The sequence below is a fragment of the Buteo buteo genome, chromosome 22 (genome assembly GCF_964188355.1).
Source record: "Buteo buteo chromosome 22, bButBut1.hap1.1, whole genome shotgun sequence".
Lineage (NCBI taxonomy): Eukaryota > Metazoa > Chordata > Aves > Accipitriformes > Accipitridae > Buteo > Buteo buteo.
In genome coordinates, this window is record NC_134192.1 from 25,549,868 (window position 1) to 25,674,666 (window position 124,799).

General features: G+C 43.0%; 3 protein-coding genes and 1 long non-coding RNA gene across 8 annotated transcripts; 1 reads left to right on the forward strand and 3 right to left on the reverse strand.

Annotated features, from left to right (window-relative positions):
• Positions 1 to 464: 464 nt before the first annotated feature.
• Positions 465 to 48,661, reverse strand: MSN (moesin). The gene is made up of 13 exons (XM_075054582.1): positions 48,575 to 48,661; positions 20,427 to 20,510; positions 11,041 to 11,136; positions 10,228 to 10,502; positions 9,698 to 9,781; positions 9,194 to 9,340; positions 8,625 to 8,721; positions 7,390 to 7,553; positions 6,808 to 6,938; positions 5,975 to 6,135; positions 5,370 to 5,462; positions 4,704 to 4,937; positions 465 to 3,660 (listed from the first exon to the last, which is right to left on the reverse strand). Exons 1-13 carry the CDS (start codon positions 48,584 to 48,586, stop codon positions 3,496 to 3,498), a joined length of 1,743 nt encoding a protein of 580 aa, XP_074910683.1. The 5' UTR covers positions 48,587 to 48,661; the 3' UTR covers positions 465 to 3,495.
• Positions 48,662 to 51,418: 2,757 nt separating this feature from the next.
• LOC142043065 (uncharacterized) lies at positions 51,419 to 65,996 on the reverse strand. Of its 2 annotated transcripts, XR_012653932.1 has the most exons (4): positions 65,946 to 65,996; positions 64,313 to 64,466; positions 63,507 to 63,632; positions 51,419 to 51,567 (listed from the first exon to the last, which is right to left on the reverse strand). It is a non-coding gene; the product is annotated as an uncharacterized LOC142043065 (long non-coding RNA). The 2 variants fall into 2 exon arrangements; XR_012653931.1 differs by lacking the exon at positions 51,419 to 51,567 and having other exon boundaries at positions 61,841 to 63,632.
• An 8,723-nt stretch (positions 65,997 to 74,719) lies between these two features.
• On the reverse strand, positions 74,720 to 83,046 carry LOC142043064 (voltage-gated potassium channel KCNC1-like). Of its 3 annotated transcripts, none has more exons than XM_075053755.1 (4): positions 82,950 to 83,046; positions 80,026 to 80,072; positions 77,680 to 78,210; positions 74,722 to 77,071 (listed from the first exon to the last, which is right to left on the reverse strand). In XM_075053755.1, the coding sequence occupies exons 3-4, from the start codon at positions 78,169 to 78,171 to the stop codon at positions 76,268 to 76,270; spliced, it is 1,296 nt and encodes a 431-aa protein (XP_074909856.1). In that variant the 5' UTR covers positions 78,172 to 78,210; positions 80,026 to 80,072; positions 82,950 to 83,046; the 3' UTR covers positions 74,722 to 76,267. The 3 variants fall into 3 exon arrangements, with proteins under 3 accessions (XP_074909858.1, XP_074909856.1, XP_074909857.1); XM_075053756.1 differs by lacking the exon at positions 82,950 to 83,046 and adding an exon at positions 80,992 to 81,010; XM_075053757.1 differs by lacking the exons at positions 77,680 to 78,210; positions 82,950 to 83,046 and adding an exon at positions 80,992 to 82,152 and having other exon boundaries at positions 74,720 to 77,071.
• Positions 83,047 to 83,126: 80 nt separating this feature from the next.
• On the forward strand, positions 83,127 to 120,540 carry LAS1L (LAS1 like ribosome biogenesis factor). Of its 2 annotated transcripts, XM_075053752.1 has the most exons (13): positions 83,127 to 83,472; positions 84,181 to 84,306; positions 84,494 to 84,563; positions 85,753 to 85,834; positions 86,862 to 87,053; positions 88,996 to 89,042; positions 92,262 to 92,371; positions 98,990 to 99,075; positions 100,085 to 100,300; positions 101,451 to 101,586; positions 102,154 to 102,533; positions 105,037 to 105,178; positions 120,008 to 120,540. In XM_075053752.1, exons 1-13 carry the CDS (start codon positions 83,276 to 83,278, stop codon positions 120,096 to 120,098), a joined length of 1,875 nt encoding a protein of 624 aa, XP_074909853.1. In that variant the 5' UTR covers positions 83,127 to 83,275; the 3' UTR covers positions 120,099 to 120,540. The 2 variants fall into 2 exon arrangements, with proteins under 2 accessions (XP_074909853.1, XP_074909855.1); XM_075053754.1 differs by lacking the exon at positions 105,037 to 105,178.
• The last annotated feature ends 4,259 nt before the right edge of the window (positions 120,541 to 124,799 follow it).

The following is a 124,799-nucleotide window of genomic DNA, read 5'->3' on the forward strand; positions in this document are numbered from 1 at the left end:
AAATCCCCAGTATGGGGTCAGGGCAGGACAGACTCAGCAGAACATAGGGGACAAGAAGCAGCATCAAGGCCCGGCCACCCTCCGCACACTGACCTGGTCACGGATGCAGATGGGCCTGGGCATGGCACCGCAGGTGCTCACCGGTGGCAAGTTCCAACAGCACCTCCTCCTCCTCCTCCATTCGACCAGTCCATTTGCAAGTTAAACACAATATAAATTTATACTCAGTGTCTCCACAAAGAAACGTGAATTCCAGTACTGGCTCCAGTCAGACAGCTTGGAGGGCTGGGGAGGGGGAAAGGGATGTTATTCAAGCAGTTGCTTTTCAGTATGCAAGGAAGACCTTATTTGCAAGAGTGCTACAAGGCTGACCTCTCAGGAACCACACTGGCAGACCTGTTTAGCTTGGAGACACAGCACTAGACTCAAAGCAAGCCTTAAATAACCAGCCAGACACCATCTGCTGAATTTCTCGGAACTTTATTGGCACTTTATGAAGAACAGGGTATGGATTTTAACAACTCCTCCAAACAGGAAAAAAAAATGCCTTAATATCAAGGTTGTCTCTGCAGATAAGCACGTGGACCCATGAATTACTCCACAACCTTAAGGAATTGATGTTTTATTATAATCCAGTAAAAAGACTGGTCAAAAAACATCAACATAATTTACAGCAACAAAAAATAAAACAAGAAAAAAAAAGCCAAGCAAAAATTTGCTAAAGGACTTCCCTCCCCCCACCCCCAAGAGGAGTAGTTATCCAATTAAACTGGAACATGGAGAAGAACAATTCACTCTAATCTAACAAATAAAAAATGTGTCTACAAATCTCACTGTAATACTGAAAGCTTCTTACATTAGTTTTCTTGCAAAATATCATTTCTTTACAATACAGTATACATTTCCAAGGGAAGGAAGACCATAAACACATCCACCGTCCCATAACTAATATTTTCTAATTGTGCATAGCTAGAAGTATTGAAATCAAATATCATTAGATACCACTGGAATATAATACTGGTTAAGAAGGCAGCAGGGCTGAAACAACTACAAAGAGTTAGGTGGACTCACTGGCACAAGCCGTTCTATTCCTATATTGGACCATTTGGAATTAGAACGATTAAAAAATACTATAAACAGAAGTCATGCCAGCATCATAATACATGAGCTCAGCAGTGTTGTGTGACCCATCAAAGCAGAAAAGGTTTACTGGTTTATTATTTGAACACATATTCCAGGCACCATACATCAGCTTGTTAGGAAATTTTTAAAATGTAGTAAAGGCTTTTCTCCCTCCAATGCATCAATAGTTGCCATGGACAGAGCAGAGTGCCGAGAACCAGCTTTAAAGCACCAAACAGAAGTGTAAGGGTTGTCTGTTCCCCCAGTAATGAGACTCACGTAGAGCCAGTGCCAATAACCCTTCAGTATAGAAATATGCAAATCACTTCTGACAAATTTAACTGCAATCTTTCATTTGTGACTTCCGAAGTACTGCAGCATGTGGTTTTGGCCAAGCAAAAGCTTACCATGTCGTGTGTCCCCCAAAAGCATGCTGTGTTCAAGGGAAAGAAAGGGACTCTCACATGACTTATCTGGATGTATAGAAGCAACACGCTAAGCTATGCTCCTAACAGAGGTTGGTACTTGTGTGGATCTCCACACAGACTTGTGTTGCTTCCAAGAAATAAAATAATACAGCACTGGTAAGGTTGTTTCCAGTGGCCCAATGAATTCTTGGTGAAATACTGCAGTTTATTAACACTATCACGAACATTCTTTTTGGCACAGTCCCCCTTTACCTTTCCCATAGAGCAGGGAGCTGAAAATGCTCTAGCATTCAGAGGTTATCCTTCTATCACCACTAGCAGTGATACCATACGAAGGGGGAATCCACAAAACTGAGAAAGTCACAAGATTTAAGATCATGCTAGGCAAGAAAATAAAGCCTGATGACTTCCTATAGGGACAGGCTATCCAAGGAGGGCAAAGCAAAGCAGGACTCCATTGTAGTTGGAATCCATTTTTAAGAGACATCTTCTGAAGGTTAACACTTCCTTCTATGAAGGAAAAAGGCAAAATCCAATTCAACCCTGAGCATACATGGCTGTTTCCTCCCCAGAAATGGCAGGAAGGATTCTGGGTAGCTACAGCATGGGTAGCTTGGAAGACAGGAGGTGGTGGGTATTACAACAACTGGTACAAACAGCTCTCAGGACCAGTCTCAGAACCACTAGTGTCCCGTTTCTAAGAGACAGAGCCTTCTGTTCTCAAAGCTACAAAGGGGCAAAGCATCCTTCTGGGGAAGGAAAAGCACTTGAGCCAGGGATCTGGCAGAATGCTAGTGAGGATTAAGGCAGCAATTGGACAAATATCTCAGGATCCTCTCCCCTCAAATGCTGCTTGAAGCCAGGAAGAGAGATGCGGTCTTGTACAGACTAGTTTTTGGTCCCCAGCTACTGACGACTTTTTTGATTGCATCTAGTTTAAACTAAAGATGTCTGAGCTACAGTAGATCTATACACAGTCATAAGGCACCAATGACTATGTGCTTAAAAGGCCTCTTATGGAAAAACCTGAAATCCTATTCACATGACTAGAAATGTACTGGTTCAGCAAGGGAAAAATACGGCTACAGGAATTTTTAGTCTTTTACATTTCTACCTACCCCTTTAGGCTTCCACTGGCAAACCCAAGAAGGAAGGCAGTGTTCTTTAGCTATCTCTGCCTCACTGGTCACATTCAAGTCAGACAAATGACAGTGAACAAAGCCATTTACCAGAGACAAAACTTCTGGAAAGCAGGGAAGTCAAGGCTCCAAACCACACTGCATCAGTGGAAAAAATCCAAATGCCTCCTCATAATTAGGAAATTCAAAGTTCTATCATTAAACAACAGAAGGTAACACCAGCAGGAACGCCACAGAATCTGTTTGGTCCGCTTATGTTTGAAGGACAAAAGCTTTAGTCTTTTACAAAGAAAGTCCATATTCTACCTCCAACCCTTCTTCCTAGGCTCCAGCCTCCCCTTCTCAGCTACATGACTCAGACCCTGTATTAAGTCAGAAATTCAGACCCTGGCTTCTAAGCTTAATACTGAAGCTTGTGCAAGTTAGTAGGAAGGCACAGTGTCAAACTGTTAGCACTTTACATAATTCAGTAAAAGTATCTGCTGGCCTCCCCACGCAACAGGAGAGGACAGCAACACAGCCACTTCAGTAAGCAATAAAAAAACTAAATGCAGTGAGACTACCCCCAAAGCCAAACAATTTCAGATTTGCCCCAGTACACATTTGCTTTCCCAAGCCACCCCAGGAAGATGTAAATACTATTCTTTCTTCTGTCGCTTAACTCCAGCATTTGCCCAGAACTCCATAAATAAGACCATGGTCACTCTTCTGTAGTGGTTCCAGCGTAGCACGATTACGAGTGAATGACGGGAGAGGATGGGAAAGAGAGGAGAAGAGAGTGCAGGGCAGCAGGTGCAGGGGAGAGTTTACATAGACTCAAACTCGTCAATGCGCTGCTTGGTGTTGCCCTGCCGAATCTGACGGAGGGTCTTGTACTTGTCTCGGCCTAGACGCATGTTCTCAGCGTGGATCATATCATTGGCTGTCTTCTTGGTTTCATCCCGAGCATTTGCCAGCTCTGAGGAAAGAGCCTTCAGAGAAGGGGAAACAGACAGCAATAGGTTAGCGCATGCCAGAGACTCAAAGCTGGACAAGGAGGTTCCTTGCTGATCCTCCTAAAGATTCAACGTCCATGGAGACAGGAAACAGATAAGCCCTAATGTTTACAGTTCTGGGCAACCTGCTGTAGCTGACCCTGCTTGAGCAAGGAAGTAGGACTAGATGATCTTAACAGGTCCCTTCCAACCTAGGTAATTCTGTGATTCTGTGGAAGCTGTTAATATTTTTCCATAACATTTGAAAGTAAAAAACATCAGGCAGTCTGTCACCCTATTCATCTTTGTCTAGCACAGTATGAAAGACTACCTCCAATGTACTTCAGAAGAAGAGTCAAGTGGAAGGATCCCTAAAGACAACAGGAGCAGAATTTGAGCAATTACTAGCCTTCTACCACAAAAGAAACTCGCTGCAGAAGATAAAGCACACCTTTGTCACTCTGCCTGTGTATAACCACCACAGCATGATGCAGAACAAGCAAAGCACAATGCAAAACAGGCAGCTAGCAGGCAGCGTAACAAAATGCTTGGACAGAGTCAACACCAGAACACTGGAGTTCCTTATGAGAAGGTGGTGCAGCACTACTCCCTCTATGCTGAGCCCTAGTGGGCTGCTCTCAGAGTTTTGCAACACAACCCAGTCAGACAAGACAGTTACAGACAGCTGCTTGATAGGAACTGGACCAAGTTCTCTGATTCATTGCAGCCAGGGCTATGAACAGCTGTCAGATGGCTGGCAAGAGTCACATAAGCACACTACGTCTGACAGATGCTGCTTTTTGGCACTGCTTGAAAATACTTTACTACTTTCAGTGAAATGGAAGTCAAGTGCCAGGAGACAAGATCTGCCTCTCTGCTCAATGGTTTTACACAGCTATCTGGCAAGATCACGATCACCTCTCTTCCCCACCCCCTTTGGTTTTTTTAAAGATACCAGTAATACCTCCCAGCTGCAATTAATGGCAAGAAGAGTAGAAGCAGCACCCAGACACACACCCTCTCTGCTGCCAGCTTCTTACCTTCAAGTGTTTCTGGACCCGTTCGTTCTTCTCTGCTTCAGTGGTGCGCTGCTCCTCGCTGCGGTCCTTGATGGTGGCCTCTGATCGTAGCTCAGCACTGGCTTCTGCTGCATTCTCATCCTGCTCATCATCATGCTCATTCTCAGAGTGCATGGGCTCAGTGACATGAGGGGTGCTCATGGCAGTCTTCAACTCCTCTTTGGTCTTTTCTAGGTCCTCCTGCACCATCTGTGCCTGCAGTAGGGCATGCCACAGTGAGTTAGTCAATATAATTCTGAGTGCATGCAACTTCGCAGAAGTGCACGGAAGTGCTACTCGGCGCTTATTACAGGAAAGCTTGCACCTCTTGGACACTGAAGGGGCATGTTCCAAAGCTACTCAGCCACAATCATTTGCAACACTTTCTGCTGGCTAACACTTCAGAGATTTTCAGAATGATTCTAATACAGGGAAAATGGGCTTTAGGCCTAATTAGTCAACATATTTCTACATGGAGTTAGAATAAGGCACTCATTCCACCAAGAAAAGCAAGGATGGGTATTTACAACAGCCTCAAGCTTGCAGACACTCAGTCTAGTGTGGTATCTAGTGCAATAGTTTAGGTCACAACACAGAATGAGAACAACTCCACAAAAAGTACTGCCATTTGTTCAGATTCTGCTTTACCTTCTGTTGCCACTCCTGGGCTTCACTCTCTTTCTTCTGCCTGGCCAGCTCCAGCTGCGTGATCCTAGCTGTGAGTTCTGCCATCTCAGCAGCCTGCAAGAGAAAGGCTTTTAGTGGGGACAAAACCAAAGTACTTGCTAAATTAAGCATTTAGTCCAAGTCCTGAATGAAAACAGTATTTCTAACATCTTTTTGGTAAGGAGAAAGCCTTCCTGTAAACTTCAGTCCCACCAATATCTCCACGATGCAAGGGAAAAGGAAGCCAAAAGAGTTTCAGGTTTTGTTGTGGGTTTTGGTTTTTTTCTTCTCCTCCAAATAATGCTACAGAACTCAGTTCTTTGAATCCAAACCAGGGAAAGCAATCAGTGAGCTCTACACTCTGTTCCCAGCATCACATACGAAAAAAAGGCAAAAAGCACAGAAATCCAGATCTACTGTACAAATACACTTGTATTTAGATACAAGTTCATCTGCTTGAGGCTAAAAAAAAAAACAAAGAAGCAAACTATGCTTCCTCACTATATTCATAGCCTGGTTTGCTTCAAGACCTTAGATGCCTACCCTATCACTATTTTCCCTACCCAGTTTTCAGCTCACCCACTTACCAGCTGTTCCTGGGTCTTTTGTTGATCATGGGATGCTTTCAATAGGGCCTCCTTTGCCTCTTCTGCTTCTCTACGTTCCTTAGCCAGTTTCTCTGCTTCCTCCTGAGCTCGTTTTCTCTCCTGTTCCAGCTCCATAGCTCTGCGAGTCTGTTCTTCCAGTTCTGAAAGAACAGGGGAGAGCATTTGAAGAGAGATAAAGAAAAGAATGGCAGAAGAGGAGGAAGGTGCCATTACACCTACATTCTGGATAAGGGTTTTCCTTCAGAGGGACAGGTAAAGGAGAGATGCAAGTAACTGTCCCCTTTCCACTCCTTCACATTGTAACTAGAGCTGGAAGACTAAGAGCCAGGCCTGTTCCAAGCCAACAGATTACTTGCCCAACTGATTCGTGGGGAAGTACCCACCCCAAAATGACATCCTCAAAGGCAGAGAAGCATACAGCATTTTGCTTGGGCAACACCACACTAACACTAGCCAAGCAATTAGAGAGTAATCACATCAGAGTACTGGCTGGTATGACCCGTGCTACACTGACTCCATCCCTCTTCTGATGTGCTGGGATAAAGCTTCCAGCCAGCACATAAACATCTGCAACGTACTCTCACAGCCAGAGGGGCATCTTGGCTGCCACCCATCCCTTTAATGCAAGTCCTATTTCAGCAGTTGCATATGGAAGCTTACAGTCAGCTTCAGAAGGCTAAACCAGGGCCCTAACACCAGTAAGCATACAATACTGGAGAGCCAAATGGCTCAGAGATGCTCATAGCTTTACTGCTTGAACCCTTCTCACTCAGACTATGCATCTAAGGAAATACTGGAACATTTCATATTACCTTGCTGAGCTTTCTTGGTTTGCTCCTCAATTTGCTTGAGTCTCTCCATTAGCTCCTCCTTCTCACGCTCAATCTTCTCCTTCTCCTTTTCTGCCAACTCTCTCTTCTTCTTCTCATTCTCCAGCAGGGCTCTGATGAGGGGGAAGTCATAATGCCATTTCAAATTAACACCTACTCAGATTGGAGTGCTTCCCAGTGAAGCCATGAGCACACAAGAGATGTGCACTACAACACACAGCTGATGAGTTTTACTCTAGACACACCCCTTTATTGAAATGCAGAAAGAAAAAGCTCTGCTGGCATTCATCTCAATGGCAAGTTCATAATAGCAATGTTATAAGGGAAATCTCCTTATATCAGGATGCATATTAGTCCCGTCACATAGACGGACAAATCTTTAAGAAAGTGCTGGTGGGTCACATTTGTGATGACTGTCATTCATCCCATTAGATCTACTGAAGCAGAAAGCAGTCTGCTCTATTTTTGGCTCAAGCAGATTAAGGTGCTGCCAGCAATTTATCTAGCACGTGATGCTATCGTGCAGCAATTGACCAAGTCCAGGTTACTCAGAACCCTACCAACCTCTCCATCTGTTTCTGATGCTTCTCTTCCCGAGCCTGTGCCTTCATCTGCTGCACCTCAATGGTATCTGGTTTACGTCTGCGCATGTAGAGCTCATGGTTCCCCATGCAAAGTGCCAAGATTCGTTTGTTAATCCGTAACCGAGGGGCATAGAATACAAAGTCCTTGGGACAAGAAAAAGGCAGTATTAGACCTGTTCTTTCAGCATAAGAAGCCCCCCGTGTATGCAATACACTACAAGACCCTAAGCATTCTAGAATTGTTAGCTTGCTTTTCTTAACAATGTTTAATTCATCAGCAGTGGTAGTTAGATACCTATCTTTCAGGAATGAATTTCAATCTGACAAACACACACAGGGCAGAAGTACCCAACTTGTTGTTACAGTGTTCTGCATTTCATTGTAAAGCATCACTAGCACATAGACTACACAGCAACTTAGCTTCACTGTTTTGTTACAAACACCACCAGGGGCTGGTTCACCAGGTCACTGAGACTATGACTTTCTCCCACCTTTCTCCCCACTTAGTTATTTAATGCAATAGTCTGGCCAGCCACATCGAGTGTAATGTTTTGTCTTATGCCAGAAAGTGTGTTAAACATTATTTCCAATGGATAAATAACTTTGTTCTGTTAAAAAGGAGCAACAGCAGCAGGGAAATGCTTCCAAGCAGCAGTGCAACAAGAATGACCAGAAGAACAGAAGGTATCAGCTGACACAGGAAATTAATAAGCCTTAAAGATTAAGCCAATTACGTTCATTACAAATCTGCAAGGAAAAAACCTTCCCAGCATACTCTACAAAACGACCTGAAGCTTCAGCTTCAAGTAAGGTGAAAAACTGTAAAAGACCATCCCACACACTATTAAAGCCAACAGGCTGCAAAGGAAGCATTCACAGTTAACATAGGTGCCTCAGATCCCTAATTGTATTATCAGAGAATCTGAACAGTCTTAGGAGAATCAGAAACCCCAAGCAGAGCTTCTCCCTTCCACTGACCTTCAACAGCTTGAGGTTATACTGAATAAATTTCTACCCTCCTAGCCAGAAAAAAATCCCAACTATCACCTTACTGCCATTAGACCCATTCTGTGCATAGTGCCCTGAACAGATCAGGTAGTAGAGCACTCCTTAAATCAGCGTTGACATTAGTGATGAAAAGATTGTGTGCAATTAAAAAAAAAAAAGATCATTCAGCTAAGCAGCCAAAAGTTTAATTTGAATGTTGCTTCTTACTGGTGCTTTCTTGTCAATAGGCTTGATAACAAATTTCTTGTCATTGAATGAGATATTTCTGATCTCACTCCAAGGGAATCCAATTTTCGGTGTTAGCCTGCAGAAATAGAAAGCAGAAGGAAATAAAAAAGCCCCAAGTCATTCCGAATTCTTGACTTACAATATATAGCTCAAAATACTACCAAATTTGACCTCATATTTCTGTACTCCTACGTTGACTGGAATCAGCCAACAAAATTAGTCACGCAAATGAACTACAAACATAAGAAATAGTTTTTCAATCCCACTTTTTTTTTTTTTTTAAATGGAAAATAGAACTGAAGAATGCCTCTGTGGCAAGACGACTAGGGATACAAGTAAAACTAGCCTGATAAGATTTGCCAGTTTCTTGTATTTTTTTGGTGCCAAGCAGCATGTTTAATGGATTATTCTGGCAGTGTCAAAAACACAGCCAAGAATGATACAGAAATTGTAGAGTTTAGAGACTTGAATTACAGAAAAGATTAATTTTGAACACCTTTACACTGGAAAGGAGCTGAAGGTAATGATGAGGACAGGAGGTTTGTTACCTGTCATTCTGCTCATAAATGTTGAGTCCAAGAGCATCTACACCTAGCCAGAGTTCAGACCCCTTCTTGTTCTTAATGTTGAAGTAGTTCACACCATACATTTCCAGATCCTGTGCAATTTTCAGGTACTCCAAGACAGCATCTTCTCTGCAACGTGCAAAAAGAAAGCAGATATTCCTTTTTGAGTCTATAAACCATCAGAGCAAGAAGGTGCTGTCTTCTACATGGGCAGAGCAGCAACAAGCTGGCAAAGGTTCCAAGCAGCACCCTAGTAGAAAATAACGAACTCACTCTGCAAGCTCAGTTTTGTTTTACTAAGAACAGCCAGCTGACGTGGACTAGGAAGAGCAGAGGCACATGAACCTAGTTACTCTGAGCAGAATAACCTCAAGAATGCTAACTCATCCTGAAGCAAGCCACAGATTTTTTGTATGCATTCATACATTACACACTAGCATATATCACACTACTTTAAATACAGCAGTTTCACACTGCATCAGTTACCTAATCATTCCTCGATGTTCCTCATGCCACACCTGGATCCTCTCTTCCCACTGGTCCTTGTTAAGCTTGTGCTGCTCCAGAACTCTAGAAAGAGTACAAGGGATGTCTGAGACCAGCCACTGCATTTGTGCGCACACAGTCACATCACTCTTGATTAACACTTCAATAAATATTCCATTGGCATCACAGTTACACCACAAAAATATTCCAGGAAATACAGTTTTATTACAAGGCTCCCTAGAGACACAGCAGTCAGTATTCTGAGAAATGACAAGTTGTATTCAGTTATGCTTCTCCTTGGAGCATTACATTTTTTTGGTTTGGAGCTTCTCTCACTACTTCTGATAAGAGTTTCTTCAGTAGCAATAGGATGTTTAAGATTAAAGCTCTTAATTAAATGAATACTAATCCCAATCCTCAGAGGCACCAGGCTGTATTTTATTCTGAACTATCTAATCACCACCCCACCCCCCCAAAAAAAATCCCAAACCCTTTAAGGCAAAGGTGTAAGACTACCCAGGTTCACTTACCTCTGTGGGAGCAGTTTGTCACTGGCAAGGTAGCCTGATTTGTGCACCTCTTTGTTGAAGTCTCCATATTTTGACTGGACAGCATAAGAAGCCAGAAGGACAGCTGTTTCTGGAGGGCAATAAATGTCATCATTCAGAATTGCCTCCTTCACTTGGAGGAAGAAAAGGCGCTGCGTGATGTCCTGGATCAGCTCTTCTGCCACATCCTCTGGGTAGAACTTGGCACGGAATTTGAAAAGCAAGGGGCTTTCTTTGCGTACATCTTGTGCTGTTACCTGGAACAGAGTTATCAGATTTTATAGCCTACATACCAAGTGAAGGGGAGCAGGTTTATGAACAGGAGGACAAGCATGCATTAGAAAAAAAAAGTTATTCTTTCCAATGCAGAAGTGAGTGGGCAAAAAAGCAAGGATTTTCCATTCCTTAATGCTAAATACCTCATCACCTCTCCTCACAGGACTTATCACAAGCCAATGCTTATGATCAGTGTTAGGTAAGCTACTTTCCAGGTTTCTCTCCAACCAAGATACTCATGAGCACCACATTAGCGTGTTACCAGGAAGGGTAACAGATCTGCCTGGATAACAAACAGGACCAGATGCAGGAGGACAAGGTCAGACACTGTGACTCCTTGTACCTTGGGGAGGGGGTCTGTGGACTGAAGGAAGGCAACACCAACTCGCTAATCTTGTGGTATTTCAGGTGTGTGGAGAGGCAAGAACAGATCCCTGACAGAAGTATGGAGACTGAATTTGCCCCTGCCCTCCAAGAGAAGGGAACCCAGGACAAGTGAAACACTTTGAGCAAACATACCTTTTTGTTCAATTTCAGCCATGTTGAGAAGCCCTTGGTGTCCTGATACTGAAGTCCAAAAAACCAGACCTCTCTTAGACCAATTGTCTTGACGACCTGGAAGAAAGATGATTAGCAAATGCCCCAGCCAGACAGGCTGATCTCACTGGTAGAAGAGAACATGTTAGAGGTAAGTTCAGCTGAACACAAAGACAACCAGTGCCCTAGCCTTCTGCCTCCCCTGCTATGGTGCACGTACATAGGTCTTAGGGCATCTGAGGGGGTCTTAAGTTGGAGATATATTCTTCTCTCTCCCTCATCTCTTTAAGGCTTGTTGCTATTTATGAACAATAGCTGGAACACTATCTTCTTCAGCTACTTATGAGCCAACATGTATAGCCAAAATACGATGCAACAGGTCTGACAGGTGTAATAGCTGCCAGGAATCAAAAATGCAGCTCCATTTTCAGGTACACCCCTGACTTATCATGCAAATGTACCACTCCTGGGCAAGCCATGAATCACCCTGCTAGGTTGTGCTATTTTAAGATTTGTGTTCTACTCCACCAATAGCTGAGGACAGGGCCTGCACGCAGCTCTTTAATGAGTGGCACCGGTAAGAGGTACTGCAGTAGGTAAATCGATATGCCATCCCTTGTGCCAGGACAAAGAGCCATCACAGAAATTAACTACACAGCTATGTAAGCTCTCTCCTTGGTCATTTCCCTAGCACACCATGGGTGCTATGTAAATAAGAGTTAAGAAGGCTTTAAAGACATACTGTAACATGAGCCAAGAGCCTCATGGGGGGGCAAGACTACTGCAGTATAATGCTACTGCTGGTAAAAGGAGGGGCGGAAGCTTCTTGGTAAAGCCTGTTCAATAGCAGGAGGCCACAGCTTTGTGCCCTGGCAAGTCTGGGATATGCCATAGGGTCCAGCAAATCTAGAAACTGAAGTTCCGCCACATCTCTCCTGAACCCCCAGGAGTTGTTTGCATACCGGCAAACAAGGCACTTAGTTGTCACCTCCATTACTAGACGAGGAAGGGGAAGGGAGAAGACACTTGTCTTTGGGTGGGCACTGTACCTGAAGTACAACACTAAGCTGCCTTTACACACCACCCACCCCTCAGGCTTGCTCCTTCAGAGACACTCAACACCTGGATGAGCCTCACCCTAGGAAATCCAGCTGCCTGATCATGGTATCCACCCTGTCAGGTAAGTTGAGGTAACTTTGTACTGCTTTGTCCCATGTTGTACGATTTCTCCCTAAATGCCTACTTCCTTTTAAATTACTTCCTTGTTGAATCCTAAGGATGCACCCTGTTCCCTTCTGATGTGGTCTCTAGCTTTGGCAAGATATACCACCAAGGACGTAGGTTCCCTGCAAACTCAGTACCAGTTAGATTCTTTAGGGCTTGGATCAGACATTTCTTCTGGCCTTACAAAAGCAGCATTAGGGCCCTAGTTCCTTTCAGACCCAAAAACCAAAGGGAGCTTTCAGCAGAAGCATGCTATTAGCAGCACACACAGAGACAAAACCTACACACGGCCACGTAGTCTATATACATCATGCCACTGGAGTCCCTGAAATTATTCAGCCTGTCCTTGCTTGAACATGAACTAGAAACCTGGCCTAAAGCCCCTGTAAACACAGGGGAACATGGGGCAGATAAACCCGCACTCGTGCATATCACATAGTAGGATGCACACAGCTAAGGAGACTTTCTGAGAAGAATCAGAGTTTGCTGTATGCATTGAAAGCACGTGGTACAAGGAGAGAAAGAAAGGCTGTCCTAGAGCCTAAGGAAAGCTCTGTTCTTGGCAACATTAACATTTGAATGGGATGGAAGCTCCCCCCTCTGCTGTATGTGTCTGCTTGCCTCACTTCCATTTGTCAGCAGCTTATGCCTGGAAATTCAACAAGCTGGACTGCCAGCAAGGAACTGAACGGCATCAAACTGAGGCCCTGCACAAAAGGACTTTTATTCCACAGCAGAAGTCTGCACAGCAATAGCAGTGACAACAACAGACTGGCCAGAGGAGAGGGGGGAGATGGCACAGCACACAACATCACACCCCAAGCTGCTACTGCATTGTGGGGGGAAAGGGGGAAAAAAAGATAGTCCTAATCCCTCCTTCCCACCTCAGCTTTCACAGGTTTAGTTCCAGTTAGCAAGGGAAAAAGCATGAAGAAGAAACAGCTTTCTACAGCTGCAAGGAGTCTGGCTGGCAGTTAGCAGCCCAATTATGTTTGCGGGTGTACAGCATTCAGAGCCCTGATGAGCTGCGAGATGTTCCAAAAAGCAAACATTTACTGGCAGTGGCGGAGGATGGAGAAGGGCTGGCACACAGGACAGAAGAAGACTACAGAGTATTGTTTAACCCAGGCCACTATACCCAACTACCTGAAGTTTACACTCTTGGCTAGAGAGTGACATCTTTTCTTCGTGCCAGGAAGAACATTAAGTCAGTCCCTGGTTCTTGTTCAGCCCGCAGTACAAGGCTTAGTCTACAACTGGCAACAGATTACAGGCAGCCTTAAAATCCAGCTGTCCCACAGTACCTTGACTAGCCATGACAAAGCTCTTCATCAAGTATCCTTAGCTTAAAATTCCATATAGTAAGCAATACTGCCTCAGGGGAAAAGGTGCATTTCTGGTGACTCTCACTGCAGACAGTCTAAGTAAGCACACAGTAGTACAATTTTTTTTTTTTTTTTTTACTTACATTCAGAGAAGAAACACAAGGTCTTCTGGGTAACCTTTTCTCTCACTTCTCCTTACTCCACATTTTCCAGGTCTGCATGACTCCTCCTGTACTTCCCCTCAGCACTCACCCATCTCCCTCCAAACTATGTTCTTGCCATTCAGTCCTGCTCCACAGCAGGAGAGCCATAGGCAGCCCCTTAAATGTAGATTTTAGCATCAAGATGACGACTGAAGATTGCCCTCATTCTCAGCCCAGGAAAATACACCACCACACTGGCAAACAAGTGCAGATCCTGCATGAAAGCACTATCTACACATGGGTAAGACCAAAGCATTCCAGCAGAGGAGAAGACATTCCACTCAGAGCAAGTTCCTGTGCCAAAGGCCAAAGCATCCTAGGCTGTACCGCAGCACAAATCTGTCTTGAATCTCACCTGCTGTCCTCATTAAAGATGAAGTGGGCCTCTCTCCCTTGCTATGACAGGCATGTCAAGTACTTCTGAGAGAAAACTGCTAGCAAACCTTATTGCTGGATGAGCTCTGAACTGGTGCCACACCGACAGTTTCACATGCCATAGCCAAAAACAACTTAAAACATGGTCTTCCAGGTACCCAACACCCAACGTGGGCTCCATCTACAGCCATAAATACTCAACTGTTCCCCTTCCATTTGGCTGATGGATATATTCCTAACTTTCCCTTTCAAAGTGCTAAAATGCCAAAGTGCTAAATGACAGGATGATCTTTGAGTTTTTAAGCTTATTACAGTTTGCCATCGATCTCCTTAGCAACAAGCAGTCCATTTTTGGTCAGACTACTGCTTTTATAAAAGCCAGTAAGTTTCCACATGTTCCTGTGAAATTTGAGACCCATTTCCATACCACTCAACCACAAGCCTTCATTACACAAACAAGACTTCTGGAGTTTGCTGGAGGAATCAGCCACTGTCCCAGGACTTGCTGCTTTCTACCATGAAACTGCTATAGCAAGTTTTCAGTTCAGTGCTTTCATCTACTGGATCAAGTGCCCCAGACCAGTTTCCTATGTCTTTACACACTACTAGGTAGGACCTTACCAAGGCTAAAAGCTTCTCTACAGTCTCTCTCCTCTCAAAGCTTAGTTTACAGGCCATGAGAGACCATCCACATTTATTCCAAACATAGCTCAATTCAGCTGGAGTTACTCTCAAGTTGAGTGCGATTTGGTCAGCCTGTGTTGTAAGCTTTAGCAACCATGAAAGAAGAGACTGAAATTAGTACTCAACAGAACCACTAAACTCACTGCAGCAGATAAGCAAGCCAGGGCAGAGCACATAAACTCAGAATCTTAGCAGCTCTGGCTCTTAATGAAATTTGTAGGATCCTCAAGATTAAGAAGAAAAAAAAAAAATAGCTCCACACTCTACTATGTATTAGGCTCAGTGCTGAACATAAAACACAGCATCAGTGACTAGTTTTAGAGAGAGCAGAGATGCTTACTGTTACAATTTTAACCCATATCTGACTGTACCTTTCTATTACAAGCTTAGTTTTGACCCCAAAAGCTCATGAAACTGAGGAAAAGCCTCCTACGAAGGTTAACCACATGCTTTCAAAGTCTGAAGTGACAGATACTAAAGTTTTTCCAATGTCTCATTTCTCCTTAACCTGTGACTTGGCTTCATGGCTCTTAAAGGTGATCTCTGTCCAATTAATGAGACTGGGTGCTTTGGTTACTCTAAAGGCTTATTCTGGAGTGGCATGCTGAAGCCACCATCTCCTGGACTTTGCAATGTTCAAAAGCTAGCATTGGAAGGACTGAAGTTTACATGGTCAGCTATAGGCTCAAAGAGCACTAAGCACATCACTGAAAAGCAAATCTGTCCTGAAGTTGGAGAAATAGAGTTCATTTTAGGTTGGGGAAGGAAGTAGTGACTGAACAGTTTAGTAACCACAACTCATTGTTAAAAACAAGTTCCTGATGTAAGTAGGCCTATCAAATGGGTAGAGATCCCCACCCATCAACTGCATTCACCACCCAACAGACCTAGTATAGCAGACAGCTAAGACTCCAGCAGAGACGAGAAGGAATAAGGGGCTCTGAAGGGGAATGAAAGAACAAGGCACCAGCAGGATGCAAGGTCAAAAGTGATCACAAACAAAGTGTTTGAGAAGCTGCCTCATACAGCATGTGGGAGACATGGAAGAAGGGAGTATGTTTTCATACCACAGAAATCAAAGCAGTTGAAGATTTTGTGACTAGTCTGTACACAGGCTGCCTGAGGATCCTGTAAGGTGCAGCATCCACTAAACCAGGGCATTTCTGAGAAAGCTTTCCAGCCAGCCAGCTGTGGAGCACTTAAGCAAGTTAGATACCTCTCTCCTTGTCCCAGGTACAGGCTAGTCCCCCTCACCCCCACAGCAGGCCAAAATCTCACTGACATAAGCTAGAATCAATTTATCTCACAAAAGGAAGTTTGAGAGTAAAAAAGATTGAAGGGACACAACTTCAAAGCTATCCATAGCAATAAGTAGCTAAGGAGTTTTACCAGAGAAAGGGTTAATCTTTCACATGTAGGAGATACACAAGGCAAAGCAACACTTTGTTTTACACACAAGTCCCCAGTCCAACTGCACTTCAGTCTGATACAGAAAAGGGTCAAAGGAGAAAAACAAGCAGCTATTGCTGTTGCAGTGCCTGTGCCCTGCATCCCCAGGAAAGCAGTATTACAAGGTACCTGTGAAGTAATCAAGCCTATGGGATAGCAGCACCCCTGACAGGCATAGCCCTTCTCTCAAGCTCTTCTTTTAATCAATCACTAGCAGCTGAGGAATGGGAGCAGAGTTACTGTTTTTGCTAGTGAGTCAGTATGCACTGGTGCTCAGCAGCTGATGCTGAGGTACATAAGCAAAGCTGCAGAAGACAGACAGTACAATCCTGTCTCAATCCAGGTTTTGTCTGTGCACACAAGCTTAAGCTACTTAAGCTAAAGCTGTACAGTTACAAGCCTAGGGGATGGGGTGTCACAGGAAGATCTCTAGCATAAATCACAATGTTACTGCACTGTGTGTCAGCTCAATATTTCTACATCCAGCTACTCTGGGGCAGAAAACTACTTCCAACAAAGCAGTGAAGCATCTGCGTTGTTCTAACACTACAAAAATTCACTTTGGAATTTAACCAAGCAGGAAAGGGAGACAGGAACATTGCTACGTCAAGCCTGTTCACCTATTATTACTATAGAACTTTAGACTCAAACTGTTCCTCCTCATGAAGCTACTACCTAGATACAAGCTTTCCAAAAGTCTTTTGAATCCTATTCAGGATAGGTCAGAATTATGTGTGGCATCATGAATATATTTATCTACCTTTATATACAAAAGGTGGAAACAAATACTGCCTAAATGTTACTGAACAAAGCCAGCAGCATGCACCGAGGTAGCTGTGCAGCTAGAAACCTTGGTAATGCTTAGCAGCTTCCTTTTTGCTTAAATCAGAACTGACAGCTCAAAGTGAAAGGGCACTCTAGGGCAAAAACATGCAGGATCTCTTAAAATTTTTCTGTGAAAGAGTCAAACTTCAGGTTTCACACCAAGACAATGTGCTAGAGCAGCAAAACCATAAGTTTGCTTTGTAGAGGAACACTCCTTTCCCTCAAAAAAGCATTCATGAAAGCAGCTCCTTTTTCAGAACCAGCATCATGCAGAAAATACTAGATTAGCAATTCCAGGAGCACAACATAGTTTAAGAGAGCCAGAAGATGAATGGCCATAACTTTGTTCTTACACACCCCATCATGAGACCCAAGACTACCTCTGGATAGAAACTGAGATAGAGTGAACAGATTATCAGTCAGACAGCAGTCGCTGTTTAGTCCCGTGTCAGCAGGGGGAATAGCTCCAGACTATCCCTTTACAGGAACTAATCCACACAAACAGCCATTTGAAACATACTGGATATATGCCAGCTGACAACATATTCAAAGCCCCATCCCCATACTAAAGGGAGAGAGTTTAGTATTTGTTGTCAGCTCACTAGAGGCTCTCATATTTTGGTTCAGTATTCAGTTAGTTCTTTATGCAAAGATCAATAAACTGTTTGAGCATGTCCATATAGAAGTACTTGCTTTCCTTTATGTGCAAGTCTGACTATAAAGTTTTTGCAATAGAAAAGAGCCTTGAATTTTCCATTAAAAAAATAAAAAAGATGGACAGACAGTCTGTTGTTTATCTGCATTCAGAGACCAAGATGAAATGTTTCCCATTGTGGCAGGAGCTGAATAGCTACCTCCTTTGCAATTAGTTTCCTTAATTGTAAAGGACCAACGATTAGACTGCAGGGCAGCAACAAGCAGCTGGGATTAGGCTCCTCAACCACTCACATTGCAGTAGCCTCCAAGACTCCTTATTCATGTTAGAGATGGAAGACTTTTGACATCCCCACATCTACTGCCAACTCCCTACCTTACTGCTTACCACGTTCTCAAGCCCTGGCACAGGGCTAGTCTTTCTACCACCACCACAGTGATGATACCACACAAACACCACCTAGCACTGTTGTGCTAGGTCTTTGACTAATCATTTAGTCAAAGCCTGGAAATCTGCCACCCGTGAAGCTCTAGGACATTCATTTCAGTAACAGCCTTATCAGGAACCAACATCACTACCTTCACAAGGTAATCTTGTGCACTAGGCAGTAGAAAACAGTTTAATTCTTATTCCAGCAAGTATCATATAGGGACAGTATAGAGAGATGGTGTCCACTTTCAGAAACAGCAAGTGTTTAACAGCTAGCTTCAGACACCTTTTTCCCCACTGTATTTTCCCTTCCAACTCCACCTACAATCCAATTTAATTGAAGTAAACACTGCCTCGTTTACCAACTCAGGAACTTAGCTCTGCAACAGCATTTGTTTTCTCACTTTGCGAAGTGTTTGTTATGGAAAAACCAAAACAAAACTTGTGTAGACAGGTGCTGTGTGAAACACACTGCAAGGAGAAGAACATGCAGCTGTTTGAGAACACAACACAAAGGAGTGAAATCAATTACTAAGACATGAAGAGTTCCCATACTGGAAACATGATCAGATGCTTCTCAAAAAGAGACAAGTAGCTGAAGCCCAAGTCTGCCACCATAATGTCAGTTTGCAGCAAAAGCTGCAGATGGTCTAGAGCCAACTGGAAAAAAAAAAAGGAAAAAAAATCATGTGCAGATTAAAAATACTACTGACTTCAAGAGTATCACTTCTTAGCACCTGGTTCTTTGCTTGGATAATGTCAGAAACCTGATATTGAAAAATAATCATGGGAAGCATCCACATGAAGAACACCCCCTCCAAAAAAAAAACCAGTTCACCTTCTGAGGAACTTGGGGGTATGTCACCTCAGCTTCATTGGCATATGCTGCCATGAACTAACTGCAGTGGAGTTCCATGTTGCACACACAGATTCTGGACAGAATCCAGCTCTCACTTCTATCAGTCAAAAACTGTCAGATTTGAGACCACACAAGGCTAAAATAAGTAGGAGCTACTGCATAATAACACACTGACAGCTGAGAACTACACTGCAACTCAGAACTTTCCTGAAAGCCTTTCCGGTTTTCCCATTATGAAAAGATGCTCTTTTAGTAAAGTCTAGGATCTCACTCTATTCCCTCCATTTCGGGGCTGGGCTGCAAACAGCAATATAATATCTAGTGTTGAATCATGCAGCTGAGTTATGAGAGAAAGTAGTAGTTTGTGGTTAAACATCTAAAAAACATTTTAAGTTAGGTTTGCTGGCCCCAAATTAAATAGCTGACTTCTATGGGTGGGTCAGCCCTTAAGTTTCTCTCTTCATTAAGATAGGTACTATGTAAAGCTGGCCCCAGAACATTTAGCACTACTGAAGCACACCCATATCTGATATATCTGGTCTGGCAGTTCCTTTATCTTGTCATTAATCCAAGATTCATTTTACTTTTCTTTAAGCTATGAACTTACTGTTCAGATTTTCCTCCAAGTAGCAAATCCATGGCCTTCAGGGTTACAGCAGTGAAACAGAGTGGAGCCTGTCAAAGTTTCAACTGCTGCAATTGACAATGTCTGTCCCCAGTTGCTCCAACTTTGGGCTGCACATGCCTCCCTGCTTCTGTTTGGGCTAAAGTAGGAGGAAATTTGCCTAGCCAGTGAATGCAGAGGAAGCCTGAAGCACCCAGATGAAGACAGCCCAATACAGTACGGTACATAACTTCTCTTAAGATTTGCCTCAGGGCCTGATGGGAGTATAGAATATCACTTCACCTGCACTTAAGGGTTGCAGCAACATTTGAAACCCAGCTAAGCCTCTCCTGTTTTAGACACCAACTACTCTTTGGAATCAATTACACAATGCTTGCAACTAAGCCAGCCAAAGATAGCTTGCTAGCTCCCTCATAAGACTTACCTTACAAATTATGACTGCAGACATCTACTGCTTTCCAATTATTATTATTATGAGTTATAGCACCAATTCAGTTCATTAGAGGTAAGAATAGCTCCTAACACATTCTTGGAGATAAAAAAATACAGTTGCTTTAAAAAAAAAAGTGTGATTTCTTACTATGCTGAGTTCTCTTGAAGTTATTCTACACACTGTCACTTCACCTTTGAAGTCCTTCAGAAATTGTTTGCTGTTGCCTTAATAGAATCACAACACCCATATCAGCTTTAGATCTTCTGCAGCTCCATCACTTACCTGATCAAAGAGTTGCTTCCCTGTAGTGTTGGGCTGGATGGCAAACTCCAGCTCAGCATCCATGGTGGTAACACGCACACTGATCTGGAAGACAGAAAATGCATTATTACAACACATGCTGTAAGTGACACTACCCAATAACAAAAATCAACATCTGCCTACAGCCAGGGACCAGCTCCCAAGCCTCCAGGAGCTTCACTGCCCGCAGTTAGAGTCATCTGCCCTGCCAGCACTGTGTTTCCCGTTTCCCTGTAGAATATAACTTTCCTGTTTCTTAGTGTAAGAGTTTATCTTCTCCGTTCCTACTAATATTCCCATCTACATATTGATATATGTGAGAGCCATTACAGCTTACGAAGTTGAATTTCTGCTGTAGAACATTCTGGTGACTTTCACAAAAGCAGAGGTGTTCCAAACCTTGGTACACACCACCAGACATCCAACGCTTCCATTTGAAGGATAAATGTCAAGGATGTCCCTGGAAGCATTAACAACTCAGTATTGACTTATCTTCTGTGGCAGGCTAATAATGCTGTTCCAGTCTCCATGGGTATTTGGAGAAACAATAAGGCACAATCCCCAATACACTCCAAGGGACGTGGGTATGAAGCAGACAGGATGCAAGGATGATCTCATGTGCCAAGGCAAAAAGGATGCATGCTGAACTGACATATTCACCAGTATGTGCAGACCCTCCACAAAGCAGTAGAAGTATCTCTATATAGTTGCCTACTGCTTTCCAATTCTTGTAGGGAGGTGAAAGATCTCTTAAACACTGTAGAAATGGTTTAGGTGTAACTTTAATATTGTGTCAAGATTCCATGATAATATTAGCCTTGGACATAAGTAAGATCATGAATGGTCTTCCAGTAGAAACATTATAGGATGCACTCTGTCTTGACATGAAAGTCTCACCATCACATTTTCACATGTGAAATGAAAGTGGCAAGGGATTGCAGCAAGGGAGTTTGCAGTGTCATCCCACAGAAGCAGGAAGACATCTGTACATCTTTCACCAAGAGTTCTCATGAAGCAAGTGAAACAGCAGAGGCATTTCACCTCAAAGATTAGTGTAAAACATAGCCAATTCCAATCACAAGTCCTAAGCATTACTGGAAAACACTGTGTGGATTCTTAGGGGTAGATAGGAATATTCCTGCCTAAACGCAGATGCCTTAACTTTTGACCAGGCAAAGTAAGGCCTGCAAGTACACCAAGCTGTCTGAGAATTAATTTTTACTTGCATAACTATCAACTGAAAAAGGTAAAGATATTTCACAATTTATGAACACAAACTGCAGATATTTTAGATCAAACTGTTTTAATGCTTTTCTGTCAAAGCAAAGATTCAAAATTTGAAGTTGTACAGACAAGATATTCACAGTGCACCAAACCCCAGCATAAAGGCCTTGCATTCATAGTTCTCTTTCTTGCCAACAGCCATTTACCCCACATCAACAAACCCCAATTTATTTGCTCATCAGTGCAATCAGTTCTCTAGGCACACTCCACCAGCCTTCCAGGGGTGAGGGGTGGGGTTAGTGCAGTTAACAGTTTTACTAAGAATAACTTGAACTCACATTTAGACTATAAGCTAACCACATGACACTAAAGACCAAAAAGCTAGAGGAAGCAGAGAAATATTCAAGGAAACACCCAATACTGATATGATCGCAGCCAGTTCTGATCCCTGTATTTCTACTGAGTATATGGACAGATTTCACATCTTGTTTACTAAGAAAGCAGTAGCAGACTGCAAGAGAGATACAGCCAGGGTTTTTTCCATAAGCAAGAAGCGTTCCGCTAGTTAAGTCTAAGTCAAGTGCTGAAAGAGACCACTACATCCAAATACATTCTGAAGTTTTGGAAAAAACCTACTTGAGCTGAGGCACACCACTATTTTGTACTTGATAACCCCTCATGATGAGCCTAAAAGTTTTCTTGTTTCATGTTTAGCTAAAAATTTAAGCATATTCCTTAAGAGGTTAAAAGTAGGCTCAGCACAGCAAAGCTGAAGTCAAGAAGAGTTGCAGTCCTAATTGTTGCATGTGTAAGGAATGCTATTTAGATGTTATCAGAGCAAAAATATCACGAACAAGCAGACAAGGAATATGTTGGTTTTGAAACCCTCTGAACCTTCTGACACAATGACATCAAACTGAGGAAGAACCATCCCATAGAAGTAGCAAGGAAAGAGCAAACGACCTAAACTCATAAGCAATCAAGCTTTGTTTAAAATTAGCAGCTTTCAATAGCATGCAGATGCCTTAAGTTCTCTTGCTATACCTTCCCAAAATTATTCTCCTCAGATCCTGGATGTTGACAATTGGCTAATTTCACAGTGCTTTGGTGAACCAGGAATCCAGTTGCTTGTTAAAAGGGCTGAATGCTCCCTAAAACAGCTTTGCTACTTATACTTGGAAGCAGTCTCTTCTACCAGAAAGAGTGCTGGCTTGTAAGCCTGACTTGCCCAGCATACGTACCAGTGAGAGCAAAGCTGTCCATATGCCACATCTAAGTATAAGAGGAGTTACATTAAATGAGCCATTAAGCAACAGGTTGCCTTTTTTGTTTGTTTTCAGGTCTTTCCTGTCCACTTAAAACACTAAAGGTACCAGCTACCATGAAAGCAAAAGTCTTTTTGCTCCACTGGTTATGGATAAAACATAGTAGCTACTCTTACCTGACATCCTCTGCATAGGTAATTGAGCGTTGAAGTATCTGAGCACAGAGGAAGCACCAGAAAACAGAACTGAAACATGTGTTGCAGTTCTTCACAACCTGTGCCCAAATAGCTTTTAAGCAGTTCAGAGCAAATCAGACCTTAAAATTTAAAATAAAGCTGCTTCAGTAAGTATCCTCATAATTCATGCATGATACTTATTTGTAAAACTCCCATCTTTGTTAGCACAGTAAAAAAAGGTCCCAGAATGGAACCAGTAAAATTTCTTCATTGTCACTCACTTAAATGCACTTAAGCTATCTGACCAGTTATCATCCTTCAATTAGTACATTCAATAGGAAGACATACACTTTTTTTCCCCTAGTCGAAGCCCCCTGTGCTTAAGATGAACAGCAACCTTAGGTTTAGGAGCAGCAGAGTCTTGAATGGGGTCTGCACTTGCAACTTCAGCCTACGCTATTTTAGAAGACAGCATGAGCTAAGATACCACAGGAAACGGGCTTGTGCTTTAGAGAACCACACCCCGGTAATGCTAGCTTCCCTGATCTGAACAAAGTTTTAACACATTCAACAGCATACTGCTGTTAACTGTCAGCAAGCTGAGCTGGGGAAGAGTTTGTCCTGGGCTGTACTGGTGACATTTTAACCACTGGTTTCATAGTAATTTAATAGTTGGCTGAGAAGTTAGTTTGCTGTAAAATTGAGCTTTGTTAAACCTCACTGGTGTGGAAACAACATACAAAGAATTTTTTCTCCACATGCTACCAAGCCAGGGGTTTTTTTGAGCCAGTTGTGGACCGGAAAAACAAAGTGAGGTTTCTACCATTTCAGGTGGTGGGAGGCACTGCTCTCCATTCCCAGTTAGCAAATAAGAGGCCTGACAATACTTCAGAGCAGATGCAGCTTTACCAAGTGTTTTGTTTCATATCAAGAGCCCACGTGCTGGCACAGAAATACAAATCGGTTCTCCTAGCATGTAAAAAGGCTGAAAAACCAAGCACCAAGGGCGCTTCATTCTGAAAGATAGCCAGCGGCCACCTCACTATTGGCAAGTCACTTTCATTGATCTTAACATGCTCTGCCCACAGCTCAGACAAACTACAAGAAAAGGTCTGCTATAATTTCTACCTGACAAGTAAGTACCAGGCACCGCATGTTTACCTTCACCCTCCTCATTCGGGGTCTTACTTTTAGTAAAGCCACTTTACCGAGGCATTCACAGCTGAGTACTGCCCAACACAGACGTTACACAAGGGTTACACAACAGAAGTGCTATACCAGAAGAAAGCCAGCATGATCCAGTCCCATCATAATTTAGACTCATTTGCCTTGTCCCTTTAGAATTACCCTGCCAAAGCACTTTTAAACCATTTATCTAGTTCACCATCAATGCTTATTCTAAGAAAAGCCACAAGATTCATTAGTGTTAAGCTTTTATACTTTGTATTTCTAAACCATCTAATGAGGTTTTCCTAGGTTTAAGGGCTGGCATAAGCATCAGCATGCTTACCATTTTGGTTGCAAACAGAATAAAATGCTCCTTAATAAGATAACCAGCTTGGACTGCTAAGCATATATAAATCTAGCTCTGTCAGTGTCCAGACAGGCGAGGTACACACTGCTGAGATGTAAGGAATAGGCATAAATACAGTGAGAAAAAGACATTGCCCACCAGCAATCAGGTTGCAAGGTCCCCAGTGGCAGCACTCATCCCCAAGTACACTACGCTCCTTTTCCAAAATTTATTGTTAGTAAACTTTTGTCTTAAGCTTTCAACACTCAGCAGGTGCTTTTAGAGGACTTACTGGATTTTATCATAAACAGATTTACCAAAAATACTATCCTAACACAGTAATTATACTCAAATTCTATTTAAAGCAACTCATTGAATTTTTTCATCACAGCATTTATAATGCACTCACTGCTGCATCCAAGTGTCTGCGGCCCTCTGAATTCTGCTTAGATCTTAAACTAGCATAAGTTTTACCCTAGTAGATGGCCTCTAAATAGTCTTCTTTTGTCTTTCCATCATCATTTAACATAATATTTTGCATATAAACAGCTAGCAACATTATATGAAAAGCTTCCAGAGGAGATCATCTTGCACATTACAAGAAAATTCAAGTATCACATTTCAACAGACAAATTTACACTCACCAAGCTAAAAAATACTCAAGAAAAAAGCCCATATTTAACTGATTCATTTCATAACAGCTACAGGAAAGAGCTAGAAACCTAGCAACTCTTCCTCTTCTCTATTTGAGGAATTAGCATTGTTCTACCAGTCTAAGCACAGCTAAAGATTGCCACTACCAGAGCACATTAAAGAGCTTCCTGCTGCCAAGGACAGTGTTGTGGTAAGGGCAAGACCTCCTGCTCAGACAGAATCTCTTGCATGGAAGAGACACTGTTCCAGCCCCCAGAGCAGCTGCAGCCAAAGAAAGCTCCTTTTGATAGGCAAAAGCTTTCACAAGCTACAGGACACCACCACCACCCTCCTCCCATGGTGTTCAGCAGACTACAGGAGACTTAATAGACCACAGTACCAGGCACCTATCTGCAACATCTTTTCAGCAATTTTAACATTGCCTGTATACCTTCAAGTCTCACTTTCCACCCCACTGAGATTCCCAGTAAGTTTTACTAGCAGCAGTGATTATCAGTCAACTTCCAGGTCTCCAAGTAAGCCCTACTAATAACCTGCTATAACTTCTTCCTAAGATGATAATTTGTAGCTGCATATGGCAGGACAAACAGGAAAGATAGCGTCACGCTAACGGATGTATTACTTGTACTAATGCCCCAATGTGTTGAGCAACACAAGAGGTAGAAGAGACAATTGTCATAAGTGGAGACAGGAACAGAGTACTAGGAAATTCATGTGAGAATAATAGGTAGAGTCAGCACAACAGAGTATCAACCTCTACAAAACCCTGACCCTGAGCTAAAGCTTCTTTCCTCCCTGGACTTCCTGAACCCAAGGAAGCTGTTAGACTCTGCTGCTCTGTAGGCTTCAAGCTTCAGATATTCACGCTTCCCAGGTTCAAGCCGCCACCACATGGACTATTTCTGGAGAAAATGGCATACAGAAAAGTCACACATCATTGCTCATTTGACTGTTACGGAACAGAAGTAAGTTCAGTTAAAAAGAAATTCCAGGCCATCCTTTGTAGACCCTCTATGCTATAGGGCACCAGTTGACCCAGCAATTATTGCAGGTAAAGATACTAGACTAACACCATGCATCAGTTCCAACAGCTCTGACCAAAGCAGCACATAAAATCCAGCCAGAGTTGCATGAACTCTGAACTCAAGATCTTGTAAGACACCCTAATAATCTAAAAACCTTCCCAGTTTTAGCTTTCATCAAGACTGGCAACAGTATAGCAAGTCCCTTAAAATGCAGGAGCATTTCCTGGAGGACAAATGCTCGCCGGGGCTGTACTTCACTTGCTGCAGCACCAGCCAGCCAACACAGGCCCCACTGCGAGGACAGGAGTCACACGCCGAACCGCAGAGCGTACCAGGACATCATGCTTTGCATGGCCTCAGAAGAGCGTCAGAGGTAATGCCCCCCACCTGCAGCACCAGCAATACTCACAGACATCTGGCTCCTTCCCTAGTGCCAGCACTCTGCCGAAACAGCCCTGGGTCCTGTGTGTCAGGGTGAGGCTGGAATCGGGTCATGTGAAAGTGCTTGCAATTTCTAAAGGGATTACACTTAATTAAACCAAGCCCCCTTCCAGCAGTCTTAAAGGGCCTTTTCATACCCCTAAGCTCATCAGGGAAGAGAACAGCAGCAGGCACACCCCCAGCACCAGCCCTGGCCCTGCCACGCTGCAGCCCCCAGAGCCAGCCTTAACCCTCCTGACAGCTCCCTGGAGCTTCCCAGTCCTCCCCACCACCCTCCTCCCCGCTCGGCTGGGGACACGGTACTCCTCATTTGACTGAAGCCATAGGGGAGCAAATAAGGCCAAGGAAGGCATCCCATTCCACCCCGCTGACAATTTGAATAAAGTCACCATAATATAGTGGAGGAGGAAGCTTGCCCACCTTTGACGCACTCAGTAACTCAGCGAGGCAGAAGTACAACTTATGTGCTATAGAGTACATGCTATAACATCACCCTTTCAGGCACTGATTGTGTCTTGGTTTTGTTTCAGTACCCAACTACAGCCTGTAGCAGGAATTCACCCTTTAAAAAATCCCTAATGATTTTACTGCAGAACCTGAAGACAAAGAGCTGATGTTACAGAAAGATTGAGCTGTTTTGCACATACATCTTTTAATCATCTTACGCTAAGACTAAAAATGGACACAAGCAAAGATCAATACCTGAAAACATTTGACCAGATAAGACACCCCCATGATTGTTGCAAGAGGAAAAAAAACCCCTGCACTTTCCCCACCCATCCCCTCTTCTCTTTACACATTTGACAGCATAGCATCTAAGCTAATTTTGCAGAAGTAGTTGTCAGTTATTCAGTTGGGGCTATTTTTAATGTTATTTCCGACAAACCCAGACAGATACAAAGTTGACTGTATCTTTCAGCAAAAACCCTAGTTACATCCCAACTGTCTGCACCTGCTGTATGTTAAGACATAACACAGGAGTCACTTATAGATTGTAGATCACATTTCTGAAGGTACCGAGATGCCTAAGGATCTTGCAGCTTACTGCCTTTCTTATGTGTTGTTACCCTATGCACCCAACCACCATTTAAAACTAGCTCAGTATTACAAGCTTCAGACTACCATACATGAAGAAGACACATGGCTGTCATTAAAGCATAAAAAATGCCAACTGTAACAGTCAGACTCAGCAAGAAATGGCAGGTTTACATGAAGCTTACAGTAGAATTTCATCCACTGTTATGCTGAATTCCACAACTCAGCGTCATCTACAGAGTGAAATTTCAGTTTGTACCTATAATAAAACTAAATTAAAAGCCACCTGCAGAGGGAGGACAGGCTCCTCTGTAAGCAGCCAGTGACAAAAGGAACAAGGAACTGGATACTCCAATCTCAATGGGCTCAACTACTATTTGAGTTCAGCTTGGCAGAAACATCAAGAACTGTAGTCTGAAAGCACAGAAAGAAGCTCCACTTACTAGCTTCATTAACAAATATTTTTCTAGCCTGCTCCCTTATCTCCACCACCACCCCCCTTGCAGAAGGATGGAAGAGATCATACATCTAGTGTGCTACAACACACACATCACCAGGCTCTAGACCAAAAACATGAGGAACTGGCAGCATCCTCCAGATTCCACTGGAAAGTGGATATTGCTGCTGACTGACCTAGAGATCACAAATGCGATCTGAGTCTTCAAGGAGAGTCCACAACCAGTGGATTTATGTGCTGAGCCCTGTAGCCACATATGCAATATACTGCTCTACCCTAAGTTTACCACATGTATTAATAAGTTTACTTAAAAAAAAAAAAAAAAAGAAAAAAGACTTCCTTCATTTGAAATAGAGTGGCAGATAGGGCTGAGCAGCACCCCATCAAGAATCTCCTATTTAGGTCAGCATTTGAACTAAAAATGATAAAAGAGCAAATCACTTGAATTGCAGCACAATTATCATATGCGAGCAAGGTGGCTGAACAATAAAGTGAGGAAGAGCTGGGAGAAGACACCACCAGCTGACATCACAGAAGGACAGACAGTTCTGTTCTGTTGGCTATGGTGCCCTCTGAAGTCACTGAAGGTGCTGAGCTGTACCCCAGGCTGCTCCGCAGGCAGGGAAGAGGCAGCTGCCGCAGCACAACCACACTGCACAGCCCTGTTCTCACATGAGCACCAGCAAGCCTGGTCAGGGAAGCAACTAGGCTAAATCTAACTAGATTTGTGCTCACGTGGTCTTACTCCTTCCCTGTGAAGAAGCACAGCAGCAAGCCAGCTTCGGTTCAGAAACTGCTGTGGAGCCACACCCTAAAGTCACATTAGAGCTGCGTCCCCCCTCTCCACCTCCCCCGGTTGCTGCTCTTAGTCCCCAGCAAGGCAAGATGGCCTATGTGGGCAGCAAACTGCAGCTTTCACACAGCTCGAGGAGCCAAGCTGTTGAGGACAGCAAGAGGAAAAAGCTGCCACAGGAAGCGAGCCACAGCAACAGCAGGCAAGACTGAGAAAGTTCACAGCTTTGAAGAGTCTACTCGCAGAAACCGAATGGCGAAAGGGTGGAGGAGGGAGCGCCTGAGCTGCAGGAAGCCAGACATGCCCTGTGACACAAGTGTGCATCTGAAACTTATCTCACTTCAGCAGAAACCCCAAGGGGGTGTTGCCAGTGCAGAAAGTGCTCTGCCCATAACTTCCAGCAAAACTCACCTTCATAGCACTGATTTACTATCCCAGGGTGGGCTAGGGGGAGCTGGTTACAGCACATTGGCCATTAAAAAGCCACGCTGCAGGTTACCCACTCTTCTAGCACTTGGTGACTTGACACAGAAGTTTTTAGAAGTACCTCTGCCGCATGCAGAGCTTGGAAGAGCAGCAAATTTCTGCTTTATCTGATAAAGAGGTTCAAAATACGCTGATTCTGTGTCCACTCCAACAGCATACAAGTTTTCTGACAGGGTTTATAGCAGGCATTGTATCTGGTGGTTGAAAGAGCCAATCCCTAATCTTGAAAAGGGTAAGGAGTAGAGATTGACTGAGGTGGATCTAAAAATCTGGTACCAAATATAATGCTAAAGCAGTCAGTTTCAAAAAGGAAACCAAGTGGTTTATCCTAATATAAACCCTGTCATACTGTAGTGTCAGAGCCCAAATATGTATTTGTTTGGCTGTTAACACAAGAGACCATTCCGAGATTAATTTGGACTGCTCATCTCCCAGTGATAAGGAAAATAAAATTCTTCCATACAGCCTGTGGTAAACAGGAATGTTCCCATGAAAAAACCACAATCAGTTTCTTTGGAAAGAAACTTGCTTCCGTTGAAAAGGTAATGCCTGCAGAGCAGAGCAACACAGCAATTATGTTGTTGCTTTTCTGGTTCTCAAGACCAAGTGCGAGAAGCCACAACTACCTTTGTGTGTAAGTTCCCCTTTGCAACTGATCAATACCAGAGGGGCCTGAGTACAGGGTAACCAAATGGAGACCAAGGGGATCCTCCTTGCAGGACATGTCCATCAGTCCAGAAATCCGTTACTCGTATGTAGGCAGGGAGTCTACTTCAGGCATCCTTATATAAACTAGGGCTCCCCCCGCCGCCTCAAGTTGCAGAGAATCAGATTTATTACCCCCAAGGACAGTCTCTCTGAAAAATGAGGTCTCCTTCAAACCACGTTCACAGAGCTCACAAGAGGGCTTCAGAAAAGCCTATTCCTTATGCAAAGGGGCTAACATTTGCAGTTGCTTTACCTTAGAAGACTTCACTCGCCCACCCTGCCCCAACTTTTCAGTTTTCTCAACCAACATTTCAAAGGTCCAAAGCTGTCTTCAATTAGTACCAGCAAGCACACACCATTAATGCAAGAACACAGAGCCACACAAAGCCACGGCTATGCCAATGCTTCTTAATAGGTTGGAGAACTCAAAATTTCAGAACTCTGGAGGCATCACTTACCCAGTTTAATTAGTGATCTGATTTGGGCTGGCAACTTTTTCAGGAATAAAAATTCTACTTTACAAGAAGATTATCTACAAAGTTACTCATTCAAAACAATTAAAAACATAAAAACCCCACCAACAACAAAACCCCCCAGGGAATTCCCCTACCCCCTACACAGCATGGCTTCCAAAATCATTAATGACATGTTTCCAAGTTAAAGCTACTTGAATACAATTCCCTCCTTTTCAACCAAGCAGATAGTAAGTAGTCACATCCTACCAGTGGTATTTCAACACCATGGCTGCTAGCAGCTTGCCACCCTGTCCAGAGGGCAAACAAGTTTCAATTTGACAAAAGGAGTTGCAAGATGAGAGTACTAAGCCAGTAAAAGAAAGCAGCCATGGGTGGATCCCCACAGTTACAGTCAAATCCAGATACTTGTATGCCACTTATTACACAACTTATAACCTTGTGCAATGGATCAATTCCTCTATTTTTGCCATTTCCTTTCTCATAAATAGATTCCTCATGCACCTCCCTTTGCTTTCCTGTAGCTGTTCCAAGCCATTAACATTGCTGTTTGCTATTTCTTTAGAGCTAGCTTGAAGAGGCCCTTAGAATAACTATTTTTGTACCTGTTGTTTGAGCTACTTATAGAGAACATCCTTTACCAAGTCAAAACCCAGAATGAGATTTAAAAAAATCATGGGGAAAAAAACATGACCCCATTTCCACAACATCTGGATCAGGAGGTAGAACTCAAAGCAAAATCTAGCCATATGCAGTTGCCATCATTCAACTTCTACACTCTGGGTAGCTTTGGGTTTTGTTTGGGTTGGTGGGGGTTTTTTTGTGAACACCCATTTGGTTTGCGCCTGTTAGAAGGTGCTGTTCTCTGGAGAACTAGTATATGCCCATTATGGCCTCTGCACACTAATAGTAGGGTTGGCAGTTGTACTTCACATGTCTGAGCTTAACCACATCCCTAGCTAAAGCTCTTCAACTGAAAGGCAGTCAGCAGGGCAGTGGGCGTGTTTGAAATGCCAGCAGTGGTACAGCTGACATTCCTCACAGCTATTGCGTGCCCCTCCTAGGCAATCCTATTCACAGGTTACAAACAAGTATTTTGTGCTGCCGCCACCGCCTGCTCTCCCCCCCCCCCCCCCCCAAAAAAAAATTGTATGCGGCACACTAGTGTTATGATCCTGGCTGCTACTGCCATAACTTAACCAGCAAAACAGTTCCAGTACTCCCCACTACCACTAGAAGCATTTCAGATTTTCTGAGAAGACTTTTAAAAGAGCAGTTTCTTCCCCACCCCTAAACTTGCCTTAGTCTAGTTCTTCCCTCCCAAGCTCCATTCCAAAGGCCGGGGATTTCCCAGTACCATTTAACAGCTGCAAAGACCCAGTTCAAGGGGTTAAGCAGACGAGCCTGGTAGCCAAGACACATTTCCAGACAGCCAATAAGCTTTCCAAACCTAGCATCCAGTGGATGTCTGCCAAAATTACAAGCAGCTATTTTGCTGGAAGGGGCTCAAAACAAGATCAAGACAGGATGCTAACAAGACAAGTGTGAGCTGCATAGAGGCACCACATGTAGAGTAAGTACTTGAGGTTCATGAGCTAACAGACTAAATACTCATCCCCTATGTAAAGGTCTCTAAATTCACCTGCAGTTAGGAATTGGTTTAGAGGTAACTTGGAATTGAGGACAAATAAAAAAACTAAGCTCAGACACTCTGCTTATCTTTCAAGAGACTTTCCACAGGGAAGACAGCATGAAGATAACTGCTGTGACTGAGCTCTTCCTTCCAAAGGATTCTCATGTTTGGATGAACAAATCAGAAGCATGCTTATCTGTTTCACATGCTTCTCTGTCTTTCAACCCAAAGACACCTAGCATTTCAGCCCACGGGTAATGACAGGGGTAGCTGAACACAGGACTGCCTGTTTCAGACATCCAAAGCACTGCCTGGGTGTGGCACATCAAGTTCTTGGCCAGCTCACAGCACTCACTGAATATCTGAACAATAGCCAGACTTCCAGGAGCTAGAACACAGCCTTACTGTGGGTTCTGACTGCCCAGACTATGAGCCATCCCTCCGAATTTAACTGCAGGCACAGTCAAGTGTGAGGTAAAGCTGTTTCATCATCCTGTGATTTTCAGTTTTATCATTTCCAGTGTGCTAGACAAATCCTGCAACTTCCTTTCGGTACAGGGTCCCATTTAGGCTGGCTGCCTTTTCATATCTATTTAGGTCACGGTTCCCTAAAATGCAGGATTTCCCTGAAATAGCTCAGTTCTACGCTTCAGTATTCAGTTTCCCCACCCACATTTGCTTCCCTTGCCACCAACCTATTTTAGGTTTTAAATAGCTCTGTTGGGACTGTACGTAGTTTATAAAAGACCAGCTTGTGATTGCTGAAGTACCTTTTGTTATTTTAAGCTCCATCTAGTTCAAGCACTTCAGCTTTCCTAATATAGAGGAGATTGGCTACACCACCAGGATACACAGAACCCCCAATCCCAAAAGGCTCCCAAACAGGCACAGAGCTGCTCCAGGAGCCACCGAGAGCAGTGCCAGCACCACAGGGTGTGGTGTCACCACCACGGCAAACCATCCCAAACAGCCTGCAACCCCCCACTGCCACCTTTGGGTTCATCTTGGCGTTCCATGACTACACCAGAAGCAGGACCAAAGAATGAATCAGGCTGAGAATAGCTCATCTGTTATTTTTTCCAGCAGAATAATTTCATTGGTCCCATCCACTACCTTTATAGAGGGGCACTGCTACTGGCACAGATTACAGGAAGAGGGAAGGGTAAGATGGTTTTTGGGGTACAATTGGACAAGATGGGCCAAGCTGTTGAACCACTTCTTTTTCCTCGCTCCCAGGCACTCCTGCCTTATCCCTTGCAGTAGCTCTGATACACAACCCCTTGATGAGATTTTATCCCTCATCAAGCCAGATTTGCTCATGCCATTAACCCAGTTTTCTGCTGACCTAGCAGAACAGAACTGATGCACTATTGAGTCGGTCTATCTGAGGATGTGCAAGGCAGGAACACACAGATGGGACCAAAACTTTACAGTGGCAGCAAATCAAAGCTCTCAAACATGCAACCAAGTTGATCTAGTTGATTAAAGACTGCAATAAATGCACACTCAAGTTCACACTCATACATCTCTTAAAATACACTGTTTGAAATTGGGCTATTTGAAAAGAATGCCTGATAAACTGCAGTTATCACCTGAGACCTAGATGCATGCATGAAAACACTGCTAAATGCCCAGGAATCCTAGTGGTCAAGTGTAAGATTTATTAACATGTATTCCTTTTAAATACAGGTCCATCACATACCACTCTTACAATGCACAGAATTAAAGGTAGATGATAGCTGGACATTCCATAGATCAGGCAGACACCACGAGACCAAGCAGCCAAAAACCAACCATGGTAGACAGTATCGCTTAGACTGTTTCAGATGCAAAAATAAATAACATTCTGCATCACATAGCCTTTCACAGAAGCCTGGCTAAACTGAAGAAAAAAAACAAAACTTTTTTTTTTCTTAAATATAAGAAAATACTTAATTACCCCTTCCACTCCAGAGTATTTCTTCTTTAACGTTTCAGGGTATTCTCAAAGAGTCTATTAAGAAAAAAGTTACAGCTACCTGAATGTAATTCATAGCTGGTGGTCTTCGGTTAAAGGCTGTAGTTGTATACAGTTTTACAGAGGCACAGTCACAATTTAAAGTACAGAATAAAGCCTCAGACTTCCAGTGACTGCTACAGATTCAAGCTATTCCCAGTTTGCTACAGGGCAGCACATTCAGAAACAGTGCTATAAGCATTGCTAAGAAGCAACTATCAAATGCATCAGTAACATACTGCCTCAGGACTCTCGCAGCTTGATATCATCTTCTGGCCTATCCTAGCTTTGCGTGGGGAAGTGTTTTTAGAATAATGCCTGGACATAAACGGAGATGCCTGCATAGATCACCCTGTACCAGCAAACACAACTGGTGAGATAGCTGTACTCACAAGTAACTGGGCTTATATTAAGAGTTCCTTGAAAAAGGGTTTGCTTTTGATAGTTTTTAATCATTATACTTGACTAGCTCTTTTACTTTCTCCATGCCTCTGCACTCTAGAGGATGAGGTTAAGAACTTCCAGGCACCTACATCATACTTCACGAATTCCAGTACTTTCCAAGTTATCTTTGTCAAGAACTATTGTCGCGCTGTTACCAAAAACAAGACCCCGAACAATCCAATCTAACTTAGAAAATGATCCAACTTTGAAATTGGCCTTGTTCTGAGCATGGGGTTGGACCAAATTACTTCTAGGGTTCTCTCTCAGCTTAATTTCTTCAGCAATTCTACAAGACTGCAGACACTGTTGAGGAGCTACCCTGCATTGGCTTAAGCATTTATAATGATGACAGCAGAAACTGACTTCTTGTATCAAGCGGGCAGGAGCAATTTCCTTACATGATTTGCAGTTTCAATATTTAGAACCTTTAAACCTCCTCTACAAAGAGATGTTATGGACTACCTTTATGCAGCCAAACATACAGATAAGTTGAACGGTTAGTGGTCTTCCCAAAGCTAGAGGTCAAAACTGAGAAACACAACTGAGTAGTAGAAAAGAAATAGCCAGATGCTGAGTACATCTCCTGTGTAAGTCAACATACATGCAAATATAACTTACGAAAGCAAACAGTAAAACTTCCTAGACTAACCCGAGGCAGGCAGGCAGCAAAGCAACCTTCTGCAAGGAGCATTCATAAGTCAACTTGAGAGCTTAGCTCTTATTCAGACCTGGCGTATAGGGTTGCTTTTTGTTATGTTTTCAGTTTTTAGGAACAGCAGCATAGAATTTGTGGGCATTAATTCAACTTTGATCAAAGCCTGGGGTGCCTTCAACATTCCTGCATCCAGATACCTCATCCCCAACTGCACATCTCCAGAACACTAGGAGCAGTAAGAGCAGCTACACTACTCTTGCTCAGGTTTGTCTCTGTGAAAGCAGAGATCCACACTAACACATCTAATAGCCCATCTTTCTCTAAGGGAATGGCAGACCAATGAAATCACTTGGTTTACAAGACTGCCTGAATCCCCTCAGATCCAAATTATTTTCAAATCCTTCCAAACACTGCTAAATCAAAGCTGTCATTAGAATATTGTAAAAGCATTTCACTGCAAAGTCCTCTATGCCAAACTCTTCCGAGACCAAAGCATTTGCACCTAGCCATTTGCAAAGAGATAAGGATAAACTTGAAAGGACAGAGTAAAGCAGCACACAGTCCCAAGATACAAAGGAAAGTCACATATCATGCACTCCTCCTCCAAACTGAGGGAGTCAGCTTACTAAGCAGCAAGCTATGATGCAGTGATTCTTAAATCTGAAATACCTTATAGGAATTTGAGGGGTTCTATATAAAAAGAAGACACACCCACCAACCAGCTTTTTTTGCAGTATGAAAGAAAGACACTTTCAAAGCTTAGCCATGGGAGCAGTGGCTGGTCACCTCCTCTGACTACTTGGTGGCAGAAGAGACTTTGCACAAAGGTGAACAAAGTACAGAGCAAGCAACAAAGCCTATATATTAAATTTGTCAGAACCGAAGCAGCAAAGGAAAAGCAGGACAGCCTTCTGTCATATTTCTACTTGATTATTTAGCATTTGTCAGAACAAACGCTAAGATAGCATCGTATTTCCTGTGCCTGATGCTGAAGCAAGTATTGTTCAGGACATCTCATCTTCAGTTGATTGCTCTGATCTTTTGATGATTTGAAAGTTACTTAGTCCTTCTGTTTGCTGTATCTTTTGACAGAGAGATTCAAGACAGACAGTACAGTGATACATTCTTACAGCTGAAGATGCTGACAGGTATCCTCATTGGAAAAAGATCTCTACCCTTTTCTGTTGGGTGTGCAAAGGGGTATTCAAACTGAACATAATACATCGCATTGCAGCTTGCGCTCAACCTTCAACTTCAGATGTTAGTAACAAACCACAGATCAAGATAAAGAAAAAAAAAACGACAAACTTGGGGGGTTTTGAGCTTTAACTCACTTCCGCATGTATGGCTGTCACCACAACACCCTAGGCATACATTGTGCCCATCGGTGCAGAAGATATTGATGTCTATAGATTTCACATAGCCTAAAACACTTGCAGTGGCAAGTCATTAAAAGAAGAGTTAGAAAATTCTGAGTCTTCAGGAACTTACTGCTAGAGCTTACTGCTTCCCAGTTTGTCGTGGCTGGGTCAGAATACTATCAGTTTGAGGTGCAGTTTAGTGTTTTAAGCCAAAAAAAAAAAGATTACATCAGCAGGCAGTAAACACTTCTGGATTTTTTGAATATCAAGTTCAGGTAACAGAGGCTTCTTACTTGCTCTTTGGAGCAAAGGACTAACGTTACAGCAGCAAGGAAAGCTTGTCATCTCAGTATTCCAGGAAAGCCTAAGTTACAGTCCAGTTCCCATAATAAAGGCAGCACAACAGGACTGGAGGACTAAGACACATTGCTTACTCGAGTGTTTTCTTGGTTTAGTGATAAAGTGGTTTATGGTGCTGAATAAGAATGCTCTCAAAGTCTACTACCTTCCCAACCATGGACTCGGAGCTTTCAGGTATTATAAGTAATGCTAGCCTTTTCAGACCCCATTACTCAAGCTATTAGTAACCTTACTGTTTTTGAGGCAGCTCACAAAATGAGCAGTCATGTGTAACAGTTCATTCATACTGCAGCTTCTGGTTCTCTAGGAGATTGTGGATATTGCCTAGAATGCAATAATTTTACTGCTCTCTGCTTCCTGTATTTCACCAATGCAAACAAATTCACATGTTGAGTGCTCCTTGGTGAAAAACACAGATCCTGCAACAAAAAAAACCAGTTGTTCACACAGCACATTTTCAGAAATGGAAGAAACGTTTCTCAGCTTGAGGTAAGCTCTGATCCTAGTAACTCTAGCCACAGAGCACTGAATACAGCCAGACACTGGATTCAATACACCTCAGCTATAGTTCTCATTATCTACCCAATAATCAAATGAAGTGAACCAGTCCTCTTTTTCAAGTGATTTTACATTTTGTTAATATAAAGGTATATGTAGGGGCAAAAGAAATAACCAGATGTTGGCAAAATAGTTATTGATGCTTAAGCTTTTGATCTCATCTCAGAGCACAAAGTTATCTTAATATTTGGTACGTACCATATGGTAGTTACAAACAGTAAACTAGAAAAGCAACACCTTTCTTATGTGTCCTGCACAGCATCTCCATTAATTAACGCTGTCAAACAAAACTTAGTGGAACATATGAATATAATGAGTAATCTAACCTAGTATCATCCCTAAAGGACAACTTTGGGTTTAAAAAACCAAACAAAAACACCACACACAAACCAACCACATACACCAAACCAGTCATGATTTTGCATGTTGTTATTGCTTAGACACTGAGTATTCTATTGTCTCAGCTGCGCTATAAGCTACAATACAAACAAGTTTCTTTCAACCCATCCAGCTTTCCAGGCAATTTTGCTTTCTTGACATATAGTTACTAGAAGATCTGTTTTAGTGGTCAGATATTAACTAGATTAATCAAGTAGTTGAAAGGCACTTAAAGGACAACGCAATCATCAGACACAGCCAACACAGGTTCACAAAGGGAAAGTCCTAAATAATTTGATATCCTTCTATGTTAAGGTCATCCACCTAACGGATGAAGAGAAGGTGGTGGATGTAGTTTTTCCGGATTTTAGTAAGGCTTTTGATTATGTCCCTCACAGCATCCTTCTGGATCAGTCATCCAACTGTGAGATAAGCAAGTTCACAGTGTGCTGGGTGAAGAACTGGTTGGAGGGCAGGGCTCAAAGGGCTGCAGTGAATGGGGCTACATCTGGCTGGCAACTAGTCACCAGTGGTGTTCCTCAGGGCTCAATTCTAGGGCCACTTCTGTTCAACATTTTTATCAATGATCTGGATGCAGGAGTCAAACGCACCATTAGCAAGTTTGCTAATGATACCAAACTGGGAGATGCCATTGGCCCTCTCGAGGGTCAAGAGGCCTTGCAGAGGGATCTAGATAGATTGGAGCATTAGGCAATCATCAATGGCATGAAACTTAACAAGCATTCTGCACCTGGGATGGAGTAACACCGGGCACAAGTCTAAATTGGGAGAGGAGTGGCTGGAAAGCAGCCCTGCAGAAAGGAACCCGGGGGTGCTGGTCAGCAGCAGGCTCAATAGGAGCCAGCAGCGTGCCCTGGCAGCCAAGAGGACAAACCACATCCTGGGGGGCATCAAACACAGCATGACCAGCCGGTCAAAAGAGGGGATTATCCTGCTGTATTCAGCATTGGTGCGGCCTCACCTGGAGTACTGTGTGCAGTTCTGGGCCCCACCATTTAAGGAGGATGTGAAGCTGCTTGAACGTGTCCAGAGGAGGGCAACCAAGCTGGTGACAGCGCTGGAAGGCATGTCCTGTGAGGAGCAGCTGAGGACTCTGGGTTTGTCTAGTCTGGAGAAAAGGAGGCTGAGGGGCGACCTCATTGCTCTCTACAGCTTCCTGAGGAGGGGACGTGGAGAGGGAGGTGCTGAGCTCTTCTCCCTGGGAACCAGTGATAGGATGCATGGGAATGGCTCAAAGCTGCATCAGAGGAGGTTTAGACTGGACATTAGGAAGCTTTTCCTTAGAAAGAGGGTGGTCAAACACTGCAACAGGCTTCTTGGAGAGGTGGTCGATGATCCCCCAAGTGGGTCAGTGTTTAAGAGGCATTTGGACAATGCCCTTAATAACATGCTTCAACTTTTGGTCAGCCCTGAATTGGTCAGGCAGTTGGACTAGATGATCCTTGTAGATCCCTTCCAACTGAAATATTCTATTCTAAGTAGAGGTTGTGATGGACAGTGCTATCCATTTCTTTTAGAGACCAACAAAAAGATAAAACACACTATTGTATATTGCAGCCATGTTGAACAGAAAGTAGTTTCATTACAGGAAAAAAATCCCTCAAAAGTTAAAAGCTCTTATGCATCCTAAGACAGAAAAACACTTTATCTCCTTTGAAGGAAGCTACAGAAACCAAGTTCACTAAGAACCTTTAACTTTCCAGTTTCCACCTTTACAAAGCTACTCTAACAACCTTGAAGTTCTATGTTCAAGATACAATATGAAAGCAAGAAGAAACTCATCAAGAAAATGAGTGAGCACCTGAAACTATATCCATGCCTCCAATATCCAAAATGTCAGCGGATGAAAATTCTTGTTTAAAATATGGGGAAGGGAAGGATGAGAGTGGAAGTTTCCTTTTAGCTTAAGTTCAATTTAGAACATCTTCGTACAATTGAAATAAATATTAAGCGTATTTATTATTACCCTTTTATGAAAAATTTTGATTTGCTGACCCTTTTTTGACCAATGGTCAGCATCACTTTGCTAACTACCCTCCACCAAAAAAAAAAAAAAAAAAAATTATCTGGAGCACCAGTACTTGGTCAGTTTTCCTGCACAGACACACCATTGGTCAACTTCTGCAAGAACCACCTCTTGCACACAGGGAGGAAGCATTTCTATACATGTCTATACAAAGAATTCTATACCATGTGCCTCTTGCTAACTTGCATGTGAACAGGTCAACCATTCATTAAAGTGTCTGCTTAATGGATTAGTAAGTAAACCCTTACTTTTAATACATATGTAAAAATCCTTCCTTCTCTATCATTTCTAACTGGAACTCCAAGGTTGCCAGTGAGTTGTCATACTAATAGGATTGTTTTCATATAAGAAGATGTATTGGACCACAAAGTTTTGCGTGGGTTTTGTGTCACCACTTTTTTTATTGGGCAACTTGATACTGCTTGAATTTGGCAGCAGTGGAACTGCCTTACTTCCTTACAGAGTGCCTTCAGAACCATTTGCTGCCATTCTGCAAGTCCCATGGATTATGATCATTTTAGGATTATACCAAGTTCTGCATTTTAATAGAGAAAAAAAAAAAAAAAACAAAAAACTTACAACCAGAACCCTCTCGTCTTTTCAGGCTGGCTGCTGGATGGACATTCAGTGTAGTAAGGAAAAAAGATTTTTTTTTTTTTAGTTCACTATTCCGGAATAGCATATTCAGGGGGTGAAAAAAAATTATACCTTATTATTCTTAGAGACATTACGAACAAAAAGCTATACCTCGGAGGGTGGGGGATGTTGAGAGCCTTGACACCTCACTGTAATAATTTGTCTGGCAGCTCATTTTTTGCAGTGTAACCAAGCACAGAATTAATGCCAGAGAGTTAAGTTCAGTACAGTTTAAAAACTATGACAAGGAAAAATTTAGCCCAGAATTCCATGCTTTATTAGCCTGTGTTACATAAAACCAAATACATTTATTAAATAGTGTGACTAAATGATTGATCAGACTGCAATGGAAGATTTTTCCTGTACTTGGTCACTTCCCCATGGTAACTAGGTCTCCCAATCCAGAGAAAAAAAAGGTTGTGAGTCATAAGGGCTTACTTAAGAGAAGACGACAAATCAGTGATATAGAGATGGACGAAAATGGCTCATGGCTGCAGGAAGTCATCAGTTTGCTTTAACAAGAAAATACCTGGAGAACATCAGAAGGCATACAATTGCAGAAGAGCTGTTCTCTAATACGCTGCACACAAGATTCTCTGACATCAACTTAACCCCCCCCCACAAAAAAAAAGGAAAAACAACAAGAAAAAACCAAACAACGAGATTTTACAGTATTCACACTCCAGTACAGTGAAGTCCGTTATCCTGAGCAGCATTCCTCTACAAAAGAAGTTGACCAATAAAGCTAGAAACTTGCAAGAGAGTATAGATCAGTCTGGATCACATGTACCATGACATTCTTATTCACTACTTCAGTTATCCTCTTTCTGATCTCTTCTGAGATTTGTTTTTCTCTACACAGAATCACTGCTGGCAGAGAAAGGAGTCTGTCTCTTCCACCTCCTAGCCCATCATCTCATCTCATTCTTGCCTAATTGCATGTTTCTCTACAGAGTGCATCAGATTTGGAGTTTTTTCATTCATTCCTCCTTTACAGGCACCCCGTGCCTTTGTCTGTAGCTATTCGTCAGCCAGCAATGGCCAAAGGGAGAGAAGCCTAGCATGGCCAAACGCTCTTATTTCTTAGCCTGGGAATGGGATGAGAACTGAACATCATTCCTCCATCCAGAGTTTGTATTTTCAAACAGGTTCCTCAGAACAACTACAGCTTCAGAGATGTTGGAACAACTAGGAAAAAGCATTTTGCAGGAGTCATACTATTAAAAAAACTCTTCAAAGAGTGTTTTCTCCCCATTTAATACAAGTTCAACAAGCTGCTATACAAAGGCCAGAAATTTCTGACCACCCCAGTACTCCACTGGAGGATCACACATTCATACAAGTGAAGACACACTTTCATAGCTGCATAGGAAGGAAGAAACACTAGATCACCTACCCATGTATCCACAATTGCTGAAGCCATAATTGTCTCTTGTCAACAATATAAGGCCCAAACCTCTGCAATTTCAGGTTTTAAACCTCCAAGCAGCTACAGCTGATCCTGTGGTTTTATAACCACCAAGCCTGCCAGCGACTGTCTCTTCCTACATCCCTGCCAAGTATTTGCTGCACAATCTTTTAAACATTACAGTAAGAGTCAGCATTAGCTACTGGAGTCAGAAGGGTGGGTTTTATGCCCACAACTTCCAAAACACTCAAACACTCCACCTAGAAACAGCCATAGAAGTGTTACAATGAGGTTTGCCCAAAAGAGTAGCCTTCCATGAATCTAGAGACTTTAGCCTGCTTTAGAAGTTTCAGATGGGATAAAAACAAACTCCTTTGATGCAGTATTATTGGCTGCACTATGCAAATTCCTGCTGCTCCAAACACCCCTAGGGAAAAGCAAGCAATTAACTGGCTGCTTACTAGTGCTCTTAATTTACATCAGTTAATTGCCCTGGATTATTCCTGGGCAGGGAGGGATTTCCTCTCTTCCAATAGTGTGTCTGCAACAGCAGAGCGACTCCTCGCAGGGTGATGTTGATTTCCAGTATAATCATTTAGCAGACAGAGAAACAAGACATCGGGGCGGGGGGGGGGGGGGGGGGGGGGGGGCGGCGGCGCAGATCCGAGGAGTTAGCGTTGAGATCTTGGAACTCTTTTTCAAGCAGATCCCATTGTAGTCCTCTGAACAGCGATTAAGCACAGATAACAGCTTTATTGTGCAAATTCAGGGAGGCCCTCTCGCTGCACGGGGGCGGGGGGGGGGGGGGGCAGAGAAAAAAAGAAGTCAGCCAAATAAGGTTGTTTGAGCTGCACCAAGGCAGGAAAGAGTCCAGGAGATGACGTCGCTAGAGGAAGCTTTTAGTCAGTTTCCTTTATAACCTGGAGCAGGGCCAGAGCTACCTCTTCCCGAGGAGTTTCTCTGTGAGAAGTGTCAGTGGATCAGCAAGGACATGCAGAGCCCAGCAACTCGGGAAGGGTCCTGCTCCCCCTGCACAGCCAGCCTCACAAGAAGCAAGGACAGAGGGTGTTTGAATCACACGGTTTCAGTTCATCAGCTGTCTTTCGGGTGGCTGCCTAGGGACTTCAGTGAGCTCTGTGCCGGAGGATTTCACTTCAGACCAGACATTATACATAAAACAACTGAAACAAGTTTCCTCTAGAGGCAGTGATGCCATTTCCTGTCAAAAAAGGAGTCCATATTAAGACATCTTATGAACTATCCTCACGAGAAAAGCAAGAACTGTAATTAACCTTCAGGCGTGATTAATCAGACGAGGCAGAGTCACCCCAAGGAAAGTGCTGCAACCCCTTGCAGGTCCAAAAAAGGTACTGCCTGTAAATGCTAAGGGGACAGGATATTTGCAAGAAGTGAGTGATGACCAACCCCTGATATTAGGCACTCTTTTCCCCACAGGATTCTTATAATAGAAGCAGCAGATCTAAAGCTTTCCTTGGGCTCCTTTTATTGTGTGCGCCTCACCAACCTGCTTCTTGCTCGTCTGCCTCAAGCAACAAATCAAGAAGTCAAAAACAAAAGAAAGTACTCAACTAACATTTAATCTTCTAGAACCTCTGTATCATAAGCACTCTTAGGCCTAACACTGTCACATTAAAGTTTTAAGAAATGGATCACAACTACCAACTCAGATCAGGCACTCAGAATAGTTCTTGCTCACTACAGTCTGAAGCTACTATAACTGATGGGTTTTGGCAACACTGCCAGTTAGGTGCAAGGCTTGCCATAAGAAGTGGAAGCAAGATTTTACCAGTAAGTAAAAACAAAGTGAACACTAATTTATCAGTGGCATTCTTTAAACTCCCCGTTTAACTCTAACATAGAAGGCCTGTAAGTACCAAACAGAAGCTTCTGCTCACTATCAGGCTTAACTGCTTCACCTGCACAAGAGGTAAAATGTTGCTATTCTTGGAGAATCTAGGAACCAAGCTGATGAATACAATACAAGCTAGGGTGTAAAGGCCTTTCCTGGCTTGTAAAATCCCATGGTAGGTATAAAGCTACAGATAATTCATTGCATAAGAGTCCAGTAGTTTACCTGGTTCCACTATACACTCAGCACATTTTAGCTATTGCTGTTTCTGAAATACAAAGTCATCCGAAATTCACCAACAGGGTCAACACAGACTTCTGTGTAAAGCAAGGTCTTAGGGAGCTGTCAAACACACCTTTTCACAGCAACTCCATGTATCTGATAGTGTTAGAAGAAAGGTACAATGGATCAAGTTTGCCTAACAAGCTAGCACCCATGTCACACCAAAGCTTGTCTAACTTTGGTCAGTGCTGCCAAGCTTCACAAGTTATAGTGAATGAGGGAGAGGAGATACAACACCAAAGGGCTGGTCCTCAGATAAGACAGAAGGTATCTGGAATGCTTCTAGTGTTCCTTCATACCACAACAGGATCCAAACCCAGGGCATCAAAAGAAAAGTAAGTGTCCATCCATTGCAAGTCATGGTTTCCATCACTGTCTACCCTTCTCCCTAAGCTTTCAAGACCTCTAGCAAATTCCACAAGGAAAAAAAAAAAAAAAAAAAAAAAAGGATCACCCAAACAATTGCAGCACTCTGCTCATAGCTGCCATCTTGTTGCAGCATTTGGTAGCAACTAGCTACACATCATGAAACTGATTACCGAGTGGATTCTCCTGATACCTACCACATTCTCTCAGTTACCTTTCTTCTAACCAGACCTATGCAGTTCCAAAGAACAAAGGTAGATATGCTTCAAGAACCTTTGGGGTCCAACTGGGAATTAGGACCATCAATTTAAGCTACACGCAGGGTCCCCAAAGGCCCCATACACTGAGTTTTAGAAAGTATTAAGGGAAAAGGCAACAGCAAAAAAAAACGGTTTTTAAAAATCTTAAGTAGCATCATAGAGCTGAGAGCTACCAATCTTACTATTCCTTTGTGCTAAAGACTTCATGCTTGTCCAAGTTGATTTTCTCTGCAGTAACACTTTGCCCTAGAAACCTGGAGACTTATTCTGAACATTGAGAGAAACACTTAGTTCTTCTAATGCAATAAGAGGAGTCCAAACTTCATTAGTTTGAAGCTTTCTGTATTCACGAGATTAGCTCTGATTAAACCTACTTCTCTACAACGAGTAAAGACTATGCTACCTAGAACAGAACTGCTCAAGCCCTACTGATAGGACAGTTGAATGCACACCTCATACACGACAGATGCTCAGGTTTCAAGTTCAGTGGCCTACCCATTCATATAGCCACAAAGTACATTCATAGGCAAAATAGTTAATGAATCCTGATACAGAAGCATTGCTTTTTCTAATAGCTAAAAATACAGTAAAATATCAGCCCATTAAATGGGCGTGACTGGTACAGAAAAAAAAACGTCTTTTTCTTTCCCACTCCTCCAACTAAGATGGTTTTTGTAACACTAAAGTTCAAGCAACCGACAATGGAGCTTGGACTAGCCATCAACGTGACAGCTCATTCACTTCTATCAGGATTTGGAACCAAGTGAGACTTCCAGCTCTGCCCAGCCTGAAATGACTCAGTGAGAGACCAGAGCACTAGTCAGTAAGCATGAGATCAGAGCTACTCATGACCAATAAACAGACTTCTCACAACTTGGGGAGAGACTTTTCAGAGTTTGACAATGGCTTGCAAGAGGCATTTCAGCACTCAAATACTTCCATACCTCTGCAATACAAAGTGCGTGGGGGAATTATATGCGCTCTTTGGTGTATGCTTTAACTGTGTACATCTTGCAAACATTTTGGAACAAAAAAAATATAAGCCAGAGTTGGTTCTTAACTATAAGATCACTTTAGATAAAACAGTGAAGCTTTCCCCTAGAGAGCATGGCAGGACCAGCAGGCCAATCCATGATGGACTTTCTACATAGCCTACAAGGCCTGCAGCAACCAAACCCCCCCAACTGTGCAGACATTACACTTCACAGCAGCAAATCATGTGCCACTAGTTCAAAGGTTACCAGAGTTAATCTTGGATTCCTATTAATAGTGCTCCAAAACATAGTGCCACTTGTAGCAAATCTCATGTAACAAAATGGCAATCTCTGGCTAGATGTGTTAACATTTAGCCTATCTTAAGGAGGAGTAGGGACTCAGAACTCAACAGGTTTTGCTGCTCAAGCCACGCAGCAGCATGTTCTGTAAGCTTGGTGAGATGAATGATAAGAGCTACCAAACACTTTAGACACAAATGTTTTTCCTGCCCAGCCAGAACTGTTCCCTGGAACATTTCCTCCATCTGTCTTCTTCACAATGGATTTATTTTTGTGATGAAGCCCACATATAGCTACAGGTAACTGCTCCAGTTTCACCCACATTTGACCTCGATTGAGGAAAGTCACTTGCATTTTACTGTTTTGTTAATTAAGTAGCTATTAACAAATCTTAAGCTAGCACACTAGTAGTCATGTTTCTTCCACATGAAGAACTGATTACACAGTTATGCCAGCATATCCTGTTCCTGCAAACCACAGCTCAAGAAATAATGTTTAAAATATTATTTCAGTTGTGTCTGCAACTAGGCCAGATGGGGCAGGAAACCAAAGGCTAGTGGCTGATACAGCAGGAAGCCTGCAGCTCTGTACCTCAACAGGCACAAACATCTGAACCACCTTCTGCAGAACCTAAGGTGTGCAATAGTGTCACAGCAAAGCACTTGCATTTATTTATCTGTTCCAGTTTTCAAAAGCTCTGAAAGCAGAACTGCTCTGTCAGAACCAGAAAGCAGCAGAGTGAGAACATGAATCCAGCCTAGGCTGTGTCTGCAGATACAGAGGCTGCAATGAGCACCTTGTTGCAAGTACAGTGTCATAACTTTTGGATTCAGCCTATTAGCGGGAACCCTGACTCATAGGTGTCTCTGCAACACTTTCAGGATTTCTTGGCTAAGTCACACTAAAAGAAGTCACTCATCACAACTGTAAACTCCCTTGCTAAAAGGTCTCAACTGCATTTTACAACAGAAGTCCCCTAACTTGAGCTACTTCCATTAGTCTTACTGAACTTGTTGCCTGGTGTTGGGGGGGGGGGGGTGTTGTGTTTTGACTTGTTTTTTTTTTAGGAAGTAAATCTCCACTCATCATTGCTGATGTGTGAAGAAAGGCCTTTCTAAAGCTTCAGAAAAATACTGCCTTAACCTTTAAGTGGCTTGAGTTTGATATCCTTTAAGATGTTGATGTTTAAGAAAAAAAAAAATCCAGCTTTTGTCTCAGAGAGCTGGCATTTAGGACAGCAGGAAAAGCACAAGTCAGTCAAACGGGTACTTAATACCTATTTTAAAGTAACAAAGTTAAACTAGCTGTAAAAAAAAAAAAAATCAAGGTGGATTCCATTTCAACTTCCACTTGCATAGGGGTGGGGTTTTGTTTAGGGCTTCCCCCCCCCTTATGTAAACCACAGGCTCTCAGCTTAACACGTTCTTGGGCCGTGTCAGATCACTCCCAGCAAGGAAACATCCAGAGCCTTCCAGCCTGCTCCTCCCTGTTTTATCAATGAAGGGCTAGGACTAACTCTTTTACTCCAACCAGGAGAAATTAAATGGAAAAACCCCATGCTCCTCATTAGTCACCAAACTCCTGCCGCGAGAAGGAGAGTCAAGTACGGACTTGACCAGGCTTTCTGAAGTACCGAGATCTCTCCAGCCAAGAAACACTTCGAGTCAAGCTGGGACAAGGCTCCCTAGCAACTCGAGCTGACGAATTACCAGTTGCGAAAACCCCAACCTCTCCTCTTCACAGAGCACACGGGAGGCGGCCATAGAACGCGATAACTCCCCACCAGGCTCCAGAAAGCTTCACCCAGCACGCCTTCCCCATCCCGGGCGCACCCGCGGGGCGGGCGGCAGGCGCCGCTCCACCGGACATCTTGGAGAGGAGGGGCGGCCTCGGCAGGGCGCTGCCCCGCCGCGCCGTTACCCGCCCGCCCCGAGCGGGCGGCCGCGGCCCGGGCGGGGCCCCGGCCCGGCAGCCGCCTCAAGCCCGGCCCGGCCCCTCAGGTACCCACCGCGGCGGGGCCAGGAGCACAAGATGGAGGGGCGGGCGGGCGGCCCCGCGCCGCCCGCCCGACCCGCGCTCCCCGGGGCTCCCTCCTTCCCCCGCCCCTCTCCTCTCGCCCTCCGGGGCGGCCGCCGGCGCCTCCCGGGCGGGGCGCGGGCGAGCCCAGGCGGGCAGGGCCCCCCCCCCCGCCCCGGGCCGGCCGGCGGGCGGGCGAGGCGGGCAGCCGGGGCACCGCCGTCCCCTCCCGCCGCGAGGCCCGGGCGCCGCCACGCCCGCCCGACCCCGGGCGCCAGCCCCGCTCGGCCGCCGTGGCTGAGCCGCCCCCGCTCCGCTCCGCCTCGCGGCACCCACCGTTTTCGGCATCTTCCCGGCGGACTGGACACGGCGGGTCGCTCCTCCTGCGCCGGTGGGGCTCTCTGTGGGCTCCTCGCTGCTTCTAACGGGACTCCGCGCCGCGCCTCTCCGCCCGCCCGCCCCGGCGCGAGCCCCGCCCCGCGCGGCCCCGCCCCGCTCCCGGGCCCGGCCCCGCTCCCGCGCCCGCTCCCGGTTCCCGCCCCGCTCCCGGGCCCGGCCCCGCTCCCGCTCCTGCGCCCGCTCCCGGTTCCCGCCCCGCTCCCGGGCCCGGCTGCCTTCGTTCGCGGCTGGAGCTGCGGCGCCCCCGCCCCGGCCCCGGCCTCCTTAGCGGGGCGCGGCCCGGCCCGGCCGGACCATGCGGCGCGGGGAGGCCGGGCCGGGCATCGCCGCCGAGGCTCCGGGAGGTCTCGCCGCGGGCGGAGGGCGAAACGTTCGAGGCCCCCCCTGTGGCAGCGGTCCCCTGCGAGGCGGCCTGGGAAGGGAGCGGCCTTGGAGGCGGCGGCAGGGCCCCAGCAGGGCGAAAGCCGGGGGGTTCCAGCACCCCCGGAACTGGGTGCCGAGAAAGCCCTGAGCGCTGAAATTTATTTGCGCGTCGGGTGTCAGTGGGACTTCTGGTCCTTGCTGAAAACATTATTTTAAAAAATAACGCTATGTTATGGGTCAAAGTGAGACCACGGCTCTGACATGCAATGGATCCTTTTGTCTCTCTTTCGGTCTGAGTCACACACGCTTGGGGTGCAGCTCGGGGGTGCTGCCCGGCCAACAGTCTCCTCAGGCCTCGGCACGTTCTGCGGGCATGGTGTCGCATACAAGGTTTTCGTAGCTGTTTAACTAGGAAGCACGCATCCCGCTCCAGGTGCTCCAACAGCACAGGGGGCTGAGGCTCCCTGAAGCTGGGCTGGCAAACTACCTCAAGACTTCAAGCCTTCTCCGAGGCCACCGCCGCAATCACATGGTGTAAATGAGCAATCGAATTCCTGGGTGAAAAGAGTTCGAGGACCAGCTGCAGACCACTCACCAAAGCTTCCCCTGCCATCTGTGTTTGGAACCATGATGGAGGAAATAAAGGTGCAGCATTTACGTGGGGATTTGAAGAAGCCATCTCATCTCATTTGGGATTTTGAACATTACTGTCCAACAGTGACCCCAGTCCTATTTTCTCCCGGGGGGGGGAGCCATTCTTTTTAAAGTTAACAGCTTGTGTCCAGAAGAAGGAAAAGAAATGAACTCAGTAAATTTAATGTCTTATTTTTTAAGCAAAGTAGAAACCTATCTTCCTATTTTTCTTGAATTTGTGTCTTCTTGTCAAAGCAGCTAAACATTTTTGATCTTTAACACATCTTGGTTGATGGAAAGACCATGCAGACTAGCTGTACTTCATACCTACTTTTTTCCCAGCATGTTGAATCAGTGAAGATTGTGTTAATATGAGAACACATAAATTAAGGTATAAAATAGGAAGAGAGCAAGCCAAGCTCTACTAGACAATTCAGCATAGATTCCTGCTGAGTAAACTGTTTTCTTTAATTTGATTACAGGAATCTGCTGGGATTAATATTAAACTGAGGTATGTTGAGAATTGACATCAGATTCATAGTAACACTTTGTAGGTCTCTAAAAGTTGCAGTTCATTCAAAAGATCTCAAAATGCCTTGTAAATACCCATAATTAAATCCTCAGGATCTGCAGAAAGGAAGTTTCTCTTTTTTCCCCAAGGAATAATATTGTTGTAAAAGTATATGTAATATAAAACAAATAATTTTTAAACCAGAGGCTTATAAAATGTGTTGATTTGCTTTTCAATGTGATGTTTCCTCACCATGCAGCATAATGTGAGAAAGAGAAAATGCAGAATAGTTCTCACCCTATAAAAAAGAAAAATGAAGTCTGCAAGAGACAAGGCCTTGCCTCACCCCAGAGTATACTAGGAGTAATACTACAGAGAGTAATAAAACTACTCCTGTGCCAACCTGGCAGGAGATGGAAATGGGGTCCATAAGCTTTGTTTGCTTCACCTGACTGTGCAGGTTTCACCTAAACTAGAATCTCTGTGCTGTGTCTGCATAGGAAAAAACATCAGTATAATTGGATTGATGTAAATTGGTGTAACTTTTCTACACAAGAAGTTGCAGGGTCCCTAAGAGCCTATTTTACAAGTTTTCTTCCTTTTCTGACTCATTTTCACATTAAGACTTTCTTGGACTAGGTCAAACAAGACTGCTCCATGAAAGGGTTCCACTTGTTGCCTACAGAAATTGATACTGACAGAAGAGATCTAGATTAATAAAGGCAGTTGCTCATGATTTTAACAAATGATAGAGGGCAGCCACAGTGGCATGTTTGGATCCAGGAATATTAGGTGTGAGCTTTCTCACTGCATTCAGGTGGCTCTGGGTAGACTTCTTCATCAGCATGCTAACATCATCATATATGATGGGGAGAGCCTGATTCTGCTTCTATTGGGACTTCTCTTCCAAAATTTCTTCATAAGACTGCGGTAACTGTTTGGAGCCTTTAATCATTCTTTTTCACAAAGATGATAAAACTTCAGATGATAAAAGTCTAGCTATTTCTTTGCCAAATTTAAGGAGCCATAGTTTAGCATCCAGGAAACTAACATTTTCTTCATAGCTGTAAGGACAGGAGCTGTGATGCAAGCGAAGCCCCTTGCCAGTGAAACAATCAAATCCAAAGCAGCTGCATTCCCTCTTACAGTGTGCCAGGTGTTGGCCGTGTGCACAGAAAAGTCATGGACCCCACATCAGTCTACAAACAGTCTGAAGGGGTGAGACAAAGCAAAGTGAATTCTACAGCATGACAGACACTTCTTTCTCACCCCGACCACTTCTCTTGTCCTTCTTCTTTATTGTAGCAATAGTCAAACAAAATACCATTCATGCCACTTTGAAAGACCAGGGTTCCCTGTGACAGGCAGATGAGTCTCTACGCTTTACTTCCTCTCCTGCTTCTTCATTTCCTCTTCCCCTTCCCTGTGGAGGGGGAGGACAAGACATCTGAAACATTTGAACCGTTTAGTGCCCCAGCTGCACTGTCATGAGGAATTCCTGCTGTGGAGGTGCTGCACCAAGATCTCACCTCCCCCCCAGACCTCTCCTTTGCCAGCTGCTGAGGAGGGACGGCGGTATGAAGCAGAGGGTTTGCTGAGCCCTCCCTCCCTGGCCATGTGTGAGGGCAAGCACATCAGTGGATTCCTGAGAGCCACAGGCAGGGGTTATCTCTCCGCCCCGACTGCAGGATGAGATTCCAAGGGGCAAAAGTGTCAGCTGACTAAAGATCCTCCCTGGAGGAGGCTGTAGAGATGAGTAACATTACCCAGGACCTCAAAAATGCTGTTTTTTCCAGACTGCTCAGAGCCCAAATAATATTAAAGTATTTCAGAATTAGATTAGGCCAGGATGACATTAAACATCCTCCTGGGAGGAGGTCAGGTATGTCACTGGAGAATTATTGTCTTGGTTTCATTCACATCAAACCTTTTGTAGTACCTTCTTTTAAGCAGAAAAAGCACGTAAATTATTTGGTCTGAAATACCAGAATTAGTTAGCATGAGCACTTAAACAAGGGGCCATTTAATCAGCCTATAGGTTTTTTTTATTAAAGCTGGGTAACTTGAACTGCCCTTTGCGTAGCTTTGACAGAAGATAGAGGCCTTATTCCATCCAGCTTGCTGCAATGTAACTAAAAACAAACAAACAAACAAAAAACCCAAAGCAAAGGTGTTCCATACTAGAAAGTGTATTTCAGAGGGCTGAAAGAAGTTTAGTTTGATTCACATAAGCAAAGGGAGGCACAAAATTAAATTGTTACCATAGTATGAGAACTACACCTTCACCACGCAGTAGTCCTGGATTGTCCTCTATTTAAAATCAACCAGTCTGGTTACGAGCTATTCTTTGCATAGCAGGTAAGCTTCTTTCTCCTGCTCTTACAGTTTCCTTCTGCTCAGACATTAATGCCTACAAGTTCACAGTGAGGTGCCTTCAGTGATGATCTTGGATCAATTTTAGTGTTTGATTGTGTTTAGAGGTACAAAGCACCTTCTCTGCCGAACATCCTTGCCTCTTTAACACCTTTATGCCTTGAGCAGCAGGGTAATCTTTTGCAGTGATTCTCAAGATGGGCAGATGAGAGGGGCAAAGGAAAGGGAGAGCATAAGCACATTGGCTGAAACCAGGACACTCATCTAGGGAGGCAGGATTTGAAAAGGCTGAGAATAATTCTATTCCCACCCAGCTGCTGGAACAGGGCAGAAGCTGGTGGGGTCATTGGAAGTGTGACCCCATTTATCTGATGCCATTTCCACGTCAAGGAATGGAGCTCATTACAGTGTATGGTCGCAGCTCCTGGCTTGTCCATTCCCCAGGGCAGAAATAGCTGCAACTGCCTGGAAAACCCCAGGATTCAAGTCTGCTAGATGCTCTGTAAAGCCCTATTTCCTAGTTCCCTCCAGCATATAAGTCCCCCACTGCCAATGAGGCCCCTGCAAGAAGCAAGGGAGAAGGTAGGACTAGGGACAATGACTCACTGTATGGCCCACACCACTCACCTCACCCTGTGTCTCTGGTGTCTGGGGATATGCTGTGTTTGTGCAAGAAGAGACTGAAGAGGAGTCTTTCAAACCAGACAAAGGGTGTGCAATGTATGCAATGACCACATGAAAAAAAGGTAATAACCACCCATCTGCTAGAATTGGCTCTTCTTCAGTTGTTTTTTCTACGTACTATATGGGAGCAAGTGCTTGTATGTCGCTTGCTTTCTACACCTTGTACTGCTTGCAGCAATGGGGGGAACAAAAGGAAATCTAATGGATATTCTGGGACCTCACTCCAGATGTTTACAGCCCAAGTAACAGATAACATAACTAGCAAGAACAAAACAATGAATGGGAATATGTTTTGCCTGTTTGGGTGAAAGGTATTAATGAATAAATACTCTGAAATCTATGCAGAATTGGAACAATGTGAGCTTTGGAGACTGACACTGGCACCTTCTCCTTAGAGCAAGGAGGTGGGGTAAGTCCCCCAGTCTGTTCCATCTCAAAGTAGTGAAAAGAAATTATTCCTGTGGGCGATGGGAGGAATCAAGCTAGGGCTCTCAGTTTTAGAAAAGCTATCTAATCTAAAAAGTAGCTCCAAAGGTATTTATTCTGATAGGTTTGACAGTGTGATGTGTATCCAAAAGGAAACATGCTTATTCATATGTATTTCTCAGAGGCCATTAAGCTTTTATGGTAGTCATGGTCAACTAAAAACATACTGGAAGCAGGGAACTAGGGGTAAAATACTGCATTAGCCACGGCACTTTACCCCCTGAGGCAGTCCACAAAGCCTGTGGGACACACACCAGAGCTGTCTAGGCAAGCAAAGCCTCACTGTAAACAAACCATGACAGAAAAAACAATTAAAGCTCTGAAATCTAACAAAACCTGTCACTCTGTTCTTCAGCCACCTTACTTTCTTAACAGGACAATCCAAAGCTTTGTAGACATAAAATCTAGCAAATCTTTTATTCACTAGGGCTCAGACCAGCAAGGGCTTACACGCAACACTAATAGGCTTTGCTGCAGAAAGAGAGGCAACTTGGAATCTTCGGGAAAGATCTTCACAGTTTCAGTGCCCCAAAGTAACAGGCTTTCTGGGAGTTTTCTGCTCCCTCCCTCCCTCTCTCCTGCTCTGCCTCCTTCTCAGATGGCTGGTGTGGAGCCAAGATGATGGTACTAGTGTGATGACCATGTAGGGAGGGCCACTGCCTTTCTGACTCAGAGGCTGGGAACTCGGAGATTGTAATGAAGGCCACCAGGCGTTTCCTTCCATGCCTGCCAGAGAATGAGAGTGCCCAGTCCAACCTCCAGGGCTGAGGACCAGGCTCCAGATGGCTCTGATACAGGTAACCGCTGGACAGGAGTCTGTTGGGACTGCATTTACTTACACTGGGGTTTTCTGAAGGCTTCAACATGGAATAATCAGGAGTAACTGTGTACAGCCTGAGTCCAAGGTGGTGAAAAAGGGCCATAAAAAGACCAAACTGAGTGTTACTGAACAGGAACCAGAGAGAAGCCAGTTCTGAGAGGGATTTTCAGGTCAATATGGTTTGGCTCCAGCTTCAACATCAGCCAGCGACCTGATACACTGAGATGAGTGAATCACCAAGTGTCTTCCTCACAAATGGCTCCTGGAGGAGTTAAAAAGGTTCTAACTAAATTCAGGTCCCCAGTCATCTACTTGCCACATTTGATGCTGGCCCAAGGCAGGAAAGATCTATTCACCCAGCATGGTTCAGACTCTCACTGTTTTGGCTACAGAGTGGTTATTAAAAGTTACTTGCAATTGACTTTGAAGGAACGAGACCGTTACCAATCAACTAGGTAGCAAAGCAGCTGTGCTGAGATGACAGCAAAATGGACCCTGCCTAGGGGTTGATGTCTATTCCAAAAAATACATTATGAAATAAGAGCCAATATAAGTTATACATTCCTATCCCTCTATTTTTTCTAACCAAATAAGCTTCTGGATTCTGGTGTTCTCCTAAACCTCATTAACCAGAACCCCTGAAAAATATTCTCAAAAAACATTCCAAGGACAATCTCTGACTAGTAAGTCATTCTGTGTTGCTGTAGAAAGCAAAGAAGGAAAGAATGGGTCGAAGAGGAAATGAAGAGCTTGTTTTATGGGGGATGGAAAGCAGTGAACAGGAAAATGAGAGTTCTGCAGAGACAGCAATAACAAACCTCATTTCTTCGAAAGTCCTGAGACAGCCATCAAGACAGAACCTGCCTACAGGTGCTGATGTTCAAACATCACCTCTTTCTTTTTCTTATAAACATGCTTGATCAATTTGCCTCTCCATGAACAAAGTAAAAGTAGCTGAGGCACTGCAAATCCACAACCACCAGCCTAATTAAAATTAAGCTGTTAAAGTACTGTCCTGTAGATCAGGTACAGAGACTAGAACGTAGCTCTCCTTGGTCCTATGAGCTATGCCAGTGGGTGACTGGATGATTTTATATTCTTCTTTATTAACCCAGCAATAAAAGTAATATAATAATATTGGCTATATTAGAGAGAGCTGACAAAGTTGTCATCTTAAGGCTTCAGGCAACAGTGCAAATTCTTTATGTTAATTATTTATAAATAAATGTTTCTACATATTATCTAAATTCTTGATTTAAAATAACTGTTTCCTGGATATTTTTTGAAGCTGACAGTGCAAAGAGTTTATTTTTAAAGTCTTTTGAGGTTTTATAGCTCAAGTACTTCAGAGCACTGCTAACAGCAAGAACCTGACAGGCTGATGGCAGGACAAGAACAACAGCTGTTTTTCGTGTCCAGGCTCTGTGATATATAAAAGGGAAAAACTGGACAAGAGTCTGATCCAGATCCCACCAAGTGCAAATTTGCACAACAGATGCTGATGATTATGGAGTCTCGGTCTCTGCATCTTAGTACATTGTATCATCATGCATGGCAATGGGTCTAAAATACGTCCCTTTACTTGGAAAGTGTCTCTGTGCTCATGTTGCATGGGTGTTAGGAACAGCTGGAAAGTCAGGGTCATGTATCTGAGCCATTCACTCTGCATGGGTAGAAATACACCTGTACCACTGTACAACAGGATTTGAACAACTCAGTATTACATCACATCCACTTCTGTATCTTGTGTCATCCTAGAAAGTGTGTGGTGCAGCCTGTTGGCCGAAAAACTTCCTTGCTTACTTGCAAGATTCAAAATTAAATCAGAGTGAGAGAATAACAGATCCTGGCATTGATCCTACCTGAGTGTGTCAGTAGCCCCAAGCGCAGCAGGATACAGTCCCTCTACTGTGTGGGCATGTGTGCGTGGGTAAGAGAACCAGCGAGGGAGTGGCAGAGGAGGAGCTTGCTGCAGCCAGAGCAACAGTTTCTACAGACCATTAAATAAGCTGTTGCCGTACCATCACCAGGTTTCAGCACAAAGCTGCAGTTTGATGAAGTCTGGTTCATATTAAACTCAGTAAAAAAACAAGCCTTCAACTCCTGGACAGTTGTCCCTGCCCCCTTTTTTCTTTAAGGTCCAGAGCATTTAGTGCCCTGGGGCAGTGGCACATAGGCTCTTGCATGCACAATCTGCTCAGTGACTCCGTTTCATGTCTGCAGAACGCTGCTCACTGCCTGCTCACATGCACAGGGAGGCCCAAACAAATGTCCCATCACTTCAATATTCCCAGCCTAAGCCTGTCTCCCCTTTGCATTCATCAACAGCATAACAGCATAGCATTCCCACTGTGGGAAAGGGAACAGAATTATTCCTCCAAGAATCATCTATCCTAAGTAGCAGTTATCTATTTGGAAGAAGCAGCCAGTGAATAGGCTGTGTGCTAACCCCCAGGCAGCCCTGCCTCTGATGGGGTTGGTGCTTTGGGCTGTAGTGCATTCCACTGCAGGCCAGTATGGTGGTGAGGCTGTAACTGGGCTGGGTTAAGAAGTTTTCACACACCCCCATCATCACCACCTCTAGATCTCCTGAAGTTTACGAGCTCCTCAGCCACCAAACCGTGTAAGTAAGCTGCATCTACATTAGGTTTTTAGTTCAGGTGAGGAGTTTGGTTCTGAAGTTAATGTCCTGTTCACTGCATTTTGCTTCCCATCATGGTGCAGTCTCATACCTGGTGAACTGAATTCCTTTCGGGTGAAAATAAGCCGGAAGATTGTGCTTCCAGGGGTGCATCTGTTGTGCTCCAGCTATTGGCAAGCATTCAGTTAATTGGACCAGAACAGAGCACGTCCAGAATAAGCTCCCTCTGAAACACATTTAGTGTGAATGTTAAATATTCAGCAGCAGCTCTCTTGTTTTCCAGATCTGCTCCTATTACACCACACTACTTGTTAATGTAGGCATGCTTACTTGTCAAAATGATCCATGCTTGCTTGTGTGTCTGTTGAACCTGTCCAAACTTTTTTAGCAGGATGGATTTTAACCTGGGTCAGGGTGACAGAACTGAGTTAGGGAGCAAGGAGACATGAAGATTCACTGGCACCTCTGTGGGGACAGTAACCTCCAACGGAGACAGTCTCAAACGCAGCCAGAATAGCACCTTCAGCCTCAGGCCAGCTGAGCCATCCCTGGGAGCCTAGCTAGCCCATGGATGCACTGAGCACCAAACTGTAGTTCTGAAGTTGGCTCCTAAATTCTCCTTCTCCCCTCTGCAAAATGCCACAGGCTTACCCATGGACTCAGGATTGACTGATTGACATAAAATTCCTCCTGGAATGTAAGTGTGCACCTCCCCAGAGGTTTTACCCTCCAGTTAGCCTCTACTCCCACTCATGTCTCCCTGACCTTCTCTCTTGCCTGCCATTGTGATTAGAAAGCCTTCTCTCCCTCACACACAGAGCAGCTGCTTATAATCTAACCTCCCTCTGCTTCTCCAGGGCTTCAAGACTGACTCGATGCTCCAGGCGTTCCAGCTCCTACAGAGCAGCAACAGAGCAGGGAGGAAGCTCTCAGTCTCGCCACTAACATTAAGTCAGTTCTCCCCATTGTACTGAAACTTGGTCAAGTGAATCAGTGCACTGGAACATAGGGCTCAGACAGCCTTAAAGAGGGAAAAGAAAACTGGCCCGTGTTTCCAGGTGGTGGCGCATAATGTGGAAGATGATCTCAGCACTAACTGTTTCAGACAAACTTTAGCAGTTATTTCCATCTAAGTCTTGGCTCCATTCATTTTGCCTGAGACTTAGACCTATTTTTGGAAACCTTAAAAATATACAGGGAGTTGCCAGCCACTTTTATTCCAATGCAGGAACATTATATACTGAAGACATTACTCTTGGCTCCTGCTCAGATGGCAGTTTTTTTCCAGGTGAACACCAAACCCTGCCCCATGACAATGTTGTTGAGGTAAGTATTGCAGCTGTTTCTGGGCTAGAACACAAGCAGACTCAAAAAACCACAGAACCTTATTGTGCGGGAGATGCCTAGAGCAAGAGTCTAATCTGGGACTGTTCATGCTACCTCTCCCACCCAGCTGATTCACTCACAAGTGAAGGGAATTCCCTCCCACCTTTTTAACACTACATGGTGTGATCTGCAGTCAGGGTTGCATGACTATGAGAGACATGAACCCCTGGGCAACCCTAATGCCCCCACACACTCTGCATCCAGTTCTTCTTTTCCCCACAGCAAAACATGATGATGCACCACACAGTACAAACTGCCCCCCCGCCCAGTTAGACACAGGCATGACAGATGGCATCATTTATTTCTCCTAGGTTTTTACTAAACACGTGGCATCTCTGATCCTAAAATGCAGAGAATTAAGGCACTTAGGATATTTGTACCAGCAGAGTGAGTAGGTTATAAAAAAAAAGGAATGGGTAGGTGGGTAGATAGGTAGATAGAGCACAGATAGATGGGTAGGTAGATGTATAGATATATACATACATACTGTGTTCTTAGCTGTTCTCTGTCCCAGAAGTGGCTGCCTTCGGCAATAGACACTCGGTCCCAATTATGCTTGCTCTGTTTCAGGGGAATTTTTCTGTCTTCATAGGGAACACAGACTTCCACTTTTAAAACACAGCCATAACTTTTTTTCCTTTGTGTTACAATTTTTTCTCTCACTCAACTCGTTCTGTTTGTTTGTTTGTTTGTTTGTTTTTAAGAAAAGAAAATCCCCTGAGTTAAAATAACAAGGAAAAAGCCCCCAATGTCAAAACTAGTTTTTCAAGCCCAAACACATATTTTGAGAAGATCCCCAAGCCCAGGAGCCTTCCTCTTTCTGCACCAGAAACCTCCCTCCTCAGCAGTCCTGGGGGCAGGGAGGATTAGCTTACTGATGTTTGTACAGTGCTTTGAAAACACAAAAGTCCTCTGGGTAATTCTGGTTTAGAAACCACACAGCCATCAAGATACCAAAGTCCCTCTCAGTGAAAGGTTAGTGTACAGCTAAAAATATCCATTAAGGAAAAAGTATGGTTCCTCAAGAGCAAAGGAGGTATCAGAAGTCCTCTCTGAAGCCAAGGAGGAAGATGGCCTCCCAACAGTCCCAGGGCTGAGTCGCAACATACTGAACTTCAGTGTTTGTTCATGTGCCTTTTGGCTCTCCGTGGTGATCTGAGAGAAAAGCAGCACAGCCAGGGTCAGGCTGCCGCTTTCCTGAATCACAGCACAAGGCTCCCCCAACAGCTCAGCAAGTCTCCCCGGGCTCAAAGTGCACCATCCTTTCTGAGGGGTGGTGGGGATCACAGAGGGCACAGCAATTTCCTACAGCAGAAATCACTGGCAGTATTGGTGGAGCCCCACGGTTCAAGGGCACTAAAGTCTCTGTCTCTCTGTAAAGAGAAGCAACCCGCCTCTCACAGAGCTCCAGGGAGGACAGCTGGAGACTGCCTCACTGTCCCCTGCTGCCAGGCTCCCTGAAGGAGATGAGCACCTAACCTGAATCACTCAGCAGGCACTTGCTTCTCTGGGAGGACTTTAATTTGTTTCTTGCCTGTATTCCCTTCTTTCTCTTCTTGTTGCTCGTTGCAGGACTTCCAAAATCAGGGAACAGACCTACATGTTTTGAAAAACACTGAGAACTAGAGGAGTTTGAGCTTCTTTGTTTCCTAGCTGCAGCCAAATCACTGTTTTCATGCTTAATGAAAATGTTTGCATGATTATTATTATTATTAGAGAATTTACTTTTTTTTAAAAGAAAAAAGAATATGAGATGCCCACACACATCTAATTCCAGGAGCTCAGGTTCATAAAAAATGCTGAGGATATTAAAAACTCAAGATTAAATCATGAAAGCTGGCAGTATTGCTTCACTTTAACCCAATGGATGCCAAATTCTCTACTGATACAGCTCCAGAGTTACAGTAACAGAAATTTTGTCTCCGTATCTCTGAATGTGATTAAACTACCACTCCTTTGGAAGAAGATTTAGTTTTAAGCTTTACGCTGTATTAGATATTCGCCCTGAAGGACTGCTCCACACTATTGGTTGTATTTAGTACTCTCAAACTACAAGCCAGTCTCCAGTAAACCATTATGCATTTCATAAGTCATGAAGTTTGGCTTTTTTAACCAGCATCATTTGCTAGCTGGCTTTTTCACCTTAGTATGAGATGTGTATCAGCACTACAAAGACAAACTCTATTTTTTCAAAACTGAAGCTGAGATTCTGATCTGGTCATGGGAGTCCATCAAGTGGGTGTTTAAGGTTTTTATTTCATATAATAATAGCAGAAAAGTGAGTAATTTATCTTCACCTTTCCAAGTTGTTAATTGGAAGTTTTCCATTGTGTTCTCTAGGAGTTGATTAATGAATAATAGAACCTCGTTGGGTTGATCCTCCTCCACTGTGACAAATTTCCATCTTCTACTTGAGTTGATACATGAAGAGCTAAGAAACTTTCCTAGGCCAAAGGCAAAACCCTAATGCAGCTGTAATTATAGGGTTTCCCTCAGGTCACACCCATCCTGCCAGTTTCCTCAGGGGATTTACACCAGCAAGGTTAAAATTGCACAGCCGAACCATACAAGAACCATTTTTTTCCTTTTTACTTGGCTGTAGTTAGGAAAAATCAACAGTAAGGAGAGCAGAAGCCACAGTCCATTAGATTTTTCTTCACCCACACTGTTGTGTGTTTCCTTAGATTATTCTGCAATGGGAACTGCTGACGGTACAAGTGGATGCACAGTGGGCTGCTCCACAGCACTTCAGAGGAGGTAAGAAAACCAGAGGGTTGCTGGTATTCCCAGAGAAGACTTATAAATTTACCTGCTTTGATATATGGAAGAGCTGTATATTACAGAAGTAAATAACCTTTCCCCTCCATACCTGCAGGAAGCAGTTTTCTTGTTTCCTGTTGCAGAGTCATGGGAACAGAGAAAGTAGGTTTATGAGGAGCCTCAAAATGTCATCCAGCATTATCTAATCCCTATTTTGTGGCCCACTGGTGGGCTGCAGAACATCATACATGCACACATTGCTTGACACACAGGCAAAGAGACAGTTCTGCATGGGATCTGCGTCTTGCAGAAAGCTCTGAGGATGCAGGAAGGTTATAAAGGAATTTGGGTTTGAATATTTTCAGTTCAAGGAGACAAAAGTGAGCACAGTGAGAAGGTCCATTTTACAGTCAATAGGCTGGTCAATGAGGAGGTGCTAGAGTGCTCCAAGTTTGACCTTAGACACTGTCTGCTTGTCTCTCTCTCTCTCACACACACACACACAAACACACACACACACAAACATGCACTGTCAAAATGTTGGTGTATACCCAAATGCACCATTTTATTTAGTGAGGGAAGCTGGACATGGGGAGAGGAGGAAAGTGCAGGCAATGCACTGAAGGTGAGGCCTCAGCACAATGTGTGAACATAGCCAATTTGCTCCAAAGAGGTTTTTGGTCCTACCCTGAAACTAGGGCATGCCCCCATCCCGGACTTGGCACACAGATCCTGTCACTACCAGCAAAGACAGTGGAGGACAGCATTAGAAACTGAACTGACTTTGCTATACAGCTCCAAGGGCTTCCATTGCACGCTGGCTGACCTCAGTATTTCATTTCTTGCAGTGGGGTCAGCAGTGTCAGAAAGGATGAAGTAGGATAGTTAACTTTTCTTTAAAGACAGGAATATGTACTAGGTGGCTTCTTGAGAGTCCATTCCTGTTTTCTATTATTCCTATTGATGCATTTGTAGGAGCCAAATGCTTTCAGAAGCATAAAAAGTATAGGAATAGGATGGTGTATGGTAGGACAGAATACCATAGTATAGCATAGCATAAAAGCAAACTTGTTCTTTTCAGTGGTCATCATGTCCTCATGTTGATATTTACCATGTCAATACAGTAGAGATTTCAGGCAATGTCAATTCAGTAAATATTTCATTTCAGTAACACAAACATACGACTGGAGCCGCTCCCACAATAACCAACACAGGGTCAGACACAACCTGCATAGCCTGCTGAGATTATTTGAGCTTTCTGGGAACAAAATATAAACCTTGTATCGCCCCAGTACAAAATGGAAAAATGGTGCAGCACATCACCTCACCACATTGTATTTCATTAACCCACTCCTGTGCTGATGCCTTCTTTCTGAGAAAATGGATTGCTTTGAAAGAGTGGTTCATTAATCTCAAGAGGAATTACTGCAAGTCGTTCTGTCTTGCCTCTGTTTCCCCAGTTAATGCTTAATTACTGGGAAGCTGATGGTCTTAATTAACAGTTGCAATGCACTCTGAGGGCCAAAGGTGTAAAAAGATTATGGCATTACTGAGCTTCCCAGGATTCATTTGGTATTATGAGTATACTGGGGGACTGGCAGGGAATCTGCCTTATCCAGAACTAGTTTATGTCTTCTTAGTCACATCACTGGTCCCCAGGGAATCCTCTGAGCATGTGGGGATCTTATGGTGGGAAAGTGTGAAAAGTACTGTTAGAAACACTGCTAAAGACTTGCAGTAATCACAAGAAGAGGTTTCACACTCCAGATCTTTGCCCAAGCTCTTGGATGCAGGAAGCTGATCCACTTCCTTTGCCCCAGCACTGCTGCTATTGGTAAACAAACAGGGAGTATAAACCCTTGTTTCTCTAGACAAATAAAAGACACAAGACAAGAAGAAAACAGATATTGATTACTGGGGGTTGGCTGATGAGTGCTGAGTAGTTCTTTGTATTTCAGAATAGAGATGGCAATGTGGTATTACTTTAATTGCACATTTCTGCACAGATGATGCTCTGTTCACCTAAGCCTGACGACTGGTATCAATATTATGCATCAGAACAAGGAGATGTCAAAATAATTCAATGCTCACCATGCAAAAACTCCACTCCCTGTGTGGAGGCCTTGAGCCTGACCTTTGGGACCTTTTATTGCTGGCCAGAAGATCCTGTTCCTTAGATACATACAAAACATGTCAAAAAAACAGTGCCCACCTGCTTTTCTGGGTCGCTGAGCACCTGATCTCCCAAGACGTCCCTTGGCCTTGGATGACCTGGCCCATTTCACCCATGGATGCAGACAAAAGCACTGAAATGTAGACATGGGCAAGCTGCTGACACCTGCTTCAAACAGAATGAAATTAGGAAGCTGCTTTGTCCACCGCAAATGACTACAGAAAACTCTTTTTTCCTCAGGCTTTTTCCTCCTTTCCATGAAGATGCATATGATTTTGAATTAATTGAAATGGTATATGTTGGAGAGAGCACCCAGAGCTTCCTATGCCACATGATACATCACATATCCTGGCTTGTTAACATTAAAATGTAGCAGTCATCCCCTTCCCTCCCTGCCAAAACCTACATAGACTACCTAATTTATCAGTTCTACAACCACACCCTTGTTCAGTCCCTGCCCCTAGGCCTCTGCATGTCCACAGCAGGCCAAAACACAAATACACCAATAAACTACAAAGCTGAAAAAGCCAACACCTTCCCTAGGTTTTTCTCAGGTTACTTCATGAGGTCCATTACTTGGGCGCTGACATTAATTCTATATCCGTCCACTTGTCATGTGAATCTTCTCTATTGACTTCAGGGCCCCTAAAAGGCCAAGTGTGAGGGCAGAATATGTGTTCAAATTACCTGAATCTTCTTCCAGTCTCTCCTGAAAAGGGCCTTAGTCAGGCATATTGAGCTTACATTAGCTTGCTGCTGGAATTTTGCTCCCCACTTGCATTCTCATACCCAGATCCAGAGTGCTCTGGGGCCTCAGGTAGTCACAATTACATGAACATGCTTACCCAGAGAAAGCTGCTGATCTGTACAGCCACCCCATACAGACAGTGCCCAAAGGCTCTCTTCTTGCACAGGTATCAAGCAATGCTTTTTTTCCTGTCTCTGATACCATTCAATGGCATTCACTAAGAACAAAATACAGAGAAGGTTTCCCGATACCTGCGAACAAATGTGAAAAACAGAGACTCAAGAACCCAGCCTAGTGGACTCTTTTAGTGAATATACAATAGAGAGGTGTAAAATCATAGAACAGGCTTAGGCAGGATGCTCCTTTGCCAATTTATTTCTCCTTATAAGTTAGCAGATAGATAATGAAACAGCTTGGGAATGTTCTGTAGTTCCCTACTGTGGCCTTTAATAAGGCTAAACCAGCATTAATGACATTGTCTGGAGGAGTTCAATCCAACCAATCTTGGCTAGCTTCTTAAACACAGTCTAAGTCCTCTGGTTTGTGTGACGTTCAGTCAAATGGATTTTTAGTCATCATTTTCAGAGCCACGTTCCCTTTCTTCATTGTTAGCTACATGGTCTTCCCTGAATGGTAGTATATTCCAGGTGCTGAGCCTCACTCTGGGTATTGATCCAAACTCTGCCTCAATCTGAAGAAGTCATCTGTCCTTTCCAGGTCTTAGTCACTACATTGCAACACTGGGGTAATGTCTTTCACCAGGAACCTTAATCCTTTGGGGGAAAAAGTACATTAAATACTACCTAGTACTTTCTGGTTTGCCAAACCGTATCTGTAAAGTGTGTCAGTTTCCCTCCAGCTGCATTTTCTTGCAGTTTCCATTCTACAGTATTTAGAGGAAGTAGACCAACAAAACACAAATAAGATGTTTATTTCTTTTTAGAAGATTTCCTTTCACACAGGCTATGTTTCTGTGAACACTAATACTGGAGCCACACATTTCTGGATTGCTGACAGTAAACTTTTCATCTGGAGCAGGCAAGGACATTTCTGTCTGATTAGCTAGGTCATTCTGAGTTTTGCTGACTTCATGCTTTAATGCTAGCACACTTCAGCAGCGATGAGATTTGATCTGGCATAAATCTATAGGGGCATGAACAGGTGATGTTTGATCCATCTTCCTGGGACAAACAAGTTCAGCAATGCTTTTTTAATAAATTTGAACCAGAAGGAAGAGCCACCTATGAACTGGCTCCTTGTATCACCAGGCCAATGTGTTTCTGGTCTGATACTTGGAGTCTTAAACCTGGATTTACTGGCCTGGTGAACAACTGCTCTTCCAGATTCTCTTCCACTTTGTTTTTGCCTGGCTTTCCACAATAAATGGAGTCAGACTTTCCAAGATGATTCACCCTGGCTATAAGCAGAGATAATCCTGTACAAATCAGTGGGAATCAAGCACACTTTGCTGCTCTCCCAAACCTGTTATCATACCTTAAACTGCTATCAGTTCTACTTTGTCATCTTTAGTAATCTTTTCTGTCCCCCACTTCATATTTGTCATAAGGGATGAAGTATTCTCATAAATCCCAATCATACTGCATCACAGTACTGTGCCATTTTTATCTTTGTCATACCCAGGAAACATGGCATCACATCATGCCATGAAACTGAAGTGGGAAATATTTAGGATCAAAGGCTAGCTATGACAAAAATCATGTGACACTAACCTGCCCTGCAGAGAACTGAAGCACCCTGCAGCCCGTAAGCATGAAGTAAAGAGCAGCCTTGTGTAGGCAAGTCATTCCTGTGCTGTGGGAATGAAATGAGAGAGACTCGGCACATGACACAAACTTTCTCCTGCGCAAACAAGGATTGATATCCTAGAAACAGGCAAAGACAGCATCTTAGATGAACATTCACACCACACAAAACTCCGCAACTACACACACACACACAACTTGAATCACCCATCTATCACAGGTACTGAGACCTGCTGCTGGCTCCCCTGTCATTTAGCAGGCCATGTGGTTTTGTGTGACTCAGCAAAAATCCCAGAGACAGAATAACTGCACACTAGATCTGGCATATTCAATGCTTAGAAGAAGGAACTCCTCTCCTCCCCTCCATTGCCAAGCCCACATGATAACCTCAGCACTCTGATGAGATACAGAATAATAGAAGCTAATTCAAGGCCTCAACACTCCTATCACAGTGGTATCTGAGCAATTTGCTCTCCTGCTGCCTTGCTCACAGCAGAGCTGGGCATAAATATGCAGGTTCCTGCTGCTGTCATCAGAACCTAGCCCTTGATTTCATTGGATGCAGGGTCCTGACATAGTTGTGCATAAATTTAAGTTCAGGTCAGTTCCCAGTGCTGCACCCTGCAGCGTTGGGAATGAAGAGCAAACTACTTAACGAATGATAGTCATCTTGTATATATAGCTTTGAAAAGAGCTCAGGATGGTGAAGAATTGAATGGCTTGGTTCTCCTATCCAAAAATAGCTCATGGGGAACAACATACTTTTGTATTCCAGTAAGTCCAAGTGAGAGTAAAACCAGCAAAACTTCTACGTGGTTGTTATTTTTGTCCAGTAAACTGCAAGACCATTCTGTTTCTTTTTAATGTCAGTCCCAAGTATGCTTTATTTACTAGACTTGCTTGTATCATTCTTCTCTAGGCTGACTTTCTTCAGACTTTTCAAGTCTACTTTATGGTAAGACAAATCTAATTTTCTGATACTATTTGGAGGTATAGGATTGGTTTAAGCCCACATTAGGATACATTCTATTCCATAAGGTAGTGGTTCATTTAATCTCAGTCCCTCTGTTTCCTTACATATAACATGAAAACACTAATTTCTCCTGTTTCAAGAACAAAAAGTTACATTATAATTCCTTATGCTTGCCAATCAGTTGGCAGGTGTGCAGGGGAGAGTATGAGTCCAAATGATTATAAATACAGCACTGTATTTATGAAGTTTGTTACCTTGCTTAGGAAAAAACAAATTTTGCAGATATCCCACTGTGGTCTATCGGAAAGGCTGCCCAAAGAGATTGTATCTGAAGGGTGTGGTATGGAATCAGCCTAGTTATTATCCCTCTCAGAAAAGTTATGAGAGCCCATCTCTATGAACCTGATTCTGCTCCTCCTTACAGTCATGCAAACTGAGTGCAGTGATTCAGGATTAACAGTAACTGAGACACAAATCTGACCTGTTGGGTCAAATTCCAGGATAGTTTGTGTATCCAGGCTCAGAAGAGCTTGGATCTTCACTTTCCTGGTAAATGTCTATTGATAGAATGCTCAGGAAAGGAGGAAGAACATTTCACTGGCAATCTCTGCTATATTGAGGGCTAGCTTCACCTTTCAAAATTATCAAATTAATTCCATATTGGACTCGTTTATATACTCCACAGCTTTTGACTTAACTGCCTTATTTGTAGAGTGATTTGGAATAAAAGTGGGTACTATAAAAACGTGGATGTCTGGGAATGATGAACTGATGTCATTTTGGTGAGGGGCTCCCTCAGCTTGTCCTCAGCTAAGAGCATTTCTTGTATTTCAGCTCTGCTTCTAAAGTAACCATGGTTCAAGGCATCAATATTTCATGAGGCATAAATGGTTCCCCTTTAGGAAAAGTAAAAGCAGTTTTTCCTGTTTGTGAAATCTCCACGTTGCCAAGAACAAGAAAGCTTTCGAAACTCTATCTCTGCTGCTTGCAGAGCTTCACTGCCTTATAGGGTCTGAATCCCCTGGATACACACTGGGGGCGGGCTGGGAATGCTGGCTTTTCCTCCTTCTGGGTGATTCTGGGAGGCCCGCAAATGATGTCATGGTACATTTTAGGCTACAATAACAGGAAATTATCAAGTGTTTACACTGGCAGACTGGGCTGTGATGTGATTTTCCTCCTCTTCCTCTCCACCCCCACCCCCTGACTGCCTCGCCCCTGCCATTGACTTCCTTGATATATCTGCTTCCTCCGATTAAAATACTACAAGGTGACAACACTGAAGGAGGAAAAAGGAAAGTGGGGGAGGGAGACAGAAAGGCATATTTTAAAAGGATGATTCCCCTCGCACCACTCACCCAGAGCACAGCACCCCCCCCGCCGGCCCCACACACACTGTGTTACTGCAGCAGCCCGGACTGAAGTCAGAAACTCGGCCTGCTGAGGCATGAGAGGATGTGCCTCTCCAAGCTGCAGAAATGAAAAAGAAACTCTCCCCTCCCTAGCACAGATGAGTCACAGAAGAGATCTCCCCGGCAAAGTTTTGCTTCTGAATTTCCCCGTGCCACACAGGCACATCTGAAAATATATGGCATAGGCTGATGGACTCCGAGGAGGAGGCGGCCACACTTTCAGGGCTTGGGTCAGAAGAAGGACGCAGGTGAACTTTACCCAGAGGCTGTGCCACAATTTGAGGCCAACATCAGGTTTCAGTCAGAGGTGAGTGAAGGTGCTGGGTTCGGGCTGGATTTCAGGCACTGCTCGGACCAGGGATGCACAGCATGAATGCTAGATATTCTGTCCTTTCCAGCTTGCTAATATGGAGGGAAGGAGGAAGTTGTAAGGACATATCCAGAAGACAAGGGATTCCAATGAGGAAAACCAGGAGCACCGCTAGAGTAATTGGCTTTGGGGCAGTTCATGTTTCCCTGAAGTATACAGCAGGACTATATCCTTCCAGCTCATTCCTACTGCACTAGCAGTAGTGCAGGGGTAGCAGAGCACACACAAGCAGATCGGAGTTGGGGGACACTAAGGAGTAGCTAGGGGTGACTAACTCTAGAGCAGATATCAGGATCGCTGGAGGACGTATGAACAGACAAGTCATTTACAGTAATGTGGAAGAAAGTCTGAGATGAGAAAGATGGCAAATGTTAGAGAAGTTTTCTGTAAATAAAGATGTGTAAAAGAAGCATACCTCAGGATAAGCTGGGGTTTCCTTTCTACACTCTGTCACAGGACAAGGTATACAATGAAAGCGAAAAGGCAATTCACTTTAATGTTTTGGGTTTTTTTTAGCACAGTATGCACTTAACCTGACATAGGATATCACTGAGACCACAGAATTTCTGCCTGTTCAGGAGAGAATTGGACTTTTTATAAGTAAAAAGCTTTAAATCATGCCAAGAAATCTCCCGAAAGGAAAAGCAAAAAGCCTGAGACAGCCACTGTACAAAACTGCTAGGATAGAGGAAGCCTTTCTTAGAGCACTATGGCTCTACTCAGTGCATTTAGAAATTGCAGATCTCCAGTTCATAAAGCTCAAGAGCAGAAAGGCAGGAAAACCATTTAGAAAAAAATACACTCAGAGGTACTTACACCCTGCATCTATGCTGCAAGTGTAAAGTGCAATTTACAGCAGTTAGAGGAAGGAGCAGGAACCATGAAGATGTGACTTCATCACTTTATGTTACTCAAATACTTACCTGTGGTCAGTGACAAGCTGATACAAACTGCATTAAAGCCCCTGGTGCTATGTCCTCAATGTTATCACCAATGATGTTATTACCTGAGGCAGCTAATCAGGGCTGTGAGGGAAAGATCATCCCAACAATGCTCACACATTCGTTGTCCTCCAGCATGGGTCTATCCTGGTCCAGAATAAATAGGAAGCTTTTGCCCCAGGCAGGTAGCTGGGATCTTAAGCCCACTTAAACATGTCCTTTGCTCCCAGACATGCTTAAAATGAAGCACAACCTCAAATGCTTTGCTGAGTGAGGGGTTGAGGCTTTCCTTTCTTTAGTAATCCCAAAGACAAATTGTAAGGGTGTCCTATCTGCAAAAGAAAGCGAATGTCCCACAGAGCTGTCTTGGCTGTGTCCCCTCCCAACTTCTTGTGCCTCGCCATCCTTCTTGCTGGCTGGGCATGAGAAGGTGAAAAATCCTTGACTTAGTATAAACACTACTTAGCAACAACTAAAAACATCAGTATGTTATCAATATTATTCTCTACTAAATCCAAAACATAACAGTATACCAGCTACTAGAAAGAAAATTAACTCTATTCCAGCTGAAACCAGGACAAAGGGTTTAGCCACTGGTAAGTTTGTGGACTAATTAGCTCATCTTTAGGAAGCACTTTGAAGATGAAGAGTCCTGTGCACTCTAATTGTTATTATTAAATACACCTCCAAGGTAGCAACATGAGAGAATTGGGCACTCTGTCACAAGCTTTGTAACAAACAAAAAGCAATAGACTAAAACTACAACCTGATCTATGCTATGAAATCATATTGGCCGCCAAGAACTGGGTGAATAGATATGGATATGGTACTTAACACTGCTAACACAGGGGGCACAGAGGATCAACTTCATGCGAGGCTGGGGTGAGGGAAGGATATTCACTTCATATTTTGCTCCCAAATGAATGGTGGGACGGAAATTTGTTTCAAAGAAACCCAAGCAAGCAGTAGATTAAAGTCAACCTCACTACATCATTCAAGCCTCCTTCTTAAATAGTGACAAAGGTGGCCTCACTGGAGAATGACTTCTGCAGTTTGACAGCCAGTAGGGAGGGTGGTTGCCATTAAGGCCTTTGGTGGGGAATTATGAGTCACTCCTCACCGGTTTTCCTCCAATGCTCCTCTGCAGGCAGGGATAGGCTGAAAGAAGGATATTGAGAGTGTTAGATAGGAAGGATTTAGAACAGCAAGCAGCTGGTTTTTTTCAGGCACAACCTTTAGGCTGAAAACAGGTTTGTTCAACATGTGATAGCATCAGTGTGGTTACAAACTGCCTGGCCACAGCAAGTGGACAGGGGCCCCCAAACACACACACACTCCCATCATTCAGTCACCAAGGATTTTCCATCACTTCTTTACAAACTTTGTGAGATGTGAATTAAAACCTTTTCTGACAAGTACGTCATCAAATCTAAATATGTCCAGGAGAGCAGGGCTACAATTACACAGAAAAACAGAAAGGCAGCAATATCTGGAAGGGGCACTGCTTGTACTTCAGTAAGCAGAAGTTTAACAGCATGACCATCTGAGAGTCAGTGTATTTCTTGAGGGTGCTTGTTCTTGAGTCCTGAGAAACATCCAGATTTGGGAACTTTCATTCACTTCCTGCATATGTCAAATGCATTTGCTTTCTGTGAGTCAGAGCCTGGGGCTTCACCAGGCTCTGACTTCACCATCCACAACTGAATTTCCCTTTGCTGCTGAGTCACTCTGCCCACAGACAGGCTGTGCAGATGCCCTGTACATGCAAGCTGAATGATTGTGGGAGTGTGCTGCACCAGACCCTAAATTTTCCATACCCTGAGGCCCCAGGAAAGTCACTGCCCTCACTGGCACAACGAAGTCTCACCAGTCATGGTGCTGGCAGTATTCAGGGTAGCCGAGAACATGGCTTGTTTCTCTGAAAGTGTCCGGAGCTGCGTCAGTGGCCCCTGTCATCCATTTCATGGGTACAGTAAGTCTGACATCCTATCACTTCTGGAACAGTATCCATCTCTGTAATAGCCTTTGTAGGGGATGAGGGAAGCAGAGGATGGGGTTTGGTCCATCCCATAATGAAACACTTGACCAAGAGATTTCGTGTAAGGGGCTTATGGCTTCTTCATCCCAGCTTGGGGCAGACTGGGTCCAATAACTGCACCATGTTCAATGCACAGGGAGCACAGAGTTCTCACAACCCTCAGAAGCACAGCAGCAAGCATATGCTTTGGAGTATTTGGGGATGCTATGGAGTTAACATGGCTAAAATCACTGGAAATTCAGCCCATTGAGTTTAGACAATATTAAGAAAACAGACTCAGAAGAGAACGACAGGAGTACTGACCTTTTAACTGTTTTTAGGCTGTCACCGGCTGGTAGGCAAGTAGGAGTTAATGTTATCTAACAGTGATGAATGGCCACTGTGAGGGGTCCTCTACCTCAGTTTGAATCCTGCTCGCCTCACAAGCCCTGCAACTGTGTCAAAGACACAAGATCAAATTGCATCAGCTAACTTGCTGCTCTGTGGCAAAAGGGGTAGGGAGATGGAGCATGAAACTGGCTGCAAATCAATGCAGGAAAAGGGTGTAGGACACAGCACACTTGGCTACCTTGGTCAGGTTCCCACTTGCAGCGGCAGCAAAGAACCTCACTTTGTGCAGTTACGCCTCAGAATCTCATCTGAGCAAAAAAACTGATAACCAGGATGGCTCATTTTGTCTTGCTGCAGAACGCTTTATTCTTCCTCTCTCTGCTGCTCCTGATGAGTGCACAATGCTAGTCTGAAAGTGCTTGACTGGGAAGGGGACCAGCCACAAAACACACTCCTTCAGAAACCTAGCTTGGAAACCAGGCTTACATGGAAGTGCCAAAGGGTGTGTGGGTCTAGCAGAGATCTCATGATCATGTATTTATTTATCATGCAGGGCACCAGAAACAGGTTGGTCCTTAACCCACTGTTAAATACTTTACTTTTAAGTGGAAGAGGAAAGAGTAGCAATCTAGCAAGATAGTGACTTCTAAGCACAAAGTGCATGACACTGCTGGTTAAGGAAAACACCCACCTAAAAATCATGTCTGGGAGTCCAATACAATCCATCCCCATGCCATTGCTCTCATCTACTCCTAGAACACCTATGGCCTGAGACCTGACTCCCTACTCCTATCCAAGCACTGCAAAAGAGACTGAAAACTGACCAGAGGCTACAGTTACCAGCTCCCCAGCAGGGCCAAAGGAGCAGGTCATAAGCATGGTCATAAGCCTCAGTACCTTCCTTTGTTGGGCTGCACTGGAGCCATCAGGGAATTGTCCCACCAACTGCTCTCATGGTGGATAACACCAGCAGGCAGCAATGCTTTTCCCTTACCACTCACTAAAGCACAACTCCTCACAGTGCTCCTCTTGCTGGAAATCTGCAGCTAAGGGGCTCCACAAGAGAAAGAGAAGGGTGGTCTAGGGAGGGGAAGGGACTCTCATCTGCTTTGCCAGAGCTGCATTGCCAAGAGCAGGCCCCTTTTCCCTATCACTTTTGCACTGTGTGAAGGAAGCTGTGTTGGTGTTTCCCAGTGACAAGCAACTCCTCATCCTTCCACACTGGGGAGCACTGAGAACATGAAAGGAGGGGGAGCTGTATATGTTTCATGCTAATTCAGAGGTCAGTACAAGTTAGCAGTACTGGTCAGCATACCTAAGGAGTTGTCTGCTGGGAAAGCCTAAGCTGTTTTGCAGGAGTGTGTTCTTTTTACCGATATTTTCATTAAAGGAGTCAAAGTGCTTTTTGTCATATGATTTAGTTTTAGGCAGTCCTGCGAGGAGCAGAGATTTGGACTCAATGATCCTTATGGGTCCCTTCCAGCTTGAGATATTCTATGATTCTGTGATGCTATGAGAAGTGGGTTTTTTTACTTTCTGATCAATAAAGATGGAAGGATTTTGATGAGCTAAAAATGCCTCATTACATCTTTCTTCTGTTGGACATAACATCTGTATTAGTATATTACTGTGTTTGCATACAGAACTTTTCTCTTGTTTTGACTTTTATTGCAATCAAGCCTTCAAATCCCTAAACCTACTGTGGAGATAGTTCTATAATTTATATGTTATTACTATACAGAAAGCTATTTTTCCACAGTATCTTCTGGTGACTGGACAAACCTCGAAAGAGGCAACTCCAGCATGTAGCCAAGACAGTATATTTCTGTCGTCGTCACTTTGAAACTCAGCTGGATGATTATTCTCTGGAGTGAATTATATCATTCACTGCACTGTTCTCTAAGTTAAGTGTATTTTTTAAGTAACTGTTTTCCTTATATATATAGCATTTTGACTCACAGAAAATGAGACTCTTCCCCAAGGATACCATAACATATACATTATGAAGATCACAAGCAAGGCATTGAAATCCAACTAAAGCTTGGCAACACTTCATAGATGATGATTTTCCATATACTGCTCTTTAACTGAACAACAAATATCGATCTAACCAATTCTGCTCTCCACCACTCCATGCAGGTTTTTTGAGATTAGAGTACATATTCTTCCTCTGATAAACCCAGTGCTGAGTTCTCAGCAGAGTTAGATCCTTTGATCAGAGGAACTACAGTTCCTCTATCACATCAACATTGACTTAATGTTGCTGCTGTAACTGCTGTTTTTATGACAAAGAGGAGTGGATGCTAACTGACACGACAGGAATGTACATTTGGATCTAAATGGAGTTGTGCTACAAAGAGCAGTGTAATAGCCTGTTCTGATGTTGATATCATGCTTTCTGTGCGGAAGTGGGACTGCCATGTGCATTTGGAGACCACACTCTTCTGAGGACAGCAGTGAAGGCTGCTCCCCTCAACTGCAGAAAAATCTGTCTCCTGTGAAGCAGCTGCTGAAAAACGGATGTACACCAGCAGAGTAAACATGGAAATAAGCACTGCAGCATTCTGAACCACCTCCTAACTTCACAGCCAGTAAGATGTAACTGTTCCAGTGGATTTGACTTGGATTCTTAAAATGGGGTCATGGCCTATGATTATATCATGGACCCTTTACCTGACTGGGGAAAACTCGAGAACAGTCCTGATAAATCTCTGTTAAACTGTTGCAATTAATATAAATTCCCAAGAAGACTATACATGTCCACAGAAAACATAGCACCACTTCGAGCTAATCAAGAAAAATTCCTATGTGCCAGCATGTGTAGCTTTACCCTGGTCACCCCTTCCACTCTATGCATAGCAAAGGTGGGTGCAGGAGAACACCTAGGCCTTCCTTCCACTGCCAGGGTGTCTCCAACTTTTCATGTGCTTTGTGCCTTAAATGTTTGCAGTGTTTTTTCTTTCTCTTTAGACGAAAACTAATTCATTGTAATTGCATTGGAATAGAGGGAAGGTACCTGGTGTTTCAATAAAAATAAAGCAGCCTTAAAATGCTATCCTGAACAGGAAAGTCGTAGTGACAGACAAAACTTAATCAAAATTGCAATAAAAATACAGCCTTAATGAAATTTGAATACATAAATGTTACTGTATACAGAAATTTTTACTTACTAAACAAAATAATCTTAGCACATCATCCTGCTATATAAACAATGGGATGTGGGGTTTTTTTTCATAGGTCAACAATATTTGTTATTTCAAAATTAATCATAGGTAACAATTAAGACTATCCAGTTAGTCAAAAGATAAATATTCCTAGTTTATATCTATGCCTTAAGAAAGTAAATTACATTAAAATAATATTGAGTACTGTAGATTATGTTTTGAACAGCAAAACCCATATAGATATTTTGGCTTATAGCTCAGTGACTTTGTTACACAAAAATCAAGAACTGTTGAAATGTGTTCATCCACTGAAAGTTTCCAATGCAATTTTGTTCTCACTGAGGTCAAGGAAAGGTTGCCATTGAATTCAGCAGAGCCAAAAAGGATTTGCTGTCAGAGGGCTCCCTTGCTGCTACCCGAATGCCACAGCAGTTCCTGTGAGCCCGCAAAGCAGGTTATCAAACAGTGCTGGCTCTCAGGACCACAGATATTCAGTTCAGACTGCTGCCTTCTTTACATGTGCGTGAGTGCAGGCAAATCAGATGTACTGGCTTGTTTAGGTAAAACAAGGAAGCAGAACATTGTTCAAAAAAAAAATACCCAGTCTTCCTCCTTGCTGTCAGAGCAGGACTGAGCACAAATCTTCTTTCCCAGCATACAAAATGAGATTATGGTCTGTCAGGTGATGAAGGGCATAGCTAGCGTCATGGGGTGTATGCCAGCTGAGGGAATATGCTGTGGCCCCAGGCCATGGAACTGGGCTATATGGTGCACATTCAGGCTATAATGCAGCATCACAGCCTGCCTCCAAACAGCTAGATGAGAGAGAGGCATGTAAAAGAGCTTGGGATGAAGTACAATATGGGAAAGACCCATGGGATTCAACAGGTCTGATCAGTTGTGTATCAAGTACTGCAACCTGAGGCCTAACCAATCATTTGAAACATGCTAAGGCAGCAAGTAAATGCAGTAAGAACTATCTGCACTCCCTTCCCACCAAGGGAATAAACCATGCTGAAGGTTTACTGCTAAAGGCAAGGGGGAACAGACGTTCTGAAGTGTTAATGTTTCTTGCTCCTTTTCAGCTTCTGTTTGAAGTTAGCAATGTCGTAATAGCTTTTAAATTTCACCAGGAAAATAGGTATTGGGATAATAATAGTTAACATGCCGAATACCGCAGCTAAGGCTGCCGTCACTTGGCCAACTGTGGTGAGAGGGATAATATCTCCGTAGCCCACTGTAGTGAGTGTGATCAAAGCCCACCAGAAGCAAACAAGAATGTCAGTGAAGTGCAGCTCCCCTGTGTAGGAGGGATGGCTACCAAGCAACTCCCCATAGAAAAAGAGAGAGCCAAACAAGAGGGTCTCAAAGGCCAAAATCATCAGCAGGATGCAAATCTCTCTGAAGATAGACTTGAGAGTGTAGCACAGAACCCTCAGGATCAGTGGCGTTTCTATCAGCTTGGATATCTTCAGGAGTTTGAGGAGATAGACAATGCGAACAAAGCCCAACCAAAGCCCCAGGCTTGGCATTCTCTGAATCTGCCCAGCCACAAAGAGCTCAATATAAACTGGGAAGAGGGAGAGGAAGTCAACCACGTTCAGGGGATTTTGAAAGAACAACTTCTTGTCTGGGCAGAAACAAAATCGCACGGAGAACTCAAAAGTAAACCAGAGGACGCAGAAAAGCTCCAGATGAAGCAAGTAGGCAGCCTGGTGGTAATAGGATTCATGGTTGTTGTGGGAGACCGCAGAATAGCCAACAGAGGTGAAGTTAGCAGTAAAGAACTCAAATTGTGCCTTGGTCTCTTCACAGAATATGATGACAATTCCAACGATGAACAGCAGAGAAATAAAAGCCAAGCACTGCAGAGGGAGGAAAGGGCACGCATGCAATTAATTCAACAAACAAGTATTGCATAAGCTCACTGCCCCACCACAACCCCAGGATCCCCTCCACAGGCACAGTACAATCCCAGATTAATCTTTCTCAAATCACCATTGTTTTGCTCACATGCAGTGCATTTTCTCCTTCCAGATTTGAAAAATAATAGAGAAGATTGGAGTCAAAGAAAAAACCACCTGAACTCATATATCAGAGTTTGTCAGGAAGGGGAAATGTCTGACAGCTGGAGTAATACAGACAGACTCACACTGAGTGCCTCTTCAGCACTAAATGTTGGCTCTAGAAATACCAGCAGCACAGAAAACATCCTCTGCAGTCTCTGACTTGTGCTTGTTGCTCTGCACGCCTGACATTTTAAAGAGGCAGGGGGCATGCATTTTGTACAGAGAACACGGACAAGAAAAGAGAAGGAGGTGTCTGTCAATGAGACGAGAGAATTTTATTTTCTTTTTTAATCTGGGTCTCAAAGCATACTTATCAAAGCTATGAACCCATTAGCATTTTTCATGGACCCATTCCAGTAATCCCAAAGGACACAGGCTATGTCCGTCTCCACATACAGTATTACCTTAGCACTGAAAGAGGAAAAGGGTTTTTCAAATATAGACCAAATCTTTGGCTGCCACCTGGTTCGCCAGCTGAAATCCCTTCTTTCTGTCTGGACTATGAGGCATTGGTCATCAGTCTGTTCATTTTCATCCCAAATGTTAAACTCCTCTGGATGGACCTCTTTATTATTCAGCTTCAGCCAGCAGCAGGATGCTAGCTGTGTCTCATTTATTTCCCAAAAAGTCAACTCTTCTTCTAAGACTGACCTACAGGTATTGATGGGGCAGTGGAAATGTTTGGTTCTGTAATAGTTCAACACATAGCTGAAGATCTCAGCACTCCTATCAAAAAAAAACTCTTTGGTGGTAGGATCATAGTCATAGATGCTTGGGGCATGGGGCTCTGTTAGGCTGCACAGCTTGGTCCCTGGGAAGGTCCGGAGGGTGCTGCTGTATGTCTCATATCTGACTCCCCCAATATTCAAGATGATTTTTTCCTTGGAGCCTTCCATCTGCGAGGGAGATGCAAGTCCTCATAGGCTCTTGTTTATCTTCAGTCAAAAAGAGAAGAACACAAATTAAAAGAAGTAAAGTAAAGCAAGTTCTGGAGCAGGAAGGTTTTCCAGGGTACCTCATTCCAGTGCTTTTAAAGCACATTTTGTACCTGCAACCTGCATCTCCTATAGGCAGGAAGGCACTTCTGCCATTTCCTATCATGTTCAGTGCCTGTTCCCAGACTCTGCTCCACGGCCATATTGTCTGAGCACTTTTCAGGAGATGCATCAAACAAAATGACAAACATCTGGTTTGCATTGCTCTCCCTCTCAGCTTCTCCCCATGGGGACAGAGCACACAATCCAGAGTCTATTTCACCATAATTGTTCATATGCTGTAGATAATCATTGCAATAAACTCATTTGAGTCTCATTCCCAAGGTGTTCCTTCCACTATCCCTCCCCTCCTCTAGTTCTTCCATCTCCGCCCCCAATTTCTTTCTTTACAAGCAGTAAAGCACACCTCCATGTGCCAAAGAGGTAAAACAGTCATCAACAGCTTATTCTCCAAACAAGTCTTTAAACATAATCTCCTGTGTTGAGCCTGGCATAACAAGTTTCACAAGAGATCCTGCTGCCTCGTGGAAACATTTAGGTTGTCTGAGTTACGTTTTTTTCCTTGAGTCTTCCCTATACAGAGTCCCACTGAACCAAATCACCTTTCTCTCTGAAGGAAGCTGCTCTTTACCTGGAATCTATATGCAGGATTCCTGGACTAGACAGAAATGCAGAACAACATACTGCCTCCTCCTTCAGGGCTGGCTGACATCTCAGTATAGCACCAGAACCTGCTGCCAAGGCCTCTGGCATTGGAAAGCATGTTCAGTTGCTTATTTCCTGTAATACATCCCCTGTTTTGCTCTTCAAAATCCTACATACCTGGGATAAACTTGAGGCCTGCTTTATGAACATTATTGTAAGAAGGGAGGGAAACCAAGGATCTCTGTAGCCTCAGAGGCACATAGGAGAGGTGCAGAATAGGGGCAGGATGTTCCTGAGAAAGTGACTAGGACTGTCTTTCATGCACAGGTATCCACTTCTGACTGTCTGTACCCCTACATTTCCCCTCCTCCATTCCTATACATTTCCATCCAACTTTCTCTTATGCCCTGCATTTCTAGTTCTGGCCCTTCTCTTCTTGTAACAGAGCATGCTTCTCTACCTTTCCTTCTCTTACCCAGAGGTGGCTGCTCAGTGTGCTGGAACCATGCACACAGAAACTCCAGTTGTCCCTCCTCCCTTTTTTGCAGAAAGTGCTGAGCATGGGAGTCACAGGTCACTTCTGCAACAAACCTTTCCATCCAGGATTAGCAGGGAAACAAGCCTGGCACCAGGGGAGACTCCCAGAAGTAAAGAACTACATACAGCACTTCATTCAGCTTTATCAGAAAAGACTGGAAGCTGCAGCTTGGTCACACACTCACGGCACAAGAGAATTACTGCCCATCTGCTGTCCTTGCCAATCCCAACATATGTGAGGCTCGATGCAGCTTTACCCTACAACTTCCAGTAACTTCAACGAGAGCAGGATTGAGCATAAGGACTAAAAGTGTGCAGGCATTGCTTAGTTCTTGCTGCTGCACAGGAATCCACACAGCGTGATTCTAAGCAGGTTAGGTTAATTCAGCAATCAGCAAATCTGGAGTTATATTATTGGTCTCTGTTGCCTAGCTTTCTAAAGAGCACAGTGATTTTTTAGATCCCAGCTAAAATTGCCTTTATCTGCTTAGAGTATCTGCCAGACACCTCTTGCTCAAACATAACAATCCCCATGTAAGAGATGAGCCGAGAAGTGCCATTTCATATTCTTACCTTGGTGCTATTGCAGCAACTCTGCAACCAGAAGAAAGGAGAAGAGACTGGGAAGAACAGAGACAAATTCAGTGAAAACAGGATGTTCGATGGCTAGTGTCCAAAGCTCAACTCTCATGGATGCCAGAAAACAAAACCAGCCAATAGCACTGAGAAGATGCAGAGGCCCCTCTCCCTTGTTCTCTACCCTATCAGCAGTTGCTCTCCCCACTTGGGGAATAACACTCAAACAAGAAGGCAACAACTGCCAGGCCAGATACGCTCTCACTACACTGCCACCCACTGCTCTACTAACAATCTCAAAGGGCCATGGTGTTTGGGAAATACGTGGAGCTCAAATGTCCTAGGACCAATTAAAGATTAAACTATCAAGCCACAGAAAGGCAGACAGAGCACTGTTCGTTCTCGGCTGTGCCTTATTCAAGTTTGAGTTAAAAAATAATATAGAAAACAACAGGAGCAAACAAACAAACCACCTGACCTCCCATCTTCTTGTCACACTCTCTCCTTTTTTGGTTTAAAGGGCTTATTTCTTCATTTCTGGATAACCCAAAGCTTAATCTTTCGAACCCACTGATTTTAAATGCATTTTTTGTCATCGATTACTCCAGGAAGAAGCTTGGCACATAGTTGTTAATCTCAGTCAAGAAAGGCATGCTGCATGTGGAATTTACTTTCAGCTGGCATTCCAAGGCCATTTCTAAGTATCACCTCTGCTTACTTCAAGCTCTCTGGAAAGAAAGCAGGAAAAGGAATTTCCTTATTCCCAGCAAGAGCAAGACTATTCAGGAAGGCTCTGGGGTCTTCCTTTTCTACTCAAAAGAAAAGCAGATTCATGTCTCTTTGGAGGAAGTATTATCACAGTTCACCTGCAAGATTTTTCATTTTAATCCACTACCTACATTACCCTGACACACTGAAATCTCCCTTCTTTTAAAAAATAGGTTTTCCATTTAGGCCTTTTACCTAGGTAGCAGTCTGGTTCTTGGCTCCTCATTAGCACTTCACCTGCAGGTGCAAGTAACCTCACTCACCCTAACCATCCAGATTCCCAAAGTACTACAGGGACACCACAGACAATCCTGGCCTCTTCTCTCAGCCAACACCACAGCAAGGCTGCAGAAACTAGAGTGGCAAATTGCTGCCAATCTTGTGTGGGACATTGTCAGCAACAAGCCACCTTTGTCCATTACCTCCCAATTCTGTACTGAGCAACCTCATAGCCAGACATCACAAGCAGAGCAACAGCGCAAGCATAATTCCCCTTAGATCGAGACTCTGAAAGCCCATGAAGCATGTGAAATCTATGCTAGTTCAGTCCTTGCTCCCTTCCATCTCTGTAACAGACATCAAATTCTTCAGCTCTTTCTCCCTCTCCACAGAGAACAGGAATGAAAAACACTCCTTTTAATTTAATTTCTGGTATGTCTCTGAGGTTCTGGAAGCAGGTGATCTGATCAAGTTTGATGTATTCTATCTGTTCCACAGCACTGCAGTATTTGCCTTTTACAACTTTGCACTGCAGTATTTGCCTTTTACAACTTTGCACTGCAGTTGATTTCTGAAATCCAGAAATAATCTGGCAAGCAAAATGACACATGGTGTTCCTATGCTCTGAATAAGACCCTTCGATTGCAGTAAACAGCTTGTCCTTTCAGGACATTTTTTAAGCAGATGAAAACTGCAACTCCATTTCCAGAGAACGGGGCCCTATTCCAAGTTTTCTCCCTGCCTCATATCTTCTAAGAATTCACTTTCACTGAGTGAGGCACTGCGGGAGTTTGGCAACCAATGTCAAATCTGCTCCCTCAACCTTACTTTTGAGTAATGAAACTCTTGTTTCAATTTGGCCTACAATTATTAACACCAAAGAACAAGGTAGACTTTTGGGGGGGGGAGGCAGGGGAGAGGAGGTTGAAGCTGTAATGAACTGAGGCATTTTTCAAAGATGGTATTTTAACAGAACCCATTCAGCATTTCTTTCCCATAATCTGTGGTATTTAATAAAATAAATATTTCATACAGGGTAGCAGTTCTGTAATTTTTTTCCCATTCACTCATATTCAGATGCACATGGTCTCAACTATGCACTCAGGCACACTCGTGTTAGTCTAAATTAGGCGTTTGTGCTAGAATATAAGAGGAGTTTTAGCTTTCCAGTACAAGCACTTCTTGAGAGAAAGTTCATAAAAAGCTGGGGAGGATGACTAACAGTTTTGCAAACAAAGATCTTTCTTTGGAATACTGAACAAAAAAGCTTAAGCTATCCTAAAGTCCTGTCAGCCTTGAGGAAAGACCAAGCTACTCTTTAGGTGGTGGAGATAGCATCAAAACCTACAGGCTTAGCTTTTCTACTAGCAAAACCAGTGTAAGTAGCTTCTGTGGGCTTCCACCACCTCCGGTGCTTTTTTCCCCATCCCACGTTTCAGTTCTACTGCCCTTCTGACCTCTAACACAAGTGTATTCCTGGTATTATGCAAACAGATCGGTGAAAACATAAGTGTGGAAAAAAAGCCGCCAAACCCAAGATGACTTACAGCCTGGACCGTTTATTGATTCAGCCTACTGCAAAAACCTGCAAAACGCTGCAACTGGAAAGAAGAGCAGTTAAGTCTCCTGCGAGCGCAGACACACGCGGCCAAGGCTGGGCGGTCAGGGACACCGAAAGCAACCGTGTGATCCGCGCCACTTCGCTGAGGAGAACTGCCTCCTGCCTCGCCCGCCAGGCCCGTGGCGGGCTCCGTCTTCCCGGCAGCGCTGAGTCAGCGAGGTCCCGCGGAGACAGCGTGAAGCCCTGCGTGATCCGAGCGCCTTCCCCTCTTGCTGCGGGACTGTGCTCCGCGCCCCACCGGGTCCAGCAACCCGCCCGCGAGTCCTCTGGCCACCCTTCCTCACACCGCGCTCTGCCCCGACCCCGAACGCACCTCACCGTCCCGCAGCTCCCCCAGCTGCGTGAGGGGAGAACACGCCTGCGCTGCGCCGCCTCCAAAAACCCCAGCCCCTCTCGGCCGGGGGCCGCGGCCCCTGCGGCGAATCACTGCCGGACACCCCCCCCCCCCACGCCTGGGGGACGAGCCCCACAGCCCTCGGGCGCGCGCGACCTCCCCAGGCGGGCCGAGAGCCCCCGCGGGCCCACGACGCCCCGCGGCCGCCAGCGCCGGCCCCCGGCGCCCCCCCCCCCGGCCCCGCCGCGGAAGCGGCCCCCGCGCAGGCTCGGCGCGGTGGGCGGGGCGCAGGGAGCGGCGGCGGAATGGCGGGCGGCGCGGAGCTGGCGTGGCGCCGCGGGCGGCGGTGCCTGTCCCCGGCCCGCAAGCGGCTCAGGCCGCTGCGGACTGTGGTGGCGTGGAGGGGCAGGGCGGAGTGGGACCAGGTGATGGTGGGGCTGTACTGCGGGGACAGCCGGCTGCAGCAGGAAGCGCTGGACCGGGTCTCGGCCTGGAAGAGTCGGTACGGGCCGCGCACCGCGGGCGGGGAGCGCGCCGCGGCCTTGCGGGGCAGGCGCTGCGTTCTCGGCTGCCGCCTCCGTTCCTGGAGCGGCCCTGCCGGCCCTCCGCCCCGGGCTGCTCCTGACGCCCTCTCTCTCGGGCCCGTAGGGCGCCCGGGACCCAGCCGCAGCCCCCCCGCCCCCGCCGCTGCTCCGCGGCCGGGGTTGTGTGTGCAGTCCGTCGGTGCTGCCGGGCGGGCAGCTCCGTCTTGCGGGGCGCCTTCTTCACGCAGTGGGCTTCGGGCACGTAGCTCATGCCAGACGTAGGCCGGCCCCGTGGGCCTCAGGGAGGCAGAAGCCCTGCGTGCCCGCGGGTTCACTGGCTGGTTTCTCAAGGCAGAGTGCTGCAGTGAGGTATCCAAGGCCTCCAGATCGCCTCCTCCTGTTTGCGTTGCCCCTGCTGCAACAAGACCAGTATAGGTATGGCATCTTGTATTGGGTATGTGCTGAGCATATCGGTAAGTACCCCTTTAACATACGCTTAGGAGTAGCCGTGTAATCACTGCTCCATATAAGAGCCTTCTGGAGAGAGCCTTTGAGGCTGTCTTTCTGCATGCAGTTTCTCGGGCTGTTGTGTACCAGAGAGCACAAAAAGTAGCCGGAAAGCCACACTTTTTGCAGTGGGAGTGTACTGCTGTGAGACTGCTCACCTGCTTTTCCTTTATCTCCAGGTATGGTCCAAAAATGCCTCTTGCAGTGGATTGCACTGCTGAACTGATTCGTTGCAAGGTCCTGGATTCATCTGGCAGATTGAAGTCACATGAGCTCATCCTCTCTTATGGGCTGGCTCTTGTAAGGTAGGGCTCTGAAGGCCTGTGTACTGTGAGAGAGAGACCTGGACAGGTAGTAGTATTCAGCTGCCTAATTTCACTTTGCATCTCTGGGACCGCAGAGCTGTAACAGCATGTGGGGGATTTTTCTTTGGGCCTCCACGTTTCTCTGCAGCTCTTGATAGTAATTATCTTTTCTGTAACCTGCATGCAGGTTTGTCAACTTGATCACAGAAAGGAAGCAGAAAATGGTCAGCATTCCTCTGAGACAACTAGCCAGAGAGGTAAATATTTAATAAGAGTTACTCAATAACTTATATATATACAGAGAGCAAATGCATTGTCTTTTAACAATACTGGGTGGAGGGAGGTGTGTGTGGGGTCATTCTTTTGTAACCAAAATAATGGGTGTAGATGTCAGTTCTTTTCAACTGCAAAGTTCTAAAGAGGCTTGATGTAACTACTTCTAAAACTTTATTCTTTAAAGTCAGATTAGGAGTAACAAAGGCTGATGGTCACCAAAGCATTTTGAAAAACGTGTAATCAAAAGTCTTGATTTACCTGTAAATAGTCCCACTTGACATGTACATCACACATTTTTGTTTCTTAGCTGCTGAGATGTGGAAAAAGAGCTAAATATGTAGTTTATAAATTCTAGTCTTTGACAAGCAAGGTTATACATAAAAAGCACTTAATCACATTTGCAGGCATTTTCATCTCAGGTTTCTTGTTTGAGGGGAGCTTGTCCACTTCTGTGTGGAGGAGGGAAGGTTCAAGGTATAATTGTAGTAGCAGGACTAACTTGAGTCCTTTTGGTGCCAATTGCACTAAGCATCATATCTGGGTCTGAACAGCAAGTTCTGAAAGTGGAGAACAGGCAGTATTTGTGACTATTCTATACATGCAGCCTTGTCTGCGGCCTCTATGTGAGAATGATGAATTGATTTATTTTTTTTTCCCCTGGGCTTTTAAGAAAGGTGCTGCTTCTCACCTTTTAAAACTGATCAAGCTTAAAAATAGAGGTCTTGCATAGTTAAAGTTAGTTGTCCATAGGAAAGTTGGGAAAAATTGTGTGCAACTTAGAGTGTGTATGACTTGAGTATTTTATATGATATGATTTGCATCTTTGATATACGAACTGTCATCCAGAATGTTTCATCAGTTTAAATATAATTTAACTGCTTAAATTACACATAGCACCTCTGTCTAAAAAGACATCTGTTGTTGCAAGTAACATTGAAGAACTTAAACTGTACAATACCAAGTTTGTATGGGCACAGGAGGAGTGGGATCAGAGAGGAGGGGATTTCAGCCCACCCTTGAAGTGGGAAGCTGCAGGACTGCGGTGCAGGAATGGCCTGGAAGAGGCCATTCCCACCCAGGTAGAGGCTCTCTGCAGCCTTACAGGGCTGCATACAGTCGTGGCGTGATGCAGTGGGAACTGTGGGGTGATGCCCATGGCTGTTCTTCCAGGTGGATATCCCCATCTGGGTTGTGGATCTCCGTCATGAGCTGACCCATGGGAAGCTGCCACGGCTAGCTCTGTGCCGCAAGGGTGAGTGCTGCTGGAGGGCGGCATGGGGAGGGCCTGGCCTGAGGTGCGCATGGGGTGGCAATGCCAGTGTCGCAGGCCCTGAGAGGACCACCCCTCCCTCGATTTTGGGGCGCTGCAGGTCAGGCAGCGGGCTCGTCGTGGCAGGAAGAGTTGTGGTGTGAGACACTGGGAGGGTTTGCTGCTGCCCTGTGGGGCTAGCTGAACTGTGTCTGGTGGCTCCAGGCTGTGGTGCCCCACAGGGCAGGTGTTCAGAGACTTTCTCCTTCCCCTGCAAAAAATACTGGAAACAGTAGTTTGGTCCTCTTTCTTCTTTACAGCACAGGAAGTTCATCTCGGGGAAAGAGGTAAATGCTTTTCCTGGTGGGTTAGAGATACCTGAGACTCTTAAAAAATCCCATTTAGGGAGAAATGCAGTAGGTACTGCAAGCCTGAATGAATGACCAGCTCATGGCATTTGAAGGGATTCCTGAGAATTTTGGGTTAAGCACTGAGGAGCCAGTTAAATAACCTTCAGCAGGGTCCTTAAACTGAGTTGGGTAGTGAAATAGTGATGGGAGAAAAGGGGTTTTCTTTCCATTCTATCTAATGTATGCCTAGTGTAGTCTCTGCACAAAAAATTATTGTTATAGACACTATGTTCGTCATGGTGGTTCTAAAGCATTGACTCTTTTTCTCATCAGAACGCCACTGCTGGGACTTAGTTTCTGCTTAAATTTGGCCTAGCTTGGGCGAGGTGTAGCGCTGTAGCAGCATCCAATCTTTTTTGTTGCCAGAAAGACAGTGGGTGGGTGTTATCAGGCCTGTGATACTGGGTTGTGGGTTTTTTTTGTTGTGTTTTTTGTTGTTTCTTTTTTTAAAACTCATTCACCAGCAATGGAGTTGTATGTGATTTCAGGGTTGGTAACTTGTTAGCAGCATCTCTTTTTCACAATGCAAGCCAGCAATGTGCCACCTTTTTTTTTTTTTTTTTTTTTTCAATAACAAAGAAAACCTCACTGAGAAGAGGATGTTTTCTGTTCTCCCTTAGGTTGTGATGTTGTGCTGGAGTGGCTACGCAAGACGTATTGGAGCCGTCAGCTGGGCAATAACTTGTGTGAAGAAAGTGAGGACGAGGAAGAGGAGCAGGAAGGGGTGGAAGCAAATGCAGAGCTGGACAATGATGCGTGGGAGATTCGAACTCCACAGCATGAGGCCTGTCAGAAACACAAGGAATTTCATGGTAGGTGTCCCTGGAACAACGACAGATACAAGGATTAGATATGTCCCATGTTAGAGGAAGCAGTTTAAAGGTGTCATCTTCTAGCCCTGACAATGCATAAAGATTCAGCTCAGGTTTTGGGATTCCTCTTTGGGCCTTGGTGGATTCTTGGGGTGACTGACCTTTTTGGTATTAGCTCACTGAATTTGTAGCATAAAGTCTTTTACTTCTATTGAATATACAGTATCCTAATCAGTAGCAACAGTTACACTGGGACGGTTTAGGACCAAATATTGTAAAAATTAGTTGTAGTGTCTTGACAGCCACAGTTTTGGTATTGAGGCTGCTACTGACAAATAAGGCTGTGGTCCTTTTGTAGCCCTTAGAACTCTGTAGATTCATAACTTGAGCAAGAGCAGGATAAAGGCAGTTCAGCCAGTTTCAAAATACTTTGCATGCAGACAGAAAAATCACTAGCTGCCAGTAGCATTTAAAAAAAAAAAATTTCACTGAGGTAACTCAGTCTCTCAGCCTGGACATAATCTAAGATACAAAGAGCAAAACAATGGGAAAACTTTGGTAAACTGTACCAGTGGTTGCTTTTCTATTACCAGAAGTCTTTGAAACCCAAGTAAGGAGCTTTTCTCCAAGTGGATTTCTAGTTTGAATGACTTATTGGAGGAAGTGGGAGTTCGGATTAGATGGCTGGTGTGCGAGTTTGAGGCATGTGAGGTATCAAACAGTACCTCAAACAGTAAAACCAAATTAGTCAGAATTTTTTCTGGCAAAACATGGCATGCTTATGGGGGGTAACTCATCGAACAGATTACAGCAGCCCAATCCAAGGTCCAGAGAGTGCAGAAACACTGAAGTGACCCTTATTGCTCCCTGGAAGGTCACACTAGGTGACTATAATGATCTTTCTGGCTTTAGTTTCTATGGATTTGTTTTAAGTCTTTTCTAGATTTGTTTGTCACAGACTCATGCATAGATACAGTAGCTGTGATCCAGAAAATACTAGCTAATTTGTTGTGCGCTTTGAGTTTAATACAGAATTTATTAGAACAATCCAAACTTAGAGGCAGTACTAAACTTTGGAATGCAGCAGCACTTGCCACTTTTCTTGTCAGAGAGTTATGTCTGGGCTTCCGTCTGACTTCATGCTGGATGAGATCCAAGCATGTGCTATTCCTTCCTCTTCCTGGCTACCCTAAAAAAAAAAAAAAAAAAAAAAAAAGAACAGCCCACCCCCAGTTGCTGAAAGAGAGAACCACAGAATGATACAGTAGATTCTGTGATTTATATGTCCAGAGTAATGGAATGGCAATGGTATACAAGTCCTACAGTTCAAATGCATCTGAAGTTTTATCTAGCTGAGACGGGGTGGTGGGCATCCTGATAGCAGGTGACAATGACACCTGAGTGGTGAAGTGTTTTGAAAGATGGTGCTATGTCAGGTATGGTAAAAGTGATACACAGATAGAGAAAGGACGTTTCTTGTAGATGGTAAATTAAAGTTTAGTAAAGTCCAATAAGGATATGGTTGGTTTGAGAATAGCCACAGTGCTGTTGCAATAGATTTAAAGTGCAAGTATAAGGAATACAAATATGCATCAGAACAGAACATCAAATATGAATCAGAACAATTTCTTCCTAAACTGATCTATTTAGGATTTTTTTTGAGGTGTCTGGATTTATCCAACTTGCCTGTCTTTGGGCACTGTTAGTGATAAAATACTGAACTCCTGGTTCAACACTACTTGATAAAATTTATGTTGCTGGAAAAGTCTGGGAGCTGTAGGAGTCTTCAGAGTGTTGTCTGAATTGGAATTTGTGACTTCATTTGACTTATGTCTTCCTTGAGTGTATACTCAGCAGAACTGAGCAGCTTGCCCAGGTGCAAAATTCCTTTATATGGTTGATCCATTCCTTGTTTAGACTATATATTTATGTTTTTTTCTAGAGAAAGTCAGAGATGTGCTGATATCCTACAAGAATGAGCAGTTTCGGGTAAGTGCAGTCTCATCGTTAGCATTTTTAGTTCTTCTAATTTCCTGCTCAGGGCAGTAAGTCTTCTCTTCATTTTTGCCCAAAATGAAGAACCGGTGCTCTTGGCCAGGCCTCATCTGAAATACCTGGGTGTTAGCATGACTAAATTGCTGTGCCAGGAGTTTATTTCACATAACTGCAGGGATCCCTTTTTTCTCCCTGTAGCGTCCTCCCACAATTAGAATCTGTCCAGAAGCATCAGTGATACAGAAGTGGTATTTGTATCAGTGCTGCAGAGGTGACAGTACGCTGGTGTCCAAGTGCTACCAATGCTTGCCAGGTTGTGTACTCTTTTCTAAAGTAGTGCTGCTGTCTAGTTTGTAGCCCATAGGGGACCTGTGACTGCTGCATGTGCAGCGAGAGACTTGGTTAGTTCATTGTTCAGATGTCTATCCTAGTTTTGTCATACATGGCTTACCAAAGTAAAGCTTCACTGCAGAGAACAAGCAATTTGAACTGTGATGATTTCTAATGCAAACACTTTGTTCATGTTTATAAATGAGATGTGTACTTGTTGGACATCCCAAGTCTTCCTTGTCCGGGTGGATAGCACTCAGCTTGTTTTCGTTCATCCTAGTGTCTCTGGAAATTGAGACCTGTCATTCAGAAGTCACTAGCCCATGTTTTCTGTCATCCGTTGTATATTTTTGCAGTCACCCCGTGGCTGAGGTGCTGCAGTTCAGGTTTGTGAATAATTTGCTCCAGAAATCTCTCTCTGCTCAGCTTCCCCTTCTTAATAATGGGGTAGTTCTTAAGATGTGGTGAGAGCTGGGTTACAGACTCCGTAAAATGTCTTTGGATACGACCTCACCAACACACTGTTGTTACTGGGGAGCTGTTCTCACTTTTATTTTGATTAATGTCATTAGGGGCTAAAGGAGAAAGTGTGCTAATATTCAGGTGAAGTGTAGACTTAATCAGCAATGAGAACTAGGGTCAGGAATTTTACTGAAAATTGACATGTAGTTTCCTTTGTTGTCTTGGTTTTGGAGTATATAGGTGATCCTCTTTTGTTCATCCTTCCCTTTCTGTAGTTGGTACTGGCTTATTTTGTACGTTTTGCTTTGCATCGTAAAGGAGACAAATTGATTTGTAAGTGACCTCATATGTTAAATATTAACAGAACAGAGGGGAGTATTTCAAGCTGAATAGGAAAATGCAACTTCAAAGTTTAAACTGGCCAGGGTTGAATGGGGGAAAGGATTAGTCGGTCAATTGCTAAAGAGTAATTTCAAAACTTTTGTTTTGAAGCTCATGTGAAACTCTCCTTATCCCATCAAAATGGTGTAAAAACAGACGGAAGAGTAAACTGTGTCATATGCCTCAGTTTAATTGAATGCTGCATACTGTGCTTTTGAAATTTCTCTGTTCACCCTGTAAGGCTGCCTTTCTTGTTGAATAATTTCCAGTGGTGCACTTCTAATTCTGTCAGCTGTGACGAAATACAGCTGAATTGTGAAAAATTAATGCTCTGTAGATCCATGTGTTGTGGATATAGCTTCTTTTAATATATCATTTTTGCCACTCTGAGGCACACTGAGTAAGGGTGGGCAAAGGGCTTGCCGAGATCTGTCAGCAGCAAGGAGTGTTACTCCTTATGGCTGATAACCTGCAAGTTCTTAACCAAAGTTTGTCTTTAATAAAAAAAATAATAATACTTTTATGCATTAATAACTACTGCTAGTTTGAAGAGATGCAAGCATATTGGTCCTTTGTTGGCCTCTCAAACTCTGTTCTGTAAAACAATAGACATGTAATTTAAAACTGATGATAGCTGATAAAATCTCTGACACTTAGAAATGGATTGAAAAAAATGACATGGGCTTGTTCTTGTGCCCTTTAAGGGCAGATGGTTTGGTGCATCCAAATGATTTCTTAACCATGACAGCAATTGAATGTTCCAAATATCAAATAAATACTACCTGAAGCTTTTCTAGGCTTATATTTAAACACCCTGGATTGGCATAGGAAGAGTGGTACAGTGTCTTTGCTAGTCTCCCTGCAGGGAGACAGCTCTGTGAGTCTCCCTGCATAAATGTATGGTCTGTCTTTAATCTCTTTCATGTAAGGAGAACCACTTATACCTAAGTCATCTTTATAACAGTGTAACTGTACACTCTCTGATCCAGATACTTCTCTAGCTGTTTTATTAACTACTTGGTATACTTAAAAGTTTATGTAAATCTGTAAGGTGTAAACTAGGCCAAAATAAACTCTGTCATGGGGGCTGTGTACTTTGTTGTCTGATTGTTCCTATGGGTAGGCTAGAGGTTCTTTAGTCACTTTAGGTCATGTCTTTATACTTGATTTGTCATCTGAAGTATCTTTTGCATGCAGTGGTAGCTTTGCATATATAGGTTAAGAGAGCTAATCACAGTCCTGAAAATGACGCCTTGGTTTTCCAGTCTCATTTTACATTGCATTCCTACCTGGCAGGAAAAATAATTTCTTCCTTTCTCTCAGTAGTTATTGTCTTCCAAAAAGAATCTGCTAGATACTTGTTGGTGATGTAACATGCTTCATGCTGATATTTTATCAAAGGTGGTGATGGTAGAATTGCCACTTGGGTAGGTTGTGAGCATAAGTAGAAGGCGTGTCTTACCTTGCTGGACAGAATCAGGTAAGGTATATATCAAACCAAGAAATAACTAACTTTCAGAGGAGTACTAACCTCCAGTATTCTCTCTTCCATTCTTGGTACAACCTGGTAGTCTGTTTTCTGTATTGCTCCTACTCATCAGATGCTCTCAGGTGATTACAGGTTGCCTAGATGGCTGTGTTGATTTGACATTTTGATCTACTGTATGTGTAATATGACTGGCAAACCCTTGTCCTGAGTACGCAAGCTCATGCCCCACCCCACATGTGGAGTTAATGATTCAAAATGAGTCTGTCCTGATTTGTGCTGAAGTCAGGGAGAGCAAGGTTTAGAACCAGAATGAGCATGCCAGGACTGCAACTCCTTGGTGCTGCTGCCTTTTTAATTCAGGCATTTTCCAAGTATGACATGACTTATATTAATTTTTAATATACCCCTAGGAAGGGGAACTTTTATGAGGTTTTTTTGAAGTACTGTTGATGAAGTACATATGGCATGTGCATCTTCTCTTCATAGCAATGCCTTTCTCTTCGCTATTAGAGCATATTTTCTGTTAATGCTTGGATTTTTCCTTCACTCAGGTTATGCAGACTGTGCAGTCTGTTTCAAAATCTCGAGAACTGTGGTCCGACTCCTCTTCAGAAGTGGACTGGATTTTGGCTCAGATCAAAGACCTGATGCAAGAGAACAGGTACATCTCTGATAAGGAACTGAGGTGGAAAGTACAGTGCAGAGCTGGGCCTATAGACCTGTTGCACTACGTTTTCACTGTGTTGTTCAGCTGATCATGGAGAAAACAATTGGTTGATTTCCTCAACATTTTTGAGGATTGAGTTGTTAATCTCTGTTAATGAGTAATGTTTCCTCTGCCAGATGGTCTCCAAGGTGTTGTCCCTGACTTAGCTCTGCTGGCCCCAAGGCATGTCAGCATCTTCAGTGTCTTCAAAAGCTCTCCCAACAACCTTGTGTAGACTTTGATTTCACAGTAACCTTTAGAATTCTTCAAAATTGCAGGGCAATACTTGGCCTCTTCTATACTTTCTATTACTACAGGGCCTCTAGGGCCCAGTGTATTGAGACTGTATTATTACTATATAAATTTGCTTGAAGATCTTGTCCGGCCCTGAGAAATGTTATCAGTGTAACTCTGTAGAGGGGCGAGAGTATCGTGTTACAGATACAAGCTGTAACTCCTGATGTTTTGAATATAAATATATATGCCATACAAGCTGCTGATTAGTTTAAGAGGTTATGAGATGTTGTTCCGGAAGAAAAGCCCGAGGAAGAGACTTGCACCTTAGTGGCATTGCCCATCGGTTGCTGAGCATGGAGTAATGAGCAAGTAGGTATGAACATTCTGTAATGAGAAGCATAACTTACTAAACGTGGGACTTCTGTATCACTTAAACTGTCTGTTGCTAGATGTTGGAAGGTACTAGTGGAAGCAAGCCATTGTACCTACTTGTGATTCTGATAATCTCTCCCTAAGCATCCTCTGTTAGCCACTATCAGAACATGAATGGACCAAGTGCAGCTGCTGTTATATATAAATAGCTATTTGAACCTGGCATCAGCTACATGGTAGAGGGGAAACAGGCTGCCACAGTACAAAACAAGGATTTTGAAAGGTTCGAGTGAGAACAACAGACTTCATCTTATGTGAAATGGGTTTTGCGGGGAACGTTCAGGCAAGAGTTGTAATGCATTGGTAACAGGTAAAAGATCGTAGGAAGTCCCTTTCCACACAGGAAAATTGAATTAGTGAAGATCTTAAGATGATGATCTATTTGGGATCTTTCTAATGCTGCCTTGTTGGCATGCTCTCCTATTAGTTTATGTCTGTGCAAAACTTAGTTTTCATAACAGTACTGTCCTGTAAGTATATGATCAAAACAAGTACTTAATTTGGAAAATACCGTGCTTTTGATTTGCTTGCTGTGCACTGATTCTGCAAAACATGCTTGTGGTATCCCATGAAAGCATGGTAAATCACATTCTAGCAGTTATTTGTCATCATCTTTGTACGAACCACCTGTTGCATCAGGTCTTGCTATTTGCCCTGTGCAGCTGCACAAAGTACATTCAACCCTGATTGTGTGGATTTCCAAAAGAATCAAGAATCTCCTTCATCTATCAAATTAAATCTTCCCCCAGAATACTCAAACTTAGAATTTAGATGCTAGTGACTGTATTTGTGGCCTTTGAGGCATCGGTGTTTCAAAGTTGTTGTCCTCATCAAGCTGTACAGCATCAACAGTTATCACAGCTTGTCATAATTAGCTTTTCTGCTAATAGGCTTGGTTATGTTTTTCCCATTGCTTCTGATGGGTGCTCCTGAGCAAATAGCAAATACTCCAAGAGCAGCATAATGGAGGGAGCCTGTGTAGGCCTGCCTGGGGTGTATCTGGCCAGTGGGCAATTAAGCAAGAGTTTGCTTTCCTGAAATCAGCCTGGCATCTCTGAAACAGTTTAACAGGCTTGAATTCAAGTGTGGCTTTAAGCTGCTTGAACCTGGTTCAGTGGAATGCTGTTCTGTACAGGGTGCTGTCACCAGGATGTGGCAGCCTTTTTGCATTACTGTTCCTACAGGAAACTCTGGTCTGGCAGATGTAGAGAAGACTTGAAAAGTAACCATCCCGCCCCCAACACCACCTCTACCTTGGAAGGAATCTGTGCAGTTGTCATGTTTTGTTAGTCCAAAAGTGCATGTGCGTGAATCTTTTCTTCTGAAAAGCTGTTATTGTGGATGAGTAGTTAAGATGCTTCAGTGTTGTTACTGCAATGTGTAGGCTTGTGTCCTTACATGTTGGTGAGTCAAATGGAAGGGTTAGACTACTCCTGTCTTTCAAAAAGATCTACTTGTGGAAATATTGTAGGATAGCTGTAGATTATAAATGAAACATTTAATTCCTGCACAGTGTGTTGGGAATTTCACTGCTTTGCAGTAATTTCTTTGGAAGGTAAAGTGGCAGTAGGATAGAATTGGTTTTACATTCTTCCTTCTTCAGGTGTATGTGATAGCATGAATTACAGGGCAGCAATGAATTGGTGTGCTTAAGGGGTGCCACTTCCAAAATTAAAGCAGTTTTAAAAGTTTGTCATCTATCTGGGAAAGTCCTAGAACTAGGTGGCACATCTTAGGAGCCTGATGTCATTTCCAGCTTTCACTGTCAGTTTTCTGAGAGCTTTGTTTGGAATTCCAGCCCAGTAACTTAGGTAAGGGTATGAAACTCAGGTGCTATGTGTGGCCTAAAGAAACTTCAAAGATAGGGCAAGAATCTGTGAAAAACAGCATCACCAGGTCCTTTGTTCCAACAAAAAAATTTGATGGTATAGTATCTCTAGGGTATCTGTCATTTTTTAAGTAATCTGGCAGTAACGCTTTCATAAGAACTTTGTCTTCACTGCATTATGCTACATTGAATAAGGCTTTTTTGATAGTTCCCTTAAGCCCAGGCTTCAAATAAGGCAAAGAAGACGGAGAGGAGGAATCTGGTTTCTGTGACTATAAAAATACTTTTTTTTTTTTTTTTTTTTTTGTCTTGTGGGTTTTGTTTCTGTTACCTGTTTCATGGTGTCCTGAGTGACTCCTAATGATCAGGCAACTTCAATAAAATAGCTGCTCTGATATGCAGGGAAATCCCCCACTTACAGCAGCCCAGGATGGGGGACTCTTTCACAACTCACAGCTTGCAAAACTAGCAAAGACCAAAACCCTTCAGTAGTGATGGTACTGCAGAGAGATTTTGCAATCGCATTTAACTGCCTTATGTGCTCACTGTTCGGAGAGAAGTTTTGGCAAGAATCTTTGTGTGTGTGTCTGTGTATATTATTCCCAGTAAGTATTGGTTCCACAATTCCAGACTTTGGACCGAACTTGTGGAAAGGAAACATACATGTTTCTGGATCAGATCAGCTTTGGCAGTGAGTTTCCAACCCTTATTCCTTTTACTTTACAGGCTGTCTCTCCACTCCTTTTGCTTCTTTAAGCAGTGTTAGCTCCAGAAAGCCCCAGGAACTGGGCGTCAGGCTACATACTGCTAGTTTTGGTACTTTTCTGTATTTTCCTGCTCTTGTCAACAATAGATGTCAGATAGGCCAGCTGCTGTAATGAAGCATTTTCCTTGATTTGTGCAGAGTGGTTTGACTATGTTCACACATGGGCTTATTCCGGGGAGCTGGCAGAGCCTAAGTAGGGAGGGGGCATGTGTTACAGGACAATGTGGAAGTCTGGTCACTCAGCTTATTATTTCTCCCAGTGAGTTTCTCATTCCTTTATCAGGAGATAAAGAGAGAAGTGGGACACGGGACTTGGTTGACACCTTTCTTCAAAACTGAGTAGGTGACCCTTAACCTTTACCACCTTCATTCTAGCTAGCGCAACTGGAAACCCAGTGCTGAGCATGGCTCTGGTGCTGGGTGCCGCTGGGGGTGGTGTTAGTTTCCAGGCCTCTGGGCAAGATCCAGTCATGCATCACATGGTAGCTCTGCATGGGTTTTGTTGCACTTCTGCAAAGCTCTCTGTGAAGTACCTGAAGTAATAATGATGTAATGGGAATGTTTCACCAGAGTGACAATGTGGGCTCAGCTCCACAGTTGTGGAATGTGAGGCAGCAGCCATTGGAAACAGATTTTAGCAGGGTATTGAGGTACAGTCGTTTTCTGTTGACTGTTGTTGTACCAAAGAGCTACTTTATCCATTCTCAATCTCTGGTTTTGGTTCAAGCAATGTAGGCCAGGTGCTGCCATGCTTCCTCTCATTTAAGCCTTCTTTATGCCTACTTTCCCCATTTTAATCCTGCAGGATTAAAATCCTGTGCCTATATCCAGCATTCTAGAACCACCTACACATTTTCTCTGAGAGCCCAAAATGGATTCATACATGTACCTTCTGTTTATTAATAATAGTATGTTAACTGTATTGAAAATGAAACCCTATCACACTCTGGTTTCCATTAGTCTTTATATAGCAACATAAATACAGTGATATGGCATGGGGTTTCTCTTGAGTGCAGATTTATCTTTAGAGGCAATTCTCCATTAAATGTTCTTATGTGAATGGTCACAGATTCTCTTACTTTTTCAGAAACTCAATAAAAGCTCTATCTTCTGTAGCCCTTGCTACCAGTCCATTCTGCACCATATTTGTTTGAGAAGATGAATAGTATTATGCTACCAAAGCAGCAGTGAGTGTGCAAGTACTTATAATCAAGTCACTCTTTTACTCAAAAACCCAAAGAAACTCCACAAGCTTTAGACATATGTTTGTGTGTAGATGTTTATATAAGTGAACACAGAGGTTCCTAGAAGTTGTTTTTGAATACCATTGTGGTAATTGCTTCTGCTTTGCTTCATATCTGTCCTGAAATGCTGTGACTCTGCTCTTTCAGTCACATAGAGTCTGTCATGTATCACAAATGCAGCTGGGCTAGTGCTTCCCCAGTGGCCTCTGTCTTAAGTTTTCTGAAGGACTGACTAACGGTACTTCCCTTCTCGGCTGAAGACAGGGTTCTTCCTGCAGTCTCCTATGTATTTCTGAAGGTGCTTAATTTAAGGACTCAGCTTCTTGCTTTCAGTTAAGAGAGAATTTTTTTTTTTAGGTCACTCATGGAAGATAGACCATGTGGGAGGGGTGAAGGCTGGCACGGAATGTGTTGACAAGGTTGTGACTTCATTAGGTACAGAAGCTTGGATTATGGACTCAGAGATAACAGAGTTTATGAGTTCTTTTGAATATGTCAAGTGACCTATGAAAGTGCTTTTTTAATTTGGAATGCCTATGTAATTCTGAGTAAAGCCTTTCATTTCCTCTATCGACATACCCTGTAATTTGGATTGTGGAGGGGGCAGAAGATTCCTTTAGACCTAAGGCAAAATGAGCTAACTGTAAAGGATCTTCTGCTGTCTGTTTCAGAGAACTGACCCAGTGGACCTTTTTTAGTCAGATGTTCTTCTCCTTAAATGGTTCTCTACTGAAACTGCCATCTGCATGGAGATGTCCTTAATAGTTGTGATGATCAGTCGTTGCATGTAGGAATAATGGTTTATGCCGGTATAGTTTCCAGAGAAGAGGATTGAAACTGGATTTTGTTTTTAGAAACAAATTACATTCTACCACTTGCCTTCTGATCTCCCACTACATCACTTACTTATGACAAAGTGGTCTAGCGCTTGTGTGTGTTGTTTCTGCACTCTGAGATCTTCAGCTGCTGTTTGTATTTATAAAAATCCTGTGTCAGATCCAAGTCATGCCTGGATGTTTAGATTTGGAAGTCACACCTATTGTTTTCTCCTGTTGGAGAAGACAAATTTTCTTGTCCATACCGTACCAAAATATGCCATGTTTGGCATGGGTACTACCATTCCAAATCAAATGAATCTGATAGCAAAAGCAGTTGTTTCTATGGAATTTATTCAATGTTTGAAAATAGTCATCTTGATTTTTATTCTGAGAAGTGTTTATTTTAGTGCTGTATCTTTGCATGGCTAGAGAAGCTAATGGATAGAAGCATGAACAGAAGAACTCAAGAGAATCCCATGGCTGGATATTGGGGTTGTTGTGGGAATTTTACTTCTGTCCCTTTTGCTGTATTTTACCTTCAAGCATCAGTTCAGCCTACCTATGTGGGTCTCCTCAGTCTTCCACTTGAATTAAGCCAGCCTAATAGGAGATGAAGTGGTCCTTGAGCTGGGCCATTCAGTGTTGTCCGACTATCTGAAGTTCGCAGGATAGCTATAATGGCAGGAGACATCCGAAAAAGAGCTGTAGGTACTGTAAGGAAGAGCAGTTGTGACCCTACTGCAACTTATCTGCTGAACAGCTGTGTGAATTGCACCTTAAGGTGTGCCTTGCCAGGAAGTCAACGAGGTTGGCTTTTCCCCAGAAATTTAACCTAGCTCTGTGGGTCAGAGGTCCTCAAATCTTGGCTGGCCTGCTGGCAGAAGACTTGAATTATACTGCAAACCGTAGGTATTTCAGTATGATAAACGTTCCTGTGCTTTTGATATGTTTATGACAAATGTTCCTGTGCTTTTGAAATACCAAGATACTTGCCTCTGCAACTCAAGCAGAAATGTTTCTTTCAAGGTTCTGGTTCTGTTCAGTTAGCACAACCGCCTGTTCCCTCCAAGTCTAGTGGGATATACCCAGCCCAAAACTGGCACACAATTTTAGGGCCTTACAACAAGCTACATCACCTCCTCATAGTTCCAGGTATTTGGCTCTCAAACTTGTTTCAGAACTGCTGCAAGTGGTGTTTTGATAGGTAAAGGAGTAAGTGGCATTAATAAGACTCTCTGATTGCTCTAGGGAGACAGTGGCTGAAGCTCTTCTCAGTGATGGTTTTCTCATCCCAAAGATGGATTGTCTGAAGATGCTAAATATCAAGTATGAAGGTTAGTGTTTTGGGCACCACGTAAGTAAAAAGTCCGTAGCTAGTGTTATGTCTAAGTCTGTTCTTTTTTTCTCATTATATTGAAATCTATAATTCTTTGCATGTTTTTCATATATCCGGGTCCTTCATATATATCCTCCATATATCCCAAACATCTTTTGACCTGTTCTCCAGACCCCTTTATGGCCATGCTTAGCTATGCCTTTTGCATGAATCTCTTACCATGGAAGGATAGCTCTTCAGCACTGAATGCTGCCTGGCTAAAACATCTTTTGAATGTTGCATCTCTGCCTTTATCTGCAGTAGTTAACTGACTTCATGGACTCCCACTAGTTTCTTTTCTACATTGAAGTTTTGAAGCAAATCTAAATGGGTTTTTTTTGAGCCTTATTCACCAGTTGCATTTAGTTCCATGCCGCTGCCCATAAGTGGGGAGTTGCATGGATTTTCTGCAAGGGAATTAAGTACCTAGAGGCAATGAAAATTAGTAATTTGTGTATGTCCCTGGGACCTCTTGGAAACACCAGCCAAAGAACTTTCCAAGAAAGATCCTCAAATTTCTGTGACTATATTACAGTAGGAAAAATTTATGAGCTTTTTGATTCTGTGTTGTTTTGCTCAACGTGCCTTCTCTTTGCAGTGTATTTTTAGACAGAATAGCTCTTCATTATGTGTGAAATAAGCTGAAACTGGAAAGAGATTAGCAAAACAGGTAGATTTTCCTGTGGTTTACCATGTGATTAGATCAGGCATTGTATTTTTTGCTTTCATTGAGCTGCTGTGTTAATTATTAATTTGCTGCGTATTTTACTTCCCTAGCATAAGAAAATAACATAAGAAAATAATAGTTCCAGGTTCAGTGAGGATCCTAGGAAATACTGTGGAACCAGTGATCTCAGAACAAACTACTTTAGTTTGGAAAAAGTGTCACAACTGTGGTTCATGAAAAATTACAAAACAGTGATTTTGGGGTTGTCTTTTTTTTTTTTTTTTTTTCCTTCTTATTGCAGCAAATAAAGAGGTATGGCAGTTCAAAATTCCTCAGACCTTTTACTGCTTTTGGCAGCCTTTGCTGACAGGCCTCCTCTCCCGAAGTTTTACACAGATCCTAATAGAGAAAATGTTTATGGAGTTGAAGGAATGTTCTGATTCTTCAGAACTGCGTCCTCAGTTCTTGATCAACTGGATTTCTGAGATGCTGACTGGCATTGCCAAAGTAAATGCTGGTGAGTATATCTGGAATTCCTGTGTGTATGAGTCTCTTCTGTACTACTGCAAAAACTGGGAGAGTGGTGTCATGTGAAAGTAGAGCTTTTATTGTTGCATTTCTTACACTTTTCAACCTGCAGCTTATGCAAGTCATGCATTTCTTGTCAATAACAATTACAATTTTTTGCTAACTTCGCTGCAGTCTCCTCAAGATAGGAAAAGCCAATCTCTCCCATGAAAAGATCAGGCACTTAAGTGCTATTTTTTCCAGATACTAGTACTTGTAGAAAATAACAGTAGGAGATAACAAATAAAGATGTCATATGCAACCTGTTATGAGTTCGCTGTTCCCAGTTCTTTCCTCGCTTAACAGAAGCCTGCCTTTTCAAGATACTTATATAGTCCTGCTGTCCTTTTTTAATCCTATCACAGGATTTTCATGCCTTCTAAACTTACACAAAAGTAATAAGTAATAATTTGTTTTCTATTCCTAACTCCTTAGAATTGGCAAACTGTATGTTTCACTCCAGAGACAGGGGCACAGAAGAGCTTTAATTATTCTAAGTGTGTCTCAGGAATTCTGTTAACAGGACTTTTATACTGCAATATAGTGTATCCCTGAGGAGGTTTCGAGCTGATTAATTTTGCCACCTCTTCTGTCCTCTCCCGGTCTGGCTCAGTCTGCACCAAAGTTTTGCCAGTATCTGTGGCAGTCATGGGTTAATGTTTGATGCTTTCAGTCAGCGCTGCACGTATCTATTATGTACCAAGATCCCTGAATAGTAGTAGTTCCCAGCTGTTAAGTCTACTCATTGCAGTGCTATCTGGAATGATCTTGGGTCCCAGAAGCAGTGTACTGCATTTATTTGGGACAATACTGTACAAACACATCTTGTGGCATCCCTGTCTGGGATGGCAGGCACAGAACCAGCTTGGGAACGTCTGCACCTCACTGTGGTCATGTCTTGTGGAGCTAAGCTAGCTGTCAGTGCATTGGCAAGTCTCTTGTAACAACCTTGATGTATTTGGTCAGTACATCTGGTCTTGGGCTTGGATTGAAATGCCAGCTTATTTGAGGATGAGTGTTCCAGTAAAAATACAAAAGGATGAAGGGCATATCTTTAATGAGTTTTGAGCACCTTGTTGTTTTCATTATCTTCTTTGAAGGGAAGAAAAGACAACACTGTAACAAACAGGTGTCCACGAAGGAGCTGTTCCTCCATAAAGTTCCTTTGCAGTGGATAAGACTGACTGATAATTGCTTGGAAGCTCCCTGCTGGGCAACCCCACACCTTCTTCAGCTGTAAGTTTGATCCTGTGACCTAGAAAAGGGACAGCAAACAGTGCTCTGTAACAGCTTTGGCCAGCCCCCTTGTGATATGCTGAGTTATAGCTGTGTTCCCTTCCCTATCTTTGCATCTAGTAGAAATTGTGGCAGGTGCATATAAAGCCCTGCTTGTTGCTGCTCATCTCCCCATTGATTCTACAAGGAGAAGGAGGAGGAGATGAAAAGCGGAGGTTATCTGGGGAAGTATTAAAGCAGCAACCTGGTCAGAAGAAAAGTGACTTGGTAGCAGAGATGTGACTGCTTATACAGGAAATATGAATTTAGCACGGGTGGTAACTTTTTCACATGAAAACAGCAAAGCAGGAATTCAGTTAGAAGTATCCCAAGTCCTCAATTTTAATCACAAAGAGGGAGTATTCCAGCATCCACCCACCAGGGAATAATCAGATTTGCCTGTTAGAGGAGATAATGAGCGAGCTGTCCTGGAGAAAACTCACATGTAAAAGGCTGCTCAGCTTGATAAGCCTTTATCTGGAATCTTTTTTGCTTTTAAGACTTTTACATTGCCCTTTTTCTTTCTAGGATCCTCACAATCATGAGACCTCGCTTGCCACGTTCTTCGCGGAAGAACCTTCTCTATCTCGCTTCTGTTTACACAGAAGGAGGTGGCCCTTTGTCCAGTCCAGGCCTCTCTTCAGACTGCAGTGAACAGCCAATTTACACTATAGAGAGCTTACAGTGGAGGGCCAGGCAAGAAAATCAGGTTAAAAATCAAGGGCAGACTGTAGAGAAACAAGAAGATGTGCTGGAGAGAGATGATGGTGTAGAGGAGGTGGAGGAGGAGGAAGAAGAGATGGTAACAGAAACAAATCCTTTGGAAGGACTTGCTCATTCCGGTAACGTGGTGGCTATTGCTGAGAAAAGGGCAGCACTGCAAGGGTCCGCCTGGCAGATCACTGCAGGTAAAAAATTATTTTGTAAGACTTGAGACAATCTTTGTCACTGGCAAATGTTAATTGACATGCCAAGGCATCTCAGCCCTCTGAGCCTGGCCAGAATTGAAATGTGCTTCAAAGTTATCTAAACACCAAATCACTGAAAACTGGGTTTTTTTCCAGTCTTCTGTTTATGTGCAGGAGTCATCTCTCTTAAACTCTTAAAATACTGTGAGTGCTGTTTCCAAGAGCATGTTGTTACTGCCTCATTGAATTTTTTATCAGGCTTTTCCAAACTGTTTAAAATTTCAGTGTATTCAACTGATGGGGCAGCATGTATGCCAGCTGTGAATGGCAAAGAAAATACGGATGTTTCTTTGACTTCTGTTTGTCAGACTTGGGGGTATTTGAAAGCACAGTTTAGCTGTGCTGGAAAGCACCAGTCATATGCTCTTAAGTTCCAAGCTCCAGGAAAACTGCTGTTATGACATGGTGGCAAGCAAAAGAAAGGAGCAAGACAAGTTTTTAGAGGTAATAAACAGTATATCCAATGTTTTGTTAGCTTTATTGTGGTAGTTATACTTTCTTGTTGGGGTAGAGGTTCTGTAGCTAAGGAGATTTTGGATGAGCGATTTATGGAAGGACTTGAAGACAAGAGGAAGAGGTTGGTGGAGAGGAGCTGGAGGCAGAGTGATATTTAAAGGAAGAAAAGCAGGCATTAGAAGACAATGAACTCTTGTACCCCACTCAGGGAAATTTTCCCAAGTTAAAAAAAAAAAAAAAAATCTGCCTAAGCAGGTTGGCACATGTGAATAGCTTGTTAGAGCTGGACCTTTTGAGAACAGAAGCAAAATTGTCCTCTGCTTCAGTGACTTTGGTTCAGATCAAGCAAAGCTTTCACTGAAGGAACATGCGTTGTGTCCTGAGCTACCTGATTTTGGTGAAGATTCTGTTTATGTAGTCGTTTATGGGTAAACTTAATTTCTGTTTGAATAATGTCTGTGTAGTTACCATCCTTAAACAATTTGAACTATAGCCAGTAGGTATGTACAAACCCATGACTACATGTGGTGTATCAACTATTTACTAGGTTGTTCCCCAGAGAGAGGGCTTAGCCTGTTAAATATATATAACAGTAATTTGCCTTACAGCTGTGTTGGATGTTACCAAATGCTATTTCTGCCCCCTTTTTAATTGTAAAATTACAACAGTTAGAAAGCTCTATCCTATGTTAAGGTTTTTGGTTTTGTTCTATTAAATGCCCAAGAATGGTATAAAAGTTAAAACAAATAAATCTGCTGGTTCTTTAGGGCAGTGCCTGGGTTTCTGAGCAGATACCAGGTACACAAAACAAATCAGTTTCAGGCAAAGAGAAGGAAATGGCCAATTTATACGTGATTAGCAGGGGTCTCAAATCATGTGTGTAATTATTGCTGGCTCTCTGGAGTGGAGTGCCTTATCTTCTGAAGGCTTCTGTCTGCTGGTCTTCGCTGAGCTGCTAGTAAGCATTCCAGAAATAAGTGTTCTGGTATCAAGAAAGCACATAGGCTTAAGAAATCTTACTGTCAAAACAATGACACATAGCAATTTGTATCTTTCATTTAGTTAGATGTGAAATAAGAATGAAATTTAAAGGGGGATTTCCCTATTGGGAGCTGCCTTTGACATTTTGGCATCACAATATAAAGGAATGGACTCACTGACGTTATCAGTTGTGATGGTTTCCCATTGTGCAGTTTCTGGTCCCCATTGGAAGCCAAATTTAACAAATGTGAAGTCATGGGGAGGAAACAGCAATAGGTGCTTGTAAAAACAAATAGCAGAATTTCCAAGACATTGTCATATTTTTTTTCTTTGCCACCTCATCCCAGCCCACCTGTCTGTCCAGAATTACCTTATTGGTTAATTAGGCTTCCCTAGCCTTACACTACTCTACTTCTGTGGTTTCAGTTCTTCTTTAGTCACTACTGCTTTGCAGCTGCTAATCTCAATGAGTCATTAAGAAGCTGATGCTTAGTCTCACTGGAGGAATGAGCTACTGGATGCAAAAGTGCTGGTTTTTATCTTCATATGTGTACAAATGACTCTTTCCATTTACAGAAGTATGCAGAGTAATTTTTTAAAATTAACGTATGTAAGTCAATGTGTATGTTTCAAATGAAAGTATGCTTAAAAGAGGTAGGTAGATATGAAGGCTTGCTCTAGAATACTGTGGGGTTTCTTTTAATGGACACTGTCTCAGTGGTTTGGATGAGCTGCACTGTGTAGACTGTGTGATGTTATGTGATTCCAGATGTGTCCCTGATGTCTTACATGCTACACTGACTTTCTTTGGAAGAGATAGTAGGGTTAGAAATAAAATTAGTTAGAACTGTAGTTCAAACTGTTTTTTGCTGAGTACCTGAGCTTGTTCATTTTTGCTGAATGGCTGAGTTGCATGAGACAGTATTTGTGGACTTGCAGGGATCTTATTCTTTGAAAATCTCTCTGGGGAGCTCAGACTTCTTGTTTATGTACTGTTTTTACCCAGATGAAGTGCGATGGAAAGACTTTCCTCTTGGGAAACTCCCAGGTCAGACAGATGACCCTGATGGTCTCATGCTGGATAATTACTCCATGATGTCCCTGCTTGATCAGCCAGTGAGAGATGAGTGGAAGTCTCCCAATACAAAGTGAGTAATGGTGCAGGCAGGACTTTGCCCCTGAACCATGAAATGCATTTGTCTCTCTGTGCCTTGTACTAAATGGTGTGAAAAATTAAGGATGATATTTCCATTTTACTTCTGTTTGACTAAATAGTTTGACCCAAATATCTACTACTATCTGTAATACCTACTAACTGCGCTTCTCATGGAGTTTTCAAGTAATGTGTGTGTTTGAAAGGACCTTTGCAGTGCTGGTGTAATAGTGTAACAGTCCGCTCTTTGGACTCTGCTGACAACTTTCAGTGTTGTCTGATGCTGTTAGTAAGATACAGTCTTCCGTAGAGTTACTAGTCTGGAAGTGCAGAATTTTTAAAACAGGCTACTGAGAGCTGATGCAGAATCTGTCTGGTGATACGCTGGGATTAATAACTTTAATGGGAAGAACTGTGGCCTTGCAATTAAAGTGTTCAAGACTAGAAGCCTCAGAACTCACTTAGCCTCCCCCAGTGTCAGTTTTCCCAGACTAGCTGGTCTTGTATAGGAAGGAGGAGTCATTCTAAAATGCACAGTGGTTTGCTGAAGCACTTTGAGGTGCATTAGTGGAAAAGCCTGAGGATGAGGAGAGAAGGTAGCCACAGGAAGTCGTTGACTGCAGATTACTTTTCTAACACCTGAGGAAGGAATTGGCTTTACATAACTGGGGTGGCAAATATTCTGAGAGTTTCACATCAGTGAATGCAAATGTGTCTCTTTTCTGAATGCTTGAAATGGAGACTATAGTACGGTTCCTGAGTAAAGTCTATGTCACTGCAGTCCCAGTTATTCATCCTATGGTTAACCCAGCATGAGACAAACTCTCTTCTCCTCACCCTCCCCCATGGCAAGAGGAGACTCTTCCTGCTTGTTTGTACTGCATTAGTCTGACAGTATGCTTGCATTGTTGATGGACACCGTCAGAAAGAAGTTACTGCTACCTGTATTGCTGTGACAGCTCACCAGTATCATAGGAAGTTACTTCATGAAGCCCTAACAGTCACCCTTTGAAGCTGAAAGAATATTCTCAATTCTTACCTCTCTGCATTTGTCTCCTTCATCTTTTCTTGTCATCAAGTCTGAGAGCTGCTATTTGTAATTGCTGCCGTTCTCATTCCCTTCTGGGAATGTACTTTTGTTTTGCACTCCTTTGGTCTTTTGCAGTATCTGAAAGTTAAATGCAGTGGCATAATTGGCAATCAAAAATGTTATTTCCATGGTATCCTTTGAGGAAGCCAATTTATAATCTTACCATCTTCACTCCTCCTGCTCTTTCTAAAAGAAACCACTGTAAGGATTATGAGATACTGCTGTTTAGCAGTTTGGAAGTTATTAGCACAGCCTCAGCAGGCTTGAAAACTTAGTTTCTATTAACTGGGGCTCTGATCCTCAGCCACAGTATGTTGCATTGCTGTGTGACCTTTTCAGAGCTGCAGCTAGTAATTTAAGCTGCAGATCTGACCTCAGTAAAGAAACACAGGTTGTCATGGAAATAATGGTAGCATTCTATAAAGCTTTAGTTAGATCACCTCTGTTACTAAATGAAGCTTATCCAGTTAAACCATCTCACTGAAGACATTTTAATAGGGTCATTATTTCACCCTTTGAAGTCAAGGGAACTTGAACGCTGTGAGCTGTCAAATCAATTTCATCACATACACAATAGGAGATGGGCTTATATGTATCTTAATCCAAGGAATACTTCAGAATATAAATGAATGGCAATTATGTTATTAAATGCTTGATAGGATAACTTTCTAATCAGTGATTCTTTCCTGTAGTTGATGGGCCCTGTCTAGTAGCCCAATGGGCCCAATCTAGTAGCTTCCAAAAAACGTAACAGTGACATTCATGCAGCCTGGGGTGTTGCACTGGGAAGAGCTCTTGCATATATTTTCACATATTCAGAGTTGTCTTCAGGTTAGCTTCCAGTTCAAACCTTCCAAAGAGCAAGGTTTCCATTCTTCTCCACCCTCTTGGTCATCCTCCCAGGGACTAGTCTGCTCTTTTGTCAGTTCAGGCCTGGTGAGAGAGTATCGTTTCTGCTTGATTCATCCAACTGAAATGTAAAATTAGCATCTTGGAGATTGCTGGGTAATCAAAAAGAAAATCTCCTTTCCTACTGCTCCTCTTTCTAACGGTCCAAATACTTAATGAAGTCATTGGTTCCAACATTTCTACTAGAGGCAGGACCAAACCTGCCTCTCTTTATATCAAGAGGTTAAATAAGTTATCTTTTTGAGTCTTCCTGAATGATGTTAATCACTGACAAGACCTATGTTTTGAGCGCTGCACGAATTTCTTCTCAGACTATGAAGAGAGCAGGTAACCATTTGTCTTCTGATAGTTTATCATTCCCAAAAGAAGAGTAAATCTATACTAGATGCAGAAAACCCCTTTTGATTCAGTAGAAGAGCCCTTTGGTGTCAGCCAGCCATGGATCATGTTTCTTGCAACATGTTCCATGTTGGGAATAAGGCAAATTCCTGGGATTTGCATATCTGCTTCTAGTCTGCAGAGCCCCAGCACTCTCACTGTAGTCACAAATGATAGAATACTTGATCTCAGAGACTTCATACATAAAGCTGTTTGACTTGATATTTAGGTGGGTGAGATCACTGATAAGAATAAGAATTCTGCAGCAGAATTCTAATTAGCTGCAGTAACCAGTACCATTCGGCATCTAGCCAGCAGGCTCTGACGAGATGGATAGGGGTTTCTTAATCCGATCCTCATTGGCTCGCTTGATTTTTTCTACACATGGTAGCTGTAGTCATCATTATGAAGGCTGTAATGAAGCGTATGTGGAGTAGTGTGATTCACTGTTTTGGCTTGTTTGTAAGCTGCTACTTGAAACCAGCTTTAGCATGTGCCCTTTCTGACTTGTGTGTTGTAGGCTTCAAGTGTTCTATAATCCCAGTATATTTCTTGGAGTGGTTTTTAGAGTAACAGGAATTAAAAATCACCTAGTGATTCCAGGTTCTGCTCTACAAGCAAAAGAATTCCTCTAGATACAAACTTTATATCATACCACTGATGTAGATGTTAAAGGAGATAGAACTTGGCCATATGAAAGTCTGCTGTCTGAAAATCCACAGCATGTATTACTCAATTAAGTTTTTTAATAAAAATTTGCTAAAATTACTAATAAACGTTTTTTTTGCCATTTTGCTTTGGACATCAACAAAATCTTTGCTAGTGTCAGCAGGAGTTAAAGTGAGTGCTGGTATTGAAGTGTGATTAGTTACAGCTTTACTCTTGAGTGTGGAAACATCTCTGTTAAATAAAATTTAGAATAGAATTAAGAACAGAAAATTTTGGTCAAATTACCATGAAATATAAGTCATCTCATGTGCATCTCTGCTCCATTCCAAATAACGTGATATCATAGAATAACCCAGGCTGGAAAGGACCTCGAAAGATCATCTGGTCCAGCCTTCTGTGGGAAAGGGAGCCGAGATGAGATTATACAAACTCCATCCTTGCCAAATTCCTCTTATCTAATAGGCTACACTTGATAGCAGGAGGGGCAGTGCAAAAGACCCCCAGAAGAGGAAAAAAGCCACCAGGCTTTTCTATTTCTGGATTCCTGAGAATGCAAGTATTTTTGGAGAGAAAACAGCAAGCAGAAGCTATTGCTATGGTGCTGCCGGATTTTTGCAGCTGATATGCTTACCAATATTTTATCCTTGCCACTTTTATTCCACACATTGTATTGTAACAGGAGTGATTTAGGATCTTTGGTAATCTGCATCTGTTTCTTTTACCTCTAATCCTCTAGTTGCAGGTGGTTAGAGAGATGATCTGGTGGTTCTTTTGTTGGTCTCCCAGCCCCAGCTGCTTTGCCTCCTTTTCCCTCCCCATACCAGTAGTCATTCTGCTGCAGCTTCCACCATCTCTGGTCATGAGAGTGAGCAGGTAGTTGTTTGTTTTGTTGAATACAAGTGCCAACAGTGGCAATATGCTCCTATACTCTCACAGGGAAGGTGAAGAATTGAGATTTATCACCATGGCAGCATTCTCCTATATCCCAAATTCCTCAAAAGTCTGTGACGTCAGTATACTGCTAGCTGCTCCTGCAGCTGGCAAAATACCTTGCAGTTTCTACTGCTTTGTCATCAGCAAGGTAATTAGCTGTGTTCTCATTGCTACTTCCTACTACTGTTAGAAGTTTTGCTTGCTAGCCCTTTATAAGAAAGGCTCAGCTGTGGATGCTGGCAGCTGACCTGGAGATGTTTTCCACATAGTATTTCCAATGTAATTTGGCTATGTTCCAACAAGAAAAAGTCCTCTGTGTTTAGTGTTCCATCACAGTTCCTAACAACTAGAAAGCAGAACCATGAAGCAAGCAACCACTGGGTGCACCTGGTCCTGCTGCACCTTCAGTGTTATGTTCCTTTCTCCTTAGCAAACTTGACACTTGTAGCTGCTTTTGTGATGCTCAGTTGTTGCAGTGAATTGTGTGAAGCAGTTCAAGTCTTGGCAGTTTTACAGCACTGGCAAGCAGTAGTTGAGTGTTATGATTAAGTGTTGACTTGGTAAAGCTTCCAGTCTGTCCTTGACTTAACATCACCTCTTGTGACATCAGAATAAATGTGATCTAATTCTTTGGATTTGGAGGGCATATAAGGGTGGTAGTAAAGAGTTTTGGGAGGTAAAACTTGTTAGGATTTTTGCAGATCCATTAAATGTCCAAAGTGGGTAAGATTTCTAGTTTTCCAAAACTTGCTTTCCTTATCATGCTTCAAGAGCAAAGCATCACAGTGTCATTAACATGGAAGCTGGAACTGTGGTTCTGGGAGTTACAATGTCTGTGAAGGTGCTTTGAGATTCTTGCTTGAGTAGTCTGCAAAGACACATCTTTAAAGGATCTTAAGGAAAAACCCCGAACACAAAACAAACACCCACATGTCAACAAGTGCATCTAAACATGAGGCTGAGCATTTGGCTCAACAAGTTTCTGATCCACAAACTGCTGGCAGGTGTGAGGGTAATTGAGAACACTCTTCTTCTGTGCTTGTGTGCTTACTTATGCATCTGCTTTTGAATGTAGTTGGAGGCAGGGAACTCAGACCTTTGATCTGAGCTAATGCAAACACTTTTGCATACTGGAACTGATGTGCAGCTAAATCTGGACCCTAACAGCATGATGCACCCTCTGGAAGATCTTCTAGGATGCGTTCATCCTCCCTTCTCCCTGAATGTTAATAGTATAGGAGATACGTGTGGCTGTTTTTTTAAAAGGCCTCTTTTTCATAACAAACTTGTCAGGGGTATTTTTCTCCCCTCCATGCTGTAAAAAGCATTGGAAGGTCAGATTTATACTTGGTCATAAACAACCTGCAACATGCATAGCTATAGAGTCACTCTAGTTTTAAAACAAAATGAGAAAAATATTTATATTGCTAATTAGATATTGAAATTGATTCTCATAGTTACAAATTAACCATTTTCTTTATTTGTAAGCTGTTCTTTGCAATGCACTGTTCAATGGTTTTCCACAAGTGAGTCGTTACTTATCCACACTTTAGGTAATGTTCTCTAGGTTTTACTTTCTAGGACTTGCTTATGATTCCATGGCTTGCAAAAAAAATTAGAAATAAGTGGTCCATGCTTCTGGGTATATGAAAAGAAGCAGCGAGACATACAAAACAGATATGGCTATGGGGAAATGCTAGGTCAACCTGTCTGTACACAGAAGAGCAAATATGTTACTATAGGATAGAAAAAACTGTCTGTCAGCCAGTTAAAGATTGCCAAGAGGTTATTGGGCTCAAGGCTTAGCTGAAGTATATTTCAGGAAGGAATTTCTGCTCTGTACCATGCTTGCGTAACTGTAATGGGAAATTTTGCTAAAGATACTTAGCAGAGGCAAGAACCTTGGAATAACATGGGTCATCTTTCGGAATCAGCACCATAGTACTTGCCTACACGCTTGGCTGTGGCCCCTACTTTGACTTGGAGAATAAGCTGCTGGTAACCAGGACAAAAATGTTTGCCAAGGCACACAGCTCCTCTGTTCCTGGAAGAGACAAACCTAATTTGCTTTATAAATTCTTGCTCACATGTGCCAAAACAATCCTCTTGGTATCTGCAAGTGGACAGCTGGAAGGATATGTTTTTTCCAGTTTCTTTGATGCTTTTCTTGTAGATAATGCTTAGTTATTTGGTGCTCGCAAGGATATGAAAAAACGTGTGGTGATATTAAGGAATTCATGACAGAGTAGTTGGTGTAGATTGATTGTTCGTACTTTTATGGTTAGGAGGAAGCTGCTGTTTCATTTTGTAGTTCAAAGTAGTAGATTGCCCTGGAGAGAATTAGACCTTTTCTGCAATGCCTGTCCTGGGGGCAAGGGTGTAATTTCTATGGTGGCACTTTGCAGAGAGGCTTATACTGATGTTGCCATGGAACTAGCCATCAGTGAAACCAATTACACAAGATGGTTTAGAAATCTTGTTTTAAAAAAGGGAGGGGAAGCCTGAGCCATCAGTAAATATCTTGCAGTTAAGGTTGAGGGTATCATTCACTTCTTACCTATGGTATTCTGTTCTCTTCGTATACCATGGAAATAAAAGAGGGAAAGTGATGTACACGATGTAGCTGACTTCCTGAAGAAATCGCTAAGAGCTGATTTATGCTGCAGTGCAGTGCCTCATGCTTATGTTACAGAAGCAGAATGAGTCCCCGTTAACTGCTGCATTGCAGACCTGCACAGTCTGTTGCCTGTTCTGTGTAGCATAGAATTACTTGTACTTCTTGAACTCTTACTCAGAGGAAACCAAAGCAATTTACAAAGCAGGTGCATAAAGAATCATCTTGCTAACCCTGAAGTTCAGCCGCTTCTTGAGTGGAATGTGGTGGCAGCTAAGACAAGCATAGCAGAAGTATGCTGGAAAAGTAGTACCTTGAAAACTTAAAATAGCAAAGGTCACACTTACCAATTTCTTCTCACTGTAGGCTGTTTTATTCATATTGTCTTGAAAATAGTCTTCTGCATGGGTTGCTGCATGCCTTTTCTTCATATTTTAGTATGAAACAATTTCAGCATATATTCAATGGTGAAATCGCCATAGAGGTATATAACTAATTGCTTCTAGGAATTTGTAAATTGTCTTGAAACGTGCTTTAATCAGAATTTGCTGTTGTCATCTTTGAAGAGACCTCATTTTAAATAATGTCAGTGACAAGATTTATAATTGCTCTTACATGATTCTTGTGTAAGTTACAAGACCTTGTTGTCCAGCAGGTGCCTCAAAAGAACCTGAGGCTTTGCTTCAAGTCATACTACTCTTCCTGTTCATACCTCTTCGCCTTCTACGCTGCCTGTGTTAGTGGCACAAAGGTACTGAAGTGCCTTAAGGCACCAGTGTTGTCATGACTATACAAGACTGTACCAGTTTAAAGAGTTTTTCTTGCCTAAAAGACAGGAAAAAGATGAGTCAAAACCCACTGGCAAATCCAGAAGGTGGATCAATTTTAATTTATTGTTGTTAACTGCTTTTGATATTGGAGAAGAAGCAAACCTGTGGGAAGGGGGCATAGTTTGATGGCTGGAGGCATGTTTCCTCATACTGTATTTATGCATGAACAGGAGCAGGGAGAGATGATGAGAAACCATTTCTCATGACAAACCTCTGTTCTCTTATTGCCAGAGATGTGGGGATGGAGAGTGGGCTGGAGTAGTTACAACAGAATCTGGAAGACCTAGAACCTGTGCTCATTTCAAGAAAAGTATGGTTGCACCAGTAGAGCAGGAAGCTGGCTCTAGCCTGCTTTTGAATGCTGGAAATAAAGAGGCACCCTTTGCCAGAGTAGAGAAACTCATTGATGCTGTGAAGAATTAGCATGGCAGTCTAGGTGATTTTTATACTAGAAAAATAGGATTGAGGTGGTGAGTAAAAAGGTTTGTTCCTCTTTACCACTTCTGCCGGTGTGTATCCTACCTCAGCTCTGTCTACTGTGGGTTGTCTTGGATCAAGTGAGGTTTTGTTTTCGACATCAAGCTCAGTCCCTGTCGTGGTTTAACCCCAGCCAGCAACTAAGCACCACGCAGTCACTCACTCACTCCCCCCCATCCAGTGGGATGGGGGAGAAAATCGGGAAAAGAAGTAAAACTCGTGGGTTGAGATAAGAACGGTTTAATAGAACAGGAAAGAAGAAACTAATAATGATAATGATAACACTAATAAAATTACAACAGTAGTAATAAAAGGACTGGAATGTACAAATGATGCGCAGGGCAATTGCTCACCACCCGCCGACCGACACCCAGCTGGTCCCCGAGTGGCGATTCCCCGCCCCCACTTCCCAGTTCCTATATTAGGTGGGACGTCCCATGGTATGGAATACACTGTTGGCCAGTTTGGGTCAGGTGCCCTGGTTGTGTCCTGTGCCAACTTCTTGTGCCCTGGCTGGGCAGGAGAAGCTGAAAAATCCTTGACTATAGTCTAAACACTACTGAGCAACAACTGCAAACATCAGTGTTATCAACATTCTTTGCATACTGAACTCAAAACATAGCACTGTACCAGCTACTAGGAAGACAGTTAACTCTATCCCAGCTGAAACCAGGACAGTCCCTAAACTAGCAAACAAACTGAGATTAGGCTCAAAACATTCTCTAACATCCACATTCATTTGAGCCCACAGCAATGTTTTGCCTACACTGTTCTGAACTGTTACAGATTTAATATGGTCTTTTCAAGTGAGTAGTGTTGTGATGCACTGTAAAAGCTGAGTTGTGCTACCAGAACAGAGCTGTTGGGCCCTTCCTTGAATGGAAGCAATTAGTGTGAAGCTTGGGTTTTTTTTTTCTTTGGGGAAGGCTTTGCCCTTTGCTGAGGGGAGAGAGAGGTTCCTGGGTTTATTAGGAAATGACAGGAGAGAACTGGAATCCAAGAAATAGCAAGGGAATATGGAGGCAGCTTCAAGGTAAAGTGGAAGATAGAATTCTAGAAATTACTTGTCTGTTGCAAAGGGGATTAGGCTGACCAGTTTATCTGTTCTTCCTTAGTCCGGTGTATTTTATGACTGTGTTTGCAGTTGAATTTGGTTATCTGCACACATTCCAATGGCGTGGCATACTTTGCTTGCTTCTTATGGTAGATACTTTCTGATACCCAACTGCCTGATACTGTTTGCCTTGTGGTTTCCCAGTACTATCGAGAACTATTTTGTTGAAACGGAAGAAGGGGCATTTAGCTGAAGACACCTAATGAATGCATTTCAGTTAGAAACAGTATCCTAAATGTTGCTGCATGTGATTCCTGTATTCCCCCCTGCTGCAGCCTTCCCTTAAAACCAGGCAATTGAGTGATGCAAATCGGTGTGAATAAATGCACTGTGATGCAACATTGGACACAATTTATACTGCTTATTGGCATGGAATGGCTCTTGCTTACCTTAAACTATTCAAGATCACTACTAATGGTAGTCACAGAGGACAACTTCACGGAAACCTTTCTGTGGAAGGAAAGAACAACCTCAATTTGTTTATTTAAAGGTTTTTTTAAAAAACAGTAAAAATAATGTAATGGCATCAGAAGTATGCAGCGACCTGATGTAGCATACTGGGTTTGTCTTCTAGAAATTCAGTCTCAGTGCAGTAGTAGAAAGGCCTGGGACAAATTTCAATTACAGAAAGCAGAGTTGTCAAAGAGCAGGAAAAAGCACACAAAGGTGACATTTCTTATCCTTTAGAAAAAGGGCATGCTAGGCATAGCTGCCGGCAAATTGTTTGGGTCACTCTGAATTTTAAAGGTAGTTAATACAGGAATAAATTGCCCAGAAAGATTGTGAAGTCTTCATCCTTGGAGACATTCAAAACCCAGTTGGACCTGGGCCTGGGCAGCCTGTTCCAGATGACCTGAGCAGGGGGATTGGACTAGACAATCTTCAGAGGTTTCTTCCAACCTCAGTGATTTTATGAAAATATCTCTACTCGTTTCTCTTCCCACTTCCTCAATGAAAACTGATAATAGCAATAAACTGCTGAAGTAGTTTTAGTAGTAACCTAAAAACTAATTGAAAAGAAGCCTCCACATGTAACCACTTTTGTCCAAAACAAAAACTAATTTGAGGTGTTTATAGGAACAGTAAGACTATCCAGTGGAATCTAGTTAGTACTTGTTTTTCAGGAGTAGTATATCTGAGGACATATAAGTTAACCACAAAGAGCCTGTGACTGGGAAAAAGCAACTTTGTAGTACAAGTATTTTATTGTTTCTGTTTGGTTTTGTGGTGTCTTCTGAAGCACCTAGTTCTGGCTACTCAGAGAGCAAATGTGGGAGTGTTTATGTTGTAGATTTGATTTCTTTGTGCAGCTTCTGTTCACCTAACAGTATTTGGAGTCTTATACCCTGAAAAAGAAACAGATATGTCTTTTCGCCTCCCCCCCTCCCCCCCCATTTTTGAAAGGATGATAATTTCTTTACTGGCTTCAGAATTGAAGATCTTTTGATCTGTGATTGACTGCGGGGGGGGGGGGGGGAGTCTTTAAATAGCTTTTATTTTCATTAAATGGTAGAGTTCTCATAGGTTAGCAAGTATTATGCTGTCCTTTCGCCTCTGTGACTAAGAGTTCTTTCTAGGCCTGCCAGTAAACCATTTCAGCATGCAGGTCACAAGCAGCAAATAATATGTCAAAAGAAAAGTTTGTCTCTCATGTTGGCAGATCAAATTCTGCAATGGTCTAGATCAAGGTAATTGACCGGTTTAATGTTTCCTTCCTTTATCAGTAACACGAGGTTCATTTGGAAGAAGATGCCTGGACTGCATTTAGTCATCGTGAGGACTGACTGTATACTGATTGCAAACTAGAAAGTTGCAAGCCAGACACACAGATTTCAGTGCTTCATTGTGCAGACTCTGAAAAAAGCCAGCAGGTGTTGCTTTTCCCTCTGCACTCAATAATTGTTTTCCATATGGGCTAAGATGCAGAGATACATAGAGGAGCGACTGCAAGAGCTTTGTCTATATTCAGCCAGGGAGGTGGTTTTCTTTTTCTCCTCATGTGCTGCTTCCAGTTGGCTATTTTTTGAACAGTGTAATGTGTCATGCAGCTTGTATTACTAGAAAATACCCATGTAGAAAATGAAAAAGCACATACCAGGCCAAAAGTAACACATGTTTCTGCATCTCTTTTGTGTGGGTGTGAGGGGCAGACAGTTTCTGCCACTCAGATCACAGCCTGGCAGGAGGCCAAGGAAAAAAACTTAGAAAGAAACATGAGGAAAACCTGTTGTTACCAGAAATAAAAAGGAGCGGAACCTGATTTACTCCTGTAGCTGTGCCTGGAAACAATCCACATTTCATCAGGAGTGTTAGAACAGCAGCTTGTTCATTCTTCTTATTTCCCTTGCATGGCAGCTTCTCTGTTTGCCAAAGGCCATGTGGCATCAGAAAGGTTGTCTGACTTGCCCAGAGGCAGAAGGGAGCAGATCTTCTTGCCTACTTCTCATGTATTCTTCTATGTAGAAACTTTTGTCCACAGTCTTGCAGCTACATGGGTTTTCTGCTTCCCCTTCAAAAGGGGTTTGTATGGGCTATTCCAGAAGGGGTGTTTGCTATTTGCTGCTTCTTTGATACTGCCCTCCAACTTCTCTATCTGCAGAGAGCTGTTCTGCCAGGCTGACTGTAGGGATACCACAGTATGGTATGAGAGATTGTGAAAATTTGACACTTTGAAAATATCCATAAGATGCTTGCAAAAAGCAGCTGCAGTATAGGCAATGGGACACGCCCTTTCTAAAAGCTGTGGCTGTCTTTGTCTTTCTCTCTGGCTCCACAGACTTAAAGCAAATGAAGGTAATGAACTGCAGAATGGGTTTCCAGAGCATGGAGTTTGACATTAATTTGGAAAAAGTGCTTTGGACAGGTCATGTTACAGAAGCAGAACCTCTTGCTGCAGCCCTAATTCACCAGGTCCACAGATGAGAATGGAGTGCTTGGTGATCTTATGATGCGTTTAATCTATGTTGTTTAAAATCTGCCAGAATTCTGCCTGCCTTGTTTGAGGTCTGTGCTTCTTACTAAATAGTTCCTATGAATCTGTAGCAAAACTTGATTACATACCAGGAAAAATACGTTTTAGTTGACAACCTCCCTCCCCTTTTAAAGATGAGCTCAATCTTGAGAGACAATCAAGAGCCCATCTCTTTTCCTGTGTTTCACTTCTTTTTCTACTTTTGTCGTTGTTTCTGGATGTTCAGAAAATTGGAGAATGTGCCTTCCCTCTGCTGAAAGCAACAGCCTAGCTATCCACGAAGTTTTCCCCCCACAAGGATGCTGGATAAGTAATTTTTTGTTCTTTCTCTGCTCATAGTTTTCTGCCTGCCACTTATCACACAGTTTGTGGAACTTTTGGACATTTGTGGAACACTCTTGTGGAACCCTTTACACACAGTTTCTGTGGTTTGCCATCAGATCTTCCCAAAGATGAGCATGCTGTTTCCAAAACAGAATAGTCTGGATCTCAGAGAAGCAAAATAGTTCAAAAAAGATGAATCCAGCCAAAACCAGTGAATTTTGAGGCTGTACTCCATTGTCACGTATTTAGCTAGCTGTCTTTGCAGATATACTATTGGAAGAAACCAGTGGCAAGCAAGGGGCTGGGGGAAAAGTAGCACTTATTATGGAAATGGCACTTTCTCCCTTGAATCCCGAGTAATAAAGTGCTGTTATTCTGCTTGGTGATACTCCAGTTTCTTCCCTCCTGAAAAGTGGTTGATCTGCTATGATGAGCTTGTTCTTGGCAACCTTCTTGCAGTACAGTTAAGACAGAGAATGATGTCAGTGTCTGTCCCCTGAATCCCTGTCCTGGGAATGACAGCAGGTCTGTGAAGTCATGAATGATGAGGAGTATACATCACAAGGGAGGAAAAATTATCCCATTAGCAGGCTGAATTCAGGATAGTTTCCAACAGCCAGAGAAAGACTCTTGCGTCATTACACTGGGTGTGATAGCTGTGATGTTTCTGTGTTGGCTTTGTCTGCAAGGCCTCTGGCAGTGTCTCATCTGAACAGGGAGCATCTAAGAGGTGTTTTGACCTTAAAGGAGAAATTATCTGTCTCTCAGGAGCTCTGAACAACAGCCTCTGCTATATAGCCAGTTATTCCTGAACACCTGGAAAAGGCATTGAGTTTTTTGGTGTATAGCTTGAAGTTGCTGTATAAATAAAACTTTCCAAACATCTCAATCTTGTTTGCAGAAATTATTTTCTGTCTTCAGAGGTTTTTGGTTTTAACATGAGACATAAGTTCCTGTGATGCTTGGATACTTTGGAAAAGCTTGGGGTTCCTTCCTCCCTGATCCCAAAAGACTGTGTTCTTTGCTGGGTTTTCTGGTGTATGCTCTGTATGTGTGTTGTCAAAGTTTGTATTTAGTGTTGCTGTGGCAACCTCTGAAACTTTGAATAGCTGCTGTCATCCTCAGGCAGTCGTTTTGGTTTTTGTAATAAGCATATGTGCTTTTTGTTTATTCCCAGTGTCAATTTTACCTGACAGGAGGGGCAAACTTGGCAAATAATGACCACTTGGAGAGTTTTCTGAGGGTGGAGTTGTTGACATGCAATTGCTTTAGGGATTGCATCAAGTGGTTGCACAGACATTTCAAAAATGGGATTCATCATGGTCATGGATAATGACTGGATTTTGTTGTCCTAAGGATGAGATGCATAAGCAGGTAGGTGAGAGAGGTGGTTAATATGTGCTGAAGGGTAAAGACAGTGAGTAGGCAGGGAATATGTTCTTATCCTGGAGGATGCTAGGTTATAGCTCGGAGTGTATGAGCTTTCCTTGGGCATAAGGAATAGAGAAAGTGAAAAACATGCACAAGACAAACACATTTTCCCTGTTTCTCCTTCACAATGTCAGATATCAGGTTTCAAGTGGATCCTTTAAGGATTTCTTTTATTGATAAAATTTAGCTTTCACCTTCACCGTTCTCATAAAATGAACAAAAATGATAAAACAAACCCTTATCTGACCTACTTAACAATATGGTAGTGATATAAGTTCCTTCACATGGTAAAACTTTGGGTAGGGAAGGGTTTACTTACATTCTCAAACTGTTCTTTGAGCCTTGTGTTTGACAGTGCCTTATGTCTAGGAACACTCTGTAAAATAATCTTACTTGTTGCTTTGTATGCTGTGTTAGGGAGCTGTCATGTAAACAGGTCATTGTTTGGGGGACCTCCTGGGACTCAGCCCTAACTGGGTAACTTCTGCTATGAAAAGGGATTTTGCACCTGTTTGAGTGAACCACCTTCTAAAATTAGAAATTATTTGGCATGCTGTGTCTATCACCAAACAACAACTTCCTTTAAAGTCTCTGAAAGCACTAGTTTCTGTGACTTCTTTGTAAAGTCATAGAAATGGCTAGTTGCCGTGTGCAGAGTGTATAAGCTTTGTAACATCTGTAGCTTCTGACAGACTGTTCTCATATTGACTACTTGCTGTGTTAGCATTTCACCTGATGAGCTTGTATTCCTAGCTGCAAAGGAGAGATGAAGGTTCAGATGAAAATTCTTGTGTGGTTATTTCTGAAGTCAAGTCTCTCTCACAATTGTTGGTAACTGGTAACATTTCCTTTGGTTTGTGCTTTGGTACTTCTGGCACCTCAGGACTGCTGCCTCTCTTGAATGTGAACTGATGAAAAACTAAGGACATTGCAGCAGCTAAGTGTTGAGAGCTAAAAATGAGAAATGACATTTTGTTTTCAAAATAAAACTTGTTAAGTTTAAGGTGCTATCAACATTACTTTGGTGATGTGAGCTTCTAAACCAGCTCACTGCTTATGTGCTTTATTTCTTGTCTTCTCACAGCTCTGCAGAATTGAATGTTCCTGTGACAGGAGGATTGTTATGGACCCAGAATGACTTCCATAAAATAAAAAGTGGCCTTCAACTTTTCTAAGACAGCAGAGTGCTCTGCGGCTTTCAATATTGCACAAGATAAGTGGCACGGAACAGCTAGTAATGGTGATGGGGAAACAGCCACTCCAGGATGTATTTTTTTCATGAAGACTTACTGATTTTTACCATGTAAAATCAATATTTTATAAAGGTGGTGTGTTTTAAGTTCCATGTGTGGTAACCATTGTCTTGCTTAACCACTAACATTAACTTTTAGCTCTAGTTGATGTTTGCCCAATACAGTTAGAATATTTGGGAATCCCTCAGTGTTCCTTAATTTTTTTCATAGTTAATAAATAGAAATGACTGAAGGCAAACCTTTTTTCTGGACCCTGTTTTTCCTTTTTCAGTCAGGTATTCTGCAGTGTCCTCTGGTCCTCCCCTTGTTAGCCAGGCTATTAAGCCCTGCCTATTTCAGTGACGCTAATATTGTCCTATGTGAGTTTGCATGATTTTGCCAGGATAAGATTGTGCTACAATTTTCATCTAGCTAGGATTTCACATGAAGTGTCAGGGATCCAGCCTAGTTACAGCATGGCTGAATGCACCATAGCGCATGAATATCTTTTACATTTTTTTTTCTCACCATTTTTTTCAAGTGATAGTTTTGAGGCCTCTACTATCTCTTTTTAATTAGTTTTCTTCTTGATGTTATTTCTATTTGTTATTTTGCTGAGGTTGATGACTAATGCTGTGGTCTTTGCTGAGACCTAGTGTGATTACTGCAGTAATGGGCTTGAGTACCCTGTTGGAAAGTTGTTGAGAAAAAGGACCTCCGCTTATTTTTTTGTAAATTCAGTTTTCTTTACCTGTATTAAAGGTTCTTGGAACTTAGAGGCTTCTGCAGTTACCTGTCAGGAGTTCAAGCATATATTCATTGTGGGACTCCTCAGTAAGAATTTGTTGGAGTGTATCTGCTAGAGGGTAAGACAGAGCTTTCCTCTGAGTCAGTCTGGTAATTTGCAGTATTTACAAACCAAACAGAAACAGGAACGTGTCAGTGCAGCATTGTGATGGAATCGTTTTAGTTCTTTAGAGCTACTGCTGACATTATGTGCTAATGTTCTGTAGAAAGAGATACAAAAAGGGACATAAAACTTTAGCAGTACAGTGGGAAGGATTGAATTGCAAGTTTAGAACAGTAGCTTCATGGATGCTTTGGGCTGGCTCTCAAGTAAAGGCTTAGCTAAATGTCCATAATGTAAGTAATATTTCTTTGTTCTAATTTTTTGTCATCCTGTTCTACTGCAGTTGCTCTTTACCAGACAGGCAAAAGTTATTTAAAACATGTTGTACATTTCCTTCTCTAAAAACAAGTAGTGCTAGTGCAAAAGAAAACAAACTTCTCTTTTAGGAGAGATTTTTCATGTAAGTCCTTCCCCTTTCTAGTATTTTGAGAAATTTCTCCTTTTACCCAGCAGTTCCTCAAGCTTATTTAGGCAATTTTTAGTGAAGAAGATTTATTCTTTTATTACTGTATTTGGTAGAATATGAAATTACTTAAGTTATTGTATTTGGTACTTCAGAGGTCTGTCAATGCAACCAAGCACAACAGTTCAAAAAGGAAAGTGTGATGCTGGCAAATACTGTGCTGCATGTAACCTTTTTCTGCTTTGGTGAAGATTTACTTGGTAAAATCATGTGTTACTGTAGTTTCTTCATCAGCTGTAGTAGTTACTGCCCTGTGCATCTGCCATTACCCCACCTAGTGAATTATGGAATAAAAACCTGGTCTTTGATCTAATTGCAGAGTCAAATAAATAGTTAAATCCAGTGCTGTGGCTGACTCGTAGAAAAGCACAAAACTGCCAGATGCTTTAAAAAAAAGAATACCAAGATTTGAGGAGAAGCCATAGTAATGGCATGAAATTTAAACTAAGTGTTATTGGGGGGGTAGGCGGGGAAGCAGGCTTGAAAAAAAGAGGGGGGGAAGAATGGCTGGAGAAAAGAAACATATGTTTTGGGTTTTAAAAAGTGAAGAAAGGGCTTCTATTAAAAAACAGAAGTGTAAAACCTAGACAATTATGTATCACCTTGTTCAGGATTATGAAACTTTGTGGTTTTTTGATCTGATTAATTCACAGGAACAATGTTGTAGCTACTTTCCCAAGTACCTGTGAAATGACAATGTTACTATGAATAATACAAAATAAATGCATAGATAATCTTAACCTTTAAATCCAGCCAGTTCAAATTACTTCAAAAGCAAGTAAGAAAACAGTTACTGTATTGGGTACTTCTGAGTTATGCAAACATAACAGTTTAAAAAGGAAAGGGCAATACTAGCAAAATACTGTGCTACATGTAATTTTTTTCCCCTTTGGTAAAAGTTTACTTGGTAAAATGTGCTTTCAACATGCTAATTACTTTCTTTGCTAGAAGCACATTCTGAGTGGGGATAGGAAGGGCAATGTTGCTGTATTTCTAGATTACCTGATTTTTCCTTTGCATTGGGCAGGTCTTCTTGAGACTGCTTTCTCCCTGTAAATGAATCTCTCCAGACAGATTTTCACTGTCCAAAAAAACCCATCTCTAAAGGGAAGCTATAGAAAGGATTGGAGATAGAAGCTGGGACTACATGGAATAAATATATATGGAATAAATCATGCAGAGAGGAATTGCTGAGGAAGTTAAGGCCTGGGTCCACTGTTTTTGTAGCCTGTGAGCCCTTTTTCCTGGCTTTTTCCACCTTTTGAATTTCTTTCCAATGTAAGTAATTGGACAGAGTAGTGGAACCTTATTAGGATAATTTGTTGCTGGCTATTCAAGTTTTCAATATGCTGTTCTCTCATTCCCAAAGGCAGATACTCTGACAAGGACTTCAGCTCGACCCAGGGGTCACAGTTTTGGGGCAAAAACGGGAACAGTAAGAATATCCTGTGAAATTTAATTACTACTTGTTTTCAGGAGTGATATACTTGAGGATGTAAATTAAGCATAAAGGGCCTGGGATTAGGAAAAAGCAACTTTGTAATACATGTATTTTATTGGTTTTGATTGGTTTTGTGGTGTCTTTTGAATCCCCTGGTTCCTGGCCATTGTGAGAACAAACACGGTAATGGTGAGATGTTCAGGCAACTTCAGATTGAGATGATCTTTAAATCTGTGTAATACAGAGATGGACAAGGGATGTTATTCTGACAAGACAGTGGGACCTAAGTAGTACTTTTTTCTCTGCTTTTTAAAGAAATGTAAAATTCTTGTCCTGTTCCTTCACAGATTTAAGCACAGATGGAACATTTGAGCATTATGTTATGATTTCAGAATCTGGGTATTTTTCAGTAAGTCAACTAAAAATACTGAAAAATAATTTGGACTACAACACTTGTTTTGGACAAAACAGCTTTTTGGGGCTCTCATCTAAAGAGGGTTACAAAATAAAAAGCTAGATACAAATAATCCAATGGCTCTCAGTTTTATTAAATAAGCAAATTTATATATATATAAGTATAACATGTTTCATAATATTAAATAATTGTGCAAACCTTTTACACAGAGCAGGGGGGGAACAGGTAATAGCCTATATTTCTTTTAGAGTCTTCTCTCAAGTCTTCTAATACATTTACAAACTTTAAATACCACAGTAAAAATCATCAATATTGTCTAATGGCTCTTCAAAGGCTAACCAAACACTGGCATGAGAAGAATTGAAGTGACGGTGCACTTGTATTTTTCCAGTTGAAATACTGCAAGAAATACAGTTAATAAGGGCTGTGTCACACAGACAAGCTATGGGTACGTAAGAGGAGTATTAAAGCTGAACACTCTCCATGGAAATAATAGTGACAGATCTAATGATCTGACTATTGTGAGTCCTCTGGTACTAATGCTTCAGGTAAACTTTTGGCTAGTCAAGATAAAGTAATATCTCAACTCTGTGGAGCAAAGTCTCACAGAAATGATGCATGGTCCTTCTCTTTAGCATGCAGTTTTAAGAATTGCTATAGTCTAAATATGTCTCTTGAAATGTTCCTGTTTGTGGTTTGGTATACAGCACAGGTATACATGCATGGCACCAAGTATTTTTTAACTGAATTATTTGGACAGATTCTTAGTGTGTTCTGACTTTTATCATTAAGAATTTCAAAATGCCAAAATTCACAATCTGAGGCAAACTGGCATTAAAAGTACGTAGGGGAGAACTCACCTAGAGAGATGTTTCGGTTTTGTTTGTTTTTTTTAATGAGGATCCTTCTGCTTGTTCTGAGCAACCATACCCACACCTTCCATTTTTAAGTTTACAATTAAAGTATTTTTACAAAAGCTAAACAGACTCATGCTAGTGAATGAATTACATGCAGCAGCAACTAGAGCAGTGCACACTTATTACTACAGAGATTTACGAATACCACATACTGGTTTAACCTCCATTTTCACTCATTTTGTCATTAAGACTTACATTATATTTGGGTCAACCAAAAAAACCCAAAGAGATTTATAAAATTTTACAACAAACAATAATGTTTAATTCTACAAATGAATAAAGCCAACTACTGCAGCTCAATACAACAACAGGACTAACAGTAGTGAAATCATCTCTATGTACAATTTAATATATTACTGACATGTAATTCTTACAAAAAAAAAACATTAAATAACTTAAACTGGACTGACATCCCATAAAGCATTCAATTTTTGATTCATGAATTTAAGGTTATACACTTTTAAGTGACAAATTATGTGAAAGTAATATAGCTAAAGA

What these genes read in the sequence shown, in the direction of transcription:
- MSN (XM_075054582.1), bottom strand. An exon ending in GACAAACTGCTCCCACAGAG is followed by an intron (nt 9,782 to 10,227) that starts GTAAGTGAACCT and finishes TACTCTTTCTAG; the next exon opens with AGTTCTGGAGCAGCACAAGC. An exon ending in CATCAGAAACAGATGGAGAG is followed by an intron (nt 6,939 to 7,389) that starts GTTGGTAGGGTT and finishes CCCCCTCATCAG; the next exon opens with AGCCCTGCTGGAGAATGAGA.
- LOC142043064 (XM_075053755.1), bottom strand. Translation starts at nt 78,171, where the DNA reads ATGGAAGGCTCCAAGGAAAAAATCATCTTGAATATTGGGGGAGTCAGA. An exon ending in TTTCCTCTTTCAGTGCTAAG is followed by an intron (nt 77,072 to 77,679) that starts GTAATACTGTAT and finishes CTCCCTCTGCAG; the next exon opens with TGCTTGGCTTTTATTTCTCT.
- LAS1L (XM_075053752.1), top strand. Translation starts at nt 83,276, where the DNA reads ATGGCGGGCGGCGCGGAGCTGGCGTGGCGCCGCGGGCGGCGGTGCCTG. An exon ending in GCTAGCTCTGTGCCGCAAGG is followed by an intron (nt 85,835 to 86,861) that starts GTGAGTGCTGCT and finishes GTTCTCCCTTAG; the next exon opens with GTTGTGATGTTGTGCTGGAG. An exon ending in CATTGCCAAAGTAAATGCTG is followed by an intron (nt 100,301 to 101,450) that starts GTGAGTATATCT and finishes TCTTCTTTGAAG; the next exon opens with GGAAGAAAAGACAACACTGT.